General features: G+C 43.8%; 1 protein-coding gene across 2 annotated transcripts; it reads right to left on the bottom strand.

The window, feature by feature from the left end:
* Nucleotides 1–32,092: 32,092 nt before the first annotated feature.
* On the bottom strand, nucleotides 32,093–115,175 carry LOC311227058 (arylsulfatase I-like). 2 transcript variants are annotated; one of them, XM_084312575.1, is made up of 11 exons: nucleotides 114,692–115,175; nucleotides 88,047–88,284; nucleotides 75,420–75,559; nucleotides 73,301–73,450; nucleotides 68,294–68,368; nucleotides 67,555–67,729; nucleotides 52,491–52,769; nucleotides 51,772–51,918; nucleotides 50,896–51,064; nucleotides 46,041–46,558; nucleotides 32,093–36,912 (listed from the first exon to the last, which is right to left on the bottom strand). In XM_084312575.1, exons 2-11 carry the CDS (start codon nucleotides 88,263–88,265, stop codon nucleotides 36,457–36,459), a joined length of 2,328 nt encoding a protein of 775 aa, XP_084168701.1. In that variant the 5' UTR covers nucleotides 88,266–88,284; nucleotides 114,692–115,175; the 3' UTR covers nucleotides 32,093–36,456. The 2 variants fall into 2 exon arrangements, with proteins under 2 accessions (XP_084168701.1, XP_084168702.1); XM_084312576.1 differs by having other exon boundaries at nucleotides 52,491–52,727.
* Between the last annotated feature and the right edge of the window lie 29,004 nt (nucleotides 115,176–144,179).

Below are 144,179 nucleotides of genomic sequence, written 5' to 3'. Positions count from 1 at the left end.
GTTAACTTTGGTTGTGAAAGCTTGGACAGCCTTAACCTCAGGATCGCCGACGAGTAGGTCTGCGAAAGGGTTCAGTTTGGGATGTACTTCTTGCTCCCAGAGAAATGTAGGACCTGACATCCAGTTTGTTGAAGGAATGTGAGATGCTTGAAGGCCTCTGGAGGCATGATCTGCCGGGTTCTCCGCTGTTTCGATATAGTGCCATTTACTTGGGTCAGTGTTTTCTCTTATCAGTTGGACTCTGTTCGCGACGAACACATGGAACCTTCTTGCCTCATTATTGATGTAGCCCAGAACGACTTGTGAATCTGTCCAGAAGAATTCTTCATCGATCTTCATCTGCAGTTCTCTTTTCAGCAACACACTCAATTTGGTTGCGACCACTGCTGCTGAGACCTCGAGTCGTGGGATGCTTGAGACCTTTGTGGGTGCTACTCTTGCTTTGGCCATCACAAGACTGGAGTGTACTGTATCTTTGTCATTTTTGTACCTGAGGTAGGAACAAGCGCCATACCCCATGCTGCTGGCATCAGCAAAGTGATGCAGTTCTGTCTTGATGATGTTGCCGAAGTCATGTGGGTGGTAGCATCTAGGGATCGTGAATTCCTTTAAGTTATATAGCCCGATCTTCCACTCCTCCCACCGTGGCTTTAAGTCATCTGGCAGTGGATCATCCCATCTTATGCCTCTACGGCATAGTTCTTGGAGTATGCGTTTTCCGCTTAGGGTGAATGGGGCAACAAACCCGAGTGGGTCATAAAGAGAGGCGACGATGGAGAGGATTCCTCGACGGGTTGAAGGCTGGTCTTTCATGTTGACATTGAAGGTGTCGTTGTCTATAGACCACTGAAGGCCAAGTGCATGCTCAGTTGGGGTCGCTTCCAGCTTAAGTTCGAGATGGTCAGTGATTGTGGCTCTTTCTGAGGGTTTCACACAGTCGAGGACGTCTTTGTGGTGTTGAATTTGTGGAGGCGTAGGCCTCCCCGTTTGCACAACTTTTGTGCCTCGATGATCAGTTTCTTGGCTTCTTCGACTGATGAAATGCTGGCTAACCCATCATCATATACAAATATATGATATACAATATACAAACTAAAGTACAACCTAAGTACAATGACGTAAAAATTCAGACAATGAGGTACAAAATGCAGACAATGAGGTACAACAACTTTAAAAAAGGCAAGATGCAAAATGCAAAAAGAGGTATGGATGTAGTACAAATATCTCTATTAGATAGATAAATATGATGTAGTGTTAAAGTGTTTAAGTGTCTAAAGTGAGTGTTAAGGTGAGTGTTTGTTTAAAGTGAGTGTGTGCATGTGGATGTGTGTGCAATGAGTGTAGATCAGTGATGCGTTGCTCATGGGACGAGATTGCACTCCGTGCAGCCAAAGATTTGAGCAGAAGCGCGTGCACGCACACAGGAATGCGCTGCACTCGTCAACTCGATACCCACCTGGGCTACTTTGCATATCAATAGCGCCGGTCGTCAGGTGTGTTAAATACGTTCTCAGATACATTCACACCTAACTTGTGAATGATATGTGTTACATTCCATTCGTAGAGGCAATCTTTAGTCTGTGCTCAAGCGAGGGGACATTTATGCGCATGCGCGGGAGCGCGCGCACGCGCGCTCCCGTCATTAGCGTGCGTGCAATCAGAGTTGATATCAGGAACGCACCGCTGGTGTAGATGGATGGGTTGATGTTATATAAAGTCATCGAGTCAGCACTGATCTATAGTTTACAGCTTGTAGACTTTCTAATGATGACGTCACAATGGCTGATAACTGTGCTTTGGAGGTGTGAACAGTGTGTAAATAAATGCTTCCTTAGAATTCCGTTTTTGGAATTCCACAAATAAATATATATATATATTTTTTTAACACGATCATTCGATTATGTTCACTTCTCTATAATTCTAAATCACACTGGTTGTGATCATACATTTCAAAAAGTGAAAGTGTAAAGTCTGCATTGGTTGACATTCTGTAAAGGACTCAAAGTCTATGGGCACCCTCTACTGGAAGGAGATGGCAGTTGCTTCTCTTGTTTCCATCCTATTTCACAGTCAAAATGTTATCCACTCTGGCCGGATTTGTTTTTTCACAGCAAAGCATAGGCTAAGTGCTATATATATACATATACATATAGAATAGAATAGAATAGAATAGAATAGAATAGAATAGAATAGAATAGAAATAGAATAGAAATACTTTTATTATCCCGTGGGAAATTAGACACTGCAAATATACATATACATATACACCCTCTATTACACACAGACATATTAAAGTACATTCGCCTAAACCTATGAGAGGCTGTTGAGAGCTTCAAATTAACATACTAGTACCTGAGGACAGCTGTGTTACGGTTTTACTGTCTTCTACTATCATGCACTCTTCCACTAATTAATCTTCCTTGCCTACATGTATATTACTACCTACTATACTAATATGTCTCTACTACTATGCACTCAACACTGCAGCACCCAAGTTTCAACACTGTTTGATGAACATTGTTACTCAAGAGTTGTACCCTTCCTGCTGACCTGTTGTACAGAAGTTGCTATGGATAAAAGCGTTCAGCTAAATGACAAAATGTAAATGTTACAGAGTTTGACGGTGGAACGTATGGTATGGGATCATATATCTCTCATTAACACTTTTACTACCACACCGCAGAAGGTCAACCCTTTCACTACCACACTGCAGAAGGTCAACCCTTTCACTACCACACTACATAAGGTTAACCCTTTCACCGCCACTGGTAGTGAGTGACAGGTTAACCTTTGGTAGTGTGGCGGTGAAAGGGTTAAGCTGCAGTACTGGTCTGGTTTGCGTCTCACTTGCCGGTGAGCTTCAGCACGTTGCTGACCATGTTCCCGATGCTGTGGAAGATCCGGTGCAGCTGGGTTTCACACATGAAGGCTGGAGACGTCACCACCTTGTTGTCCTGGTCCACATGGGCCTCGTGATGCACCAAAAGGTCAAGGGTCATTTTTAGAGAAATGGAAAGATTGTTTTACGGTTTGCCTCATGTGTTTAATATTGGTGTCAAAATTCAAATGAGATGGTGTGTTAACACATGGCTCATAAGTACTCCGAGCGTCTTAAAAAAAGCATCATGAATACATGCTGTTTTCTGGATGAAGAACCTTAATTAATGTGTAAAATGTGGTCTGCAGCGCCCTCTACTGTCCTTTCCCCCCAAATTGAATTGAAAATGATTTGATTTTCAAGTTTCTAGTTTGAAGTTTTTGTTTTATTTGTCATATAAAAGGTACATGTACATTACAGTGAAATGCTTGGTTCTGTATGAGCCCCCTAAGATTATGCTTCATACAGTAAAAGTTAAAAGAATAAAGACCAAACACTATACAAAATATACAAAACTACAGTACAAAATGCAACTAAATGCAAAGATTTGGTAGAGATGTAGTGCAAATATTTTAGTAATAAATAGATAAAATATGGTGTAGTGTTTAAAGTGTCTAAAGTGAATGTTAAAGGTGTGCAATGAATGTAGAATGGGCGGGTTAGTTAGTGTAGCATAGAGTCATTGAGCCTCCTGATGGCCTGATCTCAGAATCATCTTGGGGATTTGAAAAAGGGGTAGAAGCAGGCGTGGCTGACGGTGCTTATGGGGTCTGGAAGTGTCCATGAAGAACACTTACAGATTGGAGTGTCACATTAATGTCAAGGCTCTCATCCACGTTCATTCATTTTCTCCCATGATTTCAGAATCCCGGAAGTGTTGCGGTGGTCTATACTATAATAGGACATGGGACTACTACTGCAAGTCCTGACGGATTCCTCAGCAGGCTGGCCCTTGCTATGGTCGATCACATGTATTTGAGAAACATCAGGTGCATACATCTGAACCTCTGCTCCACCTCTGCTCAGGTGCACCAGGATCCTAAAACAAATGCACATACAATATCGTGCCAGGAGTAGGAGCAGTAACTGTATGAATCACCTGACTACCCAAATAGAATTGAATAGAGGCTGGCAGCTGCTAAAATTGCTATGTCTTGTTCAGTCATAAAATAGAATAAAACAAAATACAACTCACGCCGATGCTTCGTGGATCTCTGTGCCATCATACACACCACAGCCTGACAGCACCTGTCAAGAGATCATGCAAAACATACATTGAAGGAGAACTTTCATACTGAAGGCTCGCCAGTAATGTGCTGCTGCATACTTCAAATTCAACACTTACAACTGCGACTTTAGCTCTGCAGACACTCGCCCCTGTATGGATACCAGCATTCACTCCTTGTATTTTCGACAGGTATGGCACTGATTTGAAAGCCAATGACCTAATTGTGAACATTTTCGCAGAGTAGCTTAATTTCACAACTTCGCCGGTCACACGCTGGACTGCTGTAGTCAACAAATGCGTCGCATATTCAGCAAGGTCAAGCAGGTCTGTGATGTTAGGAATATAAATGTTGGACCTGGTTAATTTACCTGTTGTAAATAATTTCAGCAAAGGTATAAATGAGTAATTTGAATGTGACCCGGAAGTACTGAAAACACCTGCCCACGGCCACAAGGGCTGTTATTTGCATAGGAGTGTTGCATAGTGGGATTTAATGGCATTAAATGTTTCTTGTTATTACCTCTATGGTTACATTCTATAAATTAATATATCCATATATTATCGGACGCTACACGCATGTTGCGTGAGAGCACCATCTTAAACACAGAGACAAATATTATGAATAGTCTCTGCTACCAGGCGTGCGTTCCTGAAATCAACTGGGTTTGCACGCACCTAATGGCGCCACGTGCACGCGCGCTCCCGGCGCGTGCGCGCGCTCCCGCGAATGCGCATAAATGTCCCCTCGCTTGAGCACAGACTACAGACAGTGCCTAATTGCCTCTACGAATGGAATGTAACACATGTCATTCACAACAAGTTAGGTGTGAATGTATCTGAGAACGTATTTAACACACCTGACGACCGGCGCTATATTGATATGCAAAGTAGCCCAGGTGGGTACTTATAGCGAGTACTTATCTGACCCTGCACGGAGTGCAACCCCATCCCATAACGAACGCATGCCTGTCTGCTACACCCACGGCCGAGGATGAGCTGTTCGCGAATGGGGTAACCTGCCCGGAAGGCGGGTCGGCATCGCTTCTCGGCCCTCCATCTGTGCGGGGTCCAGCAACGACAGCAGGTAGCTGTCCTCAGATGGTCCTGTCCTGCTGCTGGAGGAGGACGTGGCTCCGGCCGCATGCTGTACTGCGGCGCTGGCAAGAGGACACAACATCTCTAATGATTCCCTCGGTCCTGGCAGCCCCTCTTCCTGCTCCTCGCTCCCATGCGTCGAGGGACCCACTGCGCCACCCTGATTGCTGCTGGAGGAGGACGTGGCTCCGTGCTGTACAGCGCCTCTGGCAGCCCCTCCCCTGCTCCTCGCTCCCAGGCAGACAAAGACCCTGAGCTCCTCCGCCACCGTCAGCAGGAGATCCTGAGAGGTCTGGCCCAGCTGAGACAGCTCCAGGCTGCTTCATCACTGTCTCCTCCTGCTCCTCGCTCCCAGGCGTCCGACGGGGGCCCGCCTCCGGCGTGACTGTCAACCGGGTCGGAATGTCCTGATGAAAATGCAGGAGCAGGAGAGGTCGCTCGTGGCGCAGGTAGAGGAGCGGCGGCAGCAGAAGGAGCTAGAAAAGGCGCGGAGGCGCCACCGTCAGCAGGAGATCCTGGCAGAATGGGATCATCTGAGGACCTCCTACCTTGCGTATTCACCCAAAGGCTCTTTTCAGAGCCACCCACTTTGTTTTGAGAGAGTTGTTCCCATGCTCAACCAAGATTATCCTTGTATCCAAAATGCTTGGAGGGTGACTACAATAACTATAACATAACTAGCATAATGTTTTGGCTATTACGATGCAAATCAAGATTAAACTTTGACCAATGCATATATACAGATTACAATATGGGCACAGTTATAGTATCGTGTAGCTCCGCGTCATACTGTAATACTCTTCCATATCAGTATTAGCACTGAATACATTTTCACATGCACCTTTACACACCTCATCTGCCTGGCCACACCCCCATCCGCTCCTCTACATAAGCAGGGATGTGGCCATACTAACAGCTCCTTCCCAAGTCTTTCACCACAAAGGCAAGACCACGGGGTCCTCAGTGAGTCCGACGCAGAGCGCCACTACACTCATATAACTATGGTTATAGACATAACCGTACGTTATAGTGTAGCTCCGCTCTGCGTCATACTGTAATACAGGAGCTAAGCAGAGCGGGAGCTCGACAAATGTACCTGCTGAGGTCCCCCACAACCATCAGACCCGAGGAGGACCCGAGCCCCCGGACCACCACTTTGAGACTAGTGAAATGTTGAAGAGGAGCTACGATGAAGGAGCTGCGTTGACATTATATCTTTATTTTCTCTCTCACTATTTTCGAGGAAATACAGCGATAATGTCTTCGCCACCGGGGTGTCTAGAAGATGATGATCATTCTGACCTCCACCGGCATTTTCGTATTAGGGGCTTGCGGTATTACCTCCGCTCTGCAGTTGGACTTTGCTTGAGAGACGCTCGGCTGTGTGAGGGCTAGCTGCCTCTCCGGGTGGGTGATGGTTTTGATATGCGAGCGCCAGTTGTGTTGCTATGGGGGGAATGGCTACACGACTTACGAAAGCCGGCTCCAGGCTGGTACCCTTTTTGCTGCCTATTAGCGGCGTGGAGAGGGTTCTGGTTTGACGCCCACGTTACAGTTCTCATCGGGAGCTCTATTGCCTGGGACCGTATCCGAATTTGCGGTTCAATCCCCCGGATTTCTGGACAAACGGATACTCTCTGTCACCGTGCGGGCCCCACCTTTCAAGATGAAAGTTACCCGGCGCGAGTCGGGTAACTCAAGTCGGCTGCAGCCCATGAGGGAATTGTGCCGGCACCACTGTGTCTGTTAATCACCGTTCTGAAGACTGTGTTGACTTCTTTTCCTCTTCTCTCTTCGGATGAGGAGAGGGACAGACGGCGGCTGTCTGAAGTGTTGGCCTATATTGTGTTCTGTCGTTGTACAATTTCGGTGATAGCTGCTTAGCTTGCGTCCTAGCTGGGTTGAGCTACCTGTTAGCCAGTTAGCTGTTAGCTACGACCCTAGTTCTGTACGCTCGCTCGGCTAGGAACGTTAGCCTGATGCTACCAGTTAGCCTGGAGTTAGCTGTTAGCTTATGCTACACCGTTGAACATTAGCCGTGAGAATAGCAGGCCATAGCACTCTGACTACGACATCATCTTTGACAGAGGATGTAGTCGGCCCTGCACCATGATCGGCTGTTGGAGGGGGGCGTCTCGCGGAGCCTCGCTCCGGCCTTAGCTTCTTTTGCCCCGCCAGCGAGGACCTTCGTCAACGTGGAGACCAGTGTTGCGGTCCTCTCAGCCTGCGTTCATTGGTGCAGGTAAGGGTCCATTGGACACTTCCCCCCTCTTCCTTCCTTCCCTTCTGAATGTTTTGTAATAAGGTTGTTTTTTCCAAAACGTATGTTGCTTCACTACATTTGGGGATGCGACATGTGTTGTGTGTGAATTGTCTTGATCGCTGGTATAGCTTTCTCTCTACCTAGAAAACGGCGTTCTTTTTTACGTGTGTAAAAATGGACTGGTTTTGTTAGGTTGTGTGTTCATGTAACGTTAGGCAACGTAGTTGAGCTCACAACTCGCTGGGTTAAAAACCCTGCAAAGCTATGCATAGTGGCATGTGATCAAGGGGTGAGTCCCTCTCTCAGCTTGTGATGACAATAAACAGGTGGTGTGTTTCCCATATTAACAGGGCTGTACCTGTTCAAACGAGTCGTATCAGGGGTAAGGTGGTGAGGGGTGGTTTTTCCCCCCGGTTTTCCCCTGGGCCCCCCCCCCCCCCCCCTCCCCTCAAACATGATTTTGTTTACAATATATTGTTTCACTATGTTTGTGGGGATACGGTGTAACCCCTCAGTTTCTGCTGGGGTTGTGCTCCTGCTTAGAGAGGCACTTTTTTTCTGAAGATTGTTTGGTCGCTGTCATGTGGACTTAGCAAGGCCTGTGGCCAGTACTTAATCGAGGACTTGTGTCTTCTCTCGTTATGAAAAACGGCGTTCCTCTTACTGGACATGGACAAGTTAAACTAACCTAAAGTTAGTTGTTCACCAACAATCTACAGACACAAACAAACACAGAACCGGACTGTTATATTAAATTAATTGATTGCTGTTTAACACGTCCGTGTCCAGTCCTTTCGATTAGCCCCACCGTTCATTGTAAACAATGATGCATGTAGTTACTGTGTGTTGTTGTAGCCACCGGTTAATTCGTGATGCCAAACCAATTACATAATCCAACATATGTGTAAAGAAACAACATATTCCAGTTAACGGTATATTTTTTTAATGATTCGTTACGGCGAAATCAATACTTCCATCTGGACCCCCTCCAGATCCTGGTTGACGTACTCCGTCTGCCCGTTCGACTGCGGATGGAACCCAGACGACAGGCTGACGGAGGTGGCGAGCGCCTTCGAAAACCTGGAGACGAACTGAGGGCCCCCGTCGGACACAATATCCACTGGAAGCCCGTGGACCAGAAAGACGTGCTGCACCACCAGGTCAGCCATCTCCCGAGCCGAGGGGAGCTTGGGTAGGGGAATGAAATGAGGGTTCCAGGGTTCTGGTGGGAATAGGGTGGCCGGTGAGAGAGGATGTATGCGCCCACTGCAGCAGGCGTGAGCGTGCGGCCTTGGGCACATACATCCGCCCCGGAGGACCTCCACCGGGATCGGGCTCCCGTGTCTGAGCCGATCTTACCACCCTATCTATGCCCCATGACACGGGTGCCAAATCAAGGCCTGTGGAATAATAGGGTGGGGCTTCTCCTCCCGGCCCGGAAGGTCAAACTGGCGAGACAGTGCGTCCGGTTTGACGTTCTTAGAACCGGGTCGATAGGAGATGGAAAATCGAAATCGAGTGAAGAATAACGCCCACCTACCTGGCCTGACGAGCGTTAAGGCGTTTAGCCCCTTGGATGTAAGCCAAGTTCTTATGATCAGTCCAAACAATGAAAGGATGTGCCGCCCCCTCTAACCAATATCTCCATTCCTCCAGTGCCAATTTGATCGCCAATAACTCCCGATTACCCACGTCGTAGTTACGCTCGGCCGGAGACAGACGACGTGAAAAGAAAGCGCAAGGATGCACCTTACCGTCCTTTAAACATCTCTGAGAGATCACCCCTCCCACCGCGATGTCAGAGGCATCCACAATGAACAGAGTCTCTGCATCGTGGCGGATCAGTACAGGGGCGGAGGTAAATCAACATTTGAGGTCGCAGAAGGCCGACTCTTCCCTAGGCGACCATTCAAACCCAGGGAGAGAGGGCTTGGTGAGAGCTGTTAATGGATTGGCTAAGGCGCTAAAATTGCGAATAAAGCGCCTGTAGAAATTTGCAAAGCCCAAAAAACTTTGTAACTCCTTGAGCGACGAAAGCCGTGGCCAGTCCAAGACTGCACTCACCTTGGCTGGATCCATGTGAAGATCACCCTTCGTCAACACAAAGCCCAGGAAGGACACGGTGTCAGTGTGAAACACACACTTCTCTGCCTTAACAAATAGTTGATGCTTAAGGAGACGTTGAAGCACCTCACGAACGTGCAGTTGGTGTTGCACCATATCGCGAGAAAAAATTAGGATGTCATCTAAGTACACAAAAACTGACACCCCAATTCATTCCCGCAGCACGTCGTTAACCAGGGCCTGGAAAACTGCTGGAGCGTTAGCTAAACCAAAAGGCATGACTAAATACTCATAATGCCTGTTAGGCATGTTAAATGCAGTTTTCCACTCGTCCCCGTCCCTAATCCTGACCAAATTGTATGCATTACATAAGTCAAGTTTAGAGAAAACCTGTGCCCCCTGTAAGCACTCAAAAGCGGTGTCCATGAGAGGCAACGGGTATCGGTTCTTGATGGAAACGTTGTTCAATCCCCTATAATCAATGCACGGCCGCTGACCCCCATCCTTTTTAGCAACAAAAAAGAAGCCAGCGCCTGCAGGAGATGTGGACGGACAAATATGCCCCGCGGACAGTGCCTCTCGAATATAAGTGTTCATGGATTGGACACTGTCTCAGGGCGAGAGAGAGAAAACATCCGCCCACGGGGTGGAGAAGTACCAGGTAGAAGATTAATGGGGCCGTCGTAAGGTCTATGAGGCGGTAGTGCGTTAGCACGCGTTTTACTAAAAACGTCCGCCAGGTCAAAATAGACCGCAGGAACTCCTGCCAAATCGGGGTTGGGAGATACGAAGAAGTCTGCAACGCTCACTGTCAACCTGGAGAGAGACAGAAAAGAGGAGGGGGGGGGGCGGGTGAACTCTCGCCAGCATCAGCCTTGATGCCGCTTCCCATGGAGAGTTCACCCGTAGCCCAATTAATACAGGGGTTATGTAATGCGAGCCAGGGGTGGCCTAATATAATCAGAGAACAGGGCGACATGACAACAAAAAATCTCAACATTTCCCACCCATTACCCGCCACCTGCACCCGTAGCTGCCCGGTGCATTGCGTAATGAGGCCACATCCCAAGGGTTGCCCATCCAACGATTGGACGGGAATGGGTACCTCTAAAGTCTCCAAGGGGACCCCCCACTCGATAGCCAACCCCTCGTGCATAAGGTTCCCCGCCGCCCCAGAATCCACCAAAGCCCTGGTGGTTTTAACAACATCCCCCTACCCCACAGAAATGTCAAATACAGTGCGATTGTCCTCAATGACTGGGAAAAAATGCCCACCTGCAATAAGCTTCCCTAAGCCTAGCGGGCCACCCCGTTTCCCGACTGTCCCCGACAGGTGGAGAAGCGATGCCCTGTGCGTCCACAACGAAAACACAGCTTCTCATCAATGTACCGTGTCTGAGCCGATCTTACCACCCTATCTATGCCCCATGACACGGGTGCCAAATCAAGGCCTGTGGAATAATAGGGTGGGGCTTCTCCTCCCGGCCCGGAAGGTCAAACTGGCGAGACAGTGCGTCCGGTTTGACGTTCTTAGAACCGGGTCGATAGGAGATGGAAAATCGAAATCGAGTGAAGAATAACGCCCACCTACCTGGCCTGACGAGCGTTAAGGCGTTTAGCCCCTTGGATGTAAGCCAAGTTCTTATGATCAGTCCAAACAATGAAAGGATGTGCCGCCCCCTCTAACCAATATCTCCATTCCTCCAGTGCCAATTTGATCGCCAATAACTCCCGATTACCCACGTCGTAGTTACGCTCGGCCGGAGACAGACGACGTGAAAAGAAAGCGCAAGGATGCACCTTACCGTCCTTTAAACATCTCTGAGAGATCACCCCTCCCACCGCGATGTCAGAGGCATCCACAATGAACAGAGTCTCTGCATCGTGGCGGATCAGTACAGGGGCGGAGGTAAATCAACATTTGAGGTCGCAGAAGGCCGACTCTTCCCTAGGCGACCATTCAAACCCAGGGAGAGAGGGCTTGGTGAGAGCTGTTAATGGATTGGCTAAGGCGCTAAAATTGCGAATAAAGCGCCTGTAGAAATTTGCAAAGCCCAAAAAACTTTGTAACTCCTTGAGCGACGAAAGCCGTGGCCAGTCCAAGACTGCACTCACCTTGGCTGGATCCATGTGAAGATCACCCTTCGTCAACACAAAGCCCAGGAAGGACACGGTGTCAGTGTGAAACACACACTTCTCTGCCTTAACAAATAGTTGATGCTTAAGGAGACGTTGAAGCACCTCACGAACGTGCAGTTGGTGTTGCACCATATCGCGAGAAAAAATTAGGATGTCATCTAAGTACACAAAAACTGACACCCCAATTCATTCCCGCAGCACGTCGTTAACCAGGGCCTGGAAAACTGCTGGAGCGTTAGCTAAACCAAAAGGCATGACTAAATACTCATAATGCCTGTTAGGCATGTTAAATGCAGTTTTCCACTCGTCCCCCTCCCTAATCCTGACCAAATTGTATGCATTACATAAGTCAAGTTTAGAGAAAACCTGTGCCCCCTGTAAGCACTCAAAAGCGGTGTCCATGAGAGGCAACGGGTATCGGTTCTTGATGGAAACGTTGTTCAATCCCCTATAATCAATGCACGGCCGCTGACCCCCATCCTTTTTAGCAACAAAAAAGAAGCCAGCGCCTGCAGGAGATGTGGACGGACAAATATGCCCCGCGGACAGTGCCTCTCGAATATAAGTGTTCATGGATTGGACACTGTCTCAGGGCGAGAGAGAGAAAACATCCGCCCACGGGGTGGAGAAGTACCAGGTAGAAGATTAATGGGGCCGTCGTAAGGTCTATGAGGCGGTAGTGCGTTAGCACGCGTTTTACTAAAAACGTCCGCCAGGTCAAAATAGACCGCAGGAACTCCTGCCAAATCGGGGTTGGGAGATACGAAGAAGTCTGCAACGCTCACTGTCAACCTGGAGAGAGACAGAAAAGAGGAGGGGGGGGGGCGGGTGAACTCTCGCCAGCATCAGCCTTGATGCCGCTTCCCATGGAGAGTTCACCCGTAGCCCAATTAATACAGGGGTTATGTAATGCGAGCCAGGGGTGGCCTAATATAATCAGAGAACAGGGCGACATGACAACAAAAAATCTCAACATTTCCCACCCATTACCCGCCACCTGCACCCGTAGCTGCCCGGTGCATTGCGTAATGAGGCCACATCCCAAGGGTTGCCCATCCAACGATTGGACGGGAATGGGTACCTCTAAAGTCTCCAAGGGGACCCCCCACTCGATAGCCAACCCCTCGTGCATAAGGTTCCCCGCCGCCCCAGAATCCACCAAAGCCCTGGTGGTTTTAACAACATCCCCCTACCCCACAGAAATGTCAAATACAGTGCGATTGTCCTCAATGACTGGGAAAAAATGCCCACCTGCAATAAGCTTCCCTAAGCCTAGCGGGCCACCCCGTTTCCCGACTGTCCCCGACAGGTGGAGAAGCGATGCCCTGTGCGTCCACAACGAAAACACAGCTTCTCATCAATGTACTTGTGTCTGTCTGCCTCGGACAGGCTGAGGGCGATGAGTTGCATGGGTTCGCCACCCAGGCTCTCTCTAGGGTGGGGAAGTGCGGGGGGTTCGACACCGAAAGAGGGGCGAAAGAGTGCCTGCAACGAGGCTCCCCTCTCGCGCTCCCTCTCCCGATGTCGGTTATCGACCTTGATGGCCAAGGAAATTAGGTGGTCCAGGCGCTCGGGTAGCTCACAAGTTGCCAGCTCGTCCCGCATTCACGCTGAGAGGCCCTTGGCAAACAGCACGCAGCTGGGAATCTCCGGCCAGGCCGCCTCCCGAGCCACTATGCAGAAATCTAATATCTAATACATGATGCATCTCCCGGGTGAAGGCATCCACATTGTTGCAGATCGGCGACCCATTCTCCCATTCCGCAGTAGCCCAGGAGAGGGCCCGACCAGTAAGCAACGTGATTAAGTAAGCTACCCGAGACACATGAAAGGCGAAAATGCGGGGTTGCAGTTGGAAAATAAGAGAGCACTGAGTGACAAACTCACGACATCCCTCCGGTCTTCCTCCGTAGCGGTCAGGGGGTGGCAGCCTTGGCTCCCGGATGATGTCCTCTCTCTGGTCGGAAAGTCCCTGCTCCCCTCCCCTGCTGGCCTGCGGCGCTCCAGTAGCGAGTCCCCTGGCTGCCTTCGTCTCGACAGCGTTGGAACGGGCATTGTTGACCGCCGCCAGCACAGAGTTAGCCGTCTCCCGGGAGGATACCGACAGGTCTCCTAGCCTGCCCAACTTGCCGCTGATGGCTGACTGGCGGTCAAGAAGAATCCGTAACTGGTCCCGCTGCGCAACCATCTCCTCTCGTATCTCCTCCATGGTACTCATCGTTGGTCGAGGCTTCTGTTATGTATGGGGGTGAGTAGTAGTGAGTCCAATGGTGGAGGAGACAAGGAGAGACGGAGATAGGTAGCTATTTCTAAGGATGTGTCTTTATTAAAGCACACAGAGCAGCGATAATCCAGGAAAGACGCCGGGCGTCAAAAAGAAAGAACAGGCAAAAGTAATATAAGTGCATCACGAGTGGCTCAGCAAACTCTGACAAGCTCCTTCCCACACGAACGATTTTCTGAAGCCTCGACAACAAACAAGGAAACAGAGAAAGCATAAGTAGTCACCAACCAAACATTCCAATCAATTAGCAGTGACAGCAAATTGACAGCACAGTGACAGCAACAGTGGAGAGTACCAATCAGTGACAACACAGGAATGTGGGCATGACAACCAAAATGCGAATACCAACCACCAGGTGAAAACATTCCAGACTGACAGCTGGTTTCCCGGAGAGGGAACCCAGAGCGTTACACACGCACACACACACACACACACATAGGGCACACGTTGATATCTCTGTGAAAAAAGCTCTGATTATCCTAAGACTGGTAAAATAGATTCCTTACCTCATATCAGATGTTCTCCAAAAAGATTATTCCAATTCCTGATCGCCATTCCAAATATCGATCGTGTTTATTGATCCAACGCTGGGTACTGGAAATATGTATTCCACGCTGTTCTGGGGCTCTGCAATGAATCCGATCCTCTCGGGTGACTTGCCTGAGAAGTAAAATGAGGAAGCAGGATTTTATTTTCTTCATGTGTTTCATTCAATCCATTCCAAAGGGGTGCAGTACCACAGGGAGAGACAATAGGGGGCGGTATTTTCCCAATGGAGCTCAGAGAGAGTTTGCAGCACTAACGTGAGGCTAGATTGATGAAATATGAATTCAAATCGCTAATAAATAAAAAAAACTAGATCTCTTGTCACTGGCACTCAACGGTCGGCATGAACTAACGAGAAATCTCGTCACTGGCACTCAAAGTGTTAAAGCCGGACAGGCTACCAAACTCATCTATCACATTGAGAAGATGAGGCAGAGAGACGGAGGAATTCTGCATAAACAAGAGTACATCATCTGCGTATAAGCTGATATGGTGATGTGTGCCCTGAATTGAAACAGGAGATATAATTTGGGATTATTTTATGTATTGAGCTAGAGGTTCGAGGGATAAGGCGAAAAGACAGGGACTAAGAGGGCAACCCTGTCTAGAAGAGCGCGAGACAGAGAAGAGTGGCAAGCAGAACTTTCCCATTAAGATCATGGCCGAAGGCCCTGTGTAGAGAACTTTGATAATATGAATGAAACCATCACCCAGCCCCATCCTTCTAAGAACTGCCCACAAGTAAGACCACTCCAATCTGTCAAATGCCTTCATTGCGTCCAAGGACATGACCGCTGTAGGGACTGCAACATCCTTGCTGGCATCAATCATGTGTAGTAACCGTCTGATGTTGTCAGTAACCAAGCGGCCTCTTATGAAGCCGGTCTGATCAGGGTGAACTAGAGATGTCATATGCTTTTGAAGTTGGGTGGCTAGAACCTTGGCATATAGCTTAAGATCGGCTCCAAGGAGACTTAGGGGCCTGTAGCTGCCACACTCGGTGGGGTCCTTATCTTTCTTGAGTAAAACAGATATAAGCGCCATATTGACATCTCTGGAAAAATTGCCCTCTTTGATTGAGTGTAAAATCATTGAGAGTAATAAGGGACAGAGTACATCCCAGAATGCGAGATAGAGTTTGGGTGGAATGCCGTCCCATCCGGGAGCCTTGCCCCGTTGCATATCTGGAATCGCCTCTCTAAGTTCAGCTAGCGTGATATGTGCAGCTAACAGTTTAGCACTATCTTCCGAGATCTGTGAGAGAAAAGAGCTAAATGTATCATTAATCTTTTTGGGGTTGGTGGTTACCTCCCCCTGTTGGTTCTTAATGGAAGGGATATCCGCAAATTGTTCACTGGCACGTATCTTCATAGCTAGTAGGTGACTAGGCCTGGGACCGTGAAAGTAGTAGTGCTGTCTTGTTCTGTGCATTTGAAATTCATATTGTTGTCTTAAAATGGAGTTGATATCTTTTTTCACTACCTTAATTTGAAGCTCCAGTCGACTAGAGTAGTTGTGCTGCAATGAAGAGATCAACATGGCATGAAGCTTTTCCAGTTCCACCAGCTTGGAGAGACGTCCCTTGCGGAGATTAGATGCAAAGAGTGTAGTGTTACTTCTGATAAAACCCTTAACCGAATCCCATAGAATTCTGGGATCCTGTACCGAGCCCGCATTAAACAGCAGGAATTCAGTGAGCTTCTCTTTAAAGTTAAACTCCCTGTTTTTCAGCAGTGTAGAGTTAAAGCGCCATCTAGGGGCACGGGACGTTATTTTACTGAGTGAAACCTTAAGTAGGATACCTTTATGGTCTGAAAGTGCTATGGGCAATAAGTCAACATCAAAGCTATCAAAGAGCCGTGGGGAAGAAAAAACATAATCAATCCTGGAAAAAGTGTCTCGATGAGAAGAAGGAATAATCTCTCGCGGATGGGTTGAGTGATCGCCACATATCGATTACCCCCGTGTCCTTAGACCAGCCTGTAGGGCTGTGGTAGCTTGCTTCTGATCAGAGGTTTCAGCGTGACTGGGCCTATCAATCAATGGATCCCAAACTGCATTAAAATCAGCTCCTACTATTCATGAGTAATCAGGTAGTTTCAGCATTGCTGCAGTGAGTACAGCATAAAAGTTAGCGCCATACAAATTAGGGGCGTAAGCAGAAATCAGCGTAATTTTTCGGTTCGAACATTCTATTTTAGCAATAGTGATTCGACCATCTGCATCGGACCACACATCTAACAGTTTAATAGTCAATTTCCGCTTCGCTATTATGGCTACCCCACGGGCCTTGGTGTCAAAAGAAGAATAACTTATGTTATGGTAAAATGTATTTGCCAGTCTTGCGTTATCCGCCAATAAAAGGTGTGTTTCACTCAGTAATGCAAGGTCCACTTCCTTCCTTTTTAGCCATGTTAGTACACTTGTGCGTTTATGCGGTATATTGAGACCCCTTGTATTCCAGATCAATATGTTCAAATTAGCCATAGTCTAAAAAGGCTGCAGTATGACTGAATGTAATTCGTTTGGAGTAGAACACCATAACAGATATATATCCATTTGTTAAGGTCCTATTGAGATCCGAGCGTGAGCGTGAAAACAAAAATAAAACAGAGCGAGTCGACTGGAAAGAAGAAAAAAAACACACAATCCCCCCCCCCCCCCCCCCTTCAAAATACTTGTCCGGTATCGATCAAACATCAGTTGGTCAACCCTGACCGAGCACAGCAACAACAACAACAATATGTATCTTAACTAGGGATGTTCGATGTTGGCTTTTTTACCGATACAATATACCGATATGGTCCAACTCTTAATTTCCGATACCGATATCAACCGATACCGATATATGCAGGGTTTCCCCCGCCAAAAAACTGAATAATTTCAGGTAATTAACATTACATATCTCTTGTCGTGTAATTAACACAACATTATGCATACTTTGACAATAAATAAAATAATAATTTTTTCTTACTTGCTTTTATTAAGGTAAAATAAATGTAAAAAAAATAATAAGAATTATTTTTTTAGTTTTTTGAAAACCGATACCGATATTTTCCGATATCACATTTTTATGCCAATATCGGCCGATAATATCGGTAGGCCGATAATATCGGACATCCCTAATCTTAACCATACTAATAACTTGTAAGGTATATTGTAACAAATTAGAAAAGAAGAACCCACTTCACTCAACTGAGAGAAGAAATCTATGCAACGTTCAATGTGCAGTTTAAAGTGCAGATGATAACAATAGGTGCATTAAAACACAATTAGTCTGAGATGAACTAGAGAAAAGGGCAACATGCGTACCCGCCATTGAGACAACCCAGTGGATACAAACCTTAAGCGTTATCATTCATCCGGAGCAACAAAGTCATAGTAGACACGTGGCAGCGGTAATGTTAGCTAGGAGAGCTGGACAACCAGCATGCCTTTAGCTTAGCTCAATCAGGCTCAAGGCCTGTTATCCTGATTCACATAGGTAGCTCCGCAGAGAGAGGACCATCCCCCTCGACCGGCTGATACATTAGAACATAGTTCGTTTGAGTGAAACCTGTGGAGCACAGTACGTCCAAATGCAAACTTGAAAAAAGATGTCGTGAATTATCAAAATAAACATGTGTAAACTCCCAAGGAATGTGCAATTCTAAAAGGGACTGTGCTGATTGTAAATGGTAGTAGGGAATCTATCTGTAACTCTGGCAGCGTTGTAAATACCTTCCCCCGGCCAAGCACACATTCTAAAGGGAAAATGGCCTTCTGCAGTCTTTTATTATCTTTAGAACAGATGGAGTTTGTCAGATAAGGAAGTTAAAACCATAAAGACACTCAAAAGGAACTCAGTTGGGATGGAGGTCAGTAGATTATCTCAGAGGATACGGCCTTAGGTCAACGTAAGGGTCTGGCCTTGTGTTTATGGTATTAGCGCAGCTGCAACAATCATTGATCCTGAGAAAAGGGCCTGTGAGAAAACAGATCTGGGTTCAGCAAAGACCAGAGAATAATAACTTAGAATATACTAGAACAAGAAAACATATTGATCTATTAAGAGGTAAATTTGGCTACAACTGATCACATTAGCAAATAAGTTAGAATGCCTGAGTAGGTGATTAGATCACAAACCTAGCTGGAGGGGCCGAGCAGCTGGTCGCCTGCTAGTTACTGGGAACTCCCAGAGTTTAGAGAACAGGTAACCAGAGAACAAGACATAATTACTAGTTTGTAAGTTAATAAAAGCAAAGCACAAGTACCAACGATTAGAAATTAGATCAAGATACTTAGAGTGTTCAATAAAGCTAAAACAAAGGAATGTTACTTTAAGAGAATAGAAATACAACCAGTATGATTAACAATAAAAAATAAGGGTTTATTACCCCCAAGCATTAGTATCCTGGAGAAAATTAGAAGAAAACATAGTAGCCCCACATAGACTGAAGGACATAGCATACACTAAACTACCAATCAAGCACTGTGAACGGAAATTTGGCCCCATAATTACTCATGCGATCCGGATATGGCGTGAATCACAAAAAAAAAATCCTAACCCACATAAATGGCACAATCATACTCCCTTATTCAATAACAATGCACTCTTAATTGAAAAACGACCTATAAGATTCCCTATATGTGACCCAGTCTGGTGATGTAGCCTACAAGTCGCCAGGGTGAAATGACAGATAGACACAATAAAAAAAGATTTATATTTTTTTTTTGTGTTTTATTTTTTTTTATATATAACTACAGTTCGAGAGTTGAAGAACATATTTAGTACAACAGCGAACAGATATAATAACTCTAATTGTAAGAATTCTGTGTTTAAAAAAGGCCATTTTGAAACACAGTTTGTGCTCTCCACAGAGGAGAGGTGGGGGCTGGGTATATTTTTGCATCTGAATAGAGCTGCGTGTTGGGATTCAGATTCACTGAGCCAGGTAAAGGCATTCACACAGAGAGAGTCATTAACGTTAACGATGGACGCATTCAGGTGAGGGTAGTTGTCCACGCCCCCCCCCCCCCCCCCCCCCCAACTAGTTGAAGTGTGAACATCTTTGAGAGGCGTTTTCTCCCCTTGAGTGTTTTAGACAACAGACTGAGTTACAAGATTTAAATTAATATATGATATTCAAAACATTCTCATATTTCAAAGTATGACACATCATCTGAAAGCTTACATTCTGTACTTTCACAATCTGAAAAAATCTGGAAAATGAAAATGGAGACATGTGGGCTAAATCACTGGTCGCGGTCACATATGGGAAGAGCAAGGCATACACTCATTAGGGGATGTTTTTAACAAACAGGGTTTTTGTAGTTATAAAGAAATACGCAAAAAATGTAATCTCACCAAGTCCACATGGCTTTTTTACATACAGTTACAGCTATGTTTGAAGTCTCACGGTGTTCCATTAGACATACCAATTGAACACCACAGATACCACAAATTCTTCTATGAAAGAGAGACATCGAGAGGTTTTGTTTCAGATTTTTATCATCAATTACTAACGTCCTCGTATGAAACCCTCCAACTAGACTCTGCCTGGAGGAGGGATATACCAGACCTGGAAAATGACTTTGATTGGCAAGGAGCCTGGGCAAATGTCCGACTTACATCAAGGAACCCGGACCATCAACAAATCAATCTTAACTATATTCACAGGACATACTTGACTCCTATAAGACTGTGCAGAATGGGTCTTAAACAAGACTCCAAATGCTCCCAATGTACAAATGGGGACGAAGGGACATTTATGCACATGTATTGGGACTGCCCACCAGTTAAGGCATTCTGGAAAGATGTGACCCAACAATTATCAAAACTCGTATCTTGGAATATACCTGTACACCCCTCGGTATTACTATTGAATGATGCTTTTGAGTTTGCAGTAAATCCACAGCTAAAGAGATTGGTTTTATCGGGTATCACAGTAGCTAAAAAGCTGATCGCATCACGCTGGTTTCAACCGGAAAAAATTTGCCGGAAAGTTTGGTTTCTTACATATCTCGATGTGATTTATCAAGAAATATCTACAGCAAGAATTCTGGGTCTCAATGAATCCAAAATGTCAATGTGGTTAGAAGTGGTGGAGAGAATAAAAGCTAGCTTATAATGGTAGTGTCTGGTTAGGTGCGAGGGATAATGGAGGTACCCAAGGTGGGGTCCGGGAGGGGGGGGGGTTCGAGCTGGAGCATATGTGTGTAGGTTTTTAGATAACAGGTATTAGGGGTATATCTTATATAAGACAATTAACTAAAATGTGATTTCATTGGATGTGCTCTGACAATTAATGCTTGTATATCTTATCGTGTGTTGTCATGTTTGTTTATGTGTTTGTTTAAAAAAAAATAAAAAAAAAATACAAAAAAAAAATAAGGGTTTATTAAAGTTACATGGGGACAAAACTCAAGGAAAGACTGTTAGAAACTGTAGTCAAAATAAAGAATAAATATCGTAATAATAAGGAAACTAATAAAGAAAACTAAGACAGAGTACTTTTTATCTGTTAAATCAAGAAGCCACGTATGCTCTCTATTTCTGTTTAAGGAGAGGGCCTCGAGAACGCTAGAACTTCCAAATAAGGGGACGAAATGATAAAAATAGTCAGTATGTAAAATAGGACCGTGTCCCTTTAAGGATCTAAAATGGCCGAGATCACGTTAAGCCAATAGAAAACAGTGACGCCCCTAGCTATCGTCACCAGGATGACGCAGGAAAAAGGGGAGGAGAATTGTCTTTAACTACAGACGCTGGGGAGAAAACAGGATCGCAGCAGGGATCCAGAGAGAAGACAAAGCAAGCGCTCCCAGCTCTGAGATCACGGAAGACCAGGGTTGCCGGGCCAACCAGCAGCAAACAAAGGACGGGCCTCGTGTTGCCGAGACAACCAAACCGGAGAAGACGCTCTGAGCGGCACCAGCCGATCAGACATGGACCGACAGCCAAACCGAAGACGATTTTAGCTATAGAAAGAAAATCCAGTACTTGTTTGATTCATCTAGTTTGTGTTTATTGGTATGGAATAAACACTGCTGCTTTATTCAAAACATCTCGTCCGTGCTTCCTTCCTGCAACCGAACCAAATTGAAATGCAACTAACGCAGAGATGAAGGGTAAATTCCACTATACGATCACAGAGATGATAGACATTTAATGTTTATTACTTCAAAGATATTATGCATAACAGTCAATGCGAAGTTCAGTGCAAAGCACAATGTTCAGACAATAAAAAGGCAAATGCGTTAAAAAGCACAAGTCGTCTGAATTATACTTGAAAATAGTCAGTGTGCAACCAGAGCAAAAGAGCCATAGTAGACACGTGGCGATGGTAATGTTAGCTAGGAGAGCTGGTCAACCGGCATGCCGGCTCACCATCCTCGGACGGGGGGGACGTCGTGTCGCGTCGGAGCAACCTCTCCGCCTCGGACGCCGATGTGAATAGGTGGTTGCAGGAGACAGCTCCGCGGCCCTCCTTGATCTTCAGAGTCGCAGGGTATATTAGGTAGACTTCTATGCCCTTCTCCCGAGCAATTCCCATAGCTTTAGAGAAGGCCGTGCGATGTCTGGCGGTATGGTTGCTGAAGTCCACGGCGAATCTGAGGGTGTAATTACCCACTTTTGGAGGGTGTTTTCTGGCCTCTCGTAGAATAGCCTGACGTGTAGGGAACCGCAGGCAGCAAACGATAAAAGTGTGTGGACGTTCGCCCTTCGAGGGGCCGTTCCTAAATATTCTATGTGCCCGCTCAATCTCCGGTTTAGGGACGGTCGGAAACCATTGTGGAATCATCTTTTCGAGATAAAGAATCGGCGCATCGTCTTCAATGTCCTCGGGCAAGCCGTAAATTCTAACGTTGCACCTTATATTCCGGTCCTCTAGGTCAGCAATCTTTTTATTTTGGTAAAAAATGTATTTATCTTCAATCTCCGAGATCTCTGTGGAGTTGGTTTCAGTTATGACCGCCACCTCTGCCATTCTTTATTCCACTCTAGATAGCTGCGTGGTCGCGCTAGCTACTGTCGTATATTTGCTAAATAAAACATAATTAATTCCCAAGGTCTACAATACTGGGAACTGGTTCAATTGTAAGTTGGTAAAGCAACAGTCAACAGAGTATATTAATCTTGCAAAAGCACATAGGAAACAGTGGAAAATCAACTATGTTCTGTTAATATTTAATATATCTCAGAGAACCTAACCAATCACTATAATTGAGTCATCCTGTCTGGAGACAGGTCGGGACAGAGTAAATAAGCTTAATTAACATACAGTCTTAAGTTGAATAGGTTTCTCCCTCTCTCCCCCTCTGGTGAGCAGTAAAACAATAAAAACTGAGCCAAAGCTGGCTAAAGTTAGCATTTCAATAGAGGGGTTTGTTTACTAAGCTGAGCAGAACAAAAGGAGGTAAGATATGCTACTCAACAGTCCGCTGTAAAAGATAGGACTGTGGGGAAAAACCTTGCCCTCAGCCATTTGGAAGCCTACTTCAAAGAGCCATCTGGTGTCATAGTGGAGACAGAATCTATTCTTAAAGTTCCTCCTGTTGCCTGTAACAGAGGAACAACCATTTGTCTAAAGTTGTGAAAAACAGCAACCAAAAACTAATAGTAATTCCGGATGGAAAATAGCCTCAATAGTTATAAAATAGAGTATTGATCAAATCAAGACTAAGCCAGACCCTTATTAACCATTGTTAAGTTTAATTAAACAAGTAATATAGGTTAAAATAGAAGATTAACTTAGCAAAACATGTGTAACTTACTTACAAGACTAAACTAACTTCAAAGACAATATTATAGAATATATAAAATGCAATGGTTTGTCTAAAGATCAACAATAGGTTTAGGTAGGTATTTAGAAGGCCACAACATTCGGGAAAAGACTTGAATTAACTGTCTGAACCAAGTAATAACTAATCCCTAATTCACAAGATAGTAAAATCGGATACTGTACACATTAAACTCTAAAACTCAGAAAACTAACAAAATATCCAAAATAGAAATGACCTGCCCCTTTAAGATTCAAAATGGCAGACGACCCCTATTCAAAATGGTCGTCGCCTAGCATAGCCAATCAGAGAAAGCCATACTTCTAGCGCCTACATCATATGACGAACAGGACGAGAGGCGTGGCTTAGTCCTTTTAACAGGCTGTGCACAGGAGAGAAGGACTGAGCATGCAGATCCCACCTCCCGGTGTTCGAGAACAGAGAAGATTGAACAACAACAAAGACGACGCCAGACCAACGGAAGAAGAGTTTCCGGTTCCAGCAAACGTATTATAGATATAATTCAAAAAGATGTTATACTGTCAAATAGATCTGGTTCTTTATTGAATAAACAGATCTTCTTTGGGAACTTCATCTGGCTCCATTTACTCCATTCAACTACAATTGGGTGACGGAGATAGGTGATACAACGCAGAAGAAGAACACTATACAACTTAGAAGTAACACGGTAATAAATAGCCGTGGTTACGACACTACCTCCTCCTGGAGCGAGTCCAGTCTATTGGTTAGCTGGAGCATGCTAGCCTCGAGCTCACCACGGAACAAAGACCAACATTCAACGTCCACCTCATTTAATGTCCCCTTCTTGTTCGATATTTGTTTCGTCATCTCTGTGATGTATTATGTGAAAGTATGTCGTAAAATTAATGTCGTAATTAATATATAAGTGAAGTGGTCGCGGAGCTCGGAAAAACTACGACGCCATCCGATCTGAGCGTAAACCGGAAGTCCCTTACAAATAAATTTGATTTGTACACACACACACACACACATGCAGCCCGAGTACATTCAATTGCAAATACTTCTCTACTTTTACTTAAGTACTTTTGAATGGAAGACTTTTACCAGAGTACTCATTTATCTGGGTATTTCTACTTTGACTTAAGTAAAGGAACAGTGTACTTCTTCCACCACTGATTAAAGGCAGTTAGTTATTCAACATACGACGGGTTAACTCAGCACGAGGTAATCGAGGTATGCAACTCACAATACATAGACGTCATCTTATGATCAAGGTGCTGCTGGAATATACAGTAACCAGGCCAACGTCATTTTAACCCTTTCACTACCACACTACTTTGTCGTGTGCAGGGGTGCGTTGCTCATGGGACGGGGTTGCACGCCGAGCAACCGGCTCTGTGAGCGATACACGCGCACGCACGGATGTGCGCGTGCGGGCACACAGGAACCCACCTGGCTATTTTGCATAACAATAGCTCAGGTCGTCAGGTGTGTTCAAATACGTTCAGATACATTCACACAAAACTTGTGAATGAAATGTGTTACATTCCATTCCTAGAGGCAATTATGGCATTGTCTTTAGTCTGTGCGCATGCGAGGGAACATTTATGCACATGCGTGGGAGCGCACGCGTGCACGTGACATCATTAAAACACAGTGCAACCAGCTTTGAAATCACCACACCTGGTTGTGTGGCAGTGAAAGGGTTAACCTTCTGTAGTGTCGCAGTGAAGGGGTTAACCATTTGGTAGTGTGGTTACTGTGGTAGTGAAAGGGTTAAACGAAACCATAGAGAGAGAACAGCAGATAATAATGGAGGACCTGTTGCAGAGGTCTTTATTCGGCATGCAACGACACTCAATGTTTTAGTGGTACACACAGCGGTTAGTTTTTTTTTTAGCACACACACCGGAACACACACGCATGCACTGTCATCTTTCTGACGAATCTCCATGCGACAAACCTGCTCTGTGCTAAATGGACTGATTTGAACTCCTGCCGTAAGAGACTCCCAACCAAACCAGTAACTGTTATTTTTAAGATATGTTTAATTGAACAGACTAGTGTGATATGAACTCTACTAATTGTAGCTGGTGTGCATTCGTTTCACTGGCGAATGGTATACTTAATAAGATGCTATTAGGATGTAATAAATTAATGAATTAAATGAATAGCTCAGACTCCTAAAGCTGTATGTACTATGCTTGGTTTGCGAGTTACTAATATCAGTGTTTTCATGTCAAGTCCTAAACTCTGGCCAATGGGTTGCGACTCGAGTTACTAATATCAATGTTTTCACTTTTCATATAACGGGATCTGACCTGTCAATTTCTAAACTCTGGCCAATGGCCACATGCCTCTCTCTCTCTCTCTCACACACACAGACATGAAAGCAGCACAAACAGTCTAGCCTATACATGCATCAGCTGTTAATAAGATACATCGTTGGACATCATTTATTTTATTGTTTGTTTTTTTATTGTGAATGTTGTTCTTTGTTGTAAAATAAATAATAATACAATACCTGTAGGCTATTCATCAAATTAGCCAAAATTCAAGTTGAATTTTACGAAATAACTCAAATAATGCTATGAAATATGTATTTGACTTGTGTTTTGTTTTGACATTACAGGCATGGGTTACTATTTTACCACAAAACAAATCTTAAATCTGAAGTATTTTTCTAGGCCTAAACAAACCCCCCAATAAATAAAAACGTCAGAAGTGAATAGTTTTTTTTTTTTTTTTTGATTGAATACTTTATTTTGACACAAATCGCATGACAAAAAAAAACATTTTAAAAGACAAGACAATAACAGTGTCAATAACGCAGGTCAAAAATGGATAAAACACAATAAAGCCAAGGCTTGTTTCCATTGTGGTCCATACATGGAACATAAAAAGGCACAGAAACACAAATGGACATGTACACTTACAGCACTTACAAGATTGCTCCCCCATCTTCCCATTTCTCCCCCCTCCTCCTTACCTCTACTTTTCTGTCGTTTCTTTTTTAGTTTTTACTCCATTTTTCAAACTTGTGATCTTCTGCTTCGGGGGGTAGTTAGCAGGGGTGCACTCAGTGTTAATTTCGGCAGCTATTTTCATTTCAGTTTTAGTCTTAGTCATGTGTCAAGTGCTCCTTTTTCATTTTCATCATATTTAGTCGTCTGCATTTATTTTTCGTTCAGTTTTAGTCAACTAAGTGTCTGAGCATTTTAGTCTTAGTCAGTGTTAGTCTCGATTTTGTCTTTTTTGTTTTTGTCTAGATTTAGTCGCAGAAAACTGATGATTTCTGTCTAGTTTTCGCTAATGAAAAAAAGGCATTTTATATTGTAAATAATGCAATTCTATTTATTAGTCTAGCCAAAACCCTATCAGCTGATTCACAATAAGTTCAGTAGAAGGCTAGAAGCCCAATAGTAACCAAACATTCCTTGAAATGGTCAATAGATTCAGAAACAGTCATATTCTGATTGAAATAGCTTATTAATTGTTTTAACCAACAAAGCAACATTAGGATAGTTATACACAGTACACACTGATTGCAATTATCACTGGGACCTACTGTACAAATTTCACACACGTCACACACACATTCCCTTTTGTCCGTCGAGTCGTACTGTAGATCGTTGACGTCACTTTAAACTTAAAATGGCGGCCCCCATCAGAGCATTCGGCTAACACAACATTAGCTTAGCGAACCTGCCACCGCACTTCTATGTGCATAAAGTGTGGTAACAAAATATCACAGCCCCTAAGACTGGGAGCGTTCTAACTCTACTGAGCATGTACCCAACATTATATGAAAAATAAAAAGTCATTACAATGTTTTAGTGCACTTCAAGTGCAACTAAACAACTTATAGCAGGGTCAATCTCAGTGTTAGTACTCGTCTGTTTCTTTTCTTTTCATACCAACACTACCTTTTTAAGTGAACGTGGTCTTGTCCTTGTTGTATCCATGTGTAATGTTGATAGTAGTGGGTGTACACAGATGAAAGATAGCAAGTCTGTGTCTGGGATATAGGTCCCGACTCCCATGCTATTAGCTCTTCTGGCAGCCTAGCCATCCTCTCAGCCTCCGTCGTCTTAAATACTATGTTCTTTTGGTAGAACTGTTCGGCTGCCGCATGAGTGTTGAGAGAGTAGCAGATTCCGTTCATGGTTATTGGTATAAGCTGTAGTCACGAGAGACCTGGGACGCGGTTTTTAGCCTCACGTATGTAGCTTGGCTTTTAGCCATAAACGCTGCAGAGCTTAACCCGGAAACGGAAATGGGAAATGCTGAACTAATAACGTGAATTATTCTAAAAGTTATAATTATTTTGTCTCATCTTGTTTTAGTCAACATAAATTAAGAGAGAATTCGTCATGGTTTTTGTAAACTACATTTTAGTGTCCTCAGTTGTGGTCAACGATATTTAATTAATTATTTAGTCACGTTAGTGTCACATGATCAACATTAACGTGACATCACATCTCGTTGTCGTCGCGGGAAAAAGCTTCGTTGACGAACATCTTTCGTCGACAAAATTAACACTGGGTGCAGTCGTAATATCAGAAGTGCCTGTACTCTGTTTAAATGACGCCATTTGCACACGCATACATGTTCCCTCGCATGCGCACAGAACAGATGATTATTATGCATAAATAGTAGGAAACATGTTTGTATAGGAAATTACTAGTTTTAGTTTAGTTTTTGTAAATATTGCCTTGAAATAGAGAAGCTGAAAAAGGTAGCAGCAGGATGTATGTAGCCTTCAATATATAAAGAAATTATATTGTCAACAGATATGGTTGAAAAACAAACAATGTTTTAAATGTAATTGTAGATACAATATTGTAGTTACAATTTATTTAATTGAATTAACTTAACTTAAACTAGAAAAGTAAATACAAACTAAATTAACAATGTAACTTGCAGTTTACAGAAGGACAGTTTCCTTCTGAAGCACAACTTAGTTAAGAAATGTCTCATGCTTCCAGTCGGGACCATTTGTCACACTGAGAGGTTCCACACAGCTCAAGCAAACCCCCACCAATTGGTACAGGGCTTGTATTTTGGTTTTGCACTTCTCGTTCTTTGCTATGCTATTGTTATGCAAAGACTATAGGTGATAGCTGAGTACCGGTGGGCGCACGGACGACGAGTCGAGTGAAAGTTGTGAACGCATTTTTGTGTGCGCGCGCGTGCACGTGTACATCCGTGCGCGTACTTCTGCTCAGAAAAGTGCTGGGACGGCGTGGTACAGCGTGGCATGACCACTGCACCCCTGACTATAGCAGCACTGATCTAGAGTGAATTCCTCAAAAGAGCATTTTCCTGTCATTCACACTCGACCTTCCACCAGAGGAGTGAATGAAAGGGTAGTGGTTAGTAGAGAGAGCACTCAGTAGTGAGCAGTGATGCAGAAATGCTAAATAGAGCCGTCCGCCTCTAGGTCAAGCGAACGCCTGCGGGTGGAATGAGCGAGTGAGTGAGCGTGTGTGTGTGTTTGTTTTTGTCTGAGTCAGAGACTGCCACACACACGCACACACACACTCACACACACACACCTAAGTACTGTTGGAATGGCAGGCTTACAAATTGCTTGTTGAGTAGTTTTGCGCAGGCTGCCATATTTTGTAAACATCTCCAGCCATTTGTGACTTTGTGAAAGTTGATTTGTCAGCAGTGGCAACTCACAGAGACCACATACACATGTAGTCATGTTTGTACTACGCAGCGAGCACAACAACTCCGGGTTAGTATGTCGACCACACCATCCTCTTGGACCGTCTTCACTCCTCCATAGGACTCTCCGACTCTGCACTACAGTGGTTCACCTCCTACCTCACAGAAAGAACTGAGCGCGTCTCCTTGGGGGGCACAAATTCCCGGACACAGCCTGTCACCTGCGGCGTCCCCCAATGTTCCGTTCTCGGCCCCACCCCTCTTCACTCTATATATGCTCCCCCATGGTCGTGTCATCAGCCGGCATGGGATATCCTTCCACTGCTACGCTGATGACACCCAACTCTACCTCAGGACTGCCCCACTTCCCTCTGCCTCCCTACCGTCACCACCGTCATCCACACTGACCACCTGCCTTGAGGAGATAAAGGCGTGGATGAATCACAATTTCCTACAATTAAACAGCGCCAAAACAGAAGCCATTTTAATCGGCACCCCACACCAAATCATCCCCAATAACCAGCATCACCTTTTCCAGTCAGAACCTCCCCCTCACCTGTAATAACTAACCTGGGCGCGTCTATGCTGCAACACACAAGAGGAGCTTGGCGCGGCGTAGCGGCAGGCGTGGATAAGGGGGCGTGCTAGCGCGGGGTCACGTGGGCGTCGTGGCCAATCAGAGGAACCCGGAAACCGAACTGCGTTGTATTTGGCATAGATGCAACCTGGGCATACAAATTTACCCCCACCTGACCTTTGACTCCCACATTAAGCATCTGTGCAAAACCTCATTCTTCCACCTTAGAAACATAGCAAGACTCCGTCCCACACTCACCCTGCCAGATGGGGAAAAGCTTGTCCATGCCTTTGTCTCCTCAAGGCTTGACTACTGCAACGCACTGCTCATCGGGATCCCTAGCAAGAGCCTCCAGAAGCTCCAACACATTCAGAACTGTGCTGCTAGGATCCTGATGAGAGTGCGGAAATATGATCACATCACACCCATACTCCATTCCCTACACTGGCTCCGTCTCCTCCAGGCTTGAATACAAGGTCTCCCTCCTCACCCATCAGTGCATCCACAGCAACGCCCCCTCCTATCTAAAGGAGCTCATCGCTCCCCCGACCTCCACCCGCTCCCTCCGCTCTGGACACTCAAACACACTCCAACCCATACACAGGACACACCTTCTGCTCAGCTGCTCCTCGGCTGTGGAATGCCCTCCCCGACCATCTGAGAGCACCACAGTCCATTGAGGTTTTTAAAAGGGGCCTAAAAACATTTCTTTTTAACAAGGCATTTGCCTGAATTATTCTTTTATTATTAGTATTTTTTGTATGTTCTTCCATTTCATTGGTTGTTTTATACATTTTAATATTTTTTATTCATTTAACTTTTTATCTTTATCTCCTGTAGCACTTTGAGATTTTCACAAATATAAAGTGCGGTAGAAATTGAATTTATTATTATTATTAGTATGTGATTGCATTCTCCAAAACGTTGCTTCAAAGTATTAAGATCATTAGAAGCACATATTTCTCTTGCTTGATGTGCAAGGTCTTATCTCCAGCGTCACCAGGAAATATTATCCTAGAGAATATCCTAGAGAAGGAAAGAATGTCTAATTTCACAAGTGGCAAGGTGTCTGTCTTGTAAACTTAAAATCATGGGTTCAATTCCCATCCATGCCTATAAATGTGGAATACTTGTTAGTCCATGTTGGCCTTCTGGGTAATACTTCAGCACTGGTGATGTACACAATGAATGGAAATGGACATGGCCGGTTAGCCTAGGCATTGTCCAACTAACACCACTCCCGAAGGCTAACCGGCCATGTCCGCTTCCTTTCATTGTGCTAAGCTAGGCTAACGTGCAGCCAGATAGCTTTCTACTGAACGCACAGAGAGGAAACTGGTATCTATCTTCTTGTCTCTCTCTGGAGAAGATATCATTTCCCAAAATGTTGGCATGTTCCTTTAACCTACATGCGACACAAAAACCATAATATACACACTACTGAATTTAAATCAAACGGGGAGCCAATCAGCAGCTAGCTTGCTATGGGTTTCATATTGTAAAGTGAATGCAGCAGACTAGCTTTTTGCTAACCAACTCTATGATGAACGTCTCGACACATTTGGGTTTTACAGCTCCAGCGTGTATATTTTTAGGAATATTACCACTAGAATAATTTGTTCTCGAGGTTTCTTATCTCAACACAAATCAAAGAAATTACCTTTAGAAATCATGTTGACCAACATTAACCTTAAGATGCTTATTTGTATTATAAATGTGGTGGGAGGTCAGGACACCACAGCCAACCACATCATTCCTAGCTTCAGAGTGTTCCAGGGATCCAGTTAGGGGAGGTCGTCTGGTAATCAGAAGGTTCCCAGTTTGATTCCTGCTGAGCTTGTTGAAGTGTCCTTGAGCAAGACACTTCCTAATTGCTCCCGATAATAATAATAATAATAATAATAATAATAACTTTATTTGTATAGCACCTTTCATACAGGGGATTGCAGTTCAAAGTGATTTACATCAGTAAGAAATAAGACATAAAATCAGTGTAAAACAAGCAGCAAGAGCAAAGCATAAAGTGGGATAAAATAATGCAGATATATTAATCAAAATCATATCAGAACCTCACGTTCCAATAGGCTTCTTGAATTTCTGTAATCTGTTACAAAACACAATAAAGGTCATAGTATGCACCCAGTGGATAGTGGGGCGTAGAAATAAAAGTAAAAATAAGTAAAATAATAGCAAGGGTAAAATGAGCACAAAGTGCAGACATATAAAAGTTTTTCACATTAGAATCTAACATCCCAACAGGTCACTTTGTTTATGGTTCGATTCAGTTTTAGTAGAATAGAATAGACATGAAATAAGCACATAAAGTGCAGACATATAAAATCAGTTTTTACAGTGCAATAAAATAGTTCTGGATTACTTTAACAGTTCAAACCTTCTGTTTGGTATTCAATTTAAAACCTGACAGTCTGCCATCGGTGTGTAAGTGAATGGGTGAATGTGAGGAACAAAAATTGTAAAGCGCTCTGGATAAACCTTTGCAGAGGTTCAAATGTCCATCTCCAAACTACATATTGCAGCTTTAAGGTAAACTGAGCTTTGTTTTTTGCCCAGTAGATATGACAAAACACACTGTCCACTCCAGTTACACACCGTTTAATTTCATATTGTTATTTTGTTTACATTTTCACATGAGACATGAAAAGACACACCGGTACAAAACCTTTGGGAAAATACATTAAAAACAAACAAGGCACAAAAGGCAGTAGGGCTTCCTCTGAATATATCATGTCAAACAAACCTGACAATCATCAGCGTTACATTCTGGAAACCCATTTAAACAAACATGTGTCATTACCCTAAACCCCAGGTGCTTTTAATACATAACTTTGCAGTCACAAAACACCCATATGTGTCCATCCGTCGACCAAGACCTTGTTACTTGATTCGTTTTCCAGCTTTTTTCAAGGCTGAATGAGTTGTTTCGTGAAACATGATAAAGGCTCATCTCCGGTGTAATATTTAATTTTTAAAAAGATTTAAAAGAGGTCCTTCTACATTAATGCGTGTAGGAAACTCAAGTAAGCACTAGATTTAAAAGAGGTCCTTCTGCATTACTGCATGTAGGAAACTCAAGTAAGCACTAGATTTAAAAGAAGTCCTTCTGCATTACTGCATGTAGGAAACTCAAGTAAGCACTAGATTTAAAAGAGGTACTGTAACTGTGTAGGTCAACTAAGCATTTCTTTAGTAAGCAACCTGCTTGATATTAGGAGTTCAACAATAAGAATGGTATTGTTAGAACATGGACCTCTTTGCAGCCATGCGCCTGGAGCTCAGTGTGACAGGAAATGACGGCGCAAGGCGACACAACGGTTTTCAGCTTTGAACATTGTGGCATAGCACAATTATTTTGTCTATTTTTAATTATCACCGGGTTAGGAATACTTCTACAACTAGACACTGACCTATTATGAAAGGATATGCACGTATTTGGGTAAAATGAACTCTTTCCTCCCCCCTAGTTAGAAGGTATGATCACAACTAATTTCACAGACATTTGACCTTTGACCTATTTGACCTTTAACAGTCACATACAGTTGTACAAATTGAGTTGAAGTGAATGAGTTGAATGAGAGAAGAGACGGCAACCACTGAAGATACGTTACAATGAACAAAATATGGGCACATTTCAGTTGTAGCAATAGGCAACATTATATTTTCAAACCGTAATTTTGAACATGGACAGTGTCGCAGATGCAAAGCCGAGTGACATTGCTGGTCATATCAATATGGGTGGATAAACACCTTCTTAAAAGGGGAACATCACGCAAATTAAGAATTCCAATATGTTATCCTCATGGCCCAGGAAAACTCAATATTTCAATCAATATATACGAGACATCAAATCTGGAGCGCTCAGTAGACAATGAATGGGAGATTTTGTGGACCCACAGAATGTTTGAGTTTTATTTATTAGAGCTTTATTCTAATTGTAGTGTTGTCAGTTCTGAAAATGTACCCATATACTATTCCCCTTGGTGCTCTCTGTGTCCCCTATAATTCCCAATGAATTGTCTATGGAGCAGTTTCAGACTTTATACTTGATGACAAGTCTTAATTTTTGGATTTGGGGGCGAGTTGTTTGTTTTCACAAATTTTCTTAAATTGGGTGTAATTTCCCTTTAAATGGTGCAAGGCGCTGATGAAAAAGAATCTCTTAGCAACTTTGCTAAATCAAATCCAACCGTGACTCAACATGCACGTCCATCTTGCCTGAATAGCATATTTAAATAGAATCAAACAGCTGCAAAATACTTAAAAAACGTAAAACGTCTCTTGATCTTTCAGATTATTGATAATCAATTCAGTGAAATAGGCTAAACTAAATTCTTAAAATTCAGGAGTGGATGCAAATGTTCAGACATTTACCAAATCATATCTTTTTGGATATGAGGTTAGAAAGTCTTAGGTGATGGTGGGCTTTGCACAATAATTCAAGTAGTGGCATACTGTATAGTACTCTGGTTTGCTTTGTTGAATCTACAGATGACATTCTTGTGGCTTCTAGGTCGACCACAGAGAACATACCATTTAAAAAACGACAGCTGTTTTATGAATAACGTGATCAGTAAGTACAAAATAAATCATATAGGTCATTCTTGGAACTCCGATTCAAAACCGACTCGTCAGGTCCAAAGTTGAAATGTAAAAAACTCTATAAACACGGAAAAGGCACAATTGGAACTCATTCAAATGCAGACCGAGGAAGAGATACATAGCACAGTTCACATTTTCATTTAGACGGTCAGAAGAAGAACAGCAAAAGCCTAAAGCCCTCTCCAGATAGCATTACTATTACAGGTGTAGGTCAATCATTTCATTTTATCCATCGTCATCTGGACCAGAAAGTCATTGACAATTACCACACGCTTCCTCTGTAGGCCTACATGTCACACAACCTCCGTTCCCTTTAAAAGTCCTGCATGGCGTTGTGTATTTTAAAGGGATAGTTTGGGTATTGCTAAGAAACCTTTTTGGAAGTTAGCTTATTTGCCATCTACCCCGGAGTTAGACCTGTGTATTTACCACGTGGAGAAATACAAATAAAATGAGAAATTTAGGTTTTCTAAGCAGATACATTCTCTGAAAAATGTTTTGCTGAACCACTGCTGCCTGGGCGCAGTGATTTCACGCATCACCTGAAAAGCTCTGTTCACCAGGAAACTCTGTAGGGAATTTTTACAGCAATTTCCCCCAAAGTATCTGACAGGATAACATCTCCGAGCTCCAGAGGTAATAGTTACCCATCGCCAGACCTCCGCTGATAATACTGATGCAGTGCAGAGAGGTCTTAAAGGAACATGCCAACATTATGGGAAATTACCATCTTCTCCAGAGTCAGACAAGAAGATAGATACCAATTTCCTCCCTGTATGTTCAGTAGAAAGCTATCCTAGCTTAGCACAAATAATGGAAGCGGATATGGACCAGCTAGCCTAGCTGTTGGCCAAAAACACCTTTCTCTGAGTTTAAAGCTAAGCATATTTCCTATAATGTTGCAGTGTTCCTTTAACTCATTCAGTGCCAACCACGAGATTAGTCAGGTTAACTCGCCATGCGTTGCGTGCCAAGACCAGAGAAAACTCGGGTTTTAATCGTTATTTCTTTTATTAGCGATATCCATTCATTTTCATCCATCCAACCTGATGTTATCATTGGGAATGGGTCTGAGCTCGTAAAAGGGCAAATACCGTCGCCTATCGTCTCCCGGATGGTATTGCACATCATTGGATTGGATTGACTGGGAATGTGCATTGAAAAAATTATTCCGGTCTGGGTCTTGTTTCTCAGGCATGTGTTACCAGATTGACTGAGGACCCTCAGAGCAGCGTCGATTCTGTGTTTCGGACTATAACGTTGGATCAATAAACGCGATATTTGGAATGGCGATCAGGAATTGGATTAATCTTTTTGCAGAACATCTGATGTGAGGTAAGGAATTTATGTTACGAGTCTTGGGGTAATCCGATGTTCCTATCACCACCATCGCACTGTGTGTGTGTGTGTGTGTGTGTGTGTGTGTGTGTGTGTGTGTGTGTGACGTTAGCGCTGACCAGGTCATGGATAATCGATTTTTCAGCCCGCTCCTCTAGCGTGCATAAGGACACAAATACTATCGATAATCTAGCATTTATTTGAAAACGATTCATAAATCAGCCGAAAAATTACGTGTTTTGTGTATTCCACTAAAGAGCTATTATCACGGATTTCTCTGGAATTACTAGAACTCTCCAAAACTATACTCGTATTCAAAACGGTATAAAACGGAAATGTACTGATAAAAAAACAATCCGTTTCGTACATGTTGACTGCAAGCAAGTCATTGATAAGCGACGGGTGTATTAGACCCATAGCCATAATTTAAGATATAGTTTAAGCGTTCGCAAATTTCCCCGTCCTCCCATTGACTAAAGCGCTGGCACGGAACTGCCTATTTTGGGCATAGGGGGCGTGGCTCTGAATGTGTTAAGAGTGTAATAGATGCAGGGGTAGCCCTGGCTACAGTCTTTGGGACATCATCTCATATTTCATATCCAACTGAATCAAACCTCTGACATCTTAGATAGATAGCAGAAACTGTCCCTCAGTCCATTTACTCTTCAAAGTATTTGTCTTTGTTGTTCCCTAAAATAAGTAATGTCCAGTGGGGTGAGATTACAGCTTTTTCAAATAGCAGGATTTCAACATCAAGAACTTTCAAGGTGAAATTATTTCTGAAACCAGAGGACTGACCAGCCTCTACAAGATGTCACTAGTTTCAATAAAATCCCTCATACAAACGACTCAAATGTGTCTCATCCCACTGGATTTCTCTTGTTAGTTTGTGGTCTCTTTGACATCAAATCTCATCTCAAATGCAATTGGACATCATCCGGGTCTGACATCACATCCCATCTCAAATGTGATTGGACATCATCCGGGTGTGACATCACATCCCATCTCAAATGCGATTGGACATCATCCGGGTGTTCAGCTTGAGGAAGAATGACCTCAGCTTGCACAGCTTACACTTCCTCGTCTTTGTCTTCTTCTTCTTCTTCTTCATCTTCTTCTTCCTGCTCTTACCTTTTTTATACACCCCTTTGTACTTGTCGTCCCCGTCCTCCGCCTCGTCCTCGCTCACCCAGGGCACCCAGGCTCCGCCGTGTCGGTCGGGATTGGCTCGCGGGTCGTCGGGCGGGAACACCACCGGCACCGCAGTCCGGTTGTAGTGGACCAGCCGGGCGAGCAGGCGCTGCACCACGTCCGGACGCTGCTCCGCCAGGTCCCGGCGCTCGTACGGGTCGCCGGTGATGTTGAACAGCCAGATGTTCTTCTTCTTGGTGCTGCTGGCGGCGGTGGTTTTGGGAGTCGCCCGTTCCAGGTTCCACCAGCGGCCGGGGAGCGTGGCGAGCACCTGTGGGGTCAGAGCGGGAATTTTAGAGGAAGACTGTATGTTTCTTTTTTACAAGTCGATTCTTCATTTGACTATAGAATATTTGTTGACAGCCCTACTGCAAACCATGTGCATATCATAACAGGGCTGTCACTAAGTTTATTAATGTTGATCGTTCTGATGATTCATCAACTTAAATCATGAAGTAAAAAATGCTAAAACTTTTGTTATTGTTGTTGCCTGCCTGCTTATCTCAAACGATAAAACATTTTGTATTGTCTAAGCTAGCTACGGTATGCACTCAAAGTGGAGCACATGAGTTTGGCACTGTTAGATAAACAATAACACTTGTAAATTAAGTTAAGTTAAGTTAAGTGTAATCCTTGCTGGCTTTGTTGTACACATTTTATAAGTTGCTTTGGATGTTGTAGTAGCAGTAGAAGTAGTAGTAGTAACAACAGTAGTAGTAGTAGTAGTAGTAGTAGTATAGGCAGTAGTTGTAGCAGTAGCAGAAGCAGTAGTAGCAGCAGCAGTAGTAACAGTAGTAATAACAACAGTAGTAGTAGTAGTAGTAGTAGTAGTAGTAGTAGTAGTAGTAGTAGTAGTAGTAGTAGTAGTAGTAGTAGTGGTAGTATTAGTAGTACTAGTAGTGTAATAGTAGCAGTATAATTAATAGTAGTAGTAGCAGCAGTAATAATAATAATAATAATAAATAATAATAATAATAATAATAATAATAATAATAATAATAATAATAATAATAATAATAATAATAATAATAATAATAATAATAATAATAATAATAATAATAGTAGTAGTAGTAGTAGTAGTAGTAGTAGTAGTAGTAGTAGTAGTAGTAGCAATAATAATAGTAGGAGCAGTAATAATAGTAGTAGTAGTAGCAGTAATAATAGTAGTAGTAGTAGTAGTTATTAAAGGAGCTCCCGTCCTATACGGAGCTACTGAGAAATCTTGATCCCTTAGTTAAGACTGGCTGACGCGCCGTTATATTCCTGGTCTCATACCAAAAACAGTCCTTGTCCCAATGACACAATGCAGGCAGCTTACTGGGAAAATGGTGTTTATTTTCCCTCACCGTCAAACAGGATGTCTTCATAAACTGATAAATAATAATGAACACAATAACTAATTGCCTACAAACATTTCGACCTGAGACCTGCGTCGTGCGTGCGGTCAAAAAACCATTGCCCTTTTCCGGGTCAAAACTCCTCCTCCTACAGGTTTACCTGACGCTTAAATAAAAGAAGCGCCACCTTCTGGTCACATAAATCCACTGCACATTAATCCATTTTGGCCGTTACACACCGGCCCCTAATTGTTAAGGCAGGCAGACATAACAATTCAAAAAATAAATAAACAAAACAAATAAGAGCCAAAACATGTCACGGATTAAGTGCATCTACATTTCATGAACCAAACACAGTTTGGTCACCGGCCTTACAATGGTGCTACTTTTAGTCTGCAATTTCACAGACCGCACCAGACCTTGTTTGTCTGGAAAGACCTCCAGAACCCTGCCAAGTGGCCAGGACCCACGAGGAGCTGAAGAGTCCATGACGACTACAATATCTCCAGCTGCCAAACTCCTTTTCCTCTTGTCCCAGAGAAAGCACAGAAAATCACTGTCTTCCTCAGCGACCTTCACCTGGTGGAACATGGCTTGAATGTCACCCATGAATGCCACCGGTTCCTCTCTGAAGCGAGTTAGCACTCCTGGCTCCTCCTCCTTTCCTGGTTCTTCGACTTCCTGTTCCTCCTCCTTTCCTGTTTCCTCTTCCTTTATCCACCCCTGTGTTGGTAAAAGGTGGTAGGTCAGGAAGGATTCTGTCTGCTGGAAGATCCGCCATCTTTTGCTCCACTGCACTGTCACTGTAGTGTTTGCAAAAGCTGCATTCAGCGATGATCTTCTCAGCTGCATGGGCGTTGGTGATCCAACATTTCTTCCTCACTTTGGACATTGTGTGAGTCCTTCCACCATGTCTCCGATTCTGGTGTACATGCTTGAGAATGAGCATTGAAACATGCTGGTCCTTGGAGAGAATGAGTGGAGGTTTAGCTTCCTCTGGTGTTGATCCTCTGCTCAATGTTCCTACAACTCTCAAGAGTCCATCCTCAAACGCTGTATCCAGCTTAGTCACTCCCACATTGTTGGGCAGACAGACCTCCTTGTTAAAAGGTAATTTCAAGCAGTACCTCTCCTGCTGAAGCACTGCTGAACTTTCAAATGTTTCCAGGTGGCTTAGGTCTTCTCTGGACACTTCCTTCTCCTTCACAGCTACTTCTTTGAAGTTGTGTTTGTCCTGATCGGCTAGCATTTCTTCCCCTCTGCACACAGAGATCCTGTTCACTGTAGCAGAGGGAAACTCTGACTCCACAACACAATTGTTTCCATTCAGTGGACCATTAACGACCCACCCTAGCACTGTCCTTATAGCATACGGGCCATTCCTGTGACTGTTGATGACCTCCCAAGGTTCCAATATCTTGGGAGTGTTGGTTCCAATCAACAGGTCGACATTTGCTTTTAGGCGTGGGATGTGTACGTTGGACAAATATGACCATTTAGACAGTTCTTCAGGTGTCACCATGTTCTCAGCCATGACTGGCATTTTCGTCTGTGTGAGAACTTCCGGAAGAACATAAAAGTCATCGCTGTCCAAACCAGCTACCTCCAACCCAGTCAAGGAGTAAGCTGGAACACCCGTCTCTTGCCCCATGGTGCTCAGTAGGAAGGTGGTTCCTCTGCCTGTGATATTCAGCCTCTGCATTAGGCGTTCAGAGCAGAATGTGGCTGAGCTACCAGGGTCTAAGAAGGCGTATGTTTGTACTATGTTTCCGTTTGCTGCTTTCACATTCACAGGGAGAATGGCTAATACACACCGGTCCTTACCGGCCCCTGTATGTCCACATGTTTGCAGTGAAGTTGGTTGCTTTAACTGTTCTGGAGAAGATGGTTGCCTTTTGATGTGAAGCAGGGTGGGGTGAGTTTGACCACAGACTTTGCATACCAAGCGCCTTTCGCAATCTCTGCTCATGTGACCAACACATAAGCATGCAAAGCAAACTCCCTTTTCCCTCAGAAAGTACATTTTCTCCTTGTGCCTCTTCTCCTGCAGTTGTTTGCACTCCTCCAACGAGTGACTGCGAGCACAGCAAAGGCATCCAGCTCTCCTAGCATTCACTGTACCTGGTGTTGGTGATGTCAGCTCCTTGGCTCTCTCAGATATTACTGTGGTGGCGACAATGTTTCTTTTCACTCTGTTGGGATATGATTCAAACCTGGTGAGAGATGTTGTGCCAACCACACCAGAATTTGGATCCTGTATGTCACCAAACAGAGGGTCAGAAAGAAGGCTAACATGTCGCTCCACAAACCTGATCATATCACCGAAGTGAGCTCTTTCCTGTGTATTTTCCATTATGCCATGAGCCGTACTCCTCCATTGCTCCCTCATCTTGAATGGCAATTTTGATATAATGGCCCTCATGTTGACAGGCATGTCCAACTCCTGCATGTACTGAAGCTCCTCCATTGCATTGCAGCAGCCACGCAAGAATAAGGAGTAGGCTTGAAGTGCCTTGACATCCTCAGATTTGATTGTTTGCCATGCCAAGGCCTTTTGCATGTAGGCACTTCCTATTTTGTACTGGTTTCCAAAGTGTTCTTTAAGAAGACCCTTTGCCACTGCGTAACCACGCTCAGGAGCCATATGCTGGCAGCTACGCACCAATTCCTGTGGCTGTCCCCTTGTGAACTGCTCCAGATAATACAAAGCATCAGCGTCTGTTGCCTTTTCCTCCACTCCTTGTTCAAATGCTTTGATGAATGTTCTGTATTGGAGAGGGTCACCTTCAAATGTTGGGATATTTCGTGGTGGCAGAGACCTGGAATGCTGTTGCTGCACCAGAGCAGCAGTTATCTCATTTTGCCTCTCCATGATGGTAAGCATGTTTGCAGGTTGGTTTGAATTGATTAGAACATTGTCAGTTGTTCCCATTCTGCTTTCCTGTTCCTTGTGGTTGTGATTATATTGGCGGTTAGCAGCAGTGCTATGCCATTGACCACGTTCCTTTGGTCTCACATCCACAGGCTTGTTTGGTGGTATTGACAATTGTGTCAATTTATTTCGTTGTGTTAATGTCCCAGGTTGGTATTCTCTTGCAACAGGATTTAAGACCTTGTGGTGTTCCTTTTCAAAATAGGAACTCATTGCATTTGAAGGTGCACGAGATGAACGTTTACTTTCAGAGGAGTGCAACACGGCCAACCTTGCAGTGCTTGCAGCCAATTCAGTGTCCACCTCCAGTTGTTCCTTTTTTCTTTTCAACTGTAGTTCCTGCTCCTTCAACTTTAGTTCCTGCTCCTTCAACTGTTGCTCCTGCTCCTCCAAAGCATGTTTTTCTTTTAGAGAATCAGCACGAGCGAGAAGTGCAGCTCTATCGGCTTCAGCTAAGATCCTGGCAGATGACCTGCTACTTGTTTTTGAATATTTGCTCACAATGTTTGACACACTGTCATTTGGAGCAATACCATCATCCATTAAATGCAAATCACCTTCAGTTGTTTTACCATCATTTTCATCATGTACATTCGTTATACCTTCAATATTTGAAACCCACAGTTTTGCATTTGAAATACACTCATTGATTGACAACATTTTTGCTTTAAACCAGGTGTCTTGTTCTTCTTTTTCATCATGTAACGTTCAGTTCAGTTCAGAGTTTTTATTTGCCACATGGAATAATACAATCATAGTTTCTTCATTAAAAAATCATAAATAGCTATTCCATGGACAAAAGGAGCAGGAAGAAGAATAAATCTTATAATTACCTGCCCCTTATTCCTAAACTAACATGTATTTTCTTAATGGTCGGCGTATAACCTTATTTACACAAATAATCATTTATACCATTATAAAAGAAACACAATCCACAGTTAAACAAGAACATTTTAAATAATAATAATGATAAAGAAGAAAAAAAAAGAAAAAAAAAAATCTCACTATTCAGATCACATTTTGATTTTCATACTAACTAAATATTTTTTTTTTATACATTTTTTTGAATTGATAAACACTGTTACATCCCTTAAGCTCGCTATGGAGAGAATTCCATAACTTTACACCAATAACTGAAGGACACATCTGTTTAAGTGTGGTACGTGCAAACTGATGTTTAAAATTGTATTTTCTCCTACTAAACTCACTTTCTAAATAAAAAAGATTTTGTAGTTTTTCTGGCAGTGTATTATTTCTTGCCCTAAACATAATTAACATTGTTTGAAACTTAACCATGTCTTCAAGTTTAATTATTCTCGATAACTCACTTTATGTGTGATTCGTACAGCCCTCTTCTGTAGTATATATAATGGTTTTATATTTGTCCCATAAGTATTCCCCCATACTTCAACACAATAACTGATATAAGGTGAGATGAGTGAGCAGTAGAGTGTTCTCATTGCCTCATACTCTAACACATCCTTTACTTTATTCATAACAAAAATACTCTTGGACATATTTTTTTTAACGTGTGCTATGTGCGATTTCCATGTTAATTTATCATCCATAATCACACCAAGAAAACGAAATTCATTAACTCTCTCTATATCAGCTCCATCTATGGTCAGTACTATATTTTCATCTAGTTTTCGATTGCCAAAAATCATAAATTTAGTTTTTTTCAGATTCAGTGATAGCTTATTTACATCAAACCATTTCTTTAGCTTTGTCATTTCATACACAATATATTCAGCTAGTTCCTTTAAATTATTCCCAGAACAAAAAAAATTTGTATCATCAGCAAACAAGACAAACTGTAATAGTTTTGAAACATCACAAATATCATTAATATATAAAAGAAAGAGTTTGGGCCCCAAAACCGAACCTTGCGGTACCCCACATTCAATCTTCATGAGCTCAGATTTGACATCTGCCAACTGCACATATTGTTGCCTATTGTGGAGATAACTACTCAACCATTCAAGAACCATTCCTCTCACACCATATGAACGTAATTTAGAAATTAGAATATTATGATCTAAGGTATCAAATGCCTTTTTTAAATCAATAAACACCCCTATTGTTAATTTCCTTTTATCTGTTGCTGTTGTTATTTCTTCAATAATATTCATTAAGGCAGTCGCTGTTGATCTGTTTTGCCTAAAGCCATACTGGCTTTCGCTCAGCAGTTTATTCTTTTCCACAAAACCATCTAACTTATGCGAAAACAGTTTTTCAAGCACTTTCGAGAACTGTGAGAGCAATGACACTGGTCTATAGTTAGTGAAGCTGTGCTTATCTCCTACTTTGTATAACCCAACAGATTGTCATGTATGCATTTCGCCTCATAACACACCTGATTCAAATCTGTAAGAGCATTCTCTACTTTTTCCTTCTCATTATTTAACATGAAACCAAGAATTGAACCTTTTATCTTGGCTGCCATGTTAAATTTACGTTTTCCGCTGGCATCCAATTTGCCACAATGTTCTGCAACAGCCTTGGCAGTCATTTTAACGACACGTTTCCCAATGACGTCACCGCTAACAGCGGAGCGCGCTGTGGTCTCCATGGAAACGTTTGACGCCGTTTTGCGCGTCGCCATGTTATTAGATTGTCTGAATTAAAACGAGACGGCTGGTGACGAGTCGCGCAACATAGTCACTACAAAAAAGGTCCGCGTAGTCGAGTGTTATTCCTCTTCAGCAACCATGGATTTACGCTCAACCCCAAGTTATGTGTGCACACAATTTTACATGGCCATGTATTTATATAGCACTATTCACATACCTCCTTGCGTTGAGTACCATGATGTCGCCTCACGGATCAGTACTCGCAGTCCAGTACTGATCCTCAGCCAAACTTCGGGGCAGCACCGGTGTGTTTCCTCGTCCACGAGCGGCTGCAGGCGGATCCCCGATGCAGCAGCAACAGTAGAATCCCTTCCTCCACACAACAACAGCAGCAGCTCCTCGCCTTCTTCCGGTGGAGATTCTCCGACGTCCCCTAACGCGGCGAATCTTCCCCAGTCTCCAAGCAAGAGTCCAAACTGGTGCGCGGTTTTTTGACTAATATTAAAGGAGCTCCCGTCCTATACGGAGCTACTGAGAAATCTTGATCCCTTAGTTAAGACTGGCTGACGCGCCGTTCCTGGTCTCATACCAAAAACAGTCCTTGTCCCAATGACACAATGCAGGCAGCTTACTGGGAAAATGGTGTTTATTTTCCCTCACCGTCAAACAGGATGTCTTCATAAACTGATAAATAATAATGAACGTCACAATAACTAATTGCCTACAAACATTTCGACCTGAGACCTGCGTCGTGCGTGCGGTCAAAAAACCATTGCCCTTTTCCGGGTCAAAACTCCTCCTCCTACAGGTTTACCTGACGCTTAAATAAAAGAAGCGCCACCTTCTGGTCACATAAATCCACTGCACATTAATCCATTTTGGCCGTTACAGTAGTAGTAGTAGTAGTAGTAATAGTAGTAGTAGTAGTAGTAGTAGTAGTCCATTATCCCTTACCTTCCCTCATCCCCCTTTTTCCCCCCTATTTCCCTAGCCCTATTTTTTGTCCTGATTGTGAAGCAACCTTGGGTTCTAGAAAGGCGCTATATAAATTTGATCTATTATTATTATTATTATTATTATTATTATTATTATTATTATTATTATTATTATTATTATTATTATTATTATTATTATTATTAGTAACAGTAATAGTAGCAGTAACAGTAATAATAATAGTAGTAGTAATAATAATAGTATATAATAGTAGTAGCAATAATAGTAGTAGTAGTAGTAGCAGTAATAATAGTAGTAGTAATAATAGTAGTAGTAGCAGTAATACTACTAGTAGTAGTAGTAGTAGTAGTAGTAGTAGTAGTAGTAGTAGTAGTAGTAGTAGTAGCAGTAATACTAGTAGTACTAGCAGTAATAATAGCAGGCTTTATTTGAGAAAATTCAAATAGTAAATCCGGATTTGTTTTGGCAGTCTGTGGAGATCTTCAGTTTTGCAGGATATTTGGAGAAAGCATGGCACTTGAGACAAAACACACTATATCCTATATAATTGTATATGAATTCCTCTTGTTTCATTGTTTACATACATTGCTCACAGCTTGTGTTATATTTAGGGGTGTAACGGTACACAGAAGCCACGGTTCGGTACGTACCTCGGTATTGGGGTCACGGTTCGGTATGATTTCGGTACAACAGAAAAAAATATATTTATAATTTAATTTATAATTTTTTTTAATTCTTTTCTTTTTTATATAATAATTTATAATTATTATTATATATTTATGATCATTATTATAATTATTAAATAGATTTTCCTGAATAAATTAATTGCCTACTGTCCCTTTAACAACTTATCCTTGCTAAGTTTCAGTTTCACTTCTAGAGAGAATTTAACTTCACGAGACTGAATACTAGAGAACAGATGACATGTTACAACAATGGCAGAGGATTCTTTGGATTTAAACACAGTAGTAGCAGTTCAACTGGAGAGGAGCTCAGTATGTACGTTTCTTTTTTTATTTGATCAGTTGTGCCTGAGAGTCCGGCGGGGGAGAATAGTGTGTTTGTTGGCGACGCGTGTGTGTGTCTTTCCATTGGTTTCATTTGGTTGACATTATTGGGCGAACAAGAAAACGAAAGAAAACTGTAAAATTGTAATGACCCTGCAGCTGTTCCAATATAAATGTGCCTTCCTCCGTGCACTTTCGCCCGCTCTGAAGTCGGACTCGGTGTGCCGCGCGCTGTTCTCACACGGACACGGAACCCGCGACTGCCTGCATGCACGACTGGTGTGTGTGCGCTGTGAGGCGTATTCTTCATATGGCTGCGCGTACCGCACCGTGACGGCCGTACCGTAAATTCGCAGGACGAATACACGTACCGTTACACCCCTAGTTATAGTTCTTTTTTTTGTGGCCATCTTGGTCTATATAACCTATTGTCAATGTCATAAATTGTCAAGTATACTATTATATACTTATTGTTTATGTGTCGTGTAAGCCCATATGGGCTGGGCATACACCTGTATGTAAGACAGGAAAAATCAAATCAAATCAAATCAAAAAAGTAGTAATAGTAGTAGTAACAGTAATAATAGTAACAGTACCTGTGGAGGAACCCAGTCTCCGTGGCCTGGATCTCCTGTCAGCAGCTTCCAGTCTCCAACTCTTATGGCAGCTTGGACAGATGCATCCCACACTGGCTGGGTACTGGTATTGGTATTGTTCTGGGACTGGGTTGTTCGGGCCTGGGGGTTGGGCTGAGGCCGAGATATCGGCTGGGTTCGAGGCCGAGATTTGGGCAGGTGCGGTTGTGAAAGTGACAGGTTCTGGTACTGGGATAATATCCCTCTAGCCTGCGACTTAAAACGTGGCTTGTATTGAGGGAGAGGCTGGTGCTGAGAGTAGACTTGGGACTTGGATTTGGGCTTGAGTTTAGACTTGGGAAGGTGCTTGAGCTTGGGCCGGGGGAGGGGCTTGGACTTAGGGAAGGGTGTAGAGAAGGTGCGGAGCTTCTTAGCGATGGTCAGGTCAGACCTCAGCTTGGACTCCTGCTTGGGCTCCCGCTTCATGGCTTTCCTCTTGGGCTTCTTGGAGGCCTGACCCGGGACCTTCTTTGAGGCGACTGCCAACGTAAAGAAAACACAGTTGAGGGACACAAAGATTGTTTACCATAAAATAAAATTGAACACTTAACGCTACACCATATTTGATCTATTTATTTATTAAATACATCTACACACATCCACCCTGCACTACATCCATACCTAGTTTTAGCATTTTGAAAAGTTTGCATTTTTGTACCTCATTGTCTGCATTTTTACTTCATTGTACTTGTACTTAAAGGAACATGCCAAAATGTTGGGAAATTATACAATGCCTAGGCTAACTGGCCATGTCCGCTTCCATTCATTGTGCTAAGCTAGGCTAACGTGCAGCCAGATAGCTTTCTACTGAACGCACAGAGAGAAAACTGGTATCTATCTTCTTGTCTCTCTCTGGAGAAGATGGTAAGCTAATTTCCTAAAATGTTGGCGTGTTCTTTTAAGTTGTTCTTTAGTTGTACATTATATTGTATATTGTGTATTTGTATAGTGTTGGGACTTTATTCCTCTTTGACTTTTACTTACTTTTTATTTTACTGTATGAAGCACATTCTCAGGAGGCTCATACAGAACCAAGCATTTTACTGTAATGTACATGTACTTTATGTGACAAATAAAACCAAACTTGAACTTAAACCTTGAGAAAGGAATCTTCACTCCAAATTGATTGTATCATCCTTGTCTGCCCTGGCCCAGGATTTGTTCATTCATTCAAACCTTTATTTATTCTCGAAAAGGACAATTGAGGTCACCCTCATTTTCAATGTCGTCGAGACTTACAGACATTTCAATGCATAAATGTTTTACAATATAATAATAATAACTATTTATATAGCACCTTTCACAGATGGACCGCAGCCCAAAGTGCCCCACAGCAAATGGGACAAAATGAACATAGGCATAAAATCAGCATACAGTCGACAGAATAAAAACAATGTATAAAGTGGAGACATAAGAATAGGTATAAAAGACAATAAAAGTAGTGCAACGTAGAAAGTGCAGACATAAGAATAGGCATAAAATATGTACAATAAGTACAGTGTTGCTCGAAGGCATGTGAACCCCCCCCCCCCCACCCCAGAACAGCCAGTCCCCCAAACACCCCACACATCAATCCCCACCACATCCCCATCCAAGACACACCCCCTGATAAAGCACGTCATGACCAAAGGAAAACACAAACGGCCCACGTGCCACTCACACCGCCATGCACGGCGACAGGGATACCACCCCACGGGGGCAATACAGTGTTGCAAATAACATAAAAGCAAACATTAAAAACACATAGTGAAACATGCAGTAGCAACTCACAGAATCACATGTCTAAAAAGACAAGACAAGGGAAGCAATTACTGCCTCTAAACCCTTCACTACATGTACTCATCTAGCTGCACATCTGTCTCAAGCGGTCCCATGGCCTTCAAGGCCTGTTTGCACAGGTTCAGCGTGAACCTTAGGTAACAGTAAGAGGGTGTAATTTGAGTGTAAACCATACTTAATAGTTTTATGTGAGATACACCCACAAGGGTAAGAGGGAAGCAGTCCAAGGATAGACTGATGTTCACACGACGTCTCTCTCTTAATTCCAACTAGTCTCTCTAGTTCTTCATTTCCTCCCTCTTCTTCCATCCTTCTTTTTTACATATTTTTAAAGATACTTTTTTTTTTGTTATTCTCTTATTTATTAATTTACTTGCACATCTTTGAAACTTTGAAACCATGGTTTCAATAAAGAAGTCTGACATTGCCATGTTTTATTATGTGCAACGTGTAAGTCGCCTGACACCTTTACTTGGTGACGTGCTGCCTTTGGCTCTCAAACATCAAACACCGCTGGCTGGCATCCCTGCAGCCGTGCATGGCGGTGTGAGTGGCACGCAGATTGTTTGTATTTTCCTTATATTGTACTTATTTTATGCCTATTATGTCTGCACTTTCTACGTTGCACTACTTTTATTATCTTTTATACCTATTCTTATACCTAGTCTGCATTTTATACATTGTTTTTATTCTGTCGACTGTATGCTGATTTGTATGCCTGTGTTCATTTTGTGCTACTTGCTGTGGGGCACTTTGGGCTGCGGTCCATGTTTGAAGGGTGCTATATAGATAGAGTTGTTATTATTTATTATTATAAAAAATGTATGCATTGAAATGTCTAAGTCTTGATGACATTGAAAATGAGGGTGATGTCAATTGTCCTTTTCGAGAGTAAATGAAGGTTTGAATGAATGAACATAACATTTGAGGGAACCCAAGGAACAAAATCCGCCACTGTGGCAAGTGACCAGTAAAGAAAAACAATCAACTAAAACAAAACAATGTCAGACAATACCTTTAACACATTGCCTGCCGGGCATTGTGCCCATCTCATACCCCTCTCTGCCACCGTTGAAACCCTATGGAGATGTTTACCTTCTTTGCAGGGCTATAACTTTTTAAATTGTATTGCTATATTGACATTACTATGGCCCATTCAAAATCGATTATCTATCGTTCAGGATGTGGGAACGTTATATTTTTTCATTCATACATTGTTGTGTTAATACCTTCTAGAATATAAGTATGTTTTTAATCTTTTCTGCTGTAATTCCAAAAACGCTAGTTATAGGCCCAAACGCATATATAGATTATCGATTGCCGTTTCTTTCCCATACACGCTATATTAAAAAATTCAAATGTATATGATCGGTATACATTATGCTTCATCATGCGTGAAGGAAAGGGGGGGGGGGGGGGTCATTTATAATTCCTTGATCATCAGTAACTGCTTTATGTAGGTTGGGTGGATATATTGATCAGACTGATTACAAACAAGGAAACGCACAATCGGGTTGAAAATAATGTTATATTCCCCTTACCGTCGGCCAATGAGACTGGCGGTGAAAGATCCCAATTATACGACGCAGATCGCCTAGGTCCATTTCCGGTTTGTATGGCGCAATAAACGGCGAAATCATATAGATTATTAAGTTTAGAAAGCGATCCATACTATAGTGTGTGTCGGGAGTCCCGTAACGAGATGCGACTGCCGGAGGACTTTCCTCGATGCACTGATGGCACTTCCTGTTTTGCGAGTGTAACTCGCCCGACCATCCACCAGGCGGTGGTATTGAGCCGTCGTTGCAGTCACATCTAGGGTCCAGCTGCAGCACCGGGGGTGGGTGGATGAATTATGAATGCCATGGCGAAAAAATTAAATATTGATCTCAAAAACGCTGTACAGTGATCTTGGCAGACAACGCATGGCGGGCATTAACGCTGGACAGCGTTTTTGACGCTGGATGTGTTAAGAGGAGTTTCTATAGGCCTGTTTGCTGTATACGTCAGACTCAGTGTGCACGCGCATCGAGGAGGCAAAAGGAACGTAATCCTGGTCAGAACAACAGGGCAGACTACAATATAATTGCATTTGTTAGCCATGCTAGCATTCTAAACAATCAATCCATGCCAAAGCCATATATGTAAAAGGTGAAAGACTCACACTCGCAGCCATGCTGATTTGGTAAAATGACATCCAGCCGTTTTCGTTTCAATCAACTTTTAGTCAGGGGAGTGTCATGGTTTCTCCATAGAGCCCCGTTGTACTTTATTTAGCGCAGCAGCTCGCGCAGGTAGTGAGCAACTTAGGCCCTGTTTAGACGGAAACGCTAGCAGGTGAATCCGCAAAAATATTTTTTCGGATGTGCCTTTCGTTTATACGGAAACGGCGTTTTTACGGGGTGAAACCGTAAAAAAGTGAGACCACCTTCCAGGGTGGAATTCCTAGAAACGATAAACCTTTGCGCTCTCATCTAAACTGTCAAACCGCATAAAACGATGACGAAAGGGTTGTCAAGGCTCTCGTCGCGCGTACTGCTTACATCACAGGCATGCGCCAGTAGCCTAGAAGCGTAAACAAAGCATGTCTGATTCTATCCATGGCGATCACCTGAAGGCTACATTGGCAGTACTTTTAAATACACAAGAATCTGTCCCGCGGCTATCACAACTATTATGACTGGACCCACTGTCTGTGAGTGACTCTGCTTTGGTCACATTCCCCACCCACAGTCTGCAAATCAGAGGCAGAGTAGGGCGGGTCTTCACAGCACGTCATGTGACATATGCGCCAACCGTGTGACAGCGGGGCTCCGTTGTCTCGAGTTGTTACAGCCTCGTCTGCACGGAGAATTCCATCCCAAAAACACTAGTCTAAACGCAAAATTTAAAGTGAGACCGCAAGACGACTTTTGCGGTTTCTGTTCAGACTCTCTCCGTCTAAACGTAGCCTTAGTCACGTGACTCAGTTGGTATTGCTGATTGGCTCGAACACGGTATGTTTGTAAACGGCGAACAGGTCTATTGTCGTGGTTACCTGTGGTCCCCTTTGTCTTGGCAGGGCCCGCCTGGCCTTCACTGCGGGCTGCAGTGGCGGGTGCAGGGTCTCTGTGCAGGGGGTCTATGTTGTGGAGGATCTCCAGGCGAGGAGACTCCTTCCCTTCACTGATTGTATCCCAAACGTCATAACCATCCAGACCTTGGCTCTAGGGGGGGGAGGTAGAATAGAATAGAAGTACTTTGTTGATCCACAATGAACATGTAGTTAGTCAAAAATAATAGGAATAAGAATAAGAATCAAATAAAAATACACGGTCAGAGATATACATAAAAAAAATCTGAAATATACAGTCCGACAATATACAGTACAGTAATATACAGTAATTAAAATGTAAATGTACAGGAAGGTATACCTATAGTAAAATGTAAATGTACAGGAAGGTATAACTATAGTAAAATGTAAATGTACAGGAAGGTATAACTATAGTCAAATGTAAATGTACAGGAAGGTATAACTATAGTCAAATGTAAATGTACAGGAAGGTATACCTATAGTAAAATGTAAATGTACAGGAAGGTATAACTATAGTAAAATGTAAATGTACAGGAAGGTATACAGGGATTTAGTGAGGTGTTGTACAGTACAGGACTTCCTGGATCATCATTATCATCACCATGTGTAACCAAAACCAAATACTTCCATCAAATAACTCCACTATCAGAAATCCATTGCATACGTTGACCCCAATTGACCTACCTCAAACCCCGCCTTCTTTTCTTTATCTGAGGAAAGAAACCGTTGTGATTGGATGTTCAAAGAAAAGAGGGTGGAGTTTGCTATAGGCTATTACGGAAGTGTGTACAAAACACCACAGCGTTCTACCGAGACGGTGCTGAGAGGAGTGTCACTGACCTGGCTGACGTTGCCCCCGGCGAGGCCCACCAGCGTGGGGAACCAGTCAGTGATGTGGAGCAGAGCCCTGGAGACCCTCCTCCTGCGCCGCAGCAGGGGGCTGTGGACGAACGCCACGCCGCGCACTCCCCCCTCCCAGTAGGTTCCCTGTGGGACGCCATCACGGTTTAAAACCTGCTTCAAGGCCACCGCCTCCGTTCCTATTCAACCTCCCTGAATTACAATCACTTTGTAGCACTCAAGTCTGCTAGGTCATGGCTAAAAGGTTGCTAGGTCATGGCTAAAACAACTACCCTTCAGTGTTATATATATATAATATACAGTATATATGTAAAATTATCTTAAAAACTAAATTTAATTATCAGTCAATGCAGTAAGATAATTACAATTAAACAAATAAACAAAGTGGCCTATTGGGATGCGAGATCCTAGGAAAAACTGTGACTTAATATGCCTGCACTTTTTGTGCCCGTCTCTTTCCTGCTGTAAAGCACTTTGAGCTGCAATTCTTGTATGAAAGGTGCTATACAAATAAAGTTACTATTATTATAAATATATATATATATATGGCAAATCTGGTTTTACAACCTCAATTAACACAAGTTAAAGTCCTAACTTTATAAGATTACATGTACAAAATAATAATCCTAATTTAAGGATAACATGTACAAAAATGGTACACAATACACAAAAAGCACATGAAAAACCCTCCACGTTACCTTACGACCACGCAGCGGCCAGTTGCTCCCGCCGGTGAAGGGCTGGGCGCCGTTGTCGGTGGAGTAGATGATGACACTGTTGCGGTAGTACCCGTACTTCCTGAGGTCGTAGGTCACGTTGCGGACCGCCTCGTCCACGGTGGAAACCATGGCTGCGAACTTCCGCCTGGCCACATTGTCCATGCCGCGGTACGGGTAGATGTAGGCCTTGGGAGGCTGGAGAGGGGTGTGGACCGCCTGGGGGACACGAGACAGGGTCTTCATGAACACACACACAGCCTGGGGGACACGAGACAGGGTCTTCATGAACACACACACACACAGCCTGGGGGACACGAGACAGGGTCTTCATGAACACACACACACACAGCCTGGGGGACACGAGACAGGGTATTCATGAACACACACACAGCCTGGGGGACACGAGACAGGGTCTTCATGAACACTAGGGATGCACCGAATGGGAAATTCTTGGCCAAAACCGATACCGAAAATAGGAAACAGTTGGCCGAAAACCGAAAGCCGAAAATGATTCATAGAATAGAATTTTTTTTTACCAATGTTGTTCAGCTACCTGATTATGGAAAAATATATGATTATGGCAAAACTTAACTTAAATAATAAATAATCACTATTATGGGTCTTTTTGTATCACAAACAGTACTGTATTTGCAAATCTGGTATGTCATAAATGTATAGATGTAGCAGTACTGTCTATCTGTATGTCATATATGTCCTGATGAATTGAAAATGGGGGACCCTGATGTAAACAAGACGAAAGTCTTTCTCTGGTCTGCATCCCCTTAACAATTGTGTGTATTGAGCTGTACTGTAATGTACCCATTCTGCAATCTGTTAATAAAGTTTTCAGTCAATCAATGTGTGTGAGTGAGTGAGTGAGTGAGTGAGTGAGTGAGTGAGTGAGTGAGTGAGTGAGTGAGTGAGTGAGAGAGAGAGAGAGAGAGAGGCGGACATCTGTGCTCTACTGAGCGCACCTTTCTAGTCCCCAGATGACTTTGGCACAGTAGACGCGCGACAGACGGCGTCAATGTGAGAAACACAATCCCTCCCCCTCTCGCTCTGAATAATATGCATATTAGATCACTCAGTGATTAACCGCAACGGGCATATAGTAAATAAGGATAAAGTATGTTAAAGACGCATTTATTGGACTCGTTGCGCGTGGAGTTTACATAGAAACTGCGCGACTCCCGAGGAGATGCATTGCTCCCGAGTCCCAAGAGGAGTATCACGCAGGACTGAAGAGCTCACAGCGCGCATGTAATGAATCCGCGTTTTGATGACATCATCACAACAACACGCGTTAGGTTACAGGTTGCTTCTGTTTCGGTGATATATTTTCGGTGAAAAAACTCTTTCGGCCAGAAGCCGAAAGGCCACTTTTGGCCGAAAACTTTCGGTGGCCGAATTTTCGGTGCATCCCTAATGAACACACACACAGCCTGGGGGACACGAGACAGGGTCTTCATGAACACACACACAGCCTGGGGGACACGAGACAGGGTCTTCATGAACACACACAGCCTGGGGGACACGAGACAGGGTCTTCATGAACACACACAGCCTGGGGGACACAAGACAGGGTCTTCATGAACACACACACAGCCTGGGGGACACGAGACAGGGTCTTCATGAACACACACACACACACAGCCTGGGGGACACAAGACAGGGTCTTCATGAACACACACACACACAGCCTGGGGGACACAAGACAGGGTCTTCATAAACACACACACAGCCTGGAGGACACAAGACAGGGTCTTCATGAACACACACACACACACAGCCTGGAGGACACAAGACAGGGTCTTCATAAACACACACACAGCCTGGAGGACACAAGACAGGGTCTTCATGAACACACACACACACACACAAGACAGGGTCTTCATAAACACACACACAGCCTGGGGGACACAAGACAGGGTCTTCATGAACACACACACACACACACACACAGCCTGGAGGACACAAGACAGGGTCTTCATGAACACACACACACACACACAAGACAGGGTCTTCATGAACACACACAGCCTGGGGGACACGAGACAGGGTCTTCATGAACACACACACAGCCTGGGGGACACGAGACAGGGTCTTCATGAACACACACACACACACAGCCTGGAGGACACAAGACAGGGTCTTCATGAACACACACACACACACACAAGACAGGGTCTTCATGAACACACACACAGCCTGGGGGACACAAGACAGGGTCTTCATGAACACACACACACAGCGTGGAGGACACAAGACAGGGTATTCATGAACACACACACACAGCCTGGGGGACACAAGACAGGGTCTTCATGAACACACACACACACAGCCTGGGGGACACAAGACAGGGTCTTCATGAACACACACACACACAGCCTGGGGGACACAAGACAGGGTATTCATGAACACACACACACAGCCTGGGGGACACAAGACAGGGTCTTCATGAACACACACACACACACACACACACACACAGCCTGGGGGACACGAGACAGGGTCTTCATGAACACACACACACACACAGCCTGGGGGACACAAGACAGGGTCTTCATGAACACACACACACACAGTCTGGAGGACACAAGACAGGGTATTCATGAACACACACACACAGCCTGGGGGACACAAGACAGGGTCTTCATGAACACACACACACACAGCCTGGGGGACACGAGACAGGGTCTTCATGAACACACACACACACACACACACACACACACACACACACACACACACACAGCCTGGAGGACACAATACAGGGTCTTCATGAACTAGGGCTGTCTTAAATACTTCGAAGCTTCATTCGATGGGCATGGGATTCGAATATGAAAAGAAAATTCGATTATGTAAAAAAAAGAAAAAATATGACTTATTTAAAAGATATATATATTTTTTGCACAATCAACTCTGCCTCTCTTTGTTAACACATTGACGACCGGCCCTAGCCATCTAATATGTGGCTGGAGGACCACGCTTTGTAAACAACCCAATGTACTTTTGGATAGCTATATATATACTTTATAGTATTGCTATCTGTCCATTCTCATTGTCACTTGAGTGCATAAACCGTGCCTTCATAATGGCTTAAAGAAAATAAAAATCCATCGGTTGGTTGTCATTTTATAGCGTCGTAAATATAAGCTTTTGTCGCAGTTTTCATCTCGTATTTTTTCTGGAAAGCTATTTATAGGGCTAAAGGCTAGTCACGTTATATCGAACGGCATTTCTGTTGTATATATACGAATGAAATAAAACAAACTGCTTAGCATCCGGACTATTACAGAGCATCTATGGATGAAATGGGGGCGGCGGGGGACGCCGATCAGTATTATTGATTAGCAATACAGTGTGCGTTCAAGTAGCCACATTCACTGATCGATCGCTTGCGTTTTACAACAATGTCCAATCCGGCTGTAATTTGGGGGAAGAGTATCCTACCGTCAGCCCATGTGATCACCGGCAGCATTTCCCCATTATTCATCGGCATCTGGTAGATCGATATGTCCATTGGCTGATCATAAATCCCATTATTCCAGGCTGAAATCTGCGCTTCGAACCGTGATCAAAGATGGAGGATGTTCGCTTGGGATCCAGGCTCATATGAAACGCCCATAGACAGTAAAATAAAAAAAATTCCCATTCGCCCTCAATGATACTGCAGTGGAGCGATGGCGCCCCTAAGAGGATCCGGCCGGTATTGCATGTCGCCGATTTCAAGGAGGCGGGTAAATCTGCAGAGTCGATCGGGGATCTTGATCAGTTTATTAATATGGAATAAAACAATAACAACTTCCCACGAGTTAACTCGTGGCTCTGGTCCTCAACGCATGGCACCGAAACCAGAGTTAACTCGTGGTTGGGCGGCAAAGTGTTAATTACAACAAGCAATGCTGTTTGTTATTTTTTTTTTCTTTTTTTTTATAACAATACTAATAAACAAGACATCACAGGACAATAACAATAATAATAATAATAATAATAATAATAATAATAATAATAATAATAATAATAATAATAATAATAATAATAATAATAACGACAATGACAAGACCATCAGTTGAATCAGAATAATGAAAAGTAAAATAGTCATGTATAAATTAAATATATAAATTAATAAGAGTATATATATATATATATATACATACACACATACATATATATACATATATATATGCATACACCCACATGTATGTACCATAAGGCGAGATTACCTGAGCACCCGTCATCTCCAGTATCGACAACCAAGGTCCCCACCCCGTGAGGATCCCAAATCCGGCGCCCCAGCGAACCAGAGCATTATGCCTCTTTAACACTCCGACTCACCAAGACCTCGAATCAGGGGCCCCCACCAGTCCGAGACCGCGTCTTGTTTGCTTTTCTCATATTTTTATATTCAGAGTTAATGATATTGTTTACACTGTTCATTTTTTTTTCATACGTATTTTTAAATAAAAAATAATAAATAATAACAACAATGACAACAACAACATCATTGTTATACAACAGACAGGCCTCTTACGCGTCTGTTGTACAACTTCTTCCACTAGGGACACCCACCTCCAAAAAATACACAACCGGGGATAGACATCCCAAGACCCCCGGCCCCCACCCCTCCCCCAATCAAACAGCAAAACCACCAATCGACACGGCCAGCGACAGCATGCGGATATATTCACATACCGCCACTAGCCGTATCAATCAACAGTCCCCCTGCTCAATTGAGAAAACAGCGGAGGCCAAAGGTCCCGGAACATCCACCCCCGGCCGCGCTCCTCCAAGGTCAATCTCTCCAGTGGAAGAAGCTGGGATATCTGATCTTGAAACATCTCAAAAGTGGGCGAAGAGTCATTTTTCCAAAACAGGAGAATACATTTGACAAAGTATGTTATAACAATCAGCAGTCTATATTTTTTTGGATCCATCTGGATCTCTGGTAATTCATTTAGTAAGTAGGCACATGGAGACAAGTCAAATTCCGTTTCTAATACAGATTTTGTAAATGAATGAATACAATTCCAGAATCGTTTTAGTTTATCACAGTGCCAAAACATGTGTAGAAATGTTCCTTCGTTAGTTTTACATCTAGGACAGTTTATTGAATTATCTCTAGACATTTTATGCATTTTTATTGGAGTTAGATACAATTTATGGATACATTTAAAATTAGCTTCTTTGATTTTGTTACTTGTAAATGGAAAGTGTATTCTATCACAAATATTTAGCCATGTATTTTCTTCAAATTTCATGGTTAGGTCTGTCTCCCAGATCCTCAACAAAGGCAAAAAAGATGAGTGACATTCTTTGGAGAAGATGTCATAAAATTCACTAATTTTACCTTTAATTGTGGTCGATGACATTAGTATTTCTTCTATTTCATGTAATTCTAGTCTTAGTTTATTTTCACTTCTCAGTATGTGTATAATGTTTCTCATTTGTAAATATTTAAAGAAATCAGTATTTGGGATGGCATATTCTGTTCTTAAATCCATAAATGATTTTAACTGCATATTTGTATGAAACAGGTCTTTGAATTGACTTATCCCCAACTGAGCCCATTTGAGTATATTAATTGATCTTAGATGTTTATCTAGATCAGGATTGTGATAGATAGGAGAGTATATGGAGGTACAGTTGGTGATACCCAGTTTTTTTAGCAGTCCTTCCAAGCACATAGTGTGTTAAAAACAGTGAAGCAATTACCTATGTTTCTTATCTTTTTAAATTGTTTTATAAATATGAGAGAGTCCAATGGTAACGGGTCAACAAATTTAGCTTCTAACTGAAACCACTGTGAGTCCCGTCTTCCCAACGACCATGACAGTACATTTCTTAATTGGGCTGACCAAAAATAATGTTGGAGGTTGGGGAGACCGAGACCTCCCATGGATTCTGGCTTCATAAGTGTCAATAACTTTATCCTAGGCATTTTGTTGCACCAAATAAATTTTGAGATGGGTCTATTCATAGATTTGAAAAATTCTGTAGATAAGTAACATGGTAACATTTGAAAAAGGAAATTTAGTCTTGGAAGGACGTTCATTCTTATTACATTTATTCTTCCCAGCAGAGATAATGGGAGCGCGGACCATTTACACAAATCATTTTTTATCTTTTCTATAAGAGGACAATAGTTTTCCCTGTACAAGTTCTCTAGTTGCGGTGTAATGTTTATTCCCAAATATTTAAACCCTTCTGGAGACCAATTAAAAGGATATGTTTTATACATCGTTTCGGTTGGGGTCATATGCAGGAGACAAGCATTTGATTTATTAAAGTTTAACTTATATCCAGAGTATTTTCCAAATTGTTCTATTTCGTTATATAAGTGTGATAAGGACTGTTCTGGGTCTTTTATGTATAAAATAATGTCATCTGCGTATAAGGATATTTTATGTTCCTCCTTATTCATTTTCAGTCCTTTAATGTTAATATTGTCTCGTACACATGACGCCAGCAATTCAATCACCATCGCGAAGAGTGAACTCGACAGTGGGCATCCTTGTCTTGTCCCTCTCGTTAGTGCAAAAAAATCAGAGGAAGCTCCATTGGTAATGACAGCTGCTTTAGGATTTTTATAGATTGCTTTATTCCAAGCGATAAAGTTTGGTCCCATATTAAGCTTGTCAAGTATAGAAAAAAGAAAGTTCCATTCAACCCTATCGAAGGCCTTCTCTGCGTCCAGTGATAGGAGCAGAGAAGGGCTCCGACTGGTGTCCAAATAATAATAAATAATAATAATAACTTTATTTGTATAGCACTTTTCATACAGAGGTTGCAGTTCAAAGTGCTTCACAACAGTAAAAAATACAGGCATAAGCGAGCATAAAAAGATAGACAGGTAGAATCACAGTGTTTCACATTAGGATCTAGCATCCCAATAGGCTCTCCGCTTACAGTTTTCAGTAACACAAATAGTAAAAATAGTTTAAAATGATTCAGTTTAAAAATAGTAAAATAAAAATTAAATAAAATAAAAATTATAAAATAGAACGGACATAAAAAATACAGGCATGAGCGAGCATAGCAAGATATGGCAAGTGACAACAATGCATAAAGTTTACAGACAATCCATGCTGATTGATCTGCCATAAGCAAGTGAAAGTTTACAGACAATCCATGCTGATTGATCTGCCATAAGCTACTACAGCCAGGACACAGTTAACCTGGTTCTACAATGCTACAGCCAGGACACAGTTAACCTGGTTCTACTAACAGTAGGGGTGGGACAATACATCGATCCAGATCGATATATCGATCTATTATCAATAATCAAATAGGATCGACGCAACGTAAAAAGATCGATTCATATTGCGATACTCTTATTTTGAAAATCCCCGCGAGTCATATCCGCCGGCGCCCAGTATTGTGAAACTCCGTGTACACATTACAGCAGTGTTTGCGTCTGCTGTAAAGCACTACAGAGCGTCTATTTTGCGAGCCGATATAAGTCTGTGCAGTTTTTTCCCCGCAACGGGTCAAATGCATATAACAGGCGTTGCATCGTCGCCATTCCTTTATGCCAACGTCGCGTTAAATATCTAAATGAACGTCGCGTTGGCTGCTTAAAAGCTAAGCAGCTAACCGTGAGAGAGAACAGGAGAGTGAAGAGGGGACTTGGAAGGAGGAGGGGTGGGGGCTGTGGGGGGACTGTGTGTGTGTGTGTGTCTGTGTGTGTCTGTGTGTGTGTTAAAGCTCAATATATAAAAACAAAAGTGAACAGGAGGTCTATTTGTATTAAAAACAATAGATTGTTTTTCATTTAAATGTCTGGAAGAGCTCAAAAATAAATACATCAATTGATATTTCCGTAGCCTTTTTTTAGTTGATCTAAATGTGACTGATTGTGTTAAATGGGCACATAATATCGCCTCATATCGATCGCAGGCACCTGAATTGAATCGTATCGTATCGTGGCAGACTTTGTGATATCGGCAAATATCGTATCGTTGTCCAAAGAATCGATATTGTATCGTATCGTGATGAAACTGATGATTCCCACCCCTAACTAACAGCCAGGACACAGTTAACCTGGTTCTACTACAGCCAGGACACAGTTAACCTGGTTCTACTAACCGCTACTAACAGCCAGGACACAGTTAACCTGGTTCTACTACAGCCAGGACACAGTTAACCTGGTTCTACAACAGCCAGGACACAGTTAACCTGGTTCTACTACAGCCAGGACACAGTTAACCTGGTTCTACAATGCTACAGCCAGGACACAGTTAACCTGGTTCTACTAACAGCCAGGACACAGTTAACCTGGTTCAAGTGAAGATTACAGTCTGTTCTAACAAACCAAACTGCCATGTATTAAAGTTTACAGACAATCCATGCTGATTGATCTGCCATAAGCATAAGATTACAGTCTGTTCTAACAAACCAAACTGCCATGTATTAAAGTTTACAGACAATCCATGCTGATTGATCTGCCATAAGCATAGTGTTTCACATTAGGATCTAGCATCCTAATAGGCTCTCTATTCAGTAATTAAAAAGTGCACTAACCGACGGACATAAAAAAAAATAAAATACAGGCATGAGCGAGCATAGCAAATAATAAGAATAGTTTAAAATTATTCAGTTTAAAAATAGTCATCAGTAAGAAGTAAAAAGTGCAATAACCGACACATGAATTTGATAGGCAGTGTAAAAGAGTAGGCAGGGTAAGAATAAATACAAGTTGTGTCAGGATATCCCTGATGTTTCCTCTTGCCACTAGGTGGTAGCAGATATCTATCAGTGAAATGCCTGAGCAAAGAGAGTTTTAAGCTGTCTTTTAAAGATGTCTAGCGAGTTGGCTTCCCTGATGTTTTGGGGTAGTTTGTTCCATAGTTTTGGGGCATAGTTGATAAAGGCTGCATTACCGATCCTCTTTTGACTGCTTCTGGGTGCCTCTAGTAGTCCAGCAGCTGATGATCGCAGTGTTCTTGCTGGTGTGTAATTTATTAGAGTGTTGGCGATGTAGCTAGGTCCCTGTCCATTTAGAGCTTTGTATGTAAGGAGAAGGACCTTAAAGTCAATTCTAAATGTTACAGGAAGCCAGTGTAAAGCGGCTAAGACTGGACTAATGTGCTCTCTCCTTTTGGTTCTAGTTAGCAATCGGGCTGCAGAGTTTTGGATTAGCTGAAGCCTCTCTGTGGTTTTCTTAGGGAGACCTGTGAAAAGTGCATTACAGTAGTCTAACCGGCTAGATATGAATGCATGAATTAGCTTCTCAGCATCGTTCTGATTAATAAATGGTCGTACTTTTGCTATATTTCTGAGATGGAAGAACGATGTTTTCGTCACTTTGCTAATATGAGAATTGAAGTTCAGTTCTGAATCTATGACAACCCCAAGACTAGTGACCTCAGATTTGATCCAAGGGGTTAGTCCCCCCAGGTTCTTTATTAATGTTTCTTTTTTAGTTTGAGCCGATAATTAGAATTTCAGTTTTGTTCTCGTTTAGTTTCAGGAAGTTCTTACTCATCCATTTATTTATTGCCAGTAAGCAGTCTGTAATGGAGCTAATCGCTGTATCATTTGGTTCAGCAGATATGTACAGTTGTGTATCATCCACATAGCTATGGAAATCTACATTATGTTCTCTGATGATATCACCCAGCGGTAACATGTAAAGGGAGAAGAGTAAAGGACCTAAGCAACTCCCTTGTGCAACTCCATAGTTGTTGTCGTATATATCAGACATGTGATCTCCTAGTTTAACATAGAATTTCCTGATGATTTATTACATTTAAAAGTCTCCTTATATTGTCAGCAGAATATCTCCCTTTTATGAAACCTGATTGGTCTGGATTAATCAATTTAGGCAAAATATCTTCTAGTCTTTTTGCTAATAATTTGGTTATAATCTTGTAATCGTGATCTAAAAGACTAATAGGTCTATATGATGAACAATTTAAAGGATCTTTGCCACTTTTGTGCAATACTGTGATATGTGCTAGGTTCATTGATTGAGGGAGTATTCTGTTGTGACAGAAATTATACATCATTGCCATAAAAATGGGATGAAGTTCAGTCCAAAATTCTTTATAAAATTCAGCAGAAAAACCATCTGGTCCTGGGCTTTTATTTATGGGCATTAACTTAATTGTGGCCAGAACCTCTTCTTTTGTAAATGATGAGTTAAGGTATTGCTGGTCTAATTCAGACAATTTTGACAATTTCTTATTTTGTAAGTACTGTTTGTTATTTAAGATGAGGTCGGACTCGGCACTGACAGATTTGTGTTCATTGTGCTGCTTTTATAAAGCCTCAAATGACGGCTTACAATATTTCATGAAAGCAAAGTGTTTAGTTTGTCTAAGATTTAAAAAGGTTTAAACTTTACACCACTGACAAAGTTGAACAAAGTGCTGTACAAGTCCCACAACATAAAAAAAATATATGTATATTAAAAAATACCTTTTTTTATTTTGAAGCTTCGAATTAAAATCGAATCTTGGCCCCGACGCTTCGAATTCCAAAAAATAAAATCGAAGGTCAGCCCTATCATGAACACACACACACAGCCTGGAGGACACAAGACAGGGTCTTCATAAACACACACACAGCCTGGAGGACACAAGACAGGGTCTTCATGAACACACACACACACACAGCCTGGGGGACACAAGACAGGGTCTTCATGAACACACACACACAGCCTGGGGGACACAAGACAGGGTCTTCATAAACACACACACACAGCGTGGAGGACACAAGACAGCCGGGTCTTCATAAACACACACACACACAGCCTGGAGGACACAAGACAGGGTCTTCATGAACACACACACACAGCCTGGAGGACACAAGACAGGGTCTTCATGAACACACACACACAGTCTGGAGGACACAAGACAGGGTCTTCATGAACACACACACACACACAGCCTGGGGGACACAAGACAGGGTCTCCATGAACACACACACACACACACACACACAGCCTGGGGGACACAAGACAGGGTCTTCATGAACACACACCAGTGTTGTAGTCGAGTCACTACATCTCAAGTCCGAGTCGAGTCTCGAGTCCCCAGTGTCCGAGTCCAAGTCTGAGTCACCAAAGAGCCCGAGTCAAGTCCCCATTACCCTAGTCCGAGTCCAAGTCATCAAGGTTGAGTCACCTCCACTCTGGCAGTCAAAGAGCTGACATACAAATAAAAAAAGGTCTACATTAAACAGCGGTCACCATTTCAAAGGGAGTTAATTTACTTTGTGACACAATAGCCAAACAAATGCACTAGCCATCAATATCGGATGCCAAATGATTAGAAACAAATTAATAACTGTATTTATCAATGAACAAGTCCGAGCTCAAGTCCAAGTCGAGTCACGAGTCCTGAAAATCAGGCCAGGGCCCTATTCCCCGTACCTGGCTAACTGAGTTAGCCGGATAATTTTCAGCATAGCTCGACTTAAGCCAGACAATTCCGTTCCCCGACGTCGGATTTTCTAAGTCGCTATGGCAACAGATCGAAAAGTTTGAACCTGCTCCAGAGCAGGTTTAGTTGAGTTAGCTGGATATAAGCTGGCCACTCCCTCGGAACAAAATGGCAGCTCCCTTCCTCAGAGATTGATTGATTGATTGGAAACTTTATTAACAGATTGCAGAATGGGGTACAATACAGTACGGCTCAATACACACAATTGTTAAGGGGATGCAGACCCAGAGAAAGACTTTCGTCTTGTTTACATCAGGGTCCCCCATTTTCAATTCATGACATTTATGACATACATGACATACAGATATACAGATATATATCATGACATTTATGACATACATGACATACAGATATACAGATATATATCATGACATTTATGACATACATGACATACAGATATACAGTACTGTTACATTTGTGACATACAAGATATGCAAATATACAGTACTGTTAAACAGAGATCCTAACAGAAAATATATATATGAGGGGGAGGAAACTGTACATTGGGAGGGGGTGTTTGGGCATTTTTTACGATGGCCAGTTTCGAATTGCAGCCTCCCGTAGGTGCTCTTTGATCCCATTATACCATTCTGAATAATGTTTTCGTGAGATGATTTCCAGAATGTATTGATTTCATAGAATGTGTGAAATAGGCCTATAATTTAAAACAATTAAAATACATTAAACTGGTAAAATAAATGATTTTGAAATGTAAAATAATAGACCTAAAATGCTGATAATAAATCATATTCAGCCTATGGATTTCGTATACTGCACGACACCTGTTTGAGCTGCGGGATGAGGCGCGCTTGTTTCTGATGGAGAATGCGTCCCAGATCGCTGCCCACCTCCGATGCCGACTAGATATCAATTGAGGGGGAATACGCACAGCTATACCTACCTATTCGAAAAAAACATTATCTGCACTGACTTATATAAAAAATAAGTACAGATCACGTCTGAATGAATGTGGAGGATGATCTCCGAGTCGCTGTCTCCAAAATTAAACCCAGACTATGCCCATCCATCTCATTCGGTGAGTTGAACATTATAGCCTTCTAAATGAAACACGCTATATGTATTCATTTTATGGTTGTTTGATTATTGTGTTATTTTGTGTAGTTATTGTGCGTGTTAAAAGCCTCCAATGCATATGTGTGCGTGTGAACGTTTGCATGTTTCAACCACCTCTATATAATAGTGGGGGTCGCGGCTCTCTGACACCGTTATTTCGGGGGTTGCGGCCTGAAAACTTTAGGAACGATGTATTTATTATATTACATGATACCTAAGCGCATACAGTACAGATATCCTCATAAGTATCTATTAATTCGTATCAATTAGATATACTCTTTATCTTTGGGCTTGTTTTTGTATACTTATTCTGAAAGAGTTGAAATAATTATTTTCGCTAGCAAGATCTCATTCGATTATTAAATAAATGCATAATCTATAGGCACATTTAAATAAATATAATCTGATTGATTGGGGTAATGAGGGATTTAAAATGTGCCTATAGATTATGCATTTAACTTGTCGGCGAGGCTATTGAGCCGTACTGTATTGTACCCATTCTGCAATCTTGTTAATAAAGTTTTAAATCAATCAATCAATCAATCAATCAATCAATCAATCAATGCCTTTAGAAAATCAGGATTTCTGCGATCGACACCTGCTGTCTTTTCATGTGAGGCGGCCGCACGCACTTATCCTGAGTATCAAGTCTGGTTCGAATGAACGAGACTGAATCAGCGTTCGAGGAACAGGGAAAGCCCGGATTCAAACATCGGGTTAATTGAATCTGGATAATGGGACTTTTGATCGACTTAGTTGAACCAGGTACGGGGAATAGGGCCCAGGACTCGAGTACGACAGCACTGACACTGACACACACACACACATCCGGAGGTTCCCGGTTCGATTCCCGCTCCTCCCGGGCAGCGTGTAGAAGTGTCCTTGAGCGAGACACTTAACCCCACTATCACCGACATCTAAGAAGGGAGATCCCCCCCCCTTGAACGGCCCCTCTAAGGTTTCTCTCCTCCACATTGCCTGTGGTGCATTTTGTCCTATTGCTAGGTTTTAGTGAGTTTTTCCGTACCTTCGCGTGGGGTATGTCTGGGAGTGTTGCATTAATTTCTTTTATTTATTTAAAAAAAATTGGACTTGATGGTGTTTTTGTTTTGTTCTTGATTTATTGTGATGTTTCTTCTTGACTTGTTTAAAGAAGACGTGTCCGGCCCATGGGGACATTAACGTGTGTTGTCGGGCCTTACAAATACATTTTATTTGATTTAATGATTTGAACGCCTAACTGCTCCTGATGACCAAGTTGGCACCTTGCATGGTTGCCTCCACCGTCGGTGTGTGACAGTGTGAGTGAATGGGTCAAATGTGAGGAACAAATTGTAAAGCGCTTTGGATAAAAGCTGCTATATAAATGCAGCCATTTACCCTTTGTAATAAAGCCACTTGTAGAAAGCAAATTGTAGTCAGTTTGTTATTCGTAGGCTACTTGTTTATAAGGTGCTGTAAATAATCTTTATGTAGAGTAATCATTTAAAGAAAAATTATACATTAGAGCTTTAGAAAGGTGGGGATAAAGGTATTGCTTTCCCCCCAAACAAAGTATTGATTAATGAATTTCTCATAAAAAAAATATTAGTGGGTCCAATATGAATGTTGTTGTTTACATGTTGCATGTATCCCCACCCTACTTCCCATGTCCCCTCGTGGAATGCACCTGATTGGATAAATGACATGCTGGTGGCTGAATGTTATCTATAGCACCTTTAAAGTGAATGCCTTGAAACAAGTTGTATGGTCAGTAAACGAATCTGACAATTTGACTTAAATGATATTGATTTAAACTTGATCATTCTGAACGCAAGATATACTGTACATTTGACTTGGACTGTGTATAGTAGTACACTGCCTGCTGAAAGTAGCAAGATTAAGATCATGTATTGATATTTGTCCTATACAAATAAATTGAACTTGAAATAGACCACTGCACTTCCACGTTACATTGAGCTCATGGATGAGCGCAGGGGGATACAATTTATGAATGTTGATTAGAGCCTTGACTTAAGTGGTTGTAGCTATGGCTGTGGGGGTGCTGGAGACATGATCCAATATACTTTTTTATATGCCTGAGCCACGGAGAGACCAACCCCAACTCCACACCTACTCCCCGAACTCTGCATGTGCAGATTGCCCAGGGAGTCTCTCTGGATTGTCCAGAGATCTAGGTTTATCAATCAGCGCATGCAGAGTTCGGGAGTAGGTGCGGAAAAGTGACTATAGCTCGGCAGAGAAAGTGCTGATCAACTTGGGATTGGTCTCTCCGTGTTCAGGAGACTCAGGTGTATAAAAAGCTATATTAGATCATGTCTCCAGCACCCCCACAGCCATAGCTACAACCACTTACGTCAAGGCTCTCATCAACATTCATTAATTGTATGCCCCCACGCTCTCCCATGAGCTGAATGTGTGCTAATATGCACACTAATATATAATAATAATAATAATAATAATAATAATAATAATAATAATAATAATAATAATAATAATAATAATAATACATAATATGGTACCTGCAGGGAAAGCAGCAGGAAAAGGGGTGTGGCTGAGGAGTTGTGAGCCTCCAGAATCTTCCGGACCCTCTGTGTGTACAGCAGGGTGGAGTACCTGCCCTCCTGGCCCCAAGCCACGCCCTCATCGTCATGGAGATCGTACCCGCACAGGCCCGGGCCATCGCACGATCCATAGCTGGGGACGGATAGACAGACAGATGTAGTATCTTCATTACGCTATGGGAAAGGCCCATTCTATCCAATATAGTGATTATAATGGATATAATAGATTATAATGGATATAATGGATTATAATGGATTAAAATGGATATAATGGATAGAATGTGAAAGTCTGGGTGTGTTGCATATTTGGATTTTATTGTGTTTTTTAGTTTTTGATCTTTTGTGATGTTTCTTCTCGACTTGTACAAGAAGACTTGTACAGCCCATGGGGCTATTCCATGTGATCTCGGGCTATACAAATACATTTGATTTGAAATTTGTATTTGATTTACTGTAGGCTATATTCTAACTTAGAATATAACCACAAGAATCAGTGGTTAGAATGTGTTGCCCATACAAAATGTTTACAGGTATTCAAAGGGCCTTCCCATGCCTTCACAGGGCCCACAAAGTTGTTAGAAACATTATCATTACAGTGTATTGTGCTTGTAGGTAATTTCTGTAAATAGGAATGTGTTCTTTGTCGACTAACAGGTTAAATATACTGTAGGTAGAAAATATGATACCTCAATGTTACCTGTAGTAATCAACACTTCCTGTCAAAGATCCGAAGAAACTGTCAAACCCTTTTCTGGTGGGCAGGCAAGCTTTTCTGGAGAAGAGAAGAGTTCTGATATGAATCTTTAGATACAAAGCACCAGACTCAGGACATGTTGTTGCCAATTATGTCAATATGCCCCTTGTGGCGGTTAACAGACATGACACAGACCTGTTCAATCCACAGATGAGGGGAGTCATTGGCTAAAGACAGGATGGATGGGAGAGTCGCCAGGGACCAGTGTTGTAGTCGAGTCCCTAAATCTCAAGTCTGAGTCGAGTCTCGAGTCCCCAGTGTTCGAGTCCGAGTCTGAGTCACCAAAGAAGATCCCGAGCCGAGTCTGAGTCCAGTCCCATTTACCCTAGTCCGAGTCCAAGTCATCAAGGTTGAGTCCACTCCACTCTGGCAGTCAAAGAGCTGACATACAAATAAAAAAAGGTCTACATTAAACATAAATGACACAGCGGTCACCGTTTTATTTATTTATTTTGTGACACAATAGCCAAACAAATGCACAAGCCATCAATATCTTATGCCAAATGATTAAGGCCTATTACAAAATATAAAATATATATATATATACTGTATTTATTACGGATGCTCGATATTGGCTTTTTTACCGATACCGATATACTGATATTGTCCAACTCTTAATTTCCGATACCGATATCAACCGATATCAACCGATACCGATATATGCAGGGTCCCCCCCCCCCCCCCCCCAAAAAACGGAATAATTTCAGGTAATTAACGTTACATATCTCTTGTTGTGGAATTAACACAACATTATGCATACTTTTGACAATAAATAAAATCAGAATTTGTTCTTACTTGCTTGCCTGGGTAAATAAAGGTTATAGAAATGTACAAAAAATTATAATAAAAAATAAATAGAAAATTTAAACCGATACCGATATTTTCCGATATCACATTTGAATGCCAATATCGGCCGATAATATCGGTAGGCCGATAATATCGGACATACCTAGTATTTATCAATTAACATGTCCAAGTCCTCGTCTGCACCTTCAGAGTCCGAATGCAGTCAATGCTCAAGTCCAAGTCTGAGTCATCAGTACTCAAGTCCAAGTCTGAGTCATCAGTACTCAAGTCCAAGTCGAGTCACGAGTCCTGGACTCGAGTACTACAGCACTGCCAGGGACATTCTGGATGAAAGTCACGTGACAGACGCAGGCAGCTGACGCACGCACTGGGTTTCCAAACGTCGTATCATTCCTTCCCCGAACCCAACCTCTGGATTTAATAAGGCGCTCCAGAGGATCTTTGGATAGTTATGCAGATGACAGAGTTTGCTCATTGGCTCAGAATCTTAATGAAGTCCAAAGCAAGCGACCCAGCGAATATGAGATGGAAATGATTGTTTGACAAGCTGCTATTGGCAATGTAGGACATGTGATAATCAATATAATTGATCTCATCTGTTGTTGTGTCATAAGTTAACGTTACATAGCCTATGTTCTCACCCTCTCGCTTCTGGTGCAGGAATGTTGTAGGAATATGAAAGCCTCATAAAGGTGTAGGAACATTAAGGCCTAAAATTTTCCATTTTACGGGACCTCAAATAAAAACCGAATATCAGAGAGATGTGGAAGGCCATGGAATTTTATGCTTTTGGGGAAACTTTTAGAAATATTATGACATTTCTTTCTGTATAAGCAATTATTACCATGCAACGATGAACAGAAACATGATTCTACACCAAGAACTTTACGTTTACTTTATTTATAAAAAATTTACCCAGGGACAGTGCACATTAATCAACATCTTCAGTTTCCACATCAATGTAAATGTGCCAGAATTAGCTAATTAGCTCGTTTTCATCTGTAGTCCCTGCCTGTATGTCTTCGTGGTGTGGGAGGAAACCAGAGTACCTGGAGGAAACCCACGCGAACACAGGGAGATCATGCAAACTCCACACAGAAAGGCCCCCTGCTGGGGTCCGAACCCAGGACCTTCTGGCAGCAGAAGCCAGAGCTGAGTTACTGGGATGTGTGTGTGTGTGTGTGTGTGTGTGTGTGTGTGTGTAGGTGTGTGTGTGAGTGTGTGTGAGTGTGTGTGAGAGTGTGAGAGTGTGAGAGTGTGTGTGTGTGTGTGTGTGTGTGTGTGTGTGTGTGTGTGTGTGTGTGTGTGTGTGTGTGTGTGTGTGTGTGTGTGTGTGTGTGTGTGTAAGTTATGTCTGGGTGCGTGCGTTCATCCTCACCCGTTACTACGAGGGGATCGTTCTCCAGTAATCTATGTGGGTTTCTTATGAGACGATGAATCCAAAATGTTGAAGCAATCCGTGATCAGCGGGGGAGATGTTTTAAAACTTAGATCAGATGCAGATGAAGATGTAGCCAAGTAGGCCACAACTCAAAAGCAGAATGCAAAGTCAGTAGAAGGAGGCGGATAGGACTATGTTCGGAAACTCGAACACGGCCCGTGACTTTCATCCAGAATGTCCTTCTGGCGACTCTCCCATCCAGTCATCCTGCCATTAGCCAATGATTCCCCTCAGCTGTGTACAGTGCTCAAAAGTAACTAAGTATTTTAGTAAGTAGTATAAGTAAGTACTGTACTTAAGTACAATTTCGAGCTACTTTTTACTGCACTACATTTATCTGAACCCATCAGTCACTAGTTACTTTGAAGAAAAAGATTTAGCATAGAAAACATGGTTAACTCTTTCAATGCCATGCCTGGTTTTCCGTTTTACCGCTTGAATGCCACCATCCGCGCCAATGTTAACGTTAATATCGCCTAATCTATGTTTTAAATTATGGCTATGTGTCTAATCTGCCCATCGCATTATCAAATACTATTTTCCAGTCAGTGCTGTGAAGGCAGATTCTTTTTTTATCGCGTCGTTTCCGTTTCAGAGCAGTTAGAAAAGCCCCCGTTTTGATATAAAAAACAGCTCATTCTGGAGCATTCTATGAAAATCGTCTTTTAGTGGAATATTCCACAACGTTGATATTCGTCTGCCTTTTTATGAATCGTTTTCAAATAAACGCTAGATGATCAATATTATACGTGCACGCACGCACATTACGGCCGCGCACTGATAATCGCCCCGTTGATTTCCTCTCGGACTTTTACAATGAAACCGAAAGAAGACATTTCACAAAACAGCTTATAACTTCATCAAACTTACTCCGATTATCCTACCACTGAGTCCTTACCTGACATCAGATGGTATCCAACTGGTATATTCCAATTCCTGATCACCATTCGAAAAAATCGATAAGTGTATGGATCCAACGCGACACAGTAGATCTCTATGATCTGCGGGGATCTGAGGCTCCAGAATGAACTGTGGTAACCCCGGCTGGATCAGTGAACTGGAAAATGTGGAGTACCGTATTTTTTTCCCCATTCATTTTCATTGAGTCCATTCCAAAATCACTTATGTCATCTGGGAGACGACAGGGGGCGCTTTTTTCCACAGTGATCGTCGGCGCCCCTCGGCTATACTCGGGTAGGCTCGGGTGATGCAATCATTTTTCAGATCGCAAAAAAAATAAATAAAAAAAATCAGAGAAATCTCGTGAGTGGCTAGCAACCACCTATAAAAAAACACGAGAAATCTTGTGAGTGGCACTGAAAGAGTTAAAATGTATGAAGATTATATACTTTCACAGAGGACATAATCAGAGCAGCAAAACTGGACCACACACCACTTTAACATGACCTATAGAGGTCAATGGATCGCGGGTTGAATGCTCCCAAGCACTGGGATACACAAACAGCATGTAGAATGCATACATTTACTTTAGATACTTAAGTAAATTCAATAACAAATACTTATCTACTTCTACTTAAGTAGAATTTGAATGGAGGATTTTTACTTTTACCATAGTACTTATTTATCTGGGTATTTCTACTTTTACTTAAGTAAAGGAACTGTGTACTTTTCCCCCCACTGGCTGTATGAGGCGGCTGGGCTCCAGCTGACAGTGAATCCCCACCAAAAACATCTGAGCCTCCCTGACCGTGATTTGCTACACTGCCGGTTTAACTCAATTCACTTTCAAAAGGCACACGGGTAATGGGGGTTTCTAATAAATATGGCTGCATGCAGGTTTGATGTTCCTAGGAGCACGCCAAAATGTTGGGAAATTAGCTTACCCTCTTCTCCAGAGAGAGGTAAGAAGATAGATACCAGTTTCCTCTCTGTGCGTTCAGTAGAAAGCCATCTGGCTGCACGTTAGCCTAGCTTAGCACAATGAATGGAAGCGGACATGACCGGTTAGCCTTCGGGAGAGGTGTTAGTTGGACAATGCCCTAGAGCCTAGGCTAACCGGCACTGTCCACTTCCATTCATTGTGAATTTCCCAGTCTGGGTTTGTAAAATTAACTGATGAGCTGGATTACATTGCGAGTGACCACTCATTTAGGGAGATGCAGCTCTAGGCATCGCTCATCTGACCACTCCTGTGCCAGAGCAGGAGAAGGTCACTACTGCACACGCGTCCCACAAAACCACGTTGCCAGATCGTTGAGCGAGTGATCCCAATTTGCCATCAGTCATGCATGTTGTAATTTTTCAGCCCAAATAAGAGAGGGGGGAGGTTCTCTCGGCTTGGGAAAATGAACGGGTTATTATTAACCCTTGCACTACCACACTATCAAAGGATTAACCTTTCACTACCACACTACAGATGGTTAACCTGTCTGTGGTTCAACTTCACATTAGGCCCTTTACCTTGAATGAGGTCTTCTAATATCGATGCATCTTTGTAACAAAACGTGTCACTGTTGTGGCTGGTGGCGAAACAGTTTTGTTTTGTATACTGTGTAGATGACATATTTGACTAGTTCAGTATGCAACGCCAATAAAAAATTTAAACGTGCCCAACACTCTCGCATTCCATCGCACCAGCCGGGTGTTAGAAATGTGGACATCAGTGCAAAATCGGACCCCTTCGCTGACCTAACAAAGCTATGACATGACGTTTAGGTGATGATTGATTTATTTTCCAGTACCTGTAGAATCCAAGGTGCCACTTGCCCACCATGTGCGTAGCGTAGCCGGCCTGCTGCAGCCTCTGAGGCAGCGTGTCCATGTGGAGCGGCAGGCAGTTGGGCTGACGGGGTCTGATGATGGAGTGCTGCAGGCCCGTGTGGATCTGGTACCTAGAGGAGACGGGGTCAGAGGTCAATGTGAACCTGGTACCTAGATAGAGGAGAAGGGGTCAGAAGTCTGATGATGGAGTGCTGCAGGCCCGTGTGGATCTGGTACCTAGAGGAGATGGGGTCAGAGGTCAATGTAAACCTGGTACCTAGATAGAGGAGAAGGGGTCAGAAGTCTGATGATGGAGTGCTGCAGGCCCGTGTGGATCTGGTACCTAGAGGAGACAGGGTCAGAGGTCAATGTGGACCTGGTACCTAGAAAGAGGAGAAGGGCTCAGAGGTCAGTGTGGATCTGGTACCTAGAGAGGAGAAGGGGTCAGAGGTCAGTGTGGACCTGGTAACTAGATAGAGGAGACGGGGTCAGAAGTCAGTGTGGACCTGGTACCTAGATAGAGGAGACGGGGTCAGAGGTCAGTGTGGACCTGGTACCTAGATAGAGGAGAGGGTACTCGAGTACTGCTCACAATCTGTGGTGTAGCGTCCGTTGAGCAGGTGGATAAGAGAAACAAAAGATCCGTCACAAAAATAAGTCCGGTCCAGGTTTTACTTCTCGGGCATGTAGCTGGATACTATTGCATTGACTGGGGGGACTGGGAGCATCGTGGAAATATGTGTTTTGGACTATAACGTTGGATCAATGGACGCGATCGATATTTGGAATGGCGATCAGGAATTGGATTAATCTTTTTGCATGACATCAGATGTGAGGTAAGGAATTTTGGTTACGAATCTTGGGGTAATCAGATGTTCCTTTCTCCGCCATCGGAGCGTGTGTGTGTGTGTGTGAGGTTCGCGCCGACCAAAGTACGGAGAAGCGATTTTTCAGACGCCGCTTCTCTTCGTGCATGAGGACACATATACTATCGATAATCTTATTTATTTATTTATTTATTTATTCCACTAAAGGGCTATTATCGTGTCTTTCTCTCGAATTACTAGAAATCTCCAAAACTATACTCATATTCAAAACGGTATAAAACGGAAATGTACCGATGAAAAAACAATCCGTTTCGTACATGTTGACTGCAAGCAAGTCATTGATAAGCGACTGGTGTATTAGACCCATAGCCATAATTTAAGATATAGTTTAAGCGTTCGCAAATATCCCCGTCCTCCCATTGATTAAAGCGGTGGCAATCTAGACCTAATTTCCCGGAAGGGGCATGGCACTCAATGTGTTAAGTGTGGGGTCCCCAATAAAAATTATAAATAAAATGGGGTCACGGTATGAAACAGTTTGAGAACCCCTGGTCTACAGTATATACATGTAGGTATGCATTTGGTTATGCGGGTGTGTAGGTTTGTAGGCAGGTGGGTAGGTGGTTATGTATTATTATGTACGCAGTATATGCATGTATGTACCGTGTGTATGGATGTTTGTATTTACACACACATATTTTGAATGTATTACTGGTATTTAAAAAAGAATGGTTATTACAATATGGTTATTATGTATCTTTTCATAGAAAATCATTTGAGGGGTGCCTTTTAACCTTTCCGTGACCCACATTGAGTATGAATCAATATTTACCATTTACAGTCTATCTATGTGATCGTACTATGGGTTTTCTGATCATGTTGAATGCTGCACTGTTGTTGTCTAAATCATGATTTTTCACGAAAAGGAATTGAAAATGACAGTTTCAGTTTGATACCGCACCACACTTCCTGGCACCATTCAGCCTAACATGATTAACATCTACTGGAATATATATATATATATATATATATTTTCTCTACTATCACCATGTACCTCCCCTCCCCCCTCAAGCTGCTATGATGCCTGAATTTCCCCAAGGGGATCAATAAAGGAATATCTTATCTTATCTTAGTAGTTAGTAGTTATATAACTACTAAATACTAACTGTTCACAATACATATCCAGATACATAGGCCATGAGGGCATTGCGATTGTGTGGTTAAAACAATTCTATGCTATGCATCACTAAAGAGAAGACGTGGGCAGCCGTACCTCCCGGTCATCAGCTGGCTCCGTGACGGAGTGCAGATGGGCTGAACATAGTAGTTCTCCAGCTTCACGCCCTCCGCCGCCAGCTTGTCCAGGGTGGGGGTCTTGATGGCTGGGTTATGGTAGCCGATGTCATTGTAGCCCTGTTTGGGTTCGGTGGGAATGGGCATATCGAAGAGTCAATCAATCAATCATTAGCTTTTTTTCTTTAACCCTTATTTATCCAGGAAGTTGACTGAGCACACTGGCTTTCATCAGACGCATCTAAAACCCCTTTCCCCACATGCACTGGACTAATCAAAGGGACTGTATGTGTGAAGAGTTCACCCTCTGAAGGATGTCGAGGTTTTTTCAATGTATATAATGTATATATTGGGGGAGATGAGAGCATCTAAAGGTGACAGGTCAGAGAGGTAGATGTGGTGGTGGAGGCGGTCAGAGAGAGTCAGTGTGTTTAGCAGCAGTCAGTGTGGTAGCAGCGAGCAGGGTGTGTGCATGCTGAGGTCGCCATCAGCACATAACTAGTGATAAGGACTGCGAGCAGGCAGAATGGAGAGAGAGAGGTTGACACCACTAGAAACAGAGTTTAATGTGTGTGAAGGGTGAACAGCAGTTGCCATGACAGCGCGTCACATGGCAACAAGAAGAGGGGCAGGGCCTGTCATTGATATGATGATGATGAATATTATAAATGGGTGTATGATGATGAATATTATAAACCGGGTGTAAGTTAGATCTAGACACGTAGCTGACGCGAGCGGTCGTGTATCAGAGACTTTCATCCCTCTCTCACCCTCGCCGGTGGGGGAGGGGAGATGACACATCATCATTAGCTTCGGCTAACGGGAGAAGGGTTGTGGCTAACGACGAGGCTTCAGCCACCATTGGACTAAACAGCAGAAGGGACGATAGAATAATGAATTTAGTGTTCCATCAAAGATTTTTTCAAGGACAATACGAAATGGGTAACATCTGAGGCTTTTGTTTATGTAATAAACAACGAGTCCAAGAAAGGTACTACGCTGACTGTAACGGCCATATGAGTGTTTTGGTTATTGTTATTATTATTTTTATTATTATTATTGGAATGTTTAATATTGATTGGATTTAGATAAAGTCATTGAACCGTCGTATTCGTCATAATAGATCCTTCAGGCACCTAGAACCTTCTAGAACGTTGGGGGCGATGTCATAGTGGAACATGCTAGAGCGTAAAACCTTCCGGACTTAACGTATGACATCATGATAGACGGTTCCGGAACATTCGTGAAGGCTCCGAATGATGTCACGAACCGAACATTCTAGAACCTTTGGTTGCCTATATAATGGAGCACGCCCTCAGAACATGCTTCAGAGTTGTACCAGAGGATATAGCGTTAGTGTATGTATTAGTATTGGACAGGCAAGAGGAGCAGAGAAGAAGGAGAAAGTGTGAGTTGAAGAGGCCTAAAGATGGAACACCACTAGTGTAGTATAAGAAATCCCGCGGAGGGGGGCTCAGACAGGAAGTAGCAGCAGTAGCTGCACTCCAATGGACAATGTAGGTGATGACGGGGTCCAGTAGAAGAAGAAAAAGAAGGAGAAGAAGGAGAAGAAGAAGAGCCCATAAAAAGAATTGCGGAGGGCAGTAATACGCCTCGATGCGTCTACTCTGCCAGAAATTCAAATAAGAAGAAGAAGAAGAAACAATTCTTCTTCTTATTTGAATTTCCGGCAGAGTAGAAGCATCGTGGCGTATTACTGCCCTCCGCAATTCTTTTTATGGGCTCTTCTTCTTCTCCTTCTTCACCTTCTTTTTCTTCTTCTACTGGACCCCGTCATCAACTACATTGTCCATTGAAGAAGAAGAAGAAGAAACAATTCTCTCATTGTGGACATAGACTGAAACCTGCATTTCTCAACCAACTACCGTTTTGCTGTGGAACGGTGCCTTGCCTACCGTTTAGCTGTGGAAAGATGGGTGGTGGAAAGAAGAAGAAGAAGGGAGAGGAAGAACGGCAAATGGAGCTACGAATAGTAGATATTCGCGATCAGTGGAAGGGTAAGGGGTCGGGTGAGAGTAGGGGGGAGGAGAGTGGGGGAGAAGGGAAGAAAGTGCGGGACGATAGCTCAAGTGGAAGAAACGATGGTGACATGAAGGGGAGTGACAACAAGGGGTGGGAATTGATGAGCCTTGACGAGCTGGAGAGGTGTGACGACGAGTGGTGGAAATTGTTGAGCCTTGACGAGTATAACTCGGTCTTGGCGAGACTGTCGTCGAGAGCTAAAAAGGAGCTGCAAGCAAGGAGCGACAGCGATAGGGGTGAGAATAGCCAGGGCAAAGAGTCGGGTGGTGACAGAATGGAGTATAGTGGGGAGGAGAGGGAGAGTGAGAAAGAAGAGATTGAGAGGGAGGTGTGGGAAACGGCGGGGAAGAAGAGGAAGAAACAGACGGAGAGGAACGACAGCGATGGGGGTGAGAGTAGCCAGGGCAAGGGTAAGGGGTCGGGTGGTGCCGTGGAGAGTAGGGGGGAGGAGAGTGGGGAAGAAGGGGGGAAGAGGAAGAAAGCGAGGGACGATAGCTCAAGTGGGCCGGGAGGCGAGGGTGCTGGAAATGATGTGGCAAAAGAGGAAGTGATTCATATAGTGGTCAGGCTTGAGGGGGAGAGGGGAAAGTAGGTAGGCTCGAGCAATTAGGGGAGGTAAAGTACGCGAGAGTTTTGTGGGATGGGAATCTGGCCGTAGGGTGTGGTAGTGAGGGGCAGGTGGAGAGGGCTAGGAAGATGGGGAGCATTGGTGGGGTGGGTATAAGTAGGGTGGCGAGAGTAGGGGAGGGGGGATGTAAGGGGGTGATAGCTGGGGTACCGGTCGAGGTTACAGTAGAGCAGCTGGTGGAAAAGCTAAAGGAGAACGGGCGTAATGGCATAGTTAAGAGTGCAGAAAGGATGAAGAGGGGAGCAGAGAGGGCAGTGACGGAGACGGTAGTGATTACGTTTGAGGGTGGGGTTGTTCCTAGGGAGGTGTTTGTAGGGCGTAGGATGTATAGGGTTAGGGCATTTGTCCAGAATCCTCTTAGGTGCTATAGGTGCCAGGAGTTTGGCCATATAGCTACCACGTGTAGGAAGGGGCTGAGGTGCGCTAGGTGTGGCGGGGAACATGAATATGGGAAGTGTGGAGAGGGAGTGAAGCCGAAGTGCTGTAGTTGTGGTGGGGAGCATAGTGTAGCGTTTAGGGGGTGTGAGGTGATGAAGAAGGAGGTCGCGGTTCGGAGAGTGAGAAGGGAGGGTAAGTTGTCGTATGCTGAGGCGGTTAGCAGGGTAGGACAGGGCAGCCAAGAAAGGGTGCAGGGGGTGGAAGGAGGGCATGTGGCAGAGAGGGTAGAGCAGGTGGAAAGAGAGAGGGGAAGGGAGGAGAAATTAGGTATTGTGGCCTTCGTGGCAGGGGTAGTTACTGGTATGGCAGAGGCTAAGGGTAAAACAGCGATGGTGAAGATGATTGTTAGGATAGCGGTTCAACATCTGGGATTGGAAGGTCTGGGCTGGTAGCGAATTGGCTGAGGGGGCTGAGAGGGACAAAGCAGCCCAGAATAAGATCACAGGGGGCAAGGAGGGTCCCGCGGAGGGGGGCTCAGACAGGAAGTAGCAGCATTAGCTGCACTCCAATGGACAATGTAGTTGATGACGGGGTCCAGTAGAAGGAGAAAAAGACGGTGAAGAAGGAGAAGAAGAAGAGCCCATAAAAAGAATTGCGGAGGGCAGTAATACGCCACGATGCGTCTACACTGCCGGAAATTCAAATAAGAAGAAGAAGAAGAAAGAGCTATTTTCACATCTTCAACCAGACTGGAGGGGAGAGAACAGAGGACTGAAGCCAGGAGCCACGAAGGAATCTTCATGTGTCGAGTCGGCGGTGAATTTACAGTTTTCTTACCTTGTAGGGGTATTGACCGGAATATTTAGGAAAGTAGATTAGGATCACTTCTGTAAGGAGAGACCTTGCAAATAAACCATTTGGATAACTTCACTTTACACTGTGGACATTGCTTTTCTTTATCAACGGGCGTACTACTCACGAGTAAGTCATTTGACCAGTGGAAAGGATCCCCGGCCGTCACAATAGTAAGAAAACTAGTTCCACGAAGGAAGGATAACCACAAGAACCCGAGAATACCAGAACACGAGAAGCACAAAATGACGTCGAAACTTAAGAAGGCGGAAAAGGAAAGGAGGACTATGTTAGGTGAGCTAACAGAGCACATGACGGCGATGACTCAATTGATGGACGCGGACGACGACGGTAATTTGGAAGAGGTACAGCAAGAATTGGTAGCATTCAACAGTCGCCTCGAGGAGTTGAGGGCGCTTCATACCAAAGTCCAGAGCCTGACCTCAGAAGAGAAGAGGCGGGACGATCAGGAGGAGTTCACGCCGGAGGCAGACAAATTGTCCCACTTCGTAGGAAGGGCTGGCACATGGGCGGACGAGGTGCATAAGCGTATGGAGGAGGCTATGAAGCACCAAGACGAGATCAAGCCGGAAGACAGCGCTTCCAGCTGCGGAGGGAAACGGTCGAAGGCACCATCATCTACGCTTTCCAGAACAGCATCTGCCAACGTGCGACGGCAAGTTGAATTAGACAGGGTCGGGTTGATGGCCCAGCTTTCAGCGCAAAGGCTAGCACGACAACTCGATGCAGAGGAGGCTCAGCTCTTAGTGGACTCAGCTAAGCTAAGGGCGGCACAGGATGCAGAGAGGGCGGCACAGGATGCAGAGAGCGCGGCACAGGATGCCGAGAGGGCGGCACAGGATGCTCGGAAAAAAGCTGAGAGGGCGGCACAGGATGCCGAGAGGGCGGCACAGGATGCTCGGAATTTAGCTAAGATGAAAGAAAGGAGAGAGGAGCTACAGAGCCAGGCTGCGTTAGCTGAGGTAGAGGTTAAGCTCCAAGCCCTGGGAGAGCGTGGGGGCCAACGAACCCCCTACGAAGGGTCCCGGCTTAGTGGAAGGAGCTCTTACCTAGAGAAAGGGAAGACCGACGAATCCCAAGCCCGTAAGCAGGCGTGGCCTGCCTTGTTGAACGTCCCGATAAAAAGGGAACAGGGTGACCGTCTCAGCTTCAGAGCGCCAGGTCGCGCTACCCCGAAAGAACAAGAGGCTCCGCACCGAGAGTACCGAGGGGCCGGGGTGGAACTCCCAGAGCGGCTGCCCCCTCCACAGACGGCTAGGTTCAGGGGGATTCAAGGCGGCGCTACCCAGAAAGAACAGGAGGCGCCGCCACTAGAGCCCCGACAGGCCAGGGTGGAATTCCCAGGGAGGCTGCCCCCTCAACAGATTCCTACCTTCAGGGGAGAACCTATGGAGTACAGGCCATTCATCAGGGCCTTTGAACACGGAGTGGAGGACCAGACAGATAGCAGCAGGGACCGGCTGCACCTCTTGGAGCAGCACACGGCGGGGGAGCCAAGAGCGCTGATAAGAAGTTGTAGTTCAATGGACCCAGAACAGGGCTATCCCGAGGCAAGGTGGATCTTGCAAGAGCACTTTGGAAATGGATACATCATATCAATGGCATATATAGACAAGGCGCTGGACTGGGCTATTATCAAGCCCGAGGACGGAGGGGCGCTCCGCTCCTTTGGCATCCATCTCACGGGATGCCTCCACGCTATGACTGACGTGGAGTACGTACAGGAGCTCGACGGCATATCAAATATGAGGGCCATCACAGCCAAGCTTCCGTTAGAGCAGAGAAAGCGGTGGAGAAGCAATGTCCAGGCGCTTCGGAGCAAAGAGCGGCGCAGCGCCAAGTTCAGCGACCTTGTCGCATTTGTCAACCTAGAAGCCCAGGAAGTCCTACACCCGCTCTTTGGCAACCTCACCGAGGGAAGCAGGAACCAAACTAAGGCTTACAAGGACGAGAGGACCTCCAGAAATGGCGGCGTGAGGGGAAGCTTCACCACCGCTGCTACAGCTGTGCAGCACCCGGCAGAGGCTAACACGCGCCACGAGGAGGATACCCTCCGCGCCTTCGCCAACCCTTGCCTCTTCTGCCAAGGAGAACACCATGCCCTGGAGCAATGCAACAAGCTGAAGAAGGCTCTTCACAAGGAGAAGATAGAGTTTCTCAAGAGTAAAGGCCTATGTTTCAGCTGTCTGAAACGGGGTCACCTGAGCAAGGACTGCCCCGAGAAGAGTCGCTGCCGAGTCTGCCAGCTTACCCACCCCACGGTTCTACATATTAATAACTCAGCGACCTACGAGGAAGTAAGGTACCAGAGGGAGACCTCGGACATCGGATGTCAAGCCTCGGAGGCCAGCGCTAAGGTCAGTGGAGGCATCAATGCAGAAGCCCGGACCGGCCAAGCTACTGGGGCTGGCGAGGGCGAAGGCCTTTTGGCTATCGTTCCGGTCCACATTAGGGCCAAGAAAGGCAACCAGATGGTGACTACCTACGCTTTCATTGACCCAGGCAGCAACGCCACCTTCTGCACCGAGGGGTTAATGGCTGCGCTTAACGTCCCCGGCCAGAAGACAAGTATCCGGATCAAGACCCTGGGACACAAGGAGGTTGTGAGCTGCCGTATGGTGTCCGGTTTAGAGGTCTGTGGTTTGGACAGTGACGACTTCCTAGAGCTACCCGATACCTTCTCCCAGAAGTCAATACCTGCTAGTCACCGGAACATCCTACAGCAAGAGGAAGTCGATAGGTGGCCCCATCTCCGGGAGGTGCAAATCCAGAAGATCCAGGCGGAGATAGGCCTTCTCCTAGGGAATGACGTACCCGAGGCAACGGAACCCTTGGTGGTGGTACCCAGCGTGAAGGCAGGGCCGTACGCGGTAAAAACGCGATTGGGCTGTTTCGTCCATGGCCTCCTCAGAGGAGTAGATGGCCCGGAAACTACCAGTGGACTCATACAAGCCACGTCCAACCACCCCTCGGAGACCACGCTAGATGAACTTTGGAGCCAACAGTTCAAGAACGACTTCCCCGAGTGTCCAGACGACCGGCTGGAGAAGTCGAGGGACGACCTCCAGTTTCTGGAACTGGTCTCGCAGTCGGTGAAACTTACCGATGGACACTACAGCATCGGCCTACCAGTAAGGAACGCCGTCTGCAGGATGCCGAACAACAGACGAGTAGCGGAGCAGCGCACTCTCAACTTAAAGAAGAGATTCGCAAAGAATCCCCAGTTACACGCGGAATATGCCAGGTTCATCGACGACTGGCTCACCAAGGGCTACGCGGTCGAGGTTCCCCGGGAGGAGCTCAGCCGTCGCGATGGAAAAGTGTGGTATCTGCCACACCATGGTGTGTACCATGCCCAGAAGAAGAAGATCCACGTAGTATTCGACTGTGGGGCATCATTCCAGGGCACCACCTTGAACAATCAGCTGTTACAGGGGCCGGACCTAACGGGAGTCGTCACTAGATTCCGGCAAGAGGAGGTGGCTATCATGGGCGATGTGGAGGCCATGTTCCACCAAGTCAGGGTACCGGTCGAGGATGCTGACCTTCTCCGGTTTCTCTGGTGGCCTTCCGGCGACGTTTGGCCGAGACCTGAGAGAGTACAGGATGCGGGTACATATATTCGGGGCCACCTCGTCTCCTAGTTGTGCCAGCTTCGCCCTACAAAGGTGTGCCCTAGACCACCGTGGACGGTACAGCCCGGCAGGGGTTGACACAGTGTTGCGCAACTTTTACGTGGATGACTGCCTCAAATCAGTTCGTTCAGTAGAGGAGGCCGTGTCCCTGTGCCACGAATTAAGGGCTATCCTGGCCTCAGGAGGTTTCCGACTTACTAAGTGGGTAAGCAACAGCCGCGCCGTGCTGGCCCCTATCCCGGCGGAGGAAAGGGCCGAACCTCTGAGGGAGTTAGATCTGGATCTGGACCGGCTCCCGGTCGAGCGAGCGTTGGGGGTTCGGTGGTGTACGGAGAGTGACAACTTCAAGTTCAAGATCATCCTACAAGAAAGACCACCCACCAGAAGAGGCATCCTCTCTATAGTTGGCTCCATTTACGATCCGCTGGGCCTCCTGGCTCCAGTGGTCTTGACGGCCAAGAGGATCCTCCAAGAGCTCTGCCGGCTAAAGCTAGGATGGGATGACGATATTCCCGAGTCCCTAGCTCTACGATGGGCCAGCTGGATGGCGGACCTTCGTCTGTTGGAGGATTTCGGAGTGCCGCGGAGCTTCAAGCCCAGAGGCTTTGGCGTGGCCATACGCAACCAGCTGCATCACTTCGCAGATGCTAGCCAAGAGGGTTACGGCACGGTGAGCTACCTGCTACAGAAGAGGGACGATGGCCGGTCTCACGTCGCCTTCGTCCTGGCGAAGGCGAGAGTGGCCCCGCTCAAGCCTCTTACTGTCCCGCGCATGGAACTAGCAGCTGCTACCTTGGCAGCGCGCATGGACCTTGCGATCCGAGCTGGAGCTCCCCCTCCACCCATCCCTTTTCTGGTCCGACAGCACCACGGTGCTCAAATACATCGCAAATAGAACCAGCCGGTTTCGCACCTTCGTAGCGAATCGAGTGGAGACCATCTTGAAGCTGTCGGAAGTAGGACAGTGGCGGTACGTAAATACTGAAACCAATCCCGCGGACCACGCGTCGAGAGGACTCGACGTGGAATCATTCCTGCGCAACAAGACTTGGATACAGGGGCCGGAATTCCTCACGAAACCCGAAGAGGAATGGCCTCGTAACCCCGAAACCCAGGAGGACCTAACCACTGAGGATCCTGAGGTGAAGAACGCCGTGGTCAGCGCTACTGCAGCCGAAGAACAGTTCGACCCGGTTCAGCAGTTCCTGGAATATTACTCCAATTGGAACCGGCTCAAGAAGGCAGTAGGTTGGATGCTGAAGCTTAGAAACATTCTGCGGATGCTGTACCGCGAGAGACAGAAGATGAATGCCTCGCTCCCACCGTCGGAGGTACAGATACAAATGGAGATCTTCAAGGCAAGCCTAGAGAAGACCCACCTCACCGTGGAGAATATGACGGAAGCAGAGCGTGAAATCATTCGTTTCAGCCAGCGACAGAGATACCCGGAAGAAATCGCCGCGCTTAGGAAGGGCGACTACGTCAAGAGGAGCAGTCATATCGCTAAGCTCCAGCCAATACTGCAAGAGGGAATCCTCCGAGTAGGTGGAAGGCTTGACAAAGCGGCGATGCCAGAAGAGGCTAAACACCCAGCCATCCTGCCCAAGGATTCCCATGTAACAGAGCTTATACCAGAAGGTGGGTCACAGCGGTCGCAACCACGTATTGTACAAGCTGCGACTCAAGTTTTGGATCCCTGGAGCGCATGCGGCCATACGAAGAGTCCTCTCTAGGTGTGTAACCTGTCGACGCTCACATGGAGCTGCTGGACAGCAGCAGATGGCGGATTTACCCCCGGATAGGGTTCTGCCAGACAACCCCCCTTTCACCAACACTGGGGTGGACTACTTCGGGCCGTTCGAAGTCAAACGCGGCAGAAGTGTAGTGAAGAGGTGGGGCTGCATCTTCACCTGTCTGGCTATCCGTGCCGTCCACCTGGAGGTGGCCGCGTCGTTGGATACCGAGTCCTTCATTGACGCTCTCCGGCGCTTCCTCGCGAGAAGAGGACAGGTGAAAATCCTCCGTTCAGATAACGGGACCAACTTCGTGGGAGCCGAGAGCGAGCTAGGAAGAGCTATGAAACAATGGAACCACCCCCAAATCGAGACCATGCTACGACAGAGGGGAATTCAATGGATGTTCAACCCTCCTACAGGTTCTCACCATGGCGGAGTCTGGGAGCGGATGATCAGGTCAGTCAGGAAGATCCTCAGCACCACCTTAAGGCAGCAGACGCTGGATGACGAGGGCCTACACACCGTTTTGTGTGAGGCCGAAGCCATCATTAACAGTCGACCGATAACCAAGGCTTCTAATGGTCCGGACGACCTGGAAGCGCTTACCCCCAACCACCTCTTGCTACTCCAGTCGAAGCCTGCCCTGCCTCCAGGTCTTTTCGTGAAGGAAGATCTCTACGCCCGCAGGAGATGGAAACAAGTCCAGTATATGGCCGACCTATTCTGGAAACGATGGACGCAGGAATATCTACCTCAGCTCCAGGCGAGACAGAAGTGGACCCGGGTGTCACGCAACTTCGCTGAGGGAGATGTCGTCTTGATCATCGACGACTCTGCCCCCCGCAACACCTGGGTACTGGCCAGGGTCATCGAGGTGGTTCCCGACCAACACGGGCTCGTGCGTCGGGTTCGTGTCAAGACAAAGACGACCATTTTAGATAGACCTGTCACCAAGGTCTGTCTTCTCCAAGAGGCTGCATGAGGCGGTGGTAAAGACCGTCCTCCTCCGGTGTGCCACGTACTAGTGACCTCTGGCACCAGGTATTGGTAATCGTTTCTAAGAATGGCCGGCCATAACCAAAACCCTCACCTGACCAGGTTATTTATTTGGTAATTGCGTGGACCCAATTAGGGGCCGGTGTAACGGCCATATGAGTGTTTTGGTTATTGTTATTATTATTATTTTTATTATTATTATTGGAATGTTTAATATTGATTGGATTTAGATAAAGTCATTGAACCGTCGTATTCGTCATAATAGAGCCTTCTGGCACCTAGAACCTTCTAGAACGTTGGGGGCGATGTCATAGTGGAACATGCTAGAGCGTAAAACCTTCCGGACTTAATGTATGACATCATGATAGAAGGTTCCGGAACATTCGTGAAGGCTCCGAATGATGTCACGAACCGAACATTCTAGAACCTTTGGTTGCCTATATAATGGAGCCCGCCCAGGATAAGATAGCAGGGGGCAAGGAGGGTCCCGCGGAGGGGGGCTCAGGCAGGAAGTAGCAGCAGTAGCTGCACTCCAATGGACAATGTAGTTGATGACGGGGTCCAGTAGAAGAAGAAAAAGAAGGTGAAGAAGGAGAAGAAGGAGAAGAAGAAGAGCCCATAAAAAGAATTGCGGAGGGCAGTAATACGCCACGATGCGTCTACTCTGCCGGAAATTCAAATAAGAAGAAGAAGAAGAAAGAGCTATTTTCACATCTTCAACCAGACTGGAGGGGAGAGAACAGAGGACTGAAGCCAGGAGCCACGAAGGAATCTTCATGTGTCGAGTCGGCGGTGAATTTGGAGACTGGGAAAATACAGTTTTTTTACCTTGTAGGGGTATTGACCGGAATATTTAGGAAAGTAGATTAGGATCACTTCTGTAAAGAGAGACCTTGCAAATAAACCATTTGGATAACTTCACTTTACACTGTGGACATTGCTTTTCTTTATCAACGGGCGTACTACTCACGAGTAAGTCATTTGACCAGTGGAAAGGATCCCCGGCCGTCACACTGACGGTGTAAATTATTATGATTACGGATTACGGAAACACAAAGGGGGAATGACAAAGATTGTATCAGCCAGTATGAGGTCGATGTCGGAGAGAAATAAACACAACGCAGAAACTACACAAGCCAACGATGAAGAGGTGATACTGGCTGATTGATCGAAATCTAACACCTCCTAGCACCCAAGGTCGCGTAATAACAAACTGAGCCCATGTTGGAACACAAGCAGATCATTGTTGGCAGAATTCACACAGCGGGTTGTATGGGTATGGGTTGTGGATACAATTTATATCAGTGTTATCTTCATTCTCTTTACATTTTATTTCCAACCAAGGATAAGACACAAATAATTTGTCAAGTTTTGAAATGCTGTTTGCTGGCCATCCAAAAACACAACATTCATTTACATGAAGTCATTTGTCAAGTTTTGAAATGCTGTTTGCTGGTCATCCAAAAACACAACATTAATTTACATGAATTAACAGCTTATGAATAATAAGCATTTTGGATTTATTGTAAACTATTTATATATAGTTTTAACAGAGTTCATGTGCGAAAGAAGCTCAAGTTACCCACACATACTGTATACCTGGGAGCTGCGTTGCAAAACCAATGTTTTCCACCGTTGGCTGCCGAAACTAGTTGACTATTTACTATGAATACTCACTGATTTTGCACTGTGGGCAATAAAAGGAAAACTAGGCAGGCCTAGTTAAGCCGGACCCAGCCACCACACCCGTGCAACATGTTTCAACAATGCGGAGTCAGTTAGGGACTAGGGATGGGCACAAGTAATGTTTTCCTGAATTAATAAAGTAGTACTTGTAGTAGTACTAGCATGGCAGCAGCAATAACAATGCACAGCAATATGCCCGATGCTTAATGCGTATTCTCAGTCAAAACAGTCAAGTTACCATTTGTTCTGAATCATAGGCTACTTTGACAATACAACTTTTTCTGTTGTTATTGGAAATGCATCAATGTCAGCAGTTGTTTTTACGTGTGGTCAAGGGTCAAATCCATGTCCCATATTGTTTGTACGTGTGGTGTCCAAGGGTCAAGTATAGGTCCTATTTTGTTCTCAACACGCATGCTCCCACAATGTCACATAATTTTCTTTATTTTTCACATAATACAATATCTTCTGATACTCGGCTGTATCTACCCTTAAAAGTAGTGATTCTAGCAGCTCAAAGCTTTTTCAAAGTCTGCCAAACCAAACAAGTAAACAAGAGAAAGGAATAATGGACATGGACTTGTGTGCAGAAACAACCACATAAAAGCATGCAAAAAGGCACAGACACACACCTGGTCGTCTGTGAGGATAAATATGATGTGTGGCTGCCTCTTCTGCTCCAGTGGCGCTTTGTCGCTTTGAGTATTTTCGTGACGGTAGCGAGCATGATGTTCCTCCACTTGATTGGGAGTGGTCCAGTCTGTAGAGAGATTGGGACTGGTCCAGTCCGTAGAGAGATAGCCCAGGCTAAGTACACTGCTCAGCAGAGAAACCACTGTAGTGACGTGCATTTTTAGAAGGGGATCCCTACTGGGAGAAAAAAATATATATTTTACTAAATATTACAAAGAGCAGTAGAAGTTACAAACACGTGACTTCAAAGGTCCCATATTGTAGTCATTTTCAAGTTAATATAAGTCTTTGGATTATGCATTCTAGCAGCCTCTATACCGCTTTGTTTCAGTTAGGGGTGGACGGTATAAACGGTATACGGTATAAACGGTATGAATTTGCTCTACGGTATGGATTTTGACTATACCTTGTAACCGGTAGAGCAGCTCTAAAATAGCAATGACATCATGTAACCACAGCGCGACTATTTCACTCGCATTTGCCCCTAAAAATAGATAGAATTAGTCATAGATAATAGATATGTGCGAACTGGAAAAAGTTATTTAGGAGCACAGAGGCTTCACGCAGTGGGCGTGTCAACACGCAATTGTAATTTCATAATAAACACAGAAGCAAACTAGCTCTTCCACCCTGCGCTTGAAGGCTGTGTGACAACTTCTCTCGCGAGTCGCGCAGTTTCTATGTGTAATGTAAACTCTGCGACGAGTCCAATGGTCTAACATGCTTTGCATCCTCGCCATTCTGGAATGCCCACGTCGCGCTAAAACCTTATGTAATGTTAACCGTCGATGTACTAGTAGCCTCAGCAAGCTAACGTTAGCTGGCTCCACTAGCAGCATGTTGATGTACTAGTAGCCTCAGCAAGCTAACGTTAGCTGGCTCCACTAGCAGCATGTCGATGTACTAGTAGCCTCAGCAAGCTAACGTTAGCTGGCTCCACTAGCAGCATGTCGAAGTACTAGTAGCCTCAGCAAGCTAACGTTAGCTGGCTCCACTAGCATCATGTCGATGTACTAGTAGCCTCAGCAAGCTAACGTTAGCTGGCTCCACTAGCAGCATGTCAATGTACTAGTAGCCTCAGCAAGTTAACGTTAGCTGGCTCCACTAGCAGCATGTCGATGTACTAGTAGATTCAGCAAGCTAACGTTAGCTGGCTCCACTAGCAGCATGTCGATGTACTAGTAGCCTCAGCAAGCTAACATTAGCTGGCTCTACTAGCAGCATGTCGATGTACTAGTAGCCTCAGCAAGCTAACGTTAGTTGGCTCCACTAGCAGCCTCCTCCCTCCCTCTCTCTCTCTCTGCTAACAATCCTGATTTGATTCTTGAACCTATTTAATTAAAAAGGGAGATATTGATGGACATTAGCTATAGTATAGCTCAGCAGCTGTAACAGAATAACAGCTGCCATACCAGTGTTTTACCCCTTCAGAAGCATTTATATAGATATTTTAAGATAAGTTAATATACCGTGATATATACCGTTACCGTCTATGCTTCAAATTATACTGTGATATAAATTTTTGACCATACCGTCCAGCCCTAGTTTCAGTCCTGTTCTCAACGGGCAGTTTCTGTGTCTGTACCTTTAAAGGGGAACTATTTTACTATTTCTTTCACTATTGGGAAGAGTCTATGGAACACCTCTGTACGTTTTTTTTCAAAAAAATTCATTGTTTTGTATTTCTAATCAAGTACTCAAAAACAGCATTTTTCTACCTCAAGATCTTAAGCCATTTTGAGGCTGGGCTCCAACCACTGTGTGGCCTGGTGCCAACTGCCACATCAACTGCCACATTAATATGCAGCTGAGAAATCTCTGACATCACAGATATGCACATTTTCAGATGACTCAGTTCAGTGAGGGTGAATATTGTGAGAGGAGAATTGGATGAATGCGCCAATATAAGAATCAGAGACATAGATCCTATTAATATAAGTCTGCATAGCTAGGAAACAATGCTAAACACTGAAAAAGGCCATTTATAAGATAGTTCCCCTTTAACACTTTCAGTGCCCAGCAGGGGGCGCACATTTAGTGCTTGAATGCCCACCATCCACTTCAATGTTAGCATTAATATCGCCTAATCTATGTTTTAAATTATGGCTATGTGTCTAATCTGCCCGTCGCATTATCAATGACTCATTTCCAGTCAACATTGTCGAAGCGGATTGTTTTTTTATCGGTTAATTTCCGTTTTATAGCATTTTGAAAAGCCCTCGTTTTCACAAAAAAAAAAGATTCCATGATAATCGCCCTGTACTGTAATATTCTAGAACGGTAATTTTTCTGCCTATTTATGAATCGTTTTCAAATAAACGCTAAATTATCGATAGTATATGTGTACGTAGGGCTGGCCGATATAACGATAACGATAAATATTGCGATATATTTTAATAATCGATATCGAATATAATTTTTTTTTTTTGACCTGCAACAGGGCAGTTTTAAAACCAGAGGTGGTGGACAGACTTGTCTTTCTTGCCTGCAACTTAAAGTAATGGCTTTGCTTGTCCAAATGACAATACTGACCAAATTGAGATTTATTTTTCTCTTGTCCATTTATTTTGTTTGCTTTCTAATTTAAAATACAGTTTGAAACCGTCTGTACACAGTAGGCTATGTGTGCTAGCAGAACTAGACTCCAGTCACGAGTCACGGTGCACATGTGCGGTGGTTTGTCCACCAAAAAAGCGCCAAAAGATCGAAAATAAACGAGCAGAGCCAGAACTGTTCAACTCCCCTGGAGCCACAGCCAGCAGAGAAGCCGGTTTACTTTCGCTTTTAAACCAGCTGCAGCCTGAGAACTGGAGTGTGAGGGGATGTAACACTAAAGATGGCGGCAATGACAAAGAATTGCTGCAAAATAAACATACATCTGTTGTTAAAAAAAAAAAAAAAAAAAAAAAAAAACGTTTTTTAATACTTATAACAATTCGATAATTATCGATATAGAGAAATATGATAACATTATCATATCGCGATATGATTTTTATCCATATCGCCCAGCCCTGTGTACGTGTGCACTAGTGATGTGACGATTCATCGATTTGCATCGGTGCGCCGGCATAAACGTTCACGATGCGAGTGCACCGGTGGAATAAGTCCGCATCGGCAAAATTTCAGGCTGAACTCGCGATGCATCTTGTTGTAGCGTCTTTGCATCGGTCAAAACCAATGCATTCATATAATTTCCTCTCATCCACTTTTGTCAGCAGTGCACTGTGACTGCACACACAGCAGATCTATTGCTTCGCTACTACATAAGGTGAGAGCCGCGTCACAGTTATCAACAAACAGTGGAAGTCGAGGAGGAGACATGAATAGAATTGATCAACATTGCTAACGCTAGTAGCCTCTGGCTAACGCCAGTTAGCCATTCAGCTAACGCTAAACTACAGTGTCTAACTAACTAACTAACGTGACTCTGCAACACCAGTTCCATTAGTGAGGAGTGGGGGGGGGGGGGGGGGGGGGTATATTGAAGACACTTGACAACAGGGGTTCAAAGATAACAATATAAATACTAATTGGATAGTTGATGATAAACATTTAATTTCATTATGTGAAATATTATAAAATCATTAAGTCTGCTATAAGCCATCCCTTTGTGTATGATTATTATTGTCTCACAGTAGTGTGTATATACATTGTGTGTGTGTGTTTTTAGCTAAAGTGGATAGAAAAGACAGTACTATGCAAAAGTCTTCTTAGGCACCCGAGAGTTTTTATATAAATTGTCTTACAGTAGATTCTTTTATTTTTAATAATAATATAAGCTCTATAAGGAATACAACCAAATCCTCTGTCATACCATACGTATCATTATTTTGCATCGTGTTGAATCGCATCGTATCGCCCCGAATCCAGGGGCGATACGAGGCCCTGTGCGAAATTTAAACGCGAGCCCCCCCCCCCTAAAAGGTAAAAAAAAAAATATATATATATATATATATATAATCTTTTTTTTTCTCTTTTTTTTTTTTTTTTTAATACAGTCAACATATTCTTAAATAATAGCGCTGCCCGAGGCTGGGCATGATACAGTCAACATATAGCAAGAGAGAGAGCGAGAATGAGCTCCCGTTCTACAGTCAATATACAGTGTTATCGCTGCACAGACCCGGCAATGCCCCTGACCCTCCACCAGAGCAAGGCCAGAGAGAGAGATAGAGAGAGAGCATATCTGTTTGTGTGTGTTAGAGAGAGAGCATGTATATGTGTGTTAGAAAGAGAGAGAAATATATAGAGAGAGAGCATGTCATTTTGTGTGTTAGAGAGAGATATAGAGCATGTCTGTGTGTTAGAAAGAGAGAGAGAGAGAGAGCATGTGTGTTTGTGTGTTAGAGAGAGAGAGCATGTCTGTGTGTGTGTGTTAGAGAGAGAGAGCATATATGAGAGAGATAAGCAAAGCCTGCTATTCTCACGGCTAATGTCAATGGTCGTAGCACAAGCTAACAGCTAACTCTAGGCTAACTGATAGCATCAAGCTAACGTTCCCAGCCGAGCGAAAACGAGCAGCTAACGTCGTAGCTAAACAGCTAACTGGCTAACAGTTAGCTTAACCCCGCTATCGCTAACCACTAGCTAACGCAGAAGCAAGCTATGCGGCTACCACTGAAAAACTGTACAACGTGAGAAAAGCAATACAGGCCAACACTTCAGACAGCCGCTGTGTTTTCCTCTTCTCATCCGAAGAGGGAAGGGAAAAAGAAGGCAATACACGTCCCACTACAGAGTGGTGTTTACCATAGCGGTGCCGGCAACAAGTCCCTCGTGGACTATAGCCGACTTGAGCATGGAGATATTCTCATAATGAAACACCAAGCTCACCTCCCTCGCACCAGGTGCTGACACCAGGCCACACACCGTTAGCTACTACAACAGCTAGCCGGCCCGTTTGGCTCCCGAGAGAGAGAGAGAGATATATCCACGGCGGGAATAGAATAGAGTGCATTAAAAACTCACCAAACGTCCAAGAGGATGGAGACAACCGCGTGGAGTTGACGAAGTTCATCTGCCGAATGACCGTCCTCTTCATCTTGGCATAACAATGCTGCACGCGCTCTCTCTAGGTTAGCTAACGCTAGTTAGTCTTTAGCTAAGCTAGCTACTAGCCGACATCATCATGGCTATCCCGACTGAACCACACGTTAGCACTCAATATTATAACGTAGCTAAAGCTAACTAGCTGTCCCTGCCTTTAGCCGGGATGGCTAGCCGGACTGAACTGTCTAACATGCAACAACTTTCATCTTCAGTCCATCTGCCGAATGACCGTCCTCTTCGTTTTGGCTGGCATAACTAAGCATAACCTCCAAAGCTGCACGCGCGAAATAGTCAAACGCAGCTGACGCACGCCAGCGTACACATAATGTAACCCCTCCCTTCTTGAAACCAATAGTATGTCTGCTGCAGAGCCCCAGAGCTCCAATAGAGAATAGTGCAGAGCCGCAGAGCCAGGAACATTCTACAAACGTGTCTAATGTGAAATATATAAGCATATAAGCAAAACTAGATTTTAGGTCTGTGATGAAAAAGGGCCTCGCGGGAAGGGGGGCCTCGCAAAAAAAAAGAAAAAAAAACTTTTTTTTATTTATTTTTGTGCAAGGCCCCCCTTCCCGCAAGGCCCTGTGCGACCGCGCTGCTCGCACACCCCCTGAGGCGGCCCTGCCCAAATCGCATTATGTTGAATCAAATAGTATCGAATTGTATCGTATCTCAACAGGGGGTGAATCGTATCGCATCGCCCGGTGCTTCAAATGTATCGTTAATGTATCGTATCGTTGGCACCGTATCGAGATGCGCATCGCATCGGCCTCAGTGATGGAGATGCACATCCCTAGTGTGCACGCTGGTGCCGCGCGCTGAAAATCGATTCTCTCAGTTCCTGATCGATCTTACAGTCAAACAGCCATATCACATTATAGGGGAAAAGCTTATATCTCCGTGAAAACGGGTCTGATTATCCTAAGACTGGTAAAATAGATTCCTTACCGGAGATCAGATGGTATCCAATTGGATTATTCCAATCCTGATCGCCATTCCAAAAATCAATCCTTTTATTGATCCCACGCGTATACTGTAAAACACATATTACACGCGGTGCTAAGGGTCCAGAATGAAGCTGATCGGCTCCGGTTACATGCGTGAGTAGTAAAATACTAAAATGTGGATTCCGGAGTTTTTTTTCTCATGCATTTTCATTGTGTCCAATCCAAAAGGGTGCATTACCATCTGGGAGACGATAGGGGGCGCTTTTTTCACATCTGAGCGCCCGGCGGGGCTGCTGTACCGAGGCATAACAAAAAATATTGTTTGTTTCCTGTTGGTTGTCAGTTAAGGCCATGGGTAGGTAGGGAATTTATTTTATTTAATTTTTTATTTTATTCTTTCCCACGGCGACTATGGATAGGGAATTTCTTTATTTAATTAAAATGTTCACAACAACATGGATGCATGTACTCTGCCAGCATGTTTAATATTCATAATACTAAAGGTTTGACTAAGATTTCTATGAAACTTTATAAAAAAAAATATATTTCTTTTTTTTGTTACTCATAAAATATATTGGGTCGCACCTAAATCGGCAGGGTCGGTCGGCAAAACCGGAAACAAACCATTATTTTTTTTAGGCCCAACGGTAGACTCGGTTGATGAAATATGAATTCAGATCGCTAATAAAAAGAAATTAACGAGAATTCTCGTGATGGGCGGGCTGAAATATCTCATGATGGGCATTCAAAGTGTTAAATGCAAATCAACTGCTCCCACTCCCCAATGCCATGCACTGGAACTGCGCAGGACCAAAGCATGATCAAACTAAATTCAGATCATCAAATATGACAAAGGATCCAGCTATTTCATATACAACTTCAAGCTTTAATGTTGTGAGGAACATATTTTAGGTTCTACTATACAGTAGGTAGAAAGAGAAAGTTTACAAGCAAGCTAGGGCTGGGCGATATAACGATAACGATAAATATCGCGATATATTTTAATAATCGATATCGAATATCGAAATAAAAAAAAAATAAAAAAATCGTCTTTTTATTTTTTATTTTTTGACCTGCAACAGGGCAGTTTTAAAACCAGAGGTGGTGGACAGACTTGTCTTTCTTGCCTGCAACTTAAAGTAATGGCTTTGCATGGTAGCATATAATGGTAGTGTCTGGTAGAGCCATATGAAATCCGCGATCACGGAATCGACCAATAAAAATGGAATCAACTGTAAATTAAAAAAAATATATATATATAATTTTTTTTTTTTTTTTTATTATGTTGTGGGACTTGTACAGCACTTTGTTCAACTTTGTCAGTGCTGTAAAGTTTAAACCTTTTTAAATCTTAGACAAACAAAACACTTTGCTTTCATGAAATATTGTAAGCCGTCATTTGAGGCTTTATAAAAGCAGCACAATGAACACAAATCTGTCAGTGCCGAGTCCGACCTCATCTTAAATAACAAACAGCATTGCTTGTTGTAATTAACAAAGAGAGGCAGAGTTGATTTTGCAAAAAAATATATATATATCATTTATATTTTTATATTTTTTAATAATAAAATTTTATATTCATATTCGAATCCCATGCGAAGCTTCGAAGTATTTAAGACAGCCCTATTAAATGGACTGTTATATCTTATTAAATTGTGGACATTTATTAATTCCCACTTATTAGACACTATTTTTGATGGTAAAATGAGCGTACAAAGCAAAATACAGAATTCTGAAATATTAAAACGAAAAAAACGGAATTTGGAAAAAAATTTAATGGAATTTGGAAAAAAATTAAACGGATTTCATATGGCTCTAGTGTCTGGTTAGGAACAAGTTATAATGGTTGGATTATCCAATGGGGGGTCCGGGAGGGGGGGGGTACGAGCTAGAGCATATGTGTGTAGGTTTTTAGATAACAGGTATTAGGGGTATATCCTGTATAAGACATTTGACTAAATGGTAATTTCATTGGATATGCACTGTAATTAATGCTTGTATATCTTATCGTGTGTTGTCATGTTTGTTTATATGTTTGTTTAAAAAATCATAAAAAAAAAAAAAAAAAAGTAATGACTTTGACAATGACAATACTGACCAAATTGAGATTTATTTTTCTCTTGTCCATTTATTTTGTTTGCTTTCTAATTTAAAATACAGTTTGAAACCGTCTGTACACAGTAGGCTATGTGTGCTAGCAGAACTAGACTCCAGTCATGAGTCACGGTGCACATTTGCGGTGGTTTGTCCACCAAAAAAGCGCCAAAAGATCGAAAATAAACGAGCAGAGCCAGAACTGTTCAACTCCCCTGGAGCCACAGCCAGCAGAGAAGCCGGTTTACTTTAGCTTTTAAACCAGCTGCAGCCTGAGAACTGGAGTGTGAGGGGATGTAACACTAAAGATGGCGGCAATGACAAAGAATTGCTGCAAAATAAACATACATCTGTTGTTAAAAAAATAAAAATAAAATAAAAATTAATACTTATAACAATTCGATAATTATCGATATCGAGAAATATGATAACATTATCATATCGTTATCGCGATATGATTTTTTTCCATATCGCCCAGCCCTAAAGCAAGCCATCATTTTGTACACACGTTTTTCACACGCACAAACGAGTCAAGGACCACACATTGCAATGAGCTTTTTTGTGAGCCATCATATAAAGACGGAAGTCCAAACAGGTCGCTAAAAAGGCACAGTTTCTGAATACAATAATAATAATAATTTAGGACCTGCTCCGAGGTCATCAATTGGCACACATGCGATGCATGCATGCAATTCGTATCTGCGATTAACCCATCCCGTCGTCCTTCCCCCCCAAGGGCAGCCGGGAGCAGACAGGCGTCAACGTGAGCCGCGCCAGGGGACCAATCCAAGTGCTCCTGTCCGTCTTCGTCAAGGACGCCACAGCGTTAGCGATCTTGTTGTTGTGCATGTTTTTCCATTGGGTTTATCTTACGGGCTGGGTGCAAAATCTGACTGGGTCATCTTATTTCACAGTTCCGAGTGTTAGTAGGCCCATCAGAGACACAAATGGAAAAAGTCTGTTTTTCCACAATGGGACCTTGAAAAAAGTGTTGAATTTCCAATAAAGACCTCAGAGGAACAGGCATTACGGTCTGCTGCAGACTGGCGGGTTTATGGCCACACCTAAATGAACCATTACTACTACTATTGACTACAGTAAGTCTGTGAGGAGGCATGTTCAATAGATGTAAATGTAAAATGTAAACATGTAACATGTAAAATGTTCTACTGTGGGAAACTGAATCTATGACTCAGATGGAGACTTATTTGAATCCTTGCATTGTATTCTATTTCATATTGTGGAGACACTACAAGTGAAATTGAATACCATTTATCATGTCAACTCAAGTTCAAGTTCAAGTTCAAGTTCTTTAATAGTTGTCATACAGAAGTACAGAATACTTTCATACAAAATGCTTCTTACTGTTACGCTCCAGAGACTGTGCTAGACAAGATAGTATCAAAAATAACATAATAACATAATATAGCATGAATTTAGAAGAAGAAAATGAGGTCACAGTGTTCGGTATAGACATATGTACAATGTTCCGAGTTACCATATAATATACAATACACAATACTATGCAGTGTACTAATGTACAGTACTATCTAGTGCAAAGCAGAAATGGGATGAGGTACAATTTTAGGTACAATTTACAGTAAGGTGTACGAGTTGTAGTGCAATCCTTCATCCATAAATATAAAGTGTGGGGAGTGGGTGCTACAGTGTGTTTGTTTAAAGTGGGTGTGTGCTATAAGTGTGTGGAGTGGGTGCTACAGTGTGTTTGTTTAAAGTGAGTGTGTGCGTGTGGATGTGTGTGCTATGTGCGTTTGGTGGTTGTTGTTGTGTAGTGTTCATTCATTGTTCGTTTAGCAGCCTGATGGCCTGGGGATAGAAGCTTCTTCTGAGTCTTTCTGTGCTCGCCTTGAGACTCCTGTATCGCTTGCCTGACCGCAGCAGTTCAAAGAGGCAGTTGTTCGGGTGACTGGAGTCTTTAATGATTCTCTTAGCCTTGCCCTTGCAACGCTTGTAGTAAATGTTCTGGAGGGTGGGGAGCCCCCCTCCAATTGTGCGTTCGGCTGAACGTGTCACTCTTTGTAGTCTGCTTTGGTCTTGTGCAGTGCTATTCCCAAACCAGGAGGTGATGTTGCCGGTCAAGATGCTCTCTATTGTACATGAGTAGAAGTTCTTAAGGATCTTCTGGCTGACTTGGAACTTCCTTAGGCGCCTGAGGAAGTAGAGGCGTTGTCGTGCCTTCTTCACAACACTGTTAATGTGTGTGGTCCATGTCAAGTCCTCGGATATGTAGGCTCCGAGGTACTTAAAGCTGTTGACTCTCTCAACCGGTGCCCCGTCGATGCTGAGGGGGCTGTAGTCCTTGACCCCCGACCTCCTGAAGTCCACAATCATCTCCTTTGTTTTGCTGACGTTCAGGGAGAGGCTGTTTTCCTGGCACCATCCCGCCAGGACCTTGACCTCTTCCAGGTAGGCCCTCTCGTCGTTGGCAGAGATCAGGCCCACCACCACTGTGTCGTCAGCAAATTTGACGATTGTATTGCTACTCCGCTGAGCCACACAGTCGTGTGTGTACAGGGAGTAGAGGAGGGGACTCAGAACACAGCCCTGGGGGGCCCCTATGTTGAGGGTGATGGATGAGGAGGTGCAGTTGCCTGCTCTCACCACCTGGGGTCTGCCAGTCAGGAAGTCCAAGACCCACTGGCAGAGGTCATAGCCCAAGCCCAGGTCCCTGAGCTTGGCTATGAGTATGGAGGGGACTATGGTATTGAATGCCGAGCTGTAGTCGATGAATAGCATTCTCACATAGTTCCCCTGCCTCTTGTCCAGGTGTGATGCTGCTGTGTGCAGCACATGGGATATGGCGTCCTCCGTGGACCTGTTGGGGCGGTATGCAAATTGCAGGGGGTCCATGTTGATGGGGAGGGAGGAGCAGATGTAGCCCTTTACTAGCTTCTCGAAGCACTTCATGGCTATGGAGGTGAGAGCTACAGGGCGGTAGTCGTTGAGGCAAGCAGGCTTGGATTTTTTGGGTACAGGGATAATAGTGGACTTCTTCAGGCAGGTGGGGATGACAGCCTGTTCTAAGGACAGGTTAAATATGTCAGTGAATACTGGGGCCAGTTGGTCGGCACAGACTTTTAGGACGCGGCCGGGGATGCCGTCTGGACCTGCTGCCTTCCTGATATTCACTTTTTTAAAGGTCCGCCTCACCTCATGCTCTGTTACCCTGAACACTGCGCCTCCATCAGCAGCCGACCCCCCCCCCCCATTGCCGAGGCTTGTGAGCTGGTGTTGTTATTACCAGCATCAAACCTCGCATAGAAGGTATTGAGGTAATTTGCTAAGGAGATGTCACTGTTCAGTTTGAGGGAGGCGCCTTTGTAGTCTGTCATCGTTTTGAGCCCCTGCCACATAGCTCTAGAGTCAGCTTGTTCAAACTGGAGTTCAATTTTATCCCTGTAGCGTCGTTTGGCCTCTGACACAGTCCTCCTTACGTTGTATCGCGCCACCTTGTGGTCATTCATGTTGCCTGCCTCTAGGCCGTCGTTGTATGCTTTGGTGCGCTCTCTCAGAGCTTCCCGGACGGATTTGTCTACCCAGGGTTTTTGATTTGGGTAAACTTTCATTTTGGTAGTGGGGATTGTTTCTTTCACCCTAGTACAAACATAGTCCAGCACTGTCTCCGTGTAGGCATTAATGTTATCTGTGTCGCGGAACACATTCCAGTCTGTGTTGTGAAACACTGACCGGATCGTATCCTCCGACGTCACATCCCATTTCTGCACCTCTCGCGAGACTACGGGAGTACTTTTAATTCTCTGTCTGTACTTTGGTGAAAGAAAAATTGATGCGTGATCTGACTTACCGAAGCCACTATCAGAATGAGCCTTGTAGCCACCTTTAAATTGCGTGTAACAGTGATCTAGGATGTTACCGCCTCTGGTGTTGCAAGTCACATGATGATAGAAGTCAGGTAATACCTTTCTCAGATTGGCGCTATTGAAATCTCCCAGAACTAAAATGGCGGCGTTAACATTCGCCTCTTGGATTCTATTTACCTCGTCGTGTAGTCTGGAGAGCGCAACCTTGTTGCTGGCTTGCGGTGGAATATACACTCCGACCAGGACGATCGCCGTTAACTCCCTCGGGAGGAAGAAAGGACGACACTTGATGGTTATATATTCCAGTTCTGGGGAGCAGTGGTTGGATAATTCCTTCACGTTAGTTGGGTCACTCCAATTTTTGTTCAACATGAAGGCAATACCTCCTCCACGTTGTTTACCGGATTCTGCTGTTCTATCCTTGCGGTGAATGAAGAAATGATCGGCCGGTTGGATGGCGTGGTCTGGGACTTCTGGCACCAGCCACGTCTCGATGAAGCAGAGAACGTTACAGTCCCTAACGTCTCTCTGGAATTGAATCCTTGCTCGGATGTCGTCTAGTTTATTGTCTATTGATTGTACATTGGCTAGCAATATACTGGGTAGTGGTGTCCTGTGCCGCCTGGTTCTCAGCCTGTTACGGACTCCAGCTCTCTTTCCTCGCCGTCTGGGTCCTTTGTCCCTGGGGGCGAGATCCGGTCCTGATGTCCTCAAGATCTCAACGGGCCATTGTTGCGGTTCAGAGAGCTGATCCAGAGAGTAATCCAGTCGGTAAGTTTCCCGTAATCCAATGTCTATAAGTGACTGACGGTCATACACATTAAATGCACCTACTGTTGGTACAGACAAAACTCTTAAAACTATAAATATTAACAAAAGTATGCACAGTCTCGACGGAGCGCACAGACAGGCAGCCGGTCGTAGCGGCGCCATCTTTCCAATCTGGTTTATCCTTCCTTGTTATTTACCTGATAAAAATAGGAAATAAAAGCTGTTCAGTTTGTCTGGACTGTGAATGTTATTAGGGGCCAACGTGAGACAGAACTGCTGACAATATCATCAACACACGCTAGAGAGGTATGTTGAACAAAACACACACCATTTCCATTATGTCTTTAACTTCCCTTGAGTTGGGCCTCTACTACATTAGAAAATTGTTGAGGAAATGGCTTCTGCAGTTCACTAGAGCATCTCAAAAGTAATTTCACTAGGTGATCACTGTGTGTCTGACTCCCACCTAAACGGACAACTAGGGCTGACCTTTGAAGCTTTTTTTGGCAATCGAAGCTTCGGGGCCGAGCTTCGATTTTAATTCGAAGCTTCGATAAAAAAAATAAAGATAAAAAAAATTATTAATTATAATATTATTATTATTTGTTTATGTTGTGGGACTTGTACAGCACGTAAACTTTGTTGTTTTTAAATGTGCTCTATAAATAAAGTGGATTGGATTAATTAATTAAGTAGCCCCTTTCGTGACTGTGACGCAGCCAACAAGGTTTCACTCGGCTGCGCTGCCTGAGTGCAGTGGGGCTGATCTCACAGCCAACGACATGACATTACATAATTATGTTGCAACCTTCGTCTATCAAGCAAACAATTATATTATATTTAATTTATAATTATATCAGACAATGCACATACAAAAGCAGATGATTACAATTAAATTAGCCAACTTGGTAACACATTAGTCATAGCAGCATAGGCATAGCCTTATTAATGTTTTGTGTGGCGTCGCCGTCGTGTACAACGATACTTACGTTTTTTAGGTGATTTGACAAAGTTGTTGTAGAGTTGTGATATGCCATTTTCTTCTGGCATATCTGGCACTCGGCTTTTTGGGCATTGTCTTTGCATATTTTAAAGTGTAACCACACGTCTGATGACTTCTTCGTCGACATGTCTGCTGCACATGTCCTTGTTGTTTTCAACACAGATAATCTCCACGTGCTTGTTGTAGAGAGGTGGAGTCGAGGCGCCGCTTACTTTCGTTTCATTGGAATGGAGGCGCAAGATTTTGGAGGCAAAAAAAATACTTCGAAGCTTCGAAGTATTAAGACAGCCCTACGGACAACATAACGTATATCATGCCATACGTACCTTATGCATACTGCACCTGTGTACTGTATACTTACTTACTCATGGTATATATTTAGATTATAGTGTCTATTGTAACTATATTTATTGTAATGTTAATATAACTGACACAGACCCTCATCTGCACCTTGATTTACACTGCCTACTTGATGTTAATTATATTGTTATATTGTTTACACTGCCTATTTTTATTTTTACTTTTCTACTGTACTATAATTGTATGACCTGTATCATGTCTTCTAATATTACCATGTACCTGTACCTCCCCTCCTCCCTCCCCCATGCTGCTATGATGCATGAATTAGGGATCAATAAAGGAATATCCTATCGTAATATTATATTCAGTAGAAGTTAACACAATGTAGGCCCTATAAGAATGACTATGCTGTCCATAATAATAATAAATCAAATTTATATAGCGCCTTTCAAAAAACACAAGGTCGTTTCACAAGTCAAGAGGGCTAGGTTAAAGGGACAATAGGGGAAAGGGGGGTGATGAGGGGGCAGGTAGAGGGATAATGAAACCTAAATCTAATCTAAACTAACTGGGGAAAACCTTGGTGAAAAGGTGCGTCTTGAGAGCTGTTTTGAAAGTGTCCACTGTCTAGGGTTGGGGTGTTGCGGATTTCAGGGGGGAGAGAGTTCCAGAGGGTAGGGGACGCCACACTGAAGGCTCCGTCACCGAAAGTCTGCAACCTGGTGCGAGGGATAGAAAGGAGACCCAGATCAGAAGATCGTAAGTTCCGGGATGGAGTGTGCTGGTGGAGGAGATCAGACAGGTATCGGGGGGCGAGGGCATGGAGGGATTTGTAGGTGAGGAGCAGGAGTTTGAAAGAGATGCAGAACTTGACTGGGAGTAGGCCTGCCACGATAACACATTTTGCTGGGCGATTAATTGCCCCCGAAAATATCGCGATAAGCGATATTATTGCGACCGGTTAGAGATATTTTTTTTGAGAAATTTATTTCCCAAAACTTTTATTTTGAAGCCCACCGCTCCGTCTTTTCTGGTTTTAGACTTTTATTTTGAAGCCCACCGACCGGAGCGGAAGTATTGTTGTTATTATCCTAGCAGCATCTCGTCCGGTTCTGTGTTTTTGAGCTAATGATAAAACAAATGTTGAGATTGTTGGTGAGCAACTAACTTTAGATTAGTTTTAACGTTAGCTACTAACGTTAGATGCAGCTACTACAGGCAATCAACGATGAGGAGGAAGCGTCAAAGCCGTATAGAATAGAATAGCCCTGTGGTGCGTAGGCACGGGAGCGCAACTCGATTACCTGTTATAATAAATGTATTCATGTTTAACTTGTCCCCGTGTCCAGTCCTTTGACTAGTCCCACCCGTTCATTGTAAACAATGATGCATGTAATTGTATTAACGTTATTCTGTGTTGTAGCTATGCTATATGTTGTATTTCGTTTGTTAGCTATTTAGCTAATGTTGGCATTGAATGAGCATCAACACTAGATCTTTAATCTTTATTTAGCAGTCCAGTTTCTCCGGGCAGTAGCGAGTAACTACTTGGGTCTAAAAATAGCTAACGTTACACTACAAAGAACGCTATTTGGTTAAAAGGAGCAACACTATTGAGAAATGTAGTTAAGCTATATGTGGCGTTGCTAGTGCCCCACGGAGCTCCCGTGCTGTGCTCTGTAGTAAGGCCAGTGGCCCCCCACACGGAGTGACTGACGAGGGGTACTGGACTGGTTCCGCCTCATTAAAACAAACGCGCAAATAGCAATTAATCGCGCCCGTCAAAATCATTGCATTAATTTTAATTATCGCGGCAATTAATCGATTTATTGCTTATCGCGGCAGGCCTAACTGGGAGCCAGTGGAGGTGGATGAGGGTGGGGGTGATGTGCTGCCAGGGCTTGGTGTGAGTGAGAGCCCTGGCAGCTGAGTTCTGAACATACTGGAGCCTGTCCAGGGATTTGCTAGCTACCCCGAACTGGACTCTGCTGCAGTAGTCCAACCGGAAGGTGATGAATGAGTGGATCAGGGTCTCAGCCACAGGATCTGAGAGTGATGAGCGGAGACGGGATATGTTTTTGAGGTGATAGAAGGCACACTTGGTAACGGATTTGATGTGTGAGTGGAATGAAAGTGTGAAGTCGAGGGTGATGCCCAGGTTACGGACTTCGGGAGACGGGGAGATGGAACAGCTCTCCAACCTTCCGGAGCAGTCCATAGCCTTCACTCTCCTCTGTTATATCTCCACTTACAGAATAAACTGTTATGGAGTGCTTGACGTGAAAAGGTTTGAGAACCAATGCGGAAGAGGTCTGCTCTCCACAGCGTGACCTCACGTGGCCGAGCTCTGGACCATGTTGGTAAGTTGTATGTCCAATTGCCGAACGATAGGATTCAGGTAAAAAAATATTCTAAATGCCTCTCGCTCACATTTACCTACAGCTCCCCTATGCTGTCAACGATTAATTTAATAATCAATTTAATAATAGTAATTAATTTAATAAGCGCCACCCTAATATAGAAGAAGTCTTTAATTATCATTAGATTAACACACACACACACGTAAGATGGGTGACCCACAGGAACACCTGTAACAACTGTTCGCCTGTTTTATTGCAACACTATAACACCGACATCTAAGAAGGGAGATCCCCCCCTTGAATGGCCCTTCTAAGGTTTCTCTCCTCCACATTGCCTGTGGTGCATTTTCTCCTATTGCTACAGTAGGTTTTAGTGAGTTTTTCCTTACATTCGCGTGGGGTATGTCTGGGAGTGTTGCATTTATTTTGCATTTACTTAAAAAAATTTTGTGTTTGGACTTTATGGTGTTTTTGTTTTGTTCTTGATTTATTGTGATGTTTCTTCTCGGCTTGTTTAAAGAAGACGTGTCCGGCCCATGGGGACATTAACGTGTGTTGTCAGGCCTTACAAATAAATTTGTATAAATAATAAATAAATAAGATGCTATTAGGATGTAATAAATTAATGAATTAAATGAATAGCTCAGACTCCTAAAGTTGTATGTACTATGCTTGGTTTGCGAGTTACTAATATTAGGGATGCCCCGATCGATCGGCCACCGATCGTTATCGGCCGATAATCAGTATAAATATGCGATAGGTGATCGGTGATAATGCTTTATTTTCGCCGATCGTCAAAACCGATCTCACTCGCTGAGTTCTGTCTCAGACACCGGGTGGTGCGGCGTCTACTCCTCCCTCCAGCCCCTCCCGCACGCATGTAAACACGGGTCTAGTCTAGTGGGACGGGAGGACGGCGTCTCCCTGAGCTAACGTTAGGTACCGTTACAAAATGACCCAGTCAACTATTCACTTTTAGTTTAATACATGATGAGGCATTGTCTAACCGAACGGTATCTAGCCGGCTAGCTACTGATAGCTCCTGATATCAACAAATGCTCCAGCAATAGTCTAGTACAGGGGTGGCCAACCAGTCAGAGACTAAGAGCCACAAAAATGACTGTGGTACCACAAAGAGCCACACCATATACCAGCGTTTCTCAACCTTTTTTTTCAGTCACGGCACCCTTCATGTGTTTATAGGTCTCACCCTCTGGCCTCTGAAGTTGCTAATGTCTTTTTTATTTGGGCCTCACAGGGTTAAAAGTACCCTGTGAGACCCACGGTTGCAAAATTACAAAATCACTTTTAGCCATTTAAAAAAATTATGTTTATTTAAATTTTTTTAAAGAGGAACTATTTTACTATTTCTTTCACTATTTGGGCACTTTTACACAATTCCTGTGAGTCTATGGAACACCTAGGTTTTTTTTCAAAAAAAATGCATTGTTTTGTATTTCTAATCAAGTACTAAAAACTGCATTTTTCTACCTCAAGATCTTAAGCCGTTTTGAGGCTGGGCGCCAACCACTGTGTGGCCTGGTGCCAACTGCCACATCAACTGCCACATTATTATGCAGCTGAGAAATCTCTGACATCACAGATATGCAAATTTTCAGATGACTCAGTTCAGTGAGGGTGAATATTGTGAGAGGAGAATTGGAAGAATGCGCCAATATTGAGAATTAGAGACATATATCCTATTAATATAAGTCCACATAGCTAAGAAACAATGGTAAACACTGAAAAAGGCCATTTATAAGATAGTTCCCCTTTAAGCACATGTATAGTCAATTGGTCCTGTTGTTCAGCCTCACAATGCTATTTTATAGTAAATGTGTTTATATGTCCCACCCTCTGGCCTCTGAAGTTGCTAATTTCTTTTTAATTTGGGCCTCACAGGGTTAACCTCTTAAGCCAGAGATATACAGTAAAAGTGTATATTTTCAGCATTACGTTTGTTTACCAATTATTTTAACTGTTATTAGTGAAATATAAGATTATAGAAATCTCAGGGCATTGAGTCGGAAACCGGCGCATATTGACAGGAGGAAGTGGCACAGCCAAAAGTGAGTGTAGTCTTTTGAAGGAAGAGACTCAGGGCTTTCAAATTTCGAAAAACTACCCTACCAAACTCACACCAGCCCCTGTCAATCATCTGACTTCTGGATTTACTTTTTAATTTCTCTTATTTTTTCGGATTATCTCCCACAAACCTGAACGTTATTGCCATAAAACAGAACGCAGTTAGTTTCTCTACCTTTCTGTGAACGTCTTGCAAAAAACGATGTTGCAATATGATGAAAAATGGTGGAGAAATTTACATTATATAAAAGATGGCAGAATTCAGTACTGTATCTACAAAACCTTCTGTTTAATCATCTTCCCTTCATTTGCTTAGATTTTTCAGGTCTGGTCAATTTTAGCATGGTGTTATTCACAGTCAAAGATACATAAATAGAATTGATATTCTCCTTTGGTTCATTACAATTTACTCAACCCTAGTAACAGACACACTATTTCTGACACTGATCCATATATGTCCCTAGATTCAGATACCAAGAACATGCAAATGGACCATTTAAAAAAAAATTGTAAATGTTTATTCTACGTCCTTATGGAATGAGTGAAAAAAAAAAAAAAAAAAAAAAAAAAAAAACGAGCCGCGGGTTGGCCACCCCTGGTCTAGTAGAGACGTGTATGATACCACTGTTAGCTCACGTTAGCGCAAGTTAGTTCACTGTTCAAAACGAAATGTCCCATTGAACTAAATAATTCACTGAGGCGTTGTATTAACGGTATATATCCGGCTAGCAGTAGCTACAGATAGCTCCTGATATCAATGTCTTATAACACTGATTCGACGCGTATTCGAGCTGAGGGCTTGCTGAGCACAGTAACGTTATACCAATAGGGTCCAGCTGCAGCGCAGGAGAATCCTGGCAGTAGCTCGAGGCTACTCGAGTATAGGTCCAGCTGCAGCTCCGGAGAATCCTGGCCATAGCTGGAGGCTACTAGAGTACACACAGACAGTGGAGCTTGTTGCGTGGTGGCGATGTCTCGCAGATAATACAAGTACAAGTCTAATTATATAATATATATATTTTATAAAAAATAAATAAAATAATTATATAAAATAATTTAAAAAATTTTTTATCAAAACCGATCGGTATCGGATCGGTATCGGCCGATATGGCTCACGACGATCGGTGATCGGTGGCAAAAAACGTGATCGGGGCATCCCTAACTAATATCAGTGTTTTCATGTCAATTCCTAAACTCTGGCCAATGGGTTGCGAGTTACTAATATCAGTGTTACATGTTTACATGTTACATTTACATCTATTGAACATGCCTCCTCACAGACTTACTGTAGTCAATAGTAGTAGTAATTAGGGATGTCCCGATCCGATCACGTGATCGGAATCGGCGTCGATCACGTGCTTTTCAGAGTATCGGGGATCGGGAAAAAATAATAATAAAAATCGGCAGTCAAAAAAAAAAAATTTTATTCAACAAACATGACCATGTCCACGTCTTAAACTCATACGGAGGCCTTAGTTTTGGTTTTAAATTACATAATATATCATCATTAATGTATTTATTGTCACACAGAGCAGAATAATTATCCACAACAAACACATTCCCCTTTAATTTTCACCGTTGCAACAAACATTCCCTTTAATTTAGACGCTACACGCTACACGCGAGTCGCGACCACATCACAACAACAACACGTCGCTCCCGAAACACGGTTAATATCCACTGACTTGAGCAGCTAGACTTAATGTCAGAGGTTTGGAACTAAGCATTTAAAAATAGAAAGTCAAGCCAGTTGCAATGTTTGCAAGGAGGAGATTCCGCGTGGAGGAAAAACTCATGAAGCAGCAGGCTCGAGGCGAAGTTTTCAAACTAACTTTTCAACAGGAGGATAACGTTACGTGACTTTATCGTCGGCGTTTCAGACCAGAATGGACCATTACGTAAGTCGAACACTGAATGTATACTAATGTGCAAACATATATTGAAACTTTTAATATTTCTCATATGAAGCAGAAGCACATTTCTCAGGGTGAATGTAATAACAAACGCCTCCGCGCTCGCGCCCCGGATATAGGCAACAGATGGGCTTGTCTCACTCTGCCAGTTTCTGACAAAAATGCGTCAAAATTGATTACTAATGTGAAAGATCGGATCGGAAACGATCGGATCGATAGATATTTAAAATCATATGATCGGGATCGGATCGGAAGCAAAAAAAGGCGATCGGGACATCCCTAGTAGTAATGGTTAATTTAGGTGTGGTCATAAACCCGCTAAATAAATTTGATTTGAACACACACACACATGCAGCCACGAGTACATGATTCAATTGCAAATACTTCTCTACTTTTACTTAAGTACATTTGAATGGAGGACTTTTACCAGAGTACTAATTTATCTGGGTATTTCTACATTTACTTAAAGTAAAGGAACAGTGTACTTCTTCCACGACTGATTAAAGGCAGTTAGTTATTCAACATACAACGGGTTAACTCAGCACGAGGTACGCAACTCACAATACATAGACGTCATCTTATGATCAAGGTGCTGCTGGAATATACAGTAGCCAGGCCCACATCATTTTAACCCTTTCACTCTTTTTCAGATAAAAGCGTCAGCTAAATGACTAAATGTAAGTGTGTGTGTGTAGGTGTGTAGGTGTGTAGGTGTGTGTGTGTGTGTGTGTGTGTGTGTGTGTGTGTGTGTGAACTACCCATCCCAGTTAGGACAGCCGAATCCCGTCCAATCTTTCGCCGTCGACTAAAGACTGAAATGATAAAAAAAAAAAAAAATCTAACCGTGACTAACCTTACTGTCATGCACTTGTCCTAATAAACTAACCTACACTGTAACATGCAACACTTTGATGAACATTGTTACTCAGCTGATAGAGTTGTACCCTTCTTGCTGTCTTGTCGTACAGAACTTGTAAGTCGCTTTGGATAAAAGCGTCAGCTAAATGACTAAATGTAAGTGTGTGTGTGTGTGTGTGTGTGTGTGTGTGTGTGTAGGTGTGTAGGTGTGTAGGTGTGTGTGTGTGTACTACCCATCCCAGTTAGGACAGCCGAATCCCGTCCAATCTTTCGCCGTCGACTAAAGACTCACTTCTTCAACCATTATCTGAAATGATAAAAAAAAAAAAAAAAAAAAAAAACGTGACTAACCTTACTGTAATGCACTTGTCCTAATAAACTAACCTACACTGTAACACGCAACACTTTGATGAACATTGTTACTCAGCTGATAGAGTTGTACCCTTCTTGCTGTCTTGTCATACAGAACTTGTAAGTCGCTTTGGATAAAAGCGTCAGCTAAATGACTAAATGTAAGTGTGTGTGTGTGTGTGTCTGTGTGTGTGTGTGTGTGTGTAGGTGTGTGTGTAGGTGTGTGTGTAGGTGTGTGTGTGTGTGTGTGTGTGTGTGTGTGTGTGTGTGTGTGTGTGTGTGTGTGTGTGTGTGTGTGTGTGCGCGCGCCTTGTAGAATTCCACACATAAGAAAGAAAGATACTGGGATGAATAAACAAAATAGGAAATAAAATGTAGAAATGCATGCAATACATAAATAAATATGAATCTCCATATATGAAATATAACATTTAGATAAGGTGCTACTGAGATGTTTTGGTGAGTTCTTTGTTTTTTTGTGGAAGTTGCCCTTCTTAAAAATGCATGAACATTCACTGATAATTGGTCTGTAGTGGAGTCTACAAGGTCTACATTGCCGGACCATGTAGAATCCGGACCTTGTAGACTGACATAATTCTGTGCATAGTTTAGTCTACACAGGTGATAATGTACTGTAATATTCTAGAACAGTAATTTTTCGGCCTATTTATGAATCGTTTTCAAATAAACGCTAGATTATCGATAGTATATTATGTGTACGTATGCACGCTGGTGCCGCAAGCTGTAAATCGATTCTCATATTTCCTGATCACTCGCACAGTCAAAACAGCCATATCACATAGGGGGAAAGCTTATATCTCCGTGAAAAAAGGTCAGATTATCCTAAGACTGGTAAAATAGATTCCTTACCTGAGATCAGATGGTATCCAAATGGATTATTCCAATTCCTGATCGCCATTCCGAAAATCGATAATTTTTTATTGATCCAATGCTACGTACTGTAAAGACATATTACACGCTGTCCTGAGGGTCCAGAATGAATCTGATCGGCTCTGGTTACATGCGTGAGAAGTAAAATGTGGATTCCGGATTTTTTTTTCTCATCAATTTTCATTGAGTCCAATCCAAAATGTGCATTACCATCTGGGAGACGATAGGGGGCGCTTTTTCACATCTGAGCGCCTGGTGGGGCAGGCTTACCAACGGTAGACTCGGTTGTTGAAATGTGAATTCAGATCGCTAATAAAATAAAAAAAAAAAAAAAATCTCGTTATGGGCAATCAAAGTGTTAAGAGTAGGGATGGGAATCGAAAACCGGTTCCGGTTGGGAACCGGTTCCTAATTGGCCGATGCCTGGAACCGTGTGGCTCCCGTGACTTTCGATTCCCTTATCGCTGCCAGGTTTTTCCTAGTTGCGTAATAATGTTAGCGTTAGCATGTAGCCATGGCAGACTCTATTTGATTCATTAAGGGCTCGAAATTGCCTGGGTTTTGGTAATATGCTCCCGAAATGCTCCCGCTGTTTGGCTACTTCTATGTGCAGTGAAAACTACTTGAATGCTTTATAACCTAGTCATTGATTTAGTTTAGGGTGAGCTAAAATTAGCCGCGGAGCTATCGCTAGCTAACGTGAGCTAACGCTATTTAATCAAGCTCACAAAGAGAGATAAACAGCTGACAGCGGATAGTACAGGTACAAATATAATAAAACAGCGGGTGGGGACTGTTGTGTAAACCTTGTACTCTTTAGTTCACATATAATAAGAGCCGGATTGTTTATTTACTAAGTCTCTACTCTGAGTCCGTCAGACAGGAAGTACCATGGTGCAACATACAAATGTGTCCGTGTTAGCAACACAAGCCAATACTTTACAGGACAGGGGCCCGGGGAGGGAGCTCTGTGTGTCTGTGTGTGTGTGTGTGTGTGAGACAGAAGTCAGAGGAATAACGACTGTTATTCAATAGATTAAATTAGTTTAAGAAAAAAAATAAAAAAAAATTAAGAGAATCTCAAATACATTATTTTATTTAAGTGTAGGCTATAGTTAATGTTTTATTTTTTACAGTTTTTGTATTTTTCTGACATGGTAAATGGCTGCTTTTTTATATGGCGCTTTTATCCAAAGCGCTTTACAATTTGTTCCTTACATTTTACCCAATCACTCACACATTCACACAACGACGGCGCAGGCAACCATGCAAGGTGCCAACCTGCTCATCGGGAGCAGTTAGGGGTTAAGTGTCTTGCTCAAGGACACATCGACACGCTGCCCGGGAGGAGCGGGAATCGAACCGGGAACCTCCGGATTGCCAGACGACTGCTCTACCTCCCGAGCCACTGTCGCCCCTGACATGGGGGCTCAACAATAAATGACAATCAGAAATGTCAAGTTGCATGTTGTTATTCTAACCAGCTTAGTTCTGTTGCATTTCCAATTTATTTATTTAAATTATAAATTGATCAGGTATCGATAAGAGAATCGATAAAGAATCGAATCGATAAGCAGAATCGATAATGGAATCGTATCGATAAAATCCTATCAATTCCCATCCCTAGTTAAGAGCGGTTTCGAATGTGGGTAGGGATTCACATTCCTTTACAGCTTTGGGTAGGGCGTTCCACATTGGTGTGGCATAATTGCAAAACGTGTTTAGTCCCTTGTTTGAGCCGAATCTGGGTTTAACATGATTTGTTGAGCTTCCTCTGGTGTTGTGGTCGTGGTATTCACTGACCTTTGGGAAGTATTTTGACATGTACATGGGTACCTTAGTCGTATAGTGTATCTTGTAGACCAGGCCCATTGCAAGTTGCTGTACTCCGTCGTCTACTCTAAGCCATCCTAGGTTGTCAAAGTGGGCAGGGGTGAGGTGGGTTCTAGGGGTAAGGTCAAGTAGAAGTCTGACCAGTTTGTTTTGTGATGTTTGTAATCATGTTTTTAGTGCCTTTGAGGTTCTTTGGTACCATGAGGTGCAAGCATAGTCGTAGTACCCTTGAATGAGTGCTCCTGCCAGAGTCTTCAGGGTATTCTTGTTTACCAGAGAGGAGATCCGGTACAAGAATCTAGTTTGTTGGTTGACTTTTTTTATTACCTTGGATGCCATTTTGTCACAGGAAAGATTTGCCTCTAGGATGGAACCTAGACCTATAATTTTATAATTGTGACAATATTGTCACCCACTGTAACTGAGAAGCGGTCTTGCTGAGTTTGTTATTTGATCCGAAGAGAATGGACTCTGTTTTACCCAGGTGTAATGATAGTTTGTTATCAGCGAGCCATAGTATGCAGATTTTGCCGAGTTGGGGGGGGGGGGGTTCAACCTGTAACTTGTTCTCGTCATGACATTTGCATAAATTAGGAAGAGAGATGGCATTCTGACGAATCTCCACGCGACAAACCTGCTCTGTGCTAAATGGACTGATTTGAACTCCTGCCCTAAGAGACTCCCAACCAGAACAGTAACTATTTTTGAGATATATTGAGCAAATAGTTTAATTGAACAGAATTACTAGTTTACTAGAATTACTGTCAATTTCTAAACTCTGGCCAAATGACACACACACTCTCTTATATTACCTACCTGGGTTCCATCCTAGAGGCAAATCTTTCCTGTGACAAAATGGCATCCAATGTAATAAAAAAAAGTCAACCAACGAACTCGATTCTTGTACCGGATCTCCTCACTGGTAAACAAGAATACCCTGAAGACTCTAGCAGGAGCACTCATTCAAGGGTACTACGACTATGCTTGCACCTCATGGTACCAAAGCACCTCAAAGGCGCTAAAAACAAAATTACAAACATCTCAAAACAAACTGGTCAGACTACTGCTTGACCTTACTCCTAGAACCCACCTCACCCCTGCCCACTTTGACAACCTAGGATGGCTTAGAGTAGACGACAGAGTACAGCAACTTGCAATGGGCCTGGTCTACAAGATACACTACACGACCAAGGTACCCATGTACATGACAAAATACTTCCCAAAGGTCAGTGAATACCACGATCACAACACCAGAGGGAGCTCCACAAATCATGTTAAACCCAGATTCGGCTCAAACAAGGGACTAAACACGTTTCGCAATTATGCCACATCAATGTGGAACGCCCTACCCAAAGCTGTAAAGGAATGTGAATCACTACCCACTTTCAAAAACACTCTCAAAAAACACCTAAGGGAGACTGCAACTCGAAACTGGCCCCTGTAAATGTCCGAACACAACCCCCTCCAATGTACAGTAAATTACCAAGTATGGTCTTGTCAATAATCCAATGTACAGTGTTGTTTGTACAGTGTCCCCCACCCACCCAACCCCCCCCCCCCCCCCCCCCACCCAACCACCTCCAATGTACAGTCCCCCCCCACCCAATCCAATGTACAGTTTCCACGCCTAATGTATATACTCTTTTCTTTCTGGACTCTTTTTGTATCACAAACAGTACTGTAATTGCAAATCTGGTATGTCATAAATGTATAGATGGAGCAGTACTGTCTATCTGTATGTCATGTATGTCATATATGTTACGATGAATTGAAAATGGGGGACCCTGATGTAAACAAGACGAAAGTCTTTCTCTGGTCTGTATCCCCTTAACAATTGTATGTATTGAGCTGTACTGTACTGTACCCATTCTGCAATCTGTTAATAAAGTTTTCATTCATTCATTCACACACTCTCTCTCTCTGACATGAAAGCAGCACAAACAGTCTAGCCCGTATACATGCATCAGCTGTAGGCCTACATCGTTGGACATCATTTATTTTATTGTTTGTTTTTTATGAGTGAATGTTGTTCTTTGTTGTAAAATAAATAATAATACAATATGTAGGCTATTCATAAAATTAGCCAAAATTCAAGTTACATTTTACGAAATATATGTATTTGACTTGTGTTTTGTTTTGACATTACAGGCGTGGGTTACTATTTTTACCACAAAAAAATCTTAAATCTGAAGTATTTTTCTAGGCCTTGGCTAAAGTTAAACCCCCCAATAAATAAAAACTTCAGAAGTCAATTGTTGCTCCCCCATCTTACCATTTACCTCCTTACCTCTACTTTTCTGTCGTTTCTTTTTTTTACTCCATTTGTCAAACTTGTGATCTTCTGCTTCGGGTGGTAGTAATGCTGTATGTGCACGGTTTGTTGACGACGCCTACAAAAGCATCAGGACAGGACGCCCTTTCTCTAGTCTGCGCCTCCGCGGTCCCAAAAATGTAAACCAACCCTCCCTACACGCCAGCATTTGTTTTAGCGTCTATGCGTTACTTTCATATCCTCCTGCTTTCTCTGCGTCGCAAACTCGCCTCCTGTGGTCGAAGAAAAACCAACACGACACATAATCACATCCCCAAAAAGAAGTGGCGAACATTCTGTACTCCTTTTATGCTTGAACAAAACAGTTTGCATTCTGCCTTCAGAACATATTATCAACGCGAATCAGTGGAATGGCTGCTCTTCAGACGGGCTTGTATAATTCAAAAGAGGCTCCATGGTTTATTCCCACAACTTCCCAGCTGAACAGTGAGCACTGAGCACAGCCACCGTCGGACAGACCCGCCCGCCTGTAGCTGTTCCGCAACCGTTCCTACTTCCGGGGTAGGCCTGATTGGCCTCGACAGGCACGTGACCCGCCGCGGCCACGCCCCGCGGCAGCCCCAGGAGCAAGCGCGCTACTCAATACTATCCACCTGCAGAACCACGTCTCCAGCCGGCTGAGGATACCGCAGGCTGAGGACGCTCGCTTCCATTGGCTGATTTGGGTCACGTGACCGTCCCACCCAATGGCTAAATTGGAGTGTTGCACTGCGGGCATTGGCTGATTTGGGTCACGTTGCACTGCGGGATTGATTGATTGATTGATTGAAAACTTTATTAACAGATTGCAGAATGGGTACACGTGACCGCCACAGGCCCTGATTGATTGATTGAAAACTTTATTAACAGATTGTAGAATGGGTACAGTGACCGATTGATTGTTTGATTGATTGATTGATTGATTGAAAACTTTAACAGATTGCAGAATGGGTACAGTGACGTCACAGGCCCGGATTGATTGATTGATTGATTGAAAACTTTATTAACAGATTGCAGAATGGGTACAGTGACGTCACAGGCCTGGATTGATTGATTGATTGATTGAAAACTTTATTAACAGATTGCAGAATGGGTACAGTGACGTCACAGGCCCGGATTGATTGATTGATAACTTTATTAACAGATTGTAGAATGGGTACAGTGACCGATTGATTGATTGATTGATTGATTGAAAACTTTATTAACAGATTGCAGAATGGGTACAGTGACGTCACAGGCCCGGATTGATTGATTGATTGATTAATTGATTGATTGAAAACTTTATTAACAGATTGCAGAATGGGTACAGTGACGTCACAGGCCCGGATTGATTGATTGATTGAAAACTTTATTAACAGATTGCAGAATGCAGTACAGCGCAATACACACAATTGTTAAGGGTATGCAGACCATGCAGTACTGTTACATTTGTGACATACAGTAAATATATACAAGGGGGAGGGAACTGTACATTTATGATGAATTGAAAATGGGGGACCCTGATGTAAACAAGACGGAAGTCTTTCTCTGGTCTGCATCCCCTTAACAATTGTGTGTATTGAGCTGTACTGCAGATATATTTCAATTGCCTTACTTATTTACATAAGTATTATAGGCCTACAGCAGTATTGTACAGACAGTAACTATAGAGAGTGTGCTGACCTACGGTGTGTCTGTGTGGTTCTCCAGCTGCACAAAGGCAGAGCAAGAGGCTCTACAGAGGGTGGTGAAGGCGGCAGGCAGGATCGTCGGGACTCCTCTACCAAACATCACCTCCGTCTTCACCTCCCGCTGCCTCCACCGCTCCAAGTGTATCATCAAGGACCAGTCTCACCCAGCACATCACCTCTTTCAGCTCCTTCCCCCAGGGAGGAGATACCGGCCATACATGCCAAGAGTTCAAGATTTAAGAACAGCTTTTAAGTCCAGTGTGTCATATTATTAATAGATGTATACAAGTGGGACTATGTCCAAAGAGATGGAAGGAGGCTAAGGTTACTCCTTTACCCAAAGACTCCAAATCATTTTTTAATGAGGGCAACTCCAGACCTATAAGCATTTTACCAGTTTTAAGCAAAATCATGGAAAAGTGTGTTTTTGCACAAATCCAAGAATATTTTCAGTTTAACAGTCTGGCTACAGAGTCTCAACATGCATACAGAAGTGGTGAGCAGCTTCAAGTACCTGGGGGTCCACATCTCAGAGGACCTGACATGGACAACACACATAGACGATAGCGGCATGGTGGTGTAGTGGTTAACACTGTCGCCTCACAGCAAGAAGGTTCAGGGTTCGATTCCCGCTTGGGGACCAGGTTTCCATGATGCCAGTTACCCAGGTGGGGTATCTCCCGGGCCTTTCTGTGTGGAGTTTGCATGTTTGCATGTGCTCGCAAGGGTTTCCCTCCCGATAAGATAAACCCAATGGAAAAACATGCACAACAACAGATCGCTAACGCTGTGGCGTCCTTGACGAAGACGGACAGGAGCACTTGGATTGGTCCCCTGGCGCGGCTCACGTTGACGCCCGTCTGCTCCCGGCTGCCCTTGGGGGGGAAGGACGATGGGATGGGTTAATCGCAGATACGAATTGCATGCATGCATCGCATGTGTGCCGATTGATGACCTCTGAGCAGGTCCTAAATTATTATTATTATTATTAGACTCAGTCGTAAAGAAGGTGAAGCAGCGCCTCTACCACCTGAGACAGTTAAGGAAGTATGTATGTATATACACTCTTTTTCTGGACACTTTTTGTAGCAAAAACAGTACTGTATTTGCAAATCTGGTATGTCATAAATGTATAGATGTAGCAGTACTGTCTATCTGTATGTCGTGTATGTCATATATGTTATGATGAATTGAAAATGGGGGACCCTGATGTAAACAAGACGAAAGTCTTTCTCTGGTCTGTGTATTGTTGAGCTGTACTGTACTGTACCCATTCTGCAATCTGTTAATAAACTTTTCAATCAATCAATCAATGGGTACAGTACAGTACAGCTCAATACACAATTGTTAAGGGGATGCAGCCCAGAGAAATACTTTCGTCTTGTTTACAGGGTCCCCCATTTTCAATTCATTCATCAGTCTTTCTCAGGTCTGCATCCTCTTAACAATTGTATGTATTGAACTGTACTGTACCCATTCTGCAATCTGTTAATAAACTTTTCAATCAATCAATCAATCAATCAATCAATCTTGTACGAGGTGTTGCACCGCCACTTGGACAATAAAACGGACCGGTCGCGAAGTCACTCCAGAAACTTGCAGAAACGATGCTTGCACTTCAAGTACAGCGCAATACACACAATTGTTAAGGGGATGCAGACCATGCAGTACTGTTACATTTGTGACATACAGTAAATATATACAAGGGGGAGGGAACTGTACGACTTTTCAACACTTGCAGAAACGATGCTTGCACTTCAACGTGATCGGGTCCCGATATGCATAACTACACAAAGGACAAGCCGCAGGGGTGTCCAAAGATGCCCCCATTTTGTCTACGTCTGTTCAGTGTTTATTATTATTATTTTTTGGTTCCTTTCCGCCGCTCCAAATCACGTGACCCAAATCAGCCAATGCCCGCAGTGCAACACTCCAATTCAGCCATTGGGTGGGACGGTCACGTGACCCAAATCAGCCAATGGAAGCGAGCGTCCTCAGCCTGCAGTGTCCTCAGCCTGCTGGAGACGTGGTTCTGCAGGTGGAAGCATCTCGCGCTACTGCTGGAGTTCGCTTCGCCTTTCACATCGCTGCCGTTGGCGAAAGCAGGATGAGAGCAGGATGAGAGGCGAGAGCGTAGATTTAGCTGTGTATCATTTAATCATTTAACATTTGAAAGGCATACATTGTTGTCATACAGAAGTACAGAATACTTTTATCCAAAATGCTTCTTACTGTTACACTGTTAGAGACTGCAGTGCACGGTGCACGGCTTTAGTCTCACTCGAGTGAGGAAGACCGCTGGTTCTCCAACATACAGCCCGCTGGTTCTCCAACAGCGGTGTGCTCTTAAGAATGTACCGGGAGAAACGTAACATACAGCGGTGTGCTGTATGCGGGGCGACTGCTGGAGCAAGCGTGCTACTGCTGGAGTTCGCTTCGCCTTTCACATCGCTGCCGTTGGCGAAAGCAGACAAATTAATGACTAATTCGGTCAGAAATAACGTAACTAATAACGTTAGTAAGCACTGCTTATATGCTTATTATGTCTGCGGGGTACAGTAAACGTTTCTCCCGGTACATTCTGAAGAGCACACCGCTGTATGCCTCACAGCATGCCTCACAGTGTGGAAGAGACTGGGATGCGTCTAGTTTTTTACCAACGGATTTCCAGTTCCGCGTTCTGCAATCTGATTGGCCACTGACGTTTCTGGTCATGTGACATGTGCGCCCAATCGCGTGACGCGCCCATTTCCGCCTTGAACAGCAGCAAACTACCTAATGCCTAGTTTATCACTGGTTAAGCTTAGAGGACTCTTTCGAAGTTGGTTAAGGTTAATGTACCCAACCCCCCCACCACCTCCAATGTACAGCCCCACCCCCCCCACCCAACCACCTCCAATGTACAGTCCCCCCCCACCCCCACCTACCCAATCCAATGTACAGTTTCCACGCCTAATGTATATACTCTTTTCTTTCTGGACTCTTTTTGTATCACAAACAGTACTGTAATTGCAAATCTGGTATGTCATAAATGTATAGATGGAGCAGTACTGTCTATCTGTATGTCATGTATGTCATATATGTTACGATGAATTGAAAATGGGGGACCCTGATGTAAACAAGACGAAAGTCTTTCTCTGGTCTGCATCCCCTTAACAATTGTATGTATTGAGCTGTACTGTACTGTACCCATTCTGCAATCTGTTAATAAAGTTTTCATTCATTCATTCACACACTCTCTCTCTCTGACATGAAAGCAGCACAAACAGTCTAGCCCGTATACATGCATCAGCTGTAGGCCTACATCGTTGGACATCATTTATTTTATTGTTTGTTTTTTATGAGTGAATGTTGTTCTTTGTTGTAAAATAAATAATAATACAATATGTAGGCTATTCATAAAATTAGCCAAAATTCAAGTTACATTTTACGAAATATATGTATTTGACTTGTGTTTTGTTTTGACATTACAGGCGTGGGTTACTATTTTTACCACAAAAAAAATCTTAAATCTGAAGTATTTTTCTAGGCATTGGCTAAAGTTAAACCCCCCAATAAATAAAAACTTCAGAAGTCAATTGTTGCTCCCCCATCTTACCATTTACCTCCTTACCTCTACTTTTCTGTCGTTTCTTTTTTTTACTCCATTTGTCAAACTTGTGATCTTCTGCTTCGGGTGGTAGTAATGCTGTATGTGCACGGTTTGTTGACGACGCCTACAAAAGCATCAGGACAGGACGCCCTTTCTCTAGTCTGCGCCTCCGCGGTCCCAAAAATGTAAACCAACCCTCCCTACACGCCAGCATTTGTTTTAGCGTCTATGCGTTACTTTCATATCCTCCTGCTTTCTCTGCGTCGCAAACTCGCCTCCTGTGGTCGAAGAAAAACCAACACGACACATAATCACATCCCCAAAAAGAAGTGGCGAACATTCTGTACTCCTTTTATGCTTGAACAAAACAGTTTGCATTCTGCCTTCCGAACATATTATCAACGCGAATCAGTGGAATGGCTGCTCTTCAGACGGGCTTGTATAATTCAAAAGAGGCTCCATGGTTTATTCCCACAACTTCCCAGCTGAACAGTGGAGTAGGGTCGAGCTGCAGACTCGGAGCCTCGAGGTCCAGATTGGTACTTCCGACCGCCACAGGACTTCCGACCGCCACAGGACTAATGCGGAAGTATCTCGAAGTACGTCTGACGTATCTCGAATTACGTCTGACGTTTCTCTTCATAAAATAATATAAAATCAGCAGCATGGGGAGGGCCGGGGGGAGGGGAGGTACAGGTAGTAGAAGACATAGAGGTACAGGTCACATAATTATAGTACAGTGGAGAAGTAAAAATGGAATAAAAAGGCAGTGTAAACAATATACAATATTATTAACTCTAATAATAACACGCCTCGCGGGCTCATTATAATACGAGTCACATAATTATAGTACAGTGGAGAAGTAAAAATGGAATAAAAAGGCAGTGTAAACAATATACAATATTATTAACTCTAATAATAACACGCCTCGCGGGCTCATTATAATACGAGAGCCGTGGGTCTGCATTGTATAGAGCGGATCCCCCGGCCGTATTCAAGCGCTGGAGCGCTTTGCGATGGATCAAACTGTATTAATATAGTAGTAATAATAGTAGTTGGCTAGTTGCGCGCTTCTGGCCACCTCCCGCAGTGCGCGCATACACACATACTGTCTGTAGCTATACAGTACGTGCAAAATTAATTGTCAAGAGCCTCATCTCATCTGGCTCTGCAAATAGATCTAGAGTCTGAATATCATATAATAGCCTGCTGATGATCTCTCTCTCGAGTCAAATCCATTCTGAGAACGGAATGCAGTGCCCGCGACGAGGGTCTTGATTGATTGATTGATTGATTGATTGATTGATTGATTGAAAATTGTATTAACAGGGTCTGCATCCCCTTAACAATTGTGTGTATTGAGCTGTACTGTACTGTACCCATTCTGCAATCTGTTAATAAAATGTTCAATCAAGAATGGAGTGATTGACAGTGTCAAAGGCCTTGGGTCCAGCATGATCTGTTAATACAATTTTCAATCAATCAATCAATCAATCAATCAATCAATCAATCAATCAATCAATCAATCAAGACCCTCGTCGCGGGCACTGCATTCCGTTCTCAGAATGGATTTGACTCGAGAGAGAGATCATCAGCAGGCTATTATATGATATTCAGACTCTAGATCTATTTGCAGAGCCAGATGAGATGAGGCTCTTGACAATTAATTTTGCACGTACTGTATAGCTACAGACAGTATGTGTGTATGCGCGCACTGCGGGAGGTGGCCAGAAGCGCGCAACTAGCCAACTACTATTATTACTACTATATTAATACAGTTTGATCCATCGCAAAGCGCTCCAGCGCTTGAATACGGCCGGGGGATCCGCTCTATACAATGCAGACCCACGGCTCTCGTATTATAATGAGCCCGCGAGGGCCGCGAGGCGTGTTATTATTAGAGTTAATAATATTGTATATTGTTTACACTGCCTTTTTATTCCATTTTTACTTCTCCACTGTACTATAATTATGTGACTCGTATTATAATGAGCCCGCGAGGCGTGTTATTATTAGAGTTAATAATATTGTATATTGTTTACACTGCCTTTTTATTCCATTTTTACTTCTCCACTGTACTATAATTATGTGACCTGTACCTCTATGTCTTCTACTACCTGTACCTCCCCTCCCCCCGGCCCTCCCCATGCTGCTGATTTTATATTATTTTATGAAGAGAAACGTCAGACGTAATTCGAGATACGTCAGACGTACTTCGAGATACTTCCGCATTAGTCCTGTGGCGGTCGGAAGTCCTGTGGCGGTCGGAAGTACCAATCTGGACCTCGAGGCTCCGAGTCTGCAGCTGGACCCTATTGGAACAGTGAGCACTGAGCACAGCCACCGTCGGACAGACCCGCCCGCCTGTAGCTGTTCCGCAACCGTTCCTACTTCCGGGGTAGGCCTGATTGGCCTCGACAGGCACGTGACCCGCCGCGGCCACGCCCCGCGGCAGCCCCAGGAGCAAGCGCGCTACTCAATACTATCCACCTGCAGAACCACGTCTCCAGCAGGCTGAGGATACCGCAGGCTGAGGACGCTCGCTTCCATTGGCTGATTTGGGTCACGTGACCGTCCCACCCAATGGCTAAATTGGAGTGTTGCACTGCGGGCATTGGCTGATTTGGGTCACGTTGCACTGCGGGATTGATTGATTGATTGAAAACTTTATTAACAGATTGCAGAATGGGTACACGTGACCGCCACAGGCCCTGATTGATTGATTGAAAACTTTATTAACAGATTGTAGAATGGGTACAGTGACCGATTGATTGATTGATTGATTGAAAACTTTATTAACAGATTGCAGAATGGGTACAGTGACGTCACAGGCCCGGATTGATTGATTGATTGATTGAAAACTTTATTAACAGATTGCAGAATGGGTACAGTGACGTCACAGGCCTGGACTGATTGATTGATTGATTGATTGATTGATTGATTGATTGAAAACTTTATTAACAGATTGCAGAATGGGTACAGTGACGTCACAGGCCCGGATTGATTGATTGATTGATTGATTGATTGATTGATTGATAGATAACTTTATTAACAGATTGTAGAATGGGTACAGTGACCGATTGATTGATTGATTGATTGATTGATTGAAAACTGTATTAACAGATTGCAGAATGGGTACAGTGACGTCACAGGCCCGGATTGATTGATTGATTGATTAATTGATTGATTGAAAACTTTATTAACAGATTGCAGAATGGGTACAGTGACGTCACAGGCCCGGATTGATTGATTGATTGAAAACTTTATTAACAGATTGCAGAATGCAGTACAGCGCAATACACACAATTGTTAAGGGGATGCAGACCATGCAGTACTGTTACATTTGTGACATACAGTAAATATATACAAGGGGGAGGGAACTGTACATTTATGATGAATTGAAAATGGGGGACCCTGATGTAAACAAGACGGAAGTCTTTCTCTGGTCTGCATCCCCTTAACAATTGTGTGTATTGAGCTGTACTGCAGATATATTTCAATTGCCTTACTTATTTACATAAGTATTATAGGCCTACAGCAGTATTGTACAGACAGTAACTATAGAGAGTGTGCTGACCTACGGTGTGTCTGTGTGGTTCTCCAGCTGCACAAAGGCAGAGCAAGAGGCTCTACAGAGGGTGGTGAAGGCGGCAGGCAGGATCGTCGGGACTCCTCTACCAAACATCACATCCGTCTTCACCTCCCGCTGCCTCCACCGCTCCAAGTGTATCATCAAGGACCAGTCTCACCCAGCACATCACCTCTTTCAGCTCCTTCCCCCAGGGAGGAGATACCGGCCATACATGCCAAGAGTTCAAGATTTAAGAACAGCTTTTAAGTCCAGTGTGTCATATTATTAATAGATGTATACAAGTGGGACTATGTCCAAAGAGATGGAAGGAGGCTAAGGTTACTCCTTTACCCAAAGACTCCAAATCATTTTTTAATGTGGGCAACTCCAGACCTATAAGCATTTTACCAGTTTTAAGCAAAATCATGGAAAAGTGTGTTTTTGCACAAATCCAAGAATATTTTCAGTTTAACAGTCTGGCTACAGAGTCTCAACATGCATACAGAAGTGGTGAGCAGCTTCAAGTACCTGGGGGTCCACATCTCAGAGGACCTGACATGGACAACACACATAGACGATAGCGGCATGGTGGTGTAGTGGTTAACACTGTCGCCTCACAGCAAGAAGGTTCAGGGTTCGATTCCCGCTTGGGGACCAGGTTTCCATGATGCCAGTTACCCAGGTGGGGTATCTCCCGGGCCTTTCTGTGTGGAGTTTGCATGTTTGCATGTGCTCGCAAGGGTTTCCCTCCCGATAAGATAAACCCAATGGAAAAACATGCACAACAACAGATCGCTAACGCTGTGGCGTCCTTGACGAAGACGGATAGGAGCACTTGGATTGGTCCCCTGGCGCGGCTCACGTTGACGCCCGTCTGCTCCCGGCTGCCCTTGGGGGGGAAGGACGATGGGATGGGTTAATCGCAGATACGAATTGCATGCATGCATCGCATGTGTGCCGATTGATGACCTCTGAGCAGGTCCTAAATTATTATTATTATTATTAGACTCAGTCGTAAAGAAGGTGAAGCAGCGCCTCTACCACCTGAGACAGTTAAGGAAGTATGTATGTATATACACTCTTTTTCTGGACACTTTTTGTAGCAAAAACAGTACTGTATTTGCAAATCTGGTATGTCATAAATGTATAGATGTAGCAGTACTGTCTATCTGTATGTTGTGTATGTCATATATGTTATGATGAATTGAAAATGGGGGACCCTGATGTAAACAAGACGAAAGTCTTTCTCTGGTCTGTGTATTGTTGAGCTGTACTGTACTGTACCCATTCTGCAATCTGTTAATAAACTTTTCAATCAATCAATCAATGGGTACAGTACAGTACAGCTCAATACATAATACATCTAAACTTCCGGCTCTCGACATGAACGGTCGCAGAATATCCAGCTCTTGCTGTTCCCATGGAAACCAACAACAGAAATCAGCAAAAAGAAGATATACAGGAATATTTGCGCATTTCTTGCTTGCCATACTATGGATTACAGACGTGTGCCTGAATTCAGCACAGAATCGTCAGGAAACGGCGGTGGAAAGCAACAAAAACGTAAATCTACAGTCCCATTGTGACTTTTACCTGTTGAAGGAGCGGCAACTATTCACAGGCTGTTGACGGCGAATCCCGAAAGAAAGAAACAACCCCCGACAGGCAAGTTTGATAGAAAATCGATGTTTTTATTGTATTTGCTCCTGTCTGGAGACATCCACCAGAACCCAGGACCTGTTTTAACACGCCAACAGGCGAAGAATCAACAGCTCATCCTCACACCGTCGCCGGCCGACGACAGCGTCAACAACAGCAACGCAGCCTCCACTACAGACAGCAGATGCACCAACCCATCAGCAGGCGGCGACATCCCCTCACCGAAGCCCATGCAGAGGAGCCGAGAGACGAGAGGGAGAGAGCTTGTATGGGACAAGGGACACAGATCAGCGCGGGACGAGATCACCAGGGACCCGCTGGTTGACTCGGCTAGCCCCGCCAGGCCAGGTAGGCTACCCGGGCCAGGACAAAGGACAGACCCACCCCCCCTCCCCCACAACGGAGGGCCCCCAGACACATCTGAGGACAACAACCAGCCCCCCCCCCCACGTCGCGGGCTTTCACACCGACCAAACACACCAGCAGAGGACAAAGGATCATCCCCACCCCCCTCCCTTCGCGGGACACCCACCTTGATCAAAGGATCCCCCACCCCCCCTCCGGACATCACAGAGCCCCCCCCCTTCCCACAGAGATTGACGACACAGCAGATAAAAACGGACTAGGATCCCCCACCCCCCCTCCGGGCATCACAGAGCCCCCCCCCCTTCCCACAGAAGAAGAATCCTACCTATATCTCAAGGATATTGACGAAACAGCAGATAAAAACGGACTACATATCTTTCATCTCAATGTAAATAGCCTCAGGCACAAAATGGCAGAAATAAGACAACATTTCAGTAACGGAAAGGTAAACATACTATGTTTCTCAGAAACTAAACTGGACGTATCAGTAACAGACCCGGAAATTGAATTAGAGAACTATTCTTTAGTCCGCAATGACAGGAACAGGCATGGAGGAGGTGTCTGTATGTACATCCATCAAGACACCAAATTTATTAACCGTACAGACCTAGATCATGAGGCTATTGAAACTGTTTTTGTAGAAATTCTATTTGAAAGGGCTAAATCTGTTCTAGTCGGCACAATTTACAGACCGCCAGACCAAAATGGCTTTTATGACGTGTTGGATGCGTGCTTAGCTGGAGTCGAGGATACAGAAATGATTCTTATTGGGGATTGGAACACGGATATGCAACAAAAAGATGCACCCGTCTTCAAATCCTACAATAGGTTTTGTGATCTGCACGGCCTCAGCCAGCTAATCACACAACCCACACGTGTGTGTGAGTCAACTCAGACTACCATTGACCTCATCCTGACCTCTGACATGTCCAAGATCGCCAATAAAGGGGTTATAGCATGCGGGTTAAGTGATCATTATATGATATTCTGTACCCGCAAAAAGCTAAAACAAAAGGCTGGCTGTCACAAAACAGTCACATCTAGAGACCTCAAAACGTACTCTAGCGAGGCCTTTAACCTTGAACTGAAGAGCCTGGACTGGTCAGATGAACTCAATGGTACACTGGTTGAAGAAACATGGCTTGGCTTCAAAACCAAATTTTCAACGATACTAAACAACATGGCCCCCCTAAGAACCACTAGGGTAAAAAATCGCGCTGAGCCGTGGATGCACGCTGAAATACTGACCGCTATGAAAACCAGAGACAAAAAATGCTCTGAGTTTCGTAAAAGTCAGTCAAAGCTTAACATAAGCACGAGCAGTGAACTCCAAGCCCACGTGACTGAACTCAAACTAGAAAGAAACAGACTAAGAAATGATGTAAACTCCATGATCAAAACAGCAAAGAAAAAATTCATCAATGACAAAACCGAGGAAAACAAAAACAAACCGCGTGAACTTTGGAAATTACTCAATAACCAACTAGGCTGCAGTAAAAAACTTAAAACCAGATTCTCAAACATAAACATAAAGACGGACAACACGCTCATCACAGAAAAGCTGGATGTAGCCAATTACTTAAATAGTTTCTTCACAAACATAGCCACAACACTGGTAAACAAACTACCCTCCCACTCAGGGCATTATGGGGTAGAACACATAGTAGCATACTACAAGAACCTAGGGGTCCACAAAGACGACTTCAAACTGGAAATGGTAACAACAGATGAGGTACTCAAAAAACTGAGCGCCCTCCAACCCAACAAGGCCACTGGCCATGACAACATCCCCTCCAAATTCCTCAGAGACTCAGCAGCCGCCATCACCCCAGTCATCACACACATAATAAACCTCTCCATAAAACAGGGACACGTCCCCAAGGACTTCAAAATTGCGAGAGTGACCCCTCTGCACAAAAAAGGCAGTAAATTAGACCCAGGCAACTACCGCCCTGTTTCTATCCTTACCTCCATCTCGAAAGTCATGGAAAAAATTTTATACGAACAGGTCGAAAAATACCTTGCGGAAAAAAATCTAATCTACGAATTCCAATCTGGCTTCAGAACATCCCACTCCACTGACACATGCCTTCTCTATTTAAACGACCACATCAAACAAGAGGTGGACGCGGGCAAATACTGCGGCATGGTCATGCTGGACCTACAAAAGGCCTTCGACACTGTCAATCACACCATTCTGATTGACAAGCTAAAAGCAATTGGTTTTGATAGTCTATCAGTGAGCTGGATGCAATCCTACCTGGAGGGGAGAGAGCAGATGGTGGAGGTAAACGGTACCCTATCCCCCCCCCTCACAGTAAACTGTGGTGTTCCACAAGGAAGCATACTAGGTCCGCTACTGTTCCTAATTTATGCAAATGACATGTCGTCAGCTTGTGACTGCAACTTGTTCCTGTTTGCGGACGACTCAGCCCTGCTGGTCTCTGACAAGAACAAGTTACAGGTTGAAAAAACCCTCAGCTCTGAACTAGGCAAAATCTGCATATGGCTCGCTGATAACAAACTATCATTACACATGGGCAAAACAGAATCCATTCTCTTCGGTTCAAATAACAAACTCAGCAAGACCGACGGCTTCTCAGTTACAGTGGGTGGCAATATTGTCACAAGGAAAGAAGATATTACCTACCTGGGTTCCATCCTAGAGGCAAATCTTTCCTGTGACAAAATGGCATCCAATGTAATAAAAAAAGTCAACCAACGAACTCGATTCTTGTACCGGATCTCCTCACTGGTAAACAAGAATACCCTGAAGACTCTAGCAGGAGCACTCATTCAAGGGTACTACGACTATGCTTGCACCTCATGGTACCAAAGCACCTCAAAGGCGCTAAAAACAAAATTACAAACATCTCAAAACAAACTGGTCAGACTACTGCTTGACCTTACTCCTAGAACCCACCTCACCCCTGCCCACTTTGACAACCTAGGATGGCTTAGAGTAGACGACAGAGTACAGCAACTTGCAATGGGCCTGGTCTACAAGATACACTACACGACCAAGGTACCCATGTACATGACAAAATACTTCCCAAAGGTCAGTGAATACCACGATCACAACACCAGAGGGAGCTCCACAAATCATGTTAAACCCAGATTCGGCTCAAACAAGGGACTAAACACGTTTCGCAATTATGCCACATCAATGTGGAACGCCCTACCCAAAGCTGTAAAGGAATGTGAATCACTACCCACTTTCAAAAACACTCTCAAAAAACACCTAAGGGAGACTGCAACCCGAAACTGGCCCCTGTAAATGTCCGAACACAACCCCCTCCAATGTACAGTAAATTACCAAGTATGGTCTTGTCAATAATCCAATGTACAGTGTTGTTTGTACAATTGTACAGTGTCCCCCACCCACCCCTCCTACCCAACCCCCCCCCCCCCCCCGCACCCACCCAACCACCTCCAATGTACAGTCCCCCCCACCCCCACCTACCCAATCCAATGTACAGTTTCCACGCCTAATGTATATACTCTTTTCTTTCTGGACTCTTTTTGTATCACAAACAGTACTGTAATTGCAAATCTGGTATGTCATAAATGTATAGATGGAGCAGTACTGTCTATCTGTATGTCATGTATGTCATATATGTTACGATGAATTGAAAATGGGGGACCCTGATGTAAACAAGACGAAAGTCTTTCTCTGGTCTGCATCCCCTTAACAATTGTATGTATTGAGCTGTACTGTACTGTACCCATTCTGCAATCTGTTAATAAAGTTTTCATTCATTCATTCATTCACACAATTGTTAAGGGGATGCAGCCCAGAGAAATACTTTCGTCTTGTTTACAGGGTCCCCCATTTTCAATTCATTCATCAGTCTTTCTCAGGTCTGCATCCTCTTAACAATTGTATGTATTGAACTGTACTGTACCCATTCTGCAATCTGTTAATAAACTTTTCAATCAATCAATCAATCAATCAATCAATCTTGTACGAGGTGTTGCACCGCCACTTGGACAATAAAACGGACCGGTCGCAAAGTCACTCCAGAAACTTGCAGAAACGATGCTTGCACTTCAAGTACAGCGCAATACACACAATTGTTAAGGGGATGCAGACCATGCAGTACTGTTACATTTGTGACATACAGTAAATATATACAAGGGGGAGGGAACTGTACGACTTTTCAACACTTGCAGAAACGATGCTTGCACTTCAACGTGATCGGGTCCCGATATGCATAACTACACAAAGGACAAGCCGCAGGGGTGTCCAAAGATGCCCCCATTTGGTCTACGTCTGTTCAGTGTTTATTATTATTATTTTTTGGTTCCTTTCCGCCGCTCCAAATCACGTGACCCAAATCAGCCAATGCCCGCAGTGCAACACTCCAATTCAGCCATTGGGTGGGACGGTCACGTGACCCAAATCAGCCAATGGAAGCGAGCGTCCTCAGCCTGCAGTGTCCTGGTTCTGCAGGTGGAAGCATCTCGCGCTACTGCTGGAGTTCGCTTCGCCTTTCACATCGCTGCCGTTGGCGAAAGCAGGATGAGAGCAGGATGAGAGGCGAGAGCGTAGATTTCGCTGTGTATCATTTAATCATTTAACATTTGAAAGGCATACATTGTTGTCATACAGAAGTACAGAATACTTTTATCCAAAATGCTTCTTACTGTTACACTGTTAGAGACTGCAGTGCACGGTGCACGGCTTTAGTCTCACTCGAGTGAGGAAGACCGCTGGTTCTCCAACATACAGCCCGCTGGTTCTCCAACAGCGGTGTGCTCTTAAGAATGTACCGGGAGAAACGTAACATACAGCGGTGTGCTGTATGCGGGGCGACTGCTGGAGCAAGCGTGCTACTGCTGGAGTTCGCTTCGCCTTTCACATCGCTGCCGTTGGCGAAAGCAGACAAATGAATGACTAATTCGGTCAGAAATAACGTAACTAATAACGTTAGTAAGCACTGCTTATATGCTTATTATGTCTGCGGGGTACAGTAAACGTTTCTCCCGGTACATTCTGAAGAGCACACCGCTGTATGCCTCACAGCATGCCTCACAGTGTGGAAGAGACTGGGATGCGTCTAGTTTTTTACCAACGGATTTCCAGTTCCGCGTTCTGCAATCTGATTGGCCACTGACGTTTCTGGTCATGTGACATGTGCGCCCAATCGCGTGACGCGCCCATTTCCGCCTTGAACAGCAGCAAACTACCTAATGCCTAGTTTATCACTGGTTAAGCTTAGGGGACTCTTTCGAAGTTGGTTAATGTTAATGTACCCAACCCCCCCACCACCTCCAATGTACAGCCCCACCCAACCCCACCCCACCTACCCAACCTCCTCTAATGTACAGTTTCTATGTCAAATGCATGTCAGTATTCCAATGTACAGTGTGTGTCCCCCCTACCCAACCCCCCACCCCCCACCTCCAATGTACAGCCCCACCCCACCTACGCAACATCCTCCAATGCACAGTTTCTATGTCAAATGTATATACACTCTTTTTCTGGATTTTTTTAGTATCACAAACAGTACTGTATTTGAAAATCTGGTATGTCATAAATGTATAGATGTAGCAGTACTGTCTATCTGTATGTCGTGTGTGTCATATGATGAATTGAAAATGGGGGACCCTGATGGAAACAAGACGAAAGTCTTTCTCAGGTCTGCATCCTCTTAACAATTGTATGTATTGAGCTGTACTTTACTGTACCCATTCTGCAATCTGTTAATAAACTTTTCAATCAATCAATCAATGTATGTTGGAGAACCAGCGGGCTGTATGTGCCAGAACCAGCGGTCTTATTATGTCTGCGGGGTACAGTAAACGTTTCTCCCGGTACATTCTGAAGAGCACACCGCTGTATGTTGGAGAACCAGCGGGCTGTATGTTGAAGAACCAGCGGTCTTCCTCACTCAAGTGAGACTAAAGCCGTGCACTGCACAGTCTCTAACAGTGTAATAGTAAGAAGCATTTTGGATAAAAGTATTCTGTACTTCTGTATGACAACAATGTATGCCTTTCAAATGTTAAATGATTAAATGATACACAGCTAAATCTACACTCTCGCCTCTCATCCTGCTCTCATCCTGCTTTCGCCAACGGCAGCGATGTGAAAGGCGAAGCGAACTCCAGCAGTAGGGCGCTTGCTCCTGGGGCTGCCGCGGGGCGTGGCCGCGGCGGGTCACGTGCCTGTCGGGGCCAATCAGGCCTACCCCGGAAGTAGGAACGGTTGCGGAACAGCTACAGGCGACCCGCCCCATGTGTGCGTCCCGCCTGCTTGCGTACGTTCTTTTTTTCCGTAGCCACATTTCTCTGAGACGCTCTCTGAATGGCCGACGTCTGTTTCTACACTGGTTAAGCTTAGGCACTCTTTCGAAGTTGGTTAAGGTTAGTTTGTCTTAAGAGCGTGACGGCAAGTTCTTTCGACGGTTAAGCTTAGGCACTCTTTCGAAGTTGGTTAAGGTTAGAGTTTGTCTTAGAGCATGGCGATAGAACGCCAGGTAGTTTGCAGGCTGTTCGACGCGGAAATGGGCAAAGACACAGCTCGTCACGTGATTGGGCAAACATGTCAGTGGCCAATCAGAGAGCGTCAGTCAGTGGCCAATCAGAGAGCGTCTCCGAGAAATGCGGCTACGGAAAAAAAGAACGCGTCCCACCTGCGTGAATACTTTACCCAAGGCAGTTGTCCTTCCGCGTTCGGTTTGCGTGCCCTGATTGGCCTCTCAGCGCCCAATCGCATTACCGCGACTATTTGATTGATTGATTGAAAAGTTTATTAACAGATTGCAGAATGGGTACAGTACAGTACAGCTCAATACATACAATTGTTAAGGGGATGCAGACCAGAGAAAGACTTTCGTCTTGTTTACATCAGGGTCCCCCATTTTCAATTCATCATAACATATATGACATACATGACATACAGATAGACATCTGCTACATCTATACATTTATGACATATCAGATTTGCAAATACAGTACTGTTTGTGATACAAAAGTGTCCAGAAAAAGAGTGTATATACATTTGACGTAGAAACTGTATATTGTAGGGGGTTGGGTGGGTGGGGTGGGGTTGGGTGGGATGGTAAGGGCTGTACATTGGAGGTGGGGGGGGGGGGGGGGGTTGGGTAGGGGACACACACACATTTTACACTGTACATTGGAATACTGACAAAGCCTTACTTGGTCATTTACTGTACAACTAGGTTAGGACTATCGCCTAACTACTCGCTCAATATACTACTATCACTCAACTCGCTACCGCCGTGCATCAGCTTTCAGTTCCACAGCCCAAGTCCTCGCCCATTTCCTCGTATTTTTTTTGCATCTCTCTATATTAACGTAACGCACTATTCATATCAATCGACATCACATCAATATAAATAACGTATTGTTTTCATCTCTCACATCAATATAAATAACGTATTGTTTTCATCTCTCTATATTAATGTAACACGCTATTCATATCAATCGATATCACATCAATATAAATAACGTATTGTTTTCATCTCTCTATATTAACGTTAGGCTGTAAAAATCTGTTTTATAGTCTATATTTAGTCTAGTTTATTAGCCATAAAGCATTTTAAAATACTTTGATTAGTCTACATCAATAGCAATGAATGAATGAAAACTTTATTTAACAGATTGCAGAATGGGTACAATACAGTACGGCTCAATACATACAATTGTTAAGGGGATGCAGACCTGAGAAAGACGTTTGTCTTGTTTCCATCAGGGTCCCCCATTTTCAATTCATATAGACATTTATGACATACACAACATACATGACATTTATGGCATAGGGACATATAGGTTTTTAGTACTGATACATTTGTGACATAAACGGTATTCAAATATACAGTACTGTTACCCCTAGATCCTGACAGAGTATATACATATGATGGGGAGGGGACTGTACATTAGGAGGGGGTGGGTGGGTGGGAGAGAAATATACATACGGCGGGGAGGGAATATATACATGCGGTGGGGAGGAGACTGTCTATTAGGAGGTGGTGGGGGTTTTGGGCATTTACGGTGGCCAGTTTCGAATTGCAGCCTCCCGTAGGTGCTCTTTAAGAGCGGTTTTGAATGTGGGCAGGGATTCACATTCCTTTACAGCTTTGGGTAGGGCGTTCCACATTGTTGTGGCATAATTGCTAAACGTGTTTACTCCCTTGTTTGAGCCGAATCTGGGTTTAACATGATTTGTTGAGCTTCCTCTGGTGTAGTGGTTGTGGTATCCACTGACCTTTGGGAAGTATTTTGACATGTACATGGGCACCACGGTCACATTGTCAAGGTTGACAGAATAAAGTCTATATCAAGGAATAACACTATTGAGTTAGTATATTGTGTAAAGTATTCACGCGTTCCGCCTCCCACTCCAGGTTTCCTTATAAAAAGCCAATGATCTTATTCTTATTAAAAATGCAGTGTTGGAAGAGGCACACAGTTCCTTCTTCGGAGTTGTGGGATATTTTCAATGTTTTTAGCTCATTTTGATTTAAATTGTATATTTTAAAATGTTTTGCCATGGTATGTTTGGTATCCTTTTTTTCCAGCACAGTCTCACATATATGACCTGACAGTTAGTTTTCATACTGTATAATATACTGCATAATGTACAACACAAAACACAAAAACGGATTGAGAAAATGTGTTCTTTTTACTATGAACCAATGCAAACATATTCAATCAAGCATATAAAACAGTGGAAATGCACCCTCGGGTAGCATATTTACATAAACAAAAGAGAACAGGACAGAATTAAATTCAAAAACAATTATTTTCTCCATACACAGGTAATAAACCCAGACGAAATTTAGATTCTCAACTGGAAATTCTCACCATCATGCTTTTTTAGAAAGAGTCAGTAAAAAAGTAAGTAAAAGTAAAAAAAAAAAAAGAGAAAAGTGCATCATTATGGAATGTAACTAAAGTAATGTGCAATAAAAATACTTGTAAAAAAAAAAAAGTAAGTAAAAGTAAAGAGGAATATACATATATACACTATAGACTACACACATATATGTGTGTGTGTGTACGACATTGTACTGTGCTGTTCTGTATGTGCTCAACTGTGCCACGCTTCGAAACAGTCTCTGTCAATGACGACACAGAGGGCTACATCACAGCGCTTGCATTTCCAGGGAGTCAGGCTCCTTTTCCCCCTGCTGTGACGCTGCTGGCAGATCCTGCGGCCATGTGTGGCTTTCTGTCTGACGTCCTCTGTAGGTGCGGCGATGGGAACAGGGACATGCTCTGACTTCCAAGAGGAGCTAGTGTGATGTCCACGCCACACAACTCACGCACCATCTCGCACATGAAGTCCTTGTGAGTCATGTGTGCCTCCTGTTTTGCCTCACTGATTACACAGTGGAGGATGTAGGCATTGGTGCTCGCGATGTCCATAAAGTGGAAGAACATGGTCCGGTATCAGCGGGCAGTTCTGCGGTGTGTGGAGTAGTACTGGATCAGCTGGTCTGAAAGGTCAACTCCGCCCATGTGCTTGTTGTAGTGAATGATGGGGTTGGGGCAACGAAACATCTTGACCATCCAGTGCCCATCCTCCTTCAAGATTCAAGAGATTCAAGAGTTTTATTCATCACATACATACCAGGCATACAGTGAAATGCGGGTGCACTGGCCATGCCCGCCAGGGGGCGTTTTTAGGGTTAGAAAACATTGGGGGCTTTTTTTTTTTTTTTTTTTTTTTAACACAGAAATACGCAATTTTAGAGTAATTAGAGATGAATACTGAATAACTAGAATCATTAGAGGTTCTCAAAGTGAGGTCCAGGTCCATGAGAGGGATCTGGGCAGTCCCCATAGAAAATTCAAAGTTAACAGGACCAAATCATCAGTTTCTTATTTATTTAGCCAGATAAAACATTGATCTGGTCCAAGAAGCCCCAACAGGAGTACAAATATACATATATACACATATATATATATAATATATATACATATACTGTACATACATACACATATACACCAATAACAAAATAAAAACACAGTTAAGAATCATACACATAAGCAAATAAACAAACAAACAAACATATGCACAGCCTATGTACAAAATAAATAAACAGTTAATCTCTAGTCTTTACAGTTTTCTTCAATTGCATAAACACTCAAATCAAAAGTATTACACAATTATCAAAACCTTACACTCAGGAGCAAAATATAGGCCCAGATTTGCACCCCTACAATGTCAGCCTCACTTTTTGCAAAACAATACACACAGTGATTTGCAAAACACTAAACACACTTGCATTACATTAGACACAGAATGTCAAATTACCACACATATGAGCCAATTGGTTAAACACAGCCATCAGATGCACAAACACACCGTTGCTTAATTGTAGATACACAATCAGGTTTAAGCACTATAAAAATGCAGCAGGTGAGTTCACCTGTCTTCAACCAAAATGGAAGGAGAGTACTGTACACAGAGAACGTGAAAATATACAATACATTCACCAAACACTACACAAGACAACCAATGATGCAGACTGATGAAAATATACATTTTCTCCCATTTTCCCAAATCAGTCAACATGTCAACATGGAGAATCACAACAAAAGATTATCTTGCCAGATCCAGCTAGGCAAAGAGATAATGTCTAGTATTTTCTGTTTAAATTTTTTCAAAAACAAAATTGTGTTACTGTAATTTTAACCTGTACTGGATACAGTATTTTATGTTTGTCTATTTGCTGAGCTTACAGTGTTCTGTTTCGTTAAGGGGCTCTGCTTGGCATCACTACTGCACTTCCTCGCGTACGTGCACGCGCACTGAATAAATTCCACAAATGTACCTTTAATACCAGTATTAGTCTGACCACACCCCTCATCAGCTTACCTTCATAAGCAGGTGTGTGGTCACCTGCTCTCCTCCTTCTCGCTTTCACCACAAGAAAGTGCCTCGGTAGTACCCCACTTGACGTGTTGTTAGTGGAGAAAATTTTTTGTTTACAAGGAAGGAGATACGTTGACATCATATCTTTATTTTCTCTCTCACTATTTTCGAGAAAATACGGCGATATTGTCTTCGTACTGGAGTGTCTAGAAGATGATGATCATTCTAAAAACCCTCCACCGGTTTTTCGTATTGGGAGCACGCCGCTGCATGCTTCTCAACTGCAGTTCCTTGCTGTGTTTGTTGGGGTGAAACCTGTCAGGCCACAGCTGAACTGTCGGACATGCCGCTGTTGTGAGAAGCGGTGCGTTCCAGGTTGGGTGAGTAGTGTTTGCTGGCAGGCTCCACTTGTCTGTTAGTGCTATGGGGGCTACTTGACAATGTTTATGGAAACCGGCCCCAGGTTAGGGTCCTTTGTTCAGCCACCTAGGCGACAGAAGACCTTGGTCTGAAGACCATTATAGTTTTAACTAGTGGGCCGTGACCATTAACACTGGTGATCCCTGTGTGTTTTGGACGAGTGGATTCTCTCTGTCACCGTGTTAAGGCCCCATCTTTCATATCCAAATGAGAGTATTCCTTCACGAGGGGATATGTGCATGGATGTGCTATAGCGGCAGATCCATGTTCAAAGTCAGCTACACAGGCCAGTTGGTATTGTGCTGATTCCGTCGGGTGTTGGTAAAATCACCGTTGTGAAGCGGTGTTGACATCTTGTTTTCTCTTTTCTCTTAAAAAGTGAGGAGAGGTTCAGAACGGCGGCCTGTCTGGGTGAGTGTTATGTCATTGTTTACAGGTTCAGTTGATAGTTGCTTAGCTTACGGTTAGCCAGTCAGCTGTTAACTGCTGCGTTAGCCTGCTGGGATCGCTGCATGGCCTGCTCACAGCTGTTAGCTGCGGTGCTAGCATGTCGTGATCGCTAGGTAACGTTAGCTTGCTGCTATAGGCCATGGCCTGGCGCGGGGTAGCTTAGCTTCTCGCGCGCCGCCGTGAGCTCGCTTCTGATCGCGTGCGTCGTTAGCTCGGCGTCTCGCGAGCAGAAGCAGTGGCACCCGAACGGGTGGAGCGGTCGTTAGCTTGATGCTATTCTGTTGAACGTGCTTTGATTTTAACATGTTTTACACTCTTGACTACGACGTCATCCTTGACAGGGGATGTTTCGTCGACCCTGCCCTGAGCCAGGACGGCAAGGTTGCATCGACAAAGGACTGTAGTGCGGGTTGGAGCGGCGACGCTGCCCAGTTCGAACAACACAGGAGCGGCTGTGTTCCTACGGTGTCTGTGACTGCACTTCGCTGATCTACGTTCCGGGTAGGAACAGGTTTGACCAGACCTTATAACACGTTTTCTGGTTTTACTTTTCTAAATGTATTGTGAATAACGATGTTTTTCCCAAAACGTGTGTTGCTGCAATGCATTTGGGATACGGCGCGGGTTATGTGTGAGCTGTTTTTGTCACTGGCAGTTAGCTTCTCCGTGCAAATCGGGATGTAATGATCTGGTTGTTGTGTGAGAAACATCATGGTGTTTATATGTACCGTGTACTCACAACTAAGGTAACTAACCTATGAAGCTATGCTTGGTGACAAGTGAGTGAAATAATGTTCTTTTCTCAGCCTGTGATGACAATGAACAGTGTGTTCACATATTAACAGGTTTTCCTGTTTTAACTGGCCGTATTGAGGGTAAAATAAGAGGATTGTGTTTCCCCCCGGTTCCCTGGGGACTTTTTCATCCTCCTATCAGACATGTTTGTGCACTATTTGTGTCTTTTGTGTGGTAGGGATGCGATGTAACTCTTAGCTTGATTGCTGAGGTTGTGCTAAATCAGCTGGAGAAACTTTATTTTCCTAAAAGAAAAAATGGTTTGGTCGCTGTCGTGTGTGCTTAGCAAGGCCTGTGGCCGATACTAATCGAGAATGATGTATTCTCTCATTGTGAAAAACGGCGTTCCTCTGTTGAGTGTTTTTGCCATTTTTTGTAGGTGATGATGGGTTGTGTGTGTCATGTGACCTACAACTGGGTTGGACTGGCCACAGAAGCACATGTGTATGTTGGACCGGGGCTCTTAGAGCCCTCTCTATTCTGTGTTTTTCCTTAGTAAAAATCAGATAGCAGGTTAGCTCATGCGCTGTGTGGAGCTGTCAAACGCTTCATAGAGCTGACTATGACTGTGTCATATTCTCTTTTTGTCATTACATCGTATCATGGGTGTGGGGTCGTAAAGGGGTGAACTGGTAACCTTTCCTCTCCCCCTTGTTTCTGTCGGTCAGGGGTACACCCCCTGTCCTTCAAGGTTCCCGTCACGTGGCGGTTCGGCACGTTACGGGGGGGGGGGGGGGGGGAGGGAGTTCCTGGTCCCACGGCCTGGTATATTGGGCGTGTGCACCGCAGGAATTCCCCCACCATAGAGTACGTCACCGTGCGCGTCTCTGTTGGTAGGACTTCCGTGTGCTGTTCAGGTCCATGTGATGAATCTGTTTCAGGGGGGTGGTCAGGGCTCCTCCTCACCAAGCGCCTATTCGGGCCTTCTGTGAGTTCGGACTTCTTCTTCCATGTGAGGGAGCCTCCATCTGAGTACAGAGCCTTCCTCCTCAGATTGTCAAAGTGAGTGGACCCTCTAGACGGGTCCTATTCTATTGTATATGTTTTCGATTCAATTCGATTATTGAGTGTGTATGGGTTCAGTGCCTCTTCCCCGGAGAGCCCTAAAACCGATTTTTTACATGGCTCAAGGTGCAATATATTCTTTTCAATCTGTACAGCTCGCGTGGGAAGTCTCTCTGGGGATCCCCGTCTCCTTCCTATGGGAGGGTGGTGGGATGTAAAAATGTGAAAAATGTTTACCCCTGGATGTGTAGACTGGGATACATACTGTTGATGCTTCCTTCTTTTCTATTCAAAAAGTTTTGGAGTTAGGGAGTGTCACACCCCTCTTGTCGTTCCCTTGGGCGCCTTGGGGATTCAATGACAGGTCTAAATAGCCTGTTCATTGATGGGGGTGTGTCCCGACGCACGTATAGTGCTAGCTCGCTGTAAACAGGCGACTGACTGGCACGCCTTGGTTGCTTGTGGTTGAAACAGCGTTTTTATAAAGCAACTGAGATGGGGGTTTTTCCTCTTCCGACGACCAAGTCCCATGACCTGGGTTGGTTTTTCGACGGATTCTCGTTCATGTCTGGGGGTTGATGACGGAATGGATCTGAACATATGTAGAGGGGTCTCACGCCCTTGGGGTGGGCCACCAGGCGCGGTTCGGCCGAACGTCTGGGTGGCGCCTTCTTTTTCATGTTAAGATCGACACGCTTATCTGCCCTTTCTCCTGGAGTTGGCAGGTCGGCGTGGTTAGGGCACGGGACTGGTTCTGGTCACGCTGGACCGGATCAGTTGAACCCGTTGTCCGCCGGGGATGCAGATCTGCTGTTCTGGTACCCTGAGGGACTTGGGCTTTTTTCAGGGGGAAAAATGCCAGGTCGGTCCGGGTGTCACAGGGTTAAGCGCTATGGAGACCCTGGTTGGGTACGTTTTTACTCAGCACTGTCGTAATGGCTTACGGCCATGCCAACCTGTACACGCTCGATCTCGTCGGATCTCGGCCGCTACACAGGTTGGTCCTGGTTAGTACTTGGTTGGGAGACCGCCTGGGAATACCAAGTACGGTGTGCTTAGGGGCTGGTTCTCCATTATTTTTCGCTCCTCTCTCACGCATGGCGAAGAGGGGCCTGTTGGGGGTGGTCTTTGATCTCCTCTGGTGACCCTGTGCTTCCCGTATCGCCAGGCCCGGTCCGAGGTAATGTTCGTCGACCCGTAGGCCTGGGTTAACCCTTTTTTGGAAACTGAGACACTTGTACTGCGGTATAGCCGGTGTGTACCCGCAGGTGTGTTTTGGAGTTTTTTCTTGAGGGGTTATAGGAACAACCACCGCATTGGGTAACACCGAGGTGGTTGATTCCCTGGTGTGTTGGAGCAGTGTCAACTCCCGGGTTACCCGGTTGAGGGTGCCCCTGCACGTTCATGACGTCTGCCAATCGTGTCAGCCTTCTCTGCCTCAACCCCTCTGGGTGGGGGTTTTTAAATGGAGGCTTGGTCATGCAACAACGCCAGCATACGCCCCTTCCGCCGGGGCAGCTGTGTTCAGCTGTCCCCTCTGGCGCCTGTCTCGTCCGCAGTCTCCAGGCTAGGGTTGACAGCCTGTTGCCTGGTTTTTCCCCGGTGCGCTGCCTGCTTCCGTTGGTTAACCTTTTTTGTGTGCTTACGGCCATGCTGACTGCCTGTTCTGCGGGGTCAGTGTGCCAGGCGGTGTACTATTGGGGGGACAGGGCCTGCTCGGCTTACGGCCGTACCGACCTGAACACGCCCGATCTTGTCCGATCTCGGAAGCTATGCAGGTTCTGGCCTGGTTAGTACTTGGTTGGGTTACTGCCTGGGAATGCCAGGTGCAGTAACTGAGGGGCCTTTGTCCGAATACGCTGGCGATGTGGGGGGCGGGGCACTACGTGCCCACCTGGTGGGGTCTTGATGCTGGCATCATGGACTTCTCCGGGCCCCCATTCCAGGGAGTCCAGTCCTTTTGGTGGGTCTGGGTCTTCCTTCGCGCTCCGCTGCTACGGCCTTGCCACGGGGTTGGGTTTGCCCTTGACCCCGTGATTCTGGGGGCAGTAACGAGGTTGTTCCTCCGTTCGTTCCCGGGTGGCATGCGGGTTGTGCGTGTGTGTAGTCGTGGGGTCAAGCCACGGTCTGCTCACCCTGTGCGTTGAGTTGCTTGAGTGCCTCTTCGCACGGTCGGGTCCGTCACCTTCCCGTGAAGCCCCTAATAGGGGGGATACCCTCCATTAGGGGGGGTCGGGGGGGCTCGGCCCTCCCTGTTCTGATGGTTTTGGGGGGCTGTCAGCGGGGTGTATTTGTCAGCCAGCGGCTCCGCTTGGCCTCCCCTTGTGCAGTAGTGATGCCAAGCAGAGCCCCTTAACGAAACAGAACGTTAGGTTATGGCTATAACCAAGTTCTGTTAGTTAGGGGTGACGCTTGGCATCAGACGGCCGCTGCAGCCCTTGACCTCACCTTGTGGTGAAAGCTTGGGAAGGAGGAGAGCAGGTGACCACACACCTGCTTATGAAGGTAAGCTGATGAGGGGTGTGGTCAGACTAATACTGGTATTAAAGGTACATTTGTGGAATTTATTCAGTGCGCGTGCACGTACGCGAGGAAGTGCAGTAGTGATGCCAAGCGTCACCCCTAACTAACAGAACTTGGTTATAGCCATAACCTAACGTTATGCACATAGTAGCATGAAAACTGGGACATGTATTGTTGTGATTCTCCATGTTGAAATGTTGACTGATTTGGTTATATGGAGAGAACATTTATATTTTCATCAGTCTGCATCATTGATTTGGGTATATTGAGAGAAAATGTTATTTTTTTCATCAGTCTGCATCATTGATTTGGGTATATGTAGATAAATAAATTATATTTTCATCAGTATACAGCATTGGTCTTGTGTAGTGTTTGGTGAATTTATTGTATATTTGCACATTCTCTGCGTACTTCACTTACAGTACTCTAATCACTGAGAAGTAGAATTGCTAAATGTGATTTAGGTTAAGCACAGCAGTGTGTGTAACTGGTTCAAACAGAATTAAGTCATATGAAACGTGTGTTTCATATGGTAACAAAATTAGTGTATGGTTTTGACAAGTGTTTAATGTAGCAAAGGATCTGAGGTGTTCTGATAATTGTGTGTGTGGTTGTGCTAATTGTGTGTTTTCAAACACCGGGCCCCGTTTTCAAAATCATGCTTAGGCAATCGAAAAAAAACTGTATTGTGTGTTTCATTATATACATATGTTTCAGTCTTCTCATAAAAAAAATATTAGATTTTTGGGTCTTTTCCTGCCTTTGGTCCGCTTTGCATTCACATCTCAAATGAACCGCAGCAGGGTTCACTTGCAAGAGTGAATGAGCTTTCACACCACCCCAAACCAACCGGACTATCCGAGGTTCGATTAAAGCTTATTATAGGACACTGGACATGGGTATGGATGGCTCCAGGTGCTGCTGCGTTAAAGTGCACATCTTCAATATCTGTACTATTTAAAAGCACAGTGCAGGACACACTCAAAGGTTATCGCACCTCAGAGATGGCAGTGGACATGTATGACAGGACAAAGGCCATATGTAATGGCCTTTGGATTGAGGAACATACTACCAGCCAAAGGAGGAAGCAGAAAAGGATGGACAAGTATGTAGTTGAGTCATCTTGTGGCACAAGCTCAGACCTCAGCTCAGGAGATCAGCTGAGACAGAGACTGTTCTATCCAGTCGTCGACAGAATGCTGCAAGAGCTTGAGAGCAGGTTCTCATGAGTTGGATAACAACTTATGAGAGGCATACAGGCATGTTATCCAGCCTCAGACCAGTTTCTCTCAGTGGAATTGCTGCAACCCCTCGCCACACATTACAATATCCAACTATTGCCAGAGGAGATCACAGTTGCAAAGTGTTTCCTGGTCAGGACAGGCAGAGATGCAGTCCTTACTATCCAAAGTGTCTTTTCCCTCCTGGATGATGATAATAATAATAATAATAATAATAATAATAATAATAATAATAATAATAATAATAATAATAATAATAATAATAATAATAATAATAATAATAATAATAATAATAATAATAATAATAATAATAATAATAATAATAATAATAATAATAATAATAATAATAATAATAATAATAATAATAATAATAATCATCATCATCATCATCATCATAATCATAATCATAATCATAATCATAATCATAATAATAATAATAATAATAATAATAATAATAATAATAATAATAATAATAATAATAATAATAATAATAATGCATTTGATTTATAAGGCGCCTTTCAGGACACTAAAAAAAAAGTCCACAAATCGGTGAATGAAAAAATTATAGGATCAAATGAAAACTACTTACTAAAAATGTTTAAAAGTACTAAAAACCAACAAAATATACCAAACACTAACAAACATTCAGCACAGACAATGGGGATGCTGACATAAAAAAAAAAAGAAAAAAAAGAAAAAAGAAAAAATGTAAACAATTTTTTTTTCTTTTTTTTTTAGATCCGGGGCTAGGAGAAAAACATCCGGGGCTAAAGCCCCGGAAGCCCAGGGCTAAAGCCCCGGAAGCCCAGGGCTAACGACGCCACTGATGCCCGCTTTGATTGTGCAATAATACAAAATAATAAAATAGACATAATAAACAGGTATAAAAATACATAAAGCATATACCTTTACTCTCCTCTGGACCGTGTGTCTGTAGGTTGAAGGACCGCTGGGTGGACACCTAGATAGAATAGAATAGAATAGAATAGAATAGAATAGAATAGAATAGAAAAGAAATGAATCATCCACAGGGCAATTTTACACTACAAATCGCTCACAGTAGAGGAGTATAGGAGTACATACCTCCTTTGTGTCCATCCACTTGGTGAAGACCAGGGACCCCTCTCTGATCCATCTAATGGAGCCTCTCTTCGACTTTTTGGTGAGGGCATTTGGTCTGCCCCTGGGACACCCTATCCGGCTCTCCCTGTACGTACCACAGGCTCCAAACTTCATGGCATGCAAGTCCATGAACAGCTTGGGACTGGTGTAGAAGTTGTCTACATAGATGTGGTATCCAGTCCCAAGGTACGCTGGCTGAAT

This window comes from Notolepis coatsorum, assembly GCF_963971535.1.
Source record: "Notolepis coatsorum genome assembly, chromosome: 4".
NCBI classification, from domain to species: Eukaryota; Metazoa; Chordata; class Actinopteri; order Aulopiformes; family Paralepididae; genus Notolepis; species Notolepis coatsorum.
Note: the sequence above shows the minus strand (reverse complement) of the source record. Positions and strands in the feature narration are given on the sequence as shown.

What these genes read in the sequence shown, in the direction of transcription:
- LOC311227058 (XM_084312575.1), bottom strand. Translation starts at nt 88,265, where the DNA reads ATGCACGTCACTACAGTGGTTTCTCTGCTGAGCAGTGTACTTAGCCTG. An exon ending in TTATCCTCACAGACGACCAG is followed by an intron (nt 75,560 to 88,046) that starts GTGTGTGTCTGT and finishes GAACCCAAACAG; the next exon opens with GGCTACAATGACATCGGCTA. An exon ending in GGAAGTGTTGATTACTACAG is followed by an intron (nt 67,730 to 68,293) that starts GTAACATTGAGG and finishes ATCCGTCCCCAG; the next exon opens with CTATGGATCGTGCGATGGCC.